This window comes from Nyctereutes procyonoides, unplaced genomic scaffold (genome assembly GCF_905146905.1).
Source record: "Nyctereutes procyonoides isolate TBG_1078 unplaced genomic scaffold, NYPRO_anot_genome, whole genome shotgun sequence".
In the NCBI taxonomy this organism is placed as follows: domain Eukaryota; kingdom Metazoa; phylum Chordata; class Mammalia; order Carnivora; family Canidae; genus Nyctereutes; species Nyctereutes procyonoides.
Window position 1 is genome coordinate 17,016,582 of NW_026575052.1, and position 139,487 is coordinate 17,156,068.

Below are 139,487 nucleotides of genomic sequence, written 5' to 3' on the forward strand. Positions count from 1 at the left end.
CCGACGTGGGACTCGATCCTGGGATCAGGATCACACCCAGAGCCAAAGGCAGATAGATACTCAGCTGCTGAGCCACCCAGGCGTCCCTGATATTAGTCGTGAGGTGGATGTCTGCTGGGCAAACTCTGTGGAGTGGGAGTAGGAGTAGGGGTGGGGGTGGGGCCGGAGGCAGGGAGGGAGTCTGCCTGGGGAGTTGGGAAATGTTCAACAAGAGGAGAATGTGAGCTGGTCCTAGAAGGAGAAGTACTTGGCCAAATGGAAAAATGGGGGAGAGGCAGGCTGGGGCCGGGAAATGAAGGGCTCTGTGTCTGAGAGGCTGGGATTTATTCTGGAGACAACAGGAAGGGATTTAAGCAGCGGAAGGACAATGTCCAGATTTAGTCTTAGGAGAGGTTCCCCTGGGGCCTGTGGAGCAGGATTGGGAGGGCAAGAGGGGTCAGGGGACTGGCAGGAGCTGGTGTGATAGTCTGAGTGTTGGAGCTGTATGTGGATCACTTAGTCACCTGCATGGTACGTACCTGGTGTCAATGATTCAAAGGTTCCAGTCCCAGGAAATACTTTTACTCCTTAACAGAAACTTACAGGGACAACGCCTGTAGCCAGAGGAGCCACCGGAGAGACCCAGAGCAGTCAGGCAGAGAGGCTGTTGGGCCTCCCTTCCTCTCCAGCGCAGAGGTGCGGCCCCTCCCCCGGCCCCTGGGCCTGGGCCTCCCCTTTGTGAATCTGTCTGTGAACGTGTGGTTGTCTGTGGGCTGAGGCAGCAGAAAGAGCATTTTGGAGAGGACCAGAGCTAAATCCACATCCTGATTCTGCTGCCAATTAGCTCTATGATCTTGGTCAAATTTCTTAACCTCTCTGCTTTGGTTCTGTGGAAAATGTTTGGATTTGTAGTGTCTTTACATGCTTATGTGTAAATGCATAGAAAAAGTATATGCTGCCCACTAGCACTGAGGACTGAGAACATTCTCCTTGGAAAGCAGTGAGCCCTGTGTATCTTGGGTCAGGAAATTAAGGTTTGGGTGGTCAGAGGACTGTGGGTGAAGAACCACTGCCCCATTTTATCCTGTTTCCTTCTGTATCATTTGGGCCTGGTATTTCTACATTGTCACATTTGTAAGGAGCAGGGATACTGCTACCAACTTCACAGATTGTCCCAAGGATTTTTTTTAAGATTTTATTTATTTATTCATGAGAGACACAGAGACAGGCAGAGACACAGGCAGAGGGAGAAGCAGGCTCCGTGCAGGGAACCTGACGCGGGACTTGATCCTGGGTCTCCAGGATCACGCCCTGGGCCAAAGGCAGGCGCTAAACCACTGCACCACCCAGGGATCCCCCATCCCAAGGATTTTTAAAGGATCGTGCAGATAAAACTGCTTTCCTGAGACCTGTGCAGAATTGAGCGTCAGCAGGTTTCAGCTCCTTTCTCCCCTGCACCTAGATCTGTGTTAGGTATTTGTGTGTCTGTGTTTCTAGCTGTAATCATTTATCTCTTTACATCTGTGTTTGTGTAACAGGCCTTCTGGATACCTCTTCCTGACTTATGGGTCCCTGAGTACCTGTGTTGTTTTTGTGTCGGTGGGTGTCTATAGATGAGGGTCTGTGCATCTAGGAATGTAGATATTTGCATATCATGTGTGTCTTTGAATTGGCATGTCCGTATATGTGTTTGGATGTGTTAGTAGTGTGTGTGTGTGTGTGTGTGTGTCATACATCTGTGGATGAGTTTGTGTTTCAATATGACCCCATATCTATCTATGTGTGTTTATTTTTTTAATTTTTATTTTTTTTAATTTTTATTTATTTATGATAGTCACAGAGAGAGAGAGAGAGAGAGAGAGAGAGAGATTGAGAGACAGAGACATAGGCAGAGGGAGAAGCAGGCTCCATGCACCGGGAGCCCGACGTGGGATTTGATCCCGGGTCTCCAGGATCGGGCCCTGGGCCAAAGGCAGGCGCCAAACCGCTGCGCCACCCAGGGATCCCCCTCTATGTGTGTTTAGATGTCAGTCTGATGTGCATCTGTGTATTTATGGGTATCTAGATATGTCGATGTGTGTCTGGGTGTGTGTTTTAGTATGTGTGTCCATATATCTGGGTCTGCCAGAGTGAACTGGTGTCAACCTGTGTTGGTGTCTCAGTGTGTTTGTATAGGCTTCTGTGTGGATTGTGGGAGGTTTCCCTGACAATCCACATCCAACTGTTTCCCTCTGATCGTGGGCAGGGAGCTCTGCCCACAGATCTTGACCCTACTCCCAGCTTCTCGAAGGCCCCAAGCGTGGGTGTTTCCCTCCTAGCCCTGCCCTTGGGCACAGGGCCAGGCTTGCTGCCAAGGACTGGTGGAGTGGGTATCTGTAGCAGCCCCCTACACAAGCCTCATCAGCTGGCCAGTCAGGCTGGTGACTCTTCTGGGGGTGAGAACTGAGAATGTTCTTCTTGGAAAGCAGTGAGCCCTGTGGACCTTGGGTCAGGAAATCCCTGGTCTCTTGGTCTAGGTCAGTGTCCATCTGGCCTGGCTTTTTTGTGCTTGTCAGAGGCAGCCAGACAGTTGGGAAACAAAACATGTCTCCATGGCAACCCGCCTCTGCCTTAGAACTTGGGCAGTTCAGTGGTTTTGCGGACCCTCTTCAGGGCCAGTGCTGGGATGGGGGTAGGCGGTGAGGATGAGTAATGAAGTTTCCACTTATGTGCACTGTACCACCCCGCCCCCCCACCACACACACACTCAACATGCTCAGATACCTCCACATGCTCACTGCTTTCCCAGGTGAAATCAGATGCTCAGGTGTGGAACCTGGTGCCCAGAAAGGGCAAGTGTCTCACCCAAGGACACCCAGCAAATTAGTGGCAGAATTGAGATGAGAACCAGGTTAGGCTAACTTTTGACAGACCATTAGGGGCCATCTGGATAAGTCATTTTTGGGTAGACCTCAGAATAAAGCTTCTCGGGACATTTTTACTGAGTTGTTTAAATTCTTACCATGTGACCCCACTTGTCTGTGGGTGCAGTATTTTCTAATTACCTATTAAAACAAACTGCCAGGGGGCAGCTGGGTGGCTCAGCGGTTTAGCACCGCCTTCAGCCCAGGGTGTGATCCTGGAGGCCTGGGATCCAGTCCCATGTCAGGCTCCCTGCATGGAGACTGCTTCTCTCCTCTTCCTGTGTCTCTGCCTCTCTCTCCCTCTGTATCTCTCACGAATAAATAAATAAAATCTTAAAAAAATAATAAACTGCCACAGAAACAACTTGAAGGCCAGTTCTCAGGTAAAAGCCAAACCATCACTTATAACTCAGCTTTCAAATCTGTAGTCCATCCCCACTGACTTACTTTGTGGCAAGTAAAGGTTACAAGTTGATTTATAAACTATGTGTACATGTAGGAAACTTTTTTATCCATTTTCTCTCTCAGATAAAAGGCAGGTAGCTTTTGTATCAGAGGAAAAAGAAAATTCTACTGCTAAAGGAAAGTTTGAAAACACCTTTTCTACAGTGTGTACAGTTAAGAGAGTGACAGATCACAGAATAACTGGTCCATCTGGGGGCCTGGAGCACAGAGCTGGTGCTCAGGAGATGTTTGTTGAAGGGAATTAGAATTCGTTTCACAAAAAAAAAAAAAAAAAAAAAAAAGAATTCGTTTCACACTGGAGACTGGGCAGTGGCAAGAGCTACCTCTCTTTTCTCGCTTGCTCTCCTGCTCCCTCCCCTCTTCCCTCTCCTGTCTGTCTCTGTCTCCCCTTCCCTCTCAGCCTCCTAGAAGCTGGCACCAGTTCAGAGCTGGGAGCCCAAGGCTCCATCTCATTCTGGATCCTCCCCACCCCAAGCACCTTGGGTGCTTTTTTACCTCTCAACCCAGCAGGGGAAATGGGTGCAACTAGGCTCAGGACTTGATTCTAGGAGGGGCCTGGATGATTTAAGAAGACCTCAGCAGGTGTTGTTTGCCATGTGAACCTGCTGCCTCAGATGCCAGCAGCCAGGGCAGGAGACAAGAGAATGCCCACAGTGGGGAGGGGACCTGTATGCTTCCTCCCACCACCACCCCCAGGTTAAGAAGGAGGGAGGAGGAGGGCATCCTGCAAGGGCCTTTTTCTATCATATCCTCCCACTGAAAAGGATCAAAGGGTTGATTTTTAGTTGGTTTTGAAATAGGGACACCTTTGGTAATCTGGCTAAAGCTATGGAACTTTCCCCCCCAAAATGCATACAAGTGCATTCAAATTTAAGCAGAACATTCAGGAGTCCCCAGGAGAAGGACTTTCTTTCCCCAGGATCTTTACTGTCTACCCTTGAAAGCAGCTGGCGTGGGGTAGGGAGGCTTGACCCAAAGCAAGTGCACAGTTAGGAAACACACACTAACACACACGTGAACACAAGCCAGTTTTAAATTCCACCTCTGTCCAGAGGTAACTGTGTGACTGTTGGCAAATTGCTCCACTTCTTCTTAGGTATCTTCTTAGGAATACTATTAATCACTCAGTATCTCAACTTCGCAGAACTGCTCCTCCCTGCACTATACTTTCAGCCCCTCCAATTGGTCTAAGAACTGAGGGGAGTCACAGGTGCTCTTACCCTTGGCTCTGTGATTTATGGGCTCTTCTCCTTCCTGGTGTTCCCTGTAAAATGAGGGAGGCTCAGCCACACCCTGGCTTGGCTGCCCAGTTTGGAGTTTGTGAGAAGGCCAGGCCCAGCAGAGGACAAAACTGGAGCCCATGGGAAGCAGGTCTCCTTGGAAGTGGGAGGTGGGGGAATCTTGGCTTGGGTATGGGGGCAACATCAGGGTGGCCCTAGGTTTTCCAGAAAGAGAGTCAAAGCTGGAGGGCTTGGGGGCTTCTGCTCCAAGCCTGGTTGCTGCTGGTCTATCCCTGGGGCGGCAGCTTCCTGCCTGGTCAGGTGACAGCCTGGTTCCAGGATGGACTTTGGGCCCTGCTGACACGGGCCGCTGTAAAGTCTGTTTCCTTAGCTGCCCACAGGGCCAGCAGAGAAATGTAGCTGAGCTGAGTAGTCATGAATCTAGAGGACAGAGTTGCAGGCTAGCCCTTCCCAGGCTAGCCCTCTCTGGGTGTCTTGGAAGTATGTCTGTCCATTAGGTCAGGGGACAGGAGGGAACCTGGGGCTGCTGGTCTGAGGGTGAGCCAGGTTGGAGTTGGAAGGTGAGAATGTCTGGCTGTTGGGAGTTAGAAGCAGTGAAGGGAAAACCCTGATCTCGCCCCACTTCCCTCCTTCCCCACCTCCAAATCAGGGGACCTGATCTCTGAGCTGACTCCTGGGGATTGCGAGTTGTTTTTTTTTTTTTTTTTTCAATTTTTAAAAAAAGATTTTGGGATGCCTGAGTGGCTCAGTGGTTGAGCATCTGCCTTTGGCTCAGGTTGTGATCCCAGGTCTAGGACTGAGTCCTGCATCAGGCTCCCTATAGGGAGCCTACTTCTCTCTCTATGTCTCTGCCTCTCTCTATCTCTCCTGAATAAATAAATTCTTTTTTTTTAAAATTTATTTATTTATGATAGTCACACACACACACACACACACACACACACACACAGAAGCAGAGACACAGGCAGAGGGAGAAGCAGGCTCCATGCACTGGGAGCCCGACGTGGGATTCGATCCCGGGTCTCCAGGATCGCGCCCTGGGCCAAAGGCAGGCGCTAAACCGCTGCGCCACCCAGGGATCCCAATAAATAAAATCTTAAAAAAAATTATTTTTAAGTAATCTCTACACCCAACATGGGTTTCCAACACACAACCCTGAGATTGAGAGTCACACACTCCACCAACTGAGCCAGCCAGATGCCCTTCAGTTTTTTTTTTTTTTTTAATTAAGTAAGCTCTATGTCCAGTGTGGAGCTTAAAGTCAGGACCCCAAGAGCAAGAGGTGCATACTCTACCAACTGAGCCAGCCAGATGCACCTGGGGGGGATTGTCATTTAAGGGGAACTTTTGCTAAGAAATTATATAAGCCACCGGCAGGGCCAACTTCATAGGCCCAGTCACCCCTGACCCTGATGTCAGAAAGGCCCCCACACTTGGTTGAATGCTCTGCTGTTGTCTTCTTGAAAAAAAAAAATTTTTTTTAAGTAGGCTTTAGGCCTAGCATGGGGCTCAAAATCATGACCCTGAGATCTAGAGCCTCATGCCCTACTTACTGAGCCAGCCAGGGGTTTGTCTTCTTGAAAATCTTAAAAATTTTTATCTATCTATCTATCTATCTATCTATCTATCTATCTATCTATCATTTAAGAGAGCATGGAGGAGGGGCTGAAAGAGAAAAAGAAGCAGACTCCCTGCAAAGCAGGGAGCCTAAGCAAAGCAGTTGATCCCAAGACCCCCAGATCGTGATCTAAGCTGAAGCCAGATACTTAACCAACTGAGCCACCCAGGCACCCAAAATTTTTAATAATTTTTGAACAAAAGGCCCTGCATTTTCATTTTACACTAGGCCCTGCAAATTATGTAGTCAGACCTGGCCACTGGGAAGAAGGAAATGCTGAAAGGGTTGGTGGGGGGCGAGACTGACCAATATTCCTCTCCTGATGGCTCCTTCCAAAAGCCAGAGTATGTTTGCTTTCCTCTCTCCTCCCTATCCAGTGCTTCCAGACTATCCACCAGGCCAAGGTCCTGCACATTGCTCTTTCTCTGAGTCTTAGCCTAGTCTATAATACTTCTCCTTTGATACTTATCAGGTGAGGAAGAGGAAGGGTCCCTAAGGCTAGTGCTGGCCCCGGTAGAGAGGACAAGAAACAGAACCCACTGAGATCCTTATGTCTGGCCCAGTGCCTAAACCAGAAGGGTACTTTGGGATGTGGGCTAGACCTGAATGAATGGTGTAGAGCATCTCCGCGGGGGGAATCCGGGCCCAGGCAGAGGTGCCCTGGGGCCTGACGGCGAAGTCCAAGGGTAAACTGAGGCACCGCGTAACTGAGGCACGACTCCCCTCATCTTCCTCACTAAAGGGTGAAGCGGGAACGCAGGAAGCACGGACCCCAGCTCCACACTGAGGGTTGACACTGGGGGAGGGTTAGGAGTGATGGGGAGACTCGGGATCGCCAGACTGGAGAGAAGGCCCACGGGCGGGCACGAGTCTCAGGTGCGCCGGTCAGCAGCCTCCCCTCCGTCTCCAGAGCAAACCTCCGATTCCGTCCGGGTGCTGGGAAGAATTTTCTCAGAATTCCCTTATTCCAGAAGAAGAATGCTGGAACCCCCGTGTCTTCCCAGGCTGCACTCGGGATGCCTGGCTGTCCCGGGGTCCAACCCCAGCATGTCTCCGCCCCTCCCCCGTACCTCTGCCGGCCAGGCGAGGTCCCTTCCGCGCCCCCGCGGCCTCGACCCCCGGAGGCCCCGCCCGCCCGCGCCCCCGCCCCCGCCCTCCCCGGCCCCCCGAGCCCCGGAGCCCGGCAGGGGGCCGGAGGCGGCGGGGAGGGCGGCAGGCGGCGCCGCCCCAGCCCCGCGGCCGCTCCCTCCCCGGCTCCCGGCTCCGCGCCCCGCCCGCCGCCGGCCCGCCCCTCCCGCGCCGCTCCCGCCGCCCGGCCGCTCCCCGCGGGCTGCGCTTCCGCCGCCCAAACTTTTCTCCGGCGCGTCTCCCCGCGGCGGCCGCTGGCCCGCGCGTCCGCTCCGCGCATGGGTGCCCGGCCGCAGGGGGCCTGAGCGCCCCCGGCCCGGAGCTCCGCCCGCCGCGCCATGGCGGCCCGCGCGCCCCCCGCCGCACCTGCGGCCGACGACCCGGGGGGCCCGGGGGGCCCGGGAGGCGCCCCGCGCAGGAAGAAGTCCCGCTCCGGCGCGTCCGGCCTCCGCCGCGCCTTCAGCTGGCTGCGGGGCAAGCGGCGCAAGAAGAAGGCGGCGGGGGCCGAGGGCGCCGAATCGGCCGCCCCCCGGGCCAAGAAGGCGGACGACAAGGCCAAGAGGGCCAAGGGTAAAGGCCGAGGTAAGGCGGCCGGGCACCTGGGCTGCGCGCCGGGCGGCGCCGAGGGTGCGGCCGGGGGTGGCTCCCCGGGGGCGCGCGGCGTGTCGGAGCGCTGAGCCCCTAGGCGCCGGCACCGAGGCGGCGGGAGCCCGGGATCGGGCCGCTCACCCGTTTCTCCGCCGCTGCCCCCTCCCCCAGCAGTTCCCAGACTCTGCCCGGCCCCATTCTAGGGGGAAGGGACCCCCGGCTGGGGCAGGAATCTCCTGGCTGAAGCAGGAAGTGCTGGCCGTCTGGCTCTTGGGACGGTGAGGCCATCCCCCTCCCCCAGGCTCAACCAGGTTCTGCCCTCTGCTGAGTCAGGGGGTCAGAGACTTGCGTCTGGCCTGGGGCCCGTAGGGGAGGCAAGTGGCCTTGCGACTCTGGTGGGGATTGCTCCAGGTCCGGAAGGTCAGCTGCACCCAAAAGGTGTTTCAGCCCCACAGAGGACCCAGCGTGGGCCATAGCGCGCTTTGGGCTCCTAACGAGGTTAGCCTTTCCCACCCGGCCCCCCTTATCGCTCCCCAGGGCCAAACCGCAAAACTACACCTCCTGGGGGTGGAGAGCTCTCCGGTGAGAACCAACCAAACGTGGCGCCCCTCCCCATCACTCCTTCTCCCAGTCCTGGTAGAAACATGCCAGTGTTGGAAGTGTGTTTACAGATGGGGGAAACTGAGGCCCAAATTAATGGAGACGCTGTACCTGGGCTGCGATGGGTACTTAAAATACTATGGCCAATTCCCTGTCTCTGGGCTCTCTCTGGCCTGATGGGGACAAGATGCTTCTGTCTGAGGAGACGGAAGGGGTGGCTGACTTGGCCCATCCCTACTGGGGCCACTTTCCTTTTGGGCACTTGCTTGGTTCTTTTCTCATTTTCCCCGTTTCTGTCACCGGTTTGAGAGGCAGGGCATGAGTGTCTCTGCAAGAGGGTGGGGCTCCCTTGGGGCTTGCCCTGCTCCGAAGTCTACCTTTCCCAATGGCCTGAGCTGCAGTGCCAGAGGTGAGGAAATGGCGGTGTGTGCAGGCCCATCCCATTTTGTGTTTACCCTCCCAGTGTCCTTTAACCACCTCCTCTGCAAGAGAATTGGAAGGAATATTTGAGGGGTCAGGAAGAGGGTGAAAAGCCTCTTGTGTGATTGCATCCGGCCTGATCTTCCTTTTGGATGAGGGCCTTTGGCCCAGGTACAAATAGAAGTCAGGGTGCTAGGGCCAGGATGGCTGGGACAAGCCCTGAGGGAGGGTTTTGGGTGAGAGGTGTTTCTGAGGGCTCTGTGCTCCCAACTGGATGCAGAGTCACTCCTAAGGCTGTCCCATGGGGTTTAGTCTGAAGTCATCCCCATCTCAAGAGGGCATGGGTCAGAATTGCAGCAGGATGGAATCTGGTCCGATTGTCAGGATTGGAGATAGAAGGCGAGTGGTGTACTCCAGGGCAGTGGACCCTTTGCCTTTGGAGACCACCCTGGAGGCAGGGGCTGGAAAATCTGACCCTGTAGGTCCCTGCTCCAACAGCCTGGGTTGGGGTCATGGGGTCAGTGGCTAGGCCTCCCCCTGCATTGTGTTAGGTATCTGGTAGCACTGGGCTCTCTGGGCAGCTGGTCGGCCTAACTTGAGTCCACGTGCATAGGAAACACCTCCCTGCCCCTGGCAGTTGTTTCTCCATGTCTGTGGGTGGCCCCAGGTACAACTAGAGGAAGTCCTGCTCCCTTTTGCTCCAGCCTCCTATTATTCCAATTGTTTCCTTGTCACCTGCCTGGCCCAACTTCTCTTCTGTTTATTAAGAGAAATAAATCCAATCTCTCTAATCTTCATTGGCACTGCTGGTCAGGAAGGGGAAGGCCAAAAAAGGCTTAACTCTCTCTGGGGAAAATGTTCAGAATGGAGACTGGGGGAGACGGGAAGAAGGAATATACAGACAATTTCTAAGAGGTCAAGGGCCTTTGCTGGGAAGCTCCCCAATCCCAGTCTTTGAGATGCAGGGTGTGGCTCCCTTAATCTGACTCCCCTACAGTACAATGGGGAAACTGAAATTGTAGTAGAATTTTGAGCACAGACCTAGAAAGAGAGGAAATCTAACAGTTATTGATTATTCTGAATGTGCCAGGAGCTGTGTATCCATTAGCTCACTTGAGCCCATTCGCAAATGGAAAAATTGAGGGTTGGGGACAGTGTGTGCTTCGTTTGCCCAAACTGGGATTCGAACTCACACTATCTGCTCCAAAACTGGTACTGTTGTCATATATAGGACATGGGGGTGGGACATAGGCCAGCGGGTCAGGCTGAAAGATCTCATCCAACCCATTCTATGGGTGGCAGGAGACCCCAGAGAGAAGTGAGGGAAGCTGACAGAGTGGGAGGAGTAGGAAAGTCAGGCAAATTAGAGCTGGGATCTTGGCTCAGTCACTAGCAAGCCTCATGACATTGGGCAGCAACTTCTCTGTGGCCCTATTGATTCCATTACTGTCTCAGGAAAGGGAGGAGACCTTCTCACAGGGGTGACCCTCTGGCTAACATTGCCTTGGTGGGTCTGTGAACTCCCAAGATTTCTGTGTCCGTAAGATTCTCTCAAGAGTGGCAGGGCATGAGTCCTGGGTGGTTCAGTGGTTAAGCATCTGCCTTTGGCTCAGGGTCCTGGGATCCAGCCCCAAGTCAGGCTCCCTGCTCAGTGGGGAGCCTGCTTCTTCCTCTCTGCCACTCCCCCCAGCTCATGCTCTCTCTCTCTCTCTCTTTCTCTCAGCTGTCTCTGTTTCTGTCTCAAATAAATAAATAAAATCTTAAAAAAAAAAAAGATTCTCTCAGGAGTGAATGTGGAAATCAGGAATGTGAAATCACTGCAGAAATGCAAGGGCTTAATACTATTTATCACCTTTACCTGAGCTCTAAAGACTCAGCCTGGAGGGAATGGGCTCAGAGGCTGACAGGACAACTCTGCTCCCCCTCCCAGGCCACATGATACCAGCAGCTTGTGAACCCCTCTGAGCCTCAGTTTCCTTACCTATAAAATAGGAAGAATAAATCCTGGCTTTACAGGGGTGTCCTGGGGGTCAAATCAGATAATAGACAAGCAAGTGCCTTGTGAACTGTGGAGAATGGTCTAGATGGGAGCAGGTTTCTGCAGTTGTGATGCTAAGGACTTGGACATTGGCTGATCCATATTCAGAAATCAGGTCTTGGTTACACCCCAGGAACTCATAGCAGGGGTAATGATGATTGAGGGGGGCAGCCACAGAAGCTGGAATCGACCTTTGTCCAATGGAAGACTCAGGCATAAGAAAAGGTAAACAAATAAGAATCCATATTTTTCCAGAAATATTACCTGGACTCTAGACAAGTATGTGGGGAGGAAGTGTTTCTGGGAGAGATGCCAAGACCAGAGCCCAACAGATAACCAGGGGAGGCTTTCTGTAGGTGAGCAGAGTGTAGAAGGAGGGCAGGGTGCTGGCTAATTTAATTATTTATTTGAGAAAGAGAGAGAGAGAGAGAGAGAGAGAGAGAGGAGGGGGAGAAAGAGGAGAGAGAATCTCAAGCAGCCTGCACTGAGGAGGGAGCCAGAAGCAGGGCTCAATCCCACAACCCTGAGATCATGACCTGAGCCAAATCAACAGTCGAACGCTCAACTGACTTGAACCACCCAAGTACCCCAGATGCTGGCTAATTTGAAAAAGTAACATGACGGCTGCTATGTGTCAGACCTATGTTGGACATTTTCACAAATATTTTCCTTTGTCCTCACAATAACCTGGGAGGAGGTAGTTATTACCATTTATAGGTGAGAAAACAGACCCAGAAGGTGAGAGTAAGTTGATCAAGGTCACTCAGCTTCATTGAAAAAGACATACTCTGTATTACTCCGTGTCAGGCACTGTTTAGGGTAATGTGAATACCTGGGATGAGACGGGCAAGGTCCCCACCTGCATGGAAATCATGTTCACAGCACGGCAATGACAGAAGCAGTCTGCCTCCAGAGGCCATACTCTCGAAACAAAGCAATATGAGGCTACGTGTGTTTCTGACTCTGGAGAGGAGTACCCACTGTAGGAGTGTATGGTGTGTAGCCCTCCCAAAGGTTGCTCTTGGGCAGTGGCAGTGGCCAGGGTGAGGCTGGGGTGTGTGTGTCAGAGCTTCAGTTCGGAAAGAATTCAGGTCCAGTAGATTTGACCTGAAGAACTCTGGCCACTCAGGAAGAATGGTCCTTGGTGTGGGGTTGTGGAGAGACTCCTGAGTTTGAGTTCTGCCCCACTATGAGCCACACATGCCCTGTCTTGACAAAGATGGGGTTTTATGGGCTCTGAGAGCCTTTCTGGTTCTAGAATTCTGGTTTGCGAATGGGCTGGGACCACAAGAGTGGGAGCTATGCTCAGGAAAGGAAAGTCTGCCCTTTGGCCAGTCATTGACAAGACATTGGGATCCAAGGGCACCTGGATGGCTCAGTGGTTGAGCATCTGCCTTTGGCTCAGGTCATGATCCTGGAGTCCTGGGATTAAGTCCCACATCAGGCTCCCACAGGGAACCTGCTTTTCCCTCTGCCTATGTGTGTGCCTTTCTCTGTGTGTCTCTTGTGAATAAGTAAATAAAATCTTAAAAAAAAAAAAAAAGACATTGGGACCTGGTGGGCTACAGGGTATAGTAGGTGGGCAAGGAGAATCTGTGTGAATGATGCCATCTCTCTCTGAGGGAGGGGCCTGTGTAGCTCTCTTAAAGCAAAGTGAGGACCCAAAGGGACTTTGGGTAATGGACACCTTGCTTATTTAAGGGCAGGATAGTGTCTGTTTTCCTCCCTCCCTCCCTCCCTCCCTCCCTCCCTCCCTTCCTTCCTTCCTTCTTTGAGAGTCGAGAGGGACAGTGGGAGTGGGAGAGAATCTTAAGCAGGCTCCACACCTGACCCAAAGCCCTCATAGGGTTCAATCTCACAAACCCTGAGGTCATGCCATGAGCTGAAATCAAGAGTCAGATACTTAACTGACTGTACCACCCAGGCACCTCTCTATTTGCTCTTCAATAAACACTCCATGTAGTTCCACATTCTGTGCCATTGTGTGCACTGTTTCCCCTATTTAGGGTGTGCTTCTCTTTATTTTTCTATCCACTGAACTCATCCATCTCTCAAGGCCTGGTGCCAGTGTCATCATCTCTGTGATAGCCCCCAGAGAGATTACTGCCTCCAGACTAGAGCAGGGTGCTTATAGGATTTGGAATTGGACAGTCTGTTTTTCTGGCTACCTTCTTGGGTAGGGCATCTCAGTGTCCTTAGCCTGGGGCCTGGACCAATCCCTCTGCTGTGGGATACATCCAATGCGGGAGTGACTTTCATAGAGGAATCTGCATCCACTTCCTTTAGGCCCCTACGAAGGGATGGGCATTATCTGCCTTGAGGACTTGGGAGGTGGGAGAGGGAGCCTCACTAATGTACTTCAAAATACTTAGTAAGTGTTTAGGTAATAAGTACTTTGTGCCAGACATGGTCCTGGGGATGAATGAGACACAAGGTCCTAGTCCTCATGAACCTCACAATCTGAGGAAGGAACCAGACATTGAACAGGTAATTAAGGGTCAAGAAGTGTGACAAAGGAGGGAGCACAGTGATCCCAGAGGGGAGACCAGGGATGGCTTCCAGGAGGTAACATATGAGCTAAAGTGGAAGGATGAGGGGAAGCTGGGGTTGAGGGATTTGTAGTGCTAGAATCAGGCATGGCACCTGCAAGGTGCTGGAGCCAGCTGGCTGTCTGGGTTCTGTGAGCACAGCAATCGCCATACCTCACTGTTTTTGAATACCTGGAGGGTGGGAGCTGGGTTGGTGGTCCTTTCTCTCTGCCCTGCCCAAAGTGCCTTTGGGTTATAGGTGGGTGATCCGAAATGGGCCCCAGAGCATGGGCATCTGCTGGTCCTAGATGCTCAGAGTTGATGGCCTGAGCTGCCACAGGCTGCCCTCATGCCACATACAGACAAGCAGTAGAGGCCCAGAGGACGAAGTGTTTTGCTCAAGGTCATACAGCCAGCCAGCATTAGAGGTGGAGCAGGAGCCCTCACCTGCCAGGCTGCCCTCAGCTTCCCTACTCCTTTGTTCAGACTTCAAATGGAAAATCCCATCCCAGAGAGTTACCTCTACCAGGAGTGGGATGAGCTGAGCAGGAAGCTGAGGCCTAGAAGGCCTCCATCCCCTCCCTTACCTCCAGCACCTTCAGGGGCTCATTCCAGCTGCCTCTCCCTCTCCCTCCTCTTGGAGGCCCCAAATCCCCACCCATGGCACACATCCCAGCATTCTGGAAATCCCCTTCAGGCTAGGATGGGCCCTCCCCCCACTCTTCTGTCCCTTTCCTGCCCCTGGAGCAGGGCCACCAGCAAGGTTTGCTGAATGGGGGTGGCCAAAGCCTGTGGCCAAAAAAATCTCCACTCTTGTCAGAAGAGGGCAGAGGGAGAGCCTCCCCTTATCCAGCTGTCCCCCGAGAAATCCCCCTCACCCCAGCCCTCAAAGCTATCTCAGCTGCTCCTGGCCTGTCACATGCTGATGAAAACTAATGAGAGGAGGCATTGTATATTGTTTGGGCCACAGTGAAAGTGGTGGGGTGGGGAGAGCAGGTATTCACACCTCCACTTTCCTCCTGCCTGTCTGCAGACCCAGCAGACCCCTTGACCTCCTCTAGTCCTTTGGCCAACTTGGGGGAGAAGTAGGTGGCAGCAGCTTCCTGGGGCAGGAGGGGTGAAATCGTCCATCTCTCCCATTTTTATATTCCACTGTCTCTCTGCTTTTGTGTCTCCTGCCCTCAGGGGCCGGTTCATCAAAGGCTGTCAGCTGTCTCTCTGGGTGCCCAGCCCTGTGACTGGCACGGAGGGGAGACAGAGACAGCTCAGCTTGCAAAGGGTTTCAACCCCAATTCTTCTGGCAAAGTGCATAATTCCCAGAAGGCTGCTGCTGGGGTCTGCTCCAAGTGGGGCCTCCTGTCTGCTTAGGACACCCCCTCCTCCAAGCCCCTGGCTAGGCGAGGTCTTCCCCACCGTTCAGGGGAGTCACGTGGCACTCAAACCCTGTGTTGTGTGGTTGCCGGGAGTTCTGGTCTTCTATCCCATCTACTTCTTCCCACGGTCCTACCCCAGGCTCTCATGCTCTTGGCTGCAGGCAGTACTCTTCCTCCTGGATCCTGGAGCAAGCACAGCCTCTGTAGTGAATGAACGTGACACTGGGACTCTCCTGCCTGTGCCTCTTCACCTCTCCCAGTACTTAAGTGCCATCATCACCACCTCTGTCAGCAGCCAAACCCCACCAGGCAAGCCCCACTGTTTTTTGCCTCCACCAGTTCCTGTTCAACACCCACGGCACTCCTGCTGTGTGCCCAACACTATGCTGCTCTGCTTCAGATTACTAAAGGGAGGGAGGCGATCACTGTCTTGAGGAACTGGTTGGAAAGGGAGATACTGAAACAAACTGCTGTCTTGAGACAAGTGTTAGGATGGTGTTACACAGGGTGCTGGGGGGCCCTGAGGTATGATCCGTTCTATCAGAGAGCCATACTACCGCCTGTGGGAGCACAGGAGGCTGAGCTAGGGGAGGAGGGATGCAAGGAGGACTTCCTGGAGGAACAGACTGTCCAGCAGGGTGTTGTGAACGAGGAATCTTCCAGGCAAAGGTGGAAGAGGAAGCAGCACGTGGAAAGGCCTGGAAGTGTGTAGTTGGCGGTGTGGGGGTGGGTTGGGGTGGTGGTGGTGGTAAGCAGGGTTGTGCAGCTGGAGCTCTGAGAATGAGAGGGGTGTGGTGGGAGATGAGGTTGAGCTGGGGACAGGACAGTTGCTGGAAGGCCTCCTACAAAGGCTAAGGCACCTGCTACCTTCCAGACATCCCTTGAAGCTCTTTGCATACCTGCCATCGCTCAACTCATGCCAAGGGATCTGGACGTTATCCTTGAGCGTTGTCTCCGTTCCTCCACACCAGCTTTCTCCGTTATGGGCTCCATCTGTAAATTAAGGGAATTGGGCTAGCAGATACTCTGAGGTCTCTTCCAACACTAGGACCCCCTTCTTTGTGCAAAGCGGGAGCCTGATGCATGCAGCTTGGTATATAGTGCATGCTTGACAAGAGTATTTTCTGGTTGGATGAATAAAATATAACCCCTCAGGGACTGTACTGTTGTTAACCTCAGACTCTCAGCAAGACATAGGCCTCAAGGAGGGTGAGGTTCAACTTTGACTTTCCAATTTTGCAGGGAGGGACGGGGTGCCCTGGAGCCACTGGGCATAAGATGCAGCATGGTGTAGTGGAGGGGCTTGCCCAGGTGGCAGAAAGGATGAGCAATGTGGGGATTAGAACTGATGGCTCTGGACTCCCAGCCAAGCAGTCTCTCTGCTACACCAGGCTGCCCCTAGTTGGAGAGATGGGGCAGAGCAGTGGTAAAGGAGAGTCACTCACTGCCCAGGCTCTGGGCCCTGGGCATAAGGGCACCTGTAAGGACACAGAGGTGAGGACAGCCTGGAAAGTTTTTGGAAAAGGTGAAGCTTGGCCTAGGTTTGAGAAATTGTATCAGGGGAGCTGAGTGAGGGGCACACAGACATGGGTGGCTTCACGTACATTTACCTATACACTCCATTACTTCCAGTCACAGGCACAATGTGACAGAACGAGTCACAATTAGGCAGATACACAAAAGCACACATCCAGACATTTGAAAACAGACTCCATATGGATACAGACACACAGTCACACACACAGATGATTACACAGAGGGATCCAAGTGTTCAGGGTAACAGGCATAGACACAGGTACACAACTACACAGCCACATTCAAGCATACAATTACCAATGCCCAGTTTACACGCAGAGGCACAGATAAACTAGAGGGGTAGTAGCAGGGTCAGTGGGTGTCGGAGTCAGTCTGGGTTTGAGTCCTAGCTCTGTAGCTTACTGCTCGACTTTGGGCTAGTCAGCTGACTACCTGACTTCATGGAACCTCGATTTCCCCATCTGCAAAATGGAGATGATAAAACTACCTACCTTGTAGAATTGTTAGGTGGCATGAAAGCAGTTATCAGAGCGCCTGGCACACAGTAAGCGCTATATAAAAGGGTGCTGTTATTTTGGACACGGAAATACAGAAATACGGTCAGATCGATACATTTGTACGCACAGGCACAGCGACAGGAGATACACACACAGACACGTGACACTCACGGGGTGGTGACTGGGGGGCCCTAGCAGCCGCGGGGCTCCGGACCCCGCCCGCCTGGGGCCCTGCTCCGAGTTCTCTGGGCTCCACTGCAGTCCTCAGAGAGGCGGCCCCGCGGTTGGGAGAGCCGGCCGCCCGCCTGCCTCACCTGGACGCACCGGCCTTCCCGAGCGCCCTGGGTGGGGTGGCTCAGCTGGTCTCCCAGGTCCCGGGAGGGGCGGAGCCTGCGGGACGCGCGCCAGGCCCCGCCCCCGGCCGGCCCCGCCCCCGGCCCGGCCATTGGCCGCGGGGCCCGGAGGCGTGGCTGAGCTGGGGCCGGGGGCGCCTGCGGTGGCCGCCCGCGCGTCTCTCTGCCTCCCTCCCGGGGCTGCGGGCCCGGCGGCCCGGCTGGTTGGGCTGCGCTAGGCTTTCCGCGCCGGCTCCCGCGCCCGCCATGGGCAACTCACACCACAAGAGGAAGGCCCCCAGCGGCCCCCGGGCCCGCAGCTTCTGGCGGTTCGGGCGGTCGGCGAAGCGGCCGGCAGGTAGGGGCCGGGGGTGGGGGCGGGGCAGGCGGGAGGAGGGTCTCCCTGCCGCAGCCGCCGCCACCGCTGCTGCCCCCTCCCGGGGCTTGGTGGGTGTGAGTGTGGGGGGCCGGGAATCCCCCGCACAGACCCCACCCCTCACATGCGCAAAGAGGCACACGTACATACTAATACCCACGGGCGGGCGCACGTACATGTTCACAATTCACACGGCCACACACAACACCCACTCACATGTACGGACATGGAGACACAAGATCACATACACACAGCCACAGCATCGCTGTAGGACGCACAGACCCTGAGGCAGGTACAGCTACCTAGGTATACGGTTTGTACAGCCCCGCGAATCATACCCCACGCGCAGGTTCACACAACCGCACACACACATCAGTCGTGTAGGGACAGTTGCCCGTGGCTTAGGCACACAGATGTACACACGGGTTAAAAACTGCACAGCCAGCCAGACTCCCACACTCGGGCTGAAAGACAGACCCTCAGGCACTTGTGTACACACACACTCACACTTGTTAGCCCCCAACAGGCTGAAAGTTTGCAGGAGGGAGGGGAGACAAAGGTACAGGGGAGAAGCAGGAAACCAGGGGCTGGAGACTCCGGGGCCGCCTCCATCAGGCGTGATAGGGAGTTGGACTGGTTCTCTGGGCTCCCTCCCCACCCCCACCTGCGTCGCCGTTGCCTCTCCTCCCCCCTTCCCCCCACCCGCGGTCCCCGTGGTCGCTGCCGCATGTCCCCCCTTTCAGTGCAGCCACCGAGCTGGAACGCAGCCCTTCCCAGCTTGCTGCGGGATCTCTCCGCGGGGTCACATTCCAGCCTCCAAGTGGGGGGTGGGTGGAGGGGGAGAATGGAGAAGGCCTCCAATCCTAGGGCTGGGAGATGGGATTCCTGGTTTCCCCCAGCAGGTGCGACAGTTCAGGGTATCCCCCAGAGTCCCAGGGGGTGCTGGAGGAGGGGCTGTGGGGGGTGGCTAGTTCCCTTACCTGGTGAATCCAGAGATGGGGTAGGGACATGGAGGTAGATCTACCCCTGGAGAAGATAAGGGGTCTTCCAACAGAGACAGGTGTTCCTTCTGGTCTTTGGGAGTGAAAGAATTCTGGAGAAGGTGGGGTGGGGTTCCTTCTCTTGTGGTGAGGGAAGATATCCTTCCCATATCTTCCTAGGGTGGCCCACATTCCTCGAGGTTCTGAAATGAGCCTGATGATCTCATCCCTCTTCACAGGGGGTGACAGGAGGAACCTGGGTTGGGAATGAGGGGGTCTGGATTTTCAGTGTGGCTCTGGTATGGGCTCTGGTGACCTTGAGCAGATTGCTTTCACATCTCTGGACCTCTTGGCTCCTACAGAGGGGTCTGTTGGTGGATTGGGGGGGTGGCGCATAGCTTAGGTGACCTCTGGGACCCTTACAGTCTGCCTAGCCATTTTGTGGATAAAGAGACTGAGGTCTAGAGAAGGTGGGCTTGTCCAAGGTCGTTTGCTAGTAGCAGTTTGAAGAATAATTATGATAATCAAAATAACAGCAGGAAAGGGTTAATTACATTCTGGTGGGCTCTCTGAGGATTCCTCAGAAGGTAGATTGATGAGAGACTCCAGGACCTTCCAGGAGTCCCTTTGTCCCAGCAATTCTGAAATCCTGGATGTGTCCACCTGTCTTTCCTCTCGGATTCTGCACCGAGGGGTGGGGCTGGGGCTCTTCCCCTGCCTTCCTGTGGCCACTCTAATCTGATGGTTTCCTGAGAACCAACTGTGGGTCCGGACTTGTGACCATTTGTGGTGGAGAGAGAGAGAAATGAAGAGGCCTGTGTTCACAGTCTCTTGCCCACTAGCCCTGTGCTTACAGTTCCTGCTGCTATTCAGGGACTAAGCAGGCTTTAAAGTGGCCCTACAAAACCAGAAAGCAATGTCAAGGCAACGCAGAAGTAAGTGTGGGGGCTGAGGTATATTCAAAAGCTTTTGGGTTGGGGTCAGTTTTAGAAGATAGAGAGGGGGTGGTGGTCTTAAATTTTGGTCTTTGAAGTAACTCTAGGGTTAGAATGAGTCCTGAACTGTTGAGTAAACCAGAGAGATGACCAGGGATGCATTTCATCTCTGGGAAGATGGTCGTCAGCAAAGGCAAAGAGTTGAGCCTGAGTGTGGAGGCTGGAGAGAAATGTAGCTGAGACTCCTTCCTTTGCTTGGGAAGAGAACGAGTTCCGTTGTGAATGCAGGCTCCAGTCCCTTTGGTCTCACCTCTGCTGAGGATTCTAAGGCTTCCCCAGCCTGGCCTCTGCTGTTACATGCCCAGGTATGGGACTGGGGTTTGAGTACTTATCCATTTGATTCATCTGTGAGAAGATGAGGGAAGGAATGCAAGGCAAACAGAGAGGGCTAGAGTCTATAGACCATAGGGAGCCAGTGATGGTGTTTGAGCAAGGGAGGAGCCTATGAAAGTGGTGTGTAAGGAAGATGGCGCCAAAACAGGGGCAGGTGCAGGCAGGACAGGTTGGGAGGTGGAGTGGTGAGAGTGGAAACTCAAGAGAGCAGTCTGGAGGCTATTGCAGTAATCCAGGGGAGAGGTGGTGAGGAGGTGACGGCTGGGGACAGGGTGGAGGCTGTGGGAGTGGGGAGGAGTGGCAGCTGCAGAGATACTGCAGAGGAGGTGCCAGAAGTGATAGGACTTGGGATTAACCAGATGTTGGGAATAAGGGCTAGAGAGGGGCTGCGAAGGCTCTGTGCTCAAGGCTGATTGGCTGGGGGACAGTGACAGAGATGATAACTCAGAGCTAAAAATAAGGGCCTATGCTAAACCCTTTACGTTGGTTAAATCATTCATCCCTCAACAGTCTTACAGGCTAGAAGCCATTATCGTCCCCATTTTACAGATGAGGAAGCTGGAGCTTGGAGAAGCAAAGTCACTTAACCATGGCCACTCAGCAGGAGGTAGCAGAACAGAGATTCAAAACCAAGCCTGTCAAATTCTAAAGCCTGTGCCCTTTATCACTTTGGGAATAGACGGGTTTCTTCTTATGACTGAGGTGCCTACAGATCCTCTGGGCAAAGAAAGCTTGAGGTCCTGGGGGTTTGGACCCAGGGAGCACAAATGGAGGAAGCGCTGTGGGAGAGGGGCAGGTTTGAGGACAACGCATTGAAGCCCCCCAGGGCTCAGAGACGGAGCAGGTGGGAAATGGAGACCTGAGATTTAAGGAACTGTTGGTCCGTTGGATCAATGCCCTTGGATGAAAGGGAAGGATGAAGGGGGACAGGGAGGCCTTCTCACTGCCGGAAAGATACTGTAACCTGCTGGCATTGTTTGGCCTTCAATCTCAGGAATCCAACCCCACCATACCCTCCCTGGGTCCACTGGGCATCTTTTTTTTTTTTAATTTTTTAATTTATTTATGATAGTCACACAGAGAGGCAGAGACACAGGCAGAGGGAGAAACAGGCTCCATGCAGGGAGCCCGACGTGGGATTCGATCCCGGGTCTCCAGGATCGCGCCCTGGGCCAAAGGCAGGTGCTAAACTGCTGCACCACCCAGGGATCCCTCCACTGGGCATCTGGTCCTGGGCAGTTTGGGGGATTGGTGGAGGATGTGAATTGGGAGCCCAGGGAGCGTCGCCCACCATACCGCCTTCTTTTTCCGAGACATTGTACTGTCAGATTTATACACATGGATGGATCCTCCCCCTCCCCTGCGCCCCCCGCCCCCCACCCCCCACCCCGGAGCAGATGAGGAGATTGAGGGAATGGATTTAAGTCATTGGTGGAGTCAGACCATCTGGAATTCTTTTCATCCCTCCCTCTATCTCTGTACCTGGAGTGCCAGGGGTCTTTTGTAGGTCCCAAACCTGGGAAAAGTCTGCTCCTCTTACTTCCTACCCCAGCATTCTTGCTGTCTCCCCCATTTGTATGTCTGGACTTGGTTGTGGAAACCCTGGGCTTCCAGACAAGGGGCTGACCCAGCCCTCTCTGGTCTGAGGGATCAGAGATCCCTTGCTGCCCCAGGCCCTGACCCATAGCGGGGGACCACTACCCTTGGAGGGGCAGAGCTCTACATGCTGAGGGATCTTTAGAAATGGCTCGCCAACCCTCCCATCTTACAGATGAAGACACTGAGGCTCGGAAAAGACACAACCTGGCTCAGCATCAGGCTGCATTTGAGGGTCAGGGAGAGCTCAAACCTGAGGCTCCTGACTCCCAGGGCTGTGGGGTCTCTGGTCTGACCTTAAAACTCCCTACCCTCCAGAGCAGAAGGGTTAGGGCTAGGTCACTAATGGGCCAATAGGGAACTCTTGTGAAGTGTCCCTTATCAGATCTTATCTTAATAATGGTCCTTAATGCCACTTGGGATTTGAAGAGAGCTCCAGAAGTGGGTGGGAGAAGAGGCCTCTGGTAGCATGGGAAGAACAAGATTTTGCAGCCCGTCAGAGCTGGGCTCATATACCCCGACTTTGCCAGTTACTAGCTGTGTGACCTTAGGTTGGTCACAACCCTGAGAGGGTGCCTCTGTGGGGTGAGGGGGGATTTCATGAGACCACGCATAAATGCCAGTTGTGAGTAGAAAGGCAGAGGGGCCCCGAGAGGGACCTTTACCCATCCCTCCACCCTTGAGAGGCAGAGGCTCCCTCTGAGCACACCACTTTGTGTTTGTACTTGGTAGTGTGATTGTGGCTTTCCCAGGCACTCGGTGAGGCAGATGTGAGTCCTACTTTACAGATGAGACTGAGGCCCAGAGAGGCTGATTCATTCGTCCGAGGCCAGACCTCCTGACTCCTGGGCTATTCCTCTCTCGACTTTATTGTGGCTGCCTCTCTGCCATCTAGAAAATAGGAATAATCGTGCCTTGAAGGAACAAAGGAAAGAGCTCTTGGGAATTCAGACTCGCACCCTGGCCGAAAGAGATTATTATGTCATTGTCAGGAGCAGAGACTGACCCGGAAACTCATTATGACATTTATTAATATTATTGTAGCTAATTCCTCCCTGCACTGCTGCTGGTTCCCCCAGGTGCCTGAGGCATGGGATCCTCCTCTCCTTGTCAGGGGCACTCCCTGCTCCCCCATATTTACCTTAGAACCGGCCTGTCAGCTCTGCAGCTCTGCAGCTCAGCTCTAGGGCAGCTCAGCTCTAGGGCGGGTCTTCCACTGAGGGAAGGAAGGAGGGGGATTTCCCTTCTGCAGAGGTGGGGTGTAGAGCTCCCCCTCTTTGGGCAGGAACTGAGGTTGCGCACCCCCCCCATCCCTTAACTTCTTCAGATTTAGGACCATGAAAGTGTTGGAGACCCAGGTTTGAATGTGGGCTCAGCCACTTCCTGGTTGGGTGACCTTGAGCAAGTCACTTTCCCTGGACTTGTTCCCTTGTACTCATTTGTGAAAAAGAAAGCCATACACACCTTTCAGGTTTCTTGTTAGGTGTTCTGTGAGACAGAAGAGAGAGAAACCTTCACTGGGAAGTTTTTGTGATATTCATGTCCCTTTGTCTTATCTCTAAGAGAATAAAATCTCCGTGTGTTCTGAGGTCTGCTCCAATTGGAGGGCCCTGGTTTGTTCACCAGTACAGAGAGTTTGAGACTTAGGACCTCTGAACACTCTGAATCTTGGCTTCTGAGTTGGCCTGGGGTCAGATGTGGTAGTGGGGGAGCAGGGTCAGGCCCAGGCCCAGGCCCAGAGGGTTCCAGCTCCTGAGCAAGGCCACCTGGCCAGCTGTGCCCTCCCCCCTCATTCCTCTCCCCTGAGTCAGGCCTGCCTGGTTGTGGGCGCGCCACCACCCCCGCCCCTTGCTCTGGAATGGGGCAGGTTGAGGCCTCACCCCATGCAGGATGTTGCCAAGACAGTGTGTACGCATGCGCAGAAATGTACACTTGGCCTTGGGGGTTGGGGGCTCCCTCCCCCTTTCCTCCCTGTCCCTCGGCTCAGGAAAGCCCCAGAGTGGTGGGTACAGGCACCTGCCTTTGTGTACACACAGCCACCTGGCTGGGTCCTGTGTGAGTCTGTAGTCTTGCTCGTGTGTGAGGAGGACCTGGAGTAGGGTGGCCTGGGTGTACTTTGTGGATGTGGTCCTGAGAGCACACACCTGTGGGTGGGCCCCAGGGGGACATTTTGGAGGTCCTCGCGCACATATCCTCTGCTGGTGGACTTTCTCTGAGTTCCGGAACTTGGCTTGTGTGCTTCCTGGTGTGACCTTCATGTTAGGGGTGTGGCCAAGAGCAAGGTGTCTTCTATCCAGGAAGCTTCCTTCCTCAGGCAGGTGGGGGAGGAGGGGAGGTAGAGGCTGCTGGTGAGCTTCTGCCCCAGGCTGTACCTCTGGACTGTGCTAGGGCAGAAGGTCCTGGAACAAGGACTCTAAATGTGGCCCGGGGCAAGGTCCTTCCACTCTCTGGGCCCCAGTTTTTTTGTGAGGCGCCTGCCGTCCACCTGAGACACAGGTTGCTGAGCCCCTCCCTAAGCAAGTCACAGGTGTGTGGACCCGAGCCTTGGGTGGCTCAGAGAGACCTCATGCTCTGGCCAAGCTGTGGGTGGGTGGGGGGAGGGGTGTTGCTGGAGCAACCAGATGTTATCAAGTGTGAGAGCCTTGAATCCTCTGGGAATTTGCAGCTGTGGCCCTGACCACCAGCTGGGTGTCTGGGACCTTGAGCTGATGTTCCTCCAATACCGCCACCCCTCATCCCTAGTGGAGCTCAGCCCTGAGTTTCCCTGGCTGCAGGGGGCCGGGGGTGAGTGAGTGGGAGCTGAGGATGACTGTCCTGCGGGGTTAAAGGCCTCAGTCTTGGAGCCAGTCGGAGCTTGGGAAGTTACCTAGCCCTCTGAGCCTCACAGGTTCAGGATCAGTTACCGGAGAGTATGTTCGAGAACCTGCATCGAAGGGCCGTTGTCAGATGCACGAGGGAAGAGACTGTTTGCCTTTCTCCAGCAGCTGGCATGAATCGCTCTGAAAGTGTGAGGCTACTGCTCTCCTCTGCCTGAGCTGGGCGCATTAGGGGGCAGATGGGTCTGGCCTAAGAGGGGGGCGAGGGGAGGATTTGGCAGAGAAACCTCGAATCTCTGGGGATGATAGGGTCCCTCAGCCCTTCTTCAGAGGGGAGATCAGGTCTGTGGCTGGCATGGCAGACAGAGCATAGCTTTCAGGTTCAAGTTGTCGTGAGGGCAAATGCCACCTTGCCCTTCCCAGCTTGCCCTTTCTGGCCTCCATTTCCTCATCTGTCAAGTGGGGATAATAAAAGTACCAACTTAGGGTTGTTGTTCATATTTAAATGATCTGTGGATGTACAGATGGTACAGCTGCACAAAAGTTTGTTCTCCAGAGAGCGAGGGCTCAGCCTCTGCTTGAGTGGTCTCTGAGAGGTGGGGCAGCAGATGGGGAAGGGGCTGCAGAGGGGTCTTGCAGCGGGGGAGCCACTGTGAATTCTTAGACCCCTCATGACTCCGCGAGAAAGGTGCTATGAGGGGTATCCTGAGGTGAGTTTGGGGACAGTTTTCACACAGTTTCTCGCCCACAGCCTCAGCTACTCTTTCTGGATTGCCCAAGGGGATCTCTTAACACTGTCATTAGCCAGTTTAACCTTCCACGCTGACCTGTGGGGCCCCACCCGTCCTGGCTCCTGCCATTCTCTTCCTTGCTCACCGTGTTTCCACCCCATGGCCCTCTGTTCTGTTCTGGGAGACCCTCCCACCACCCCCAACTTCCACCACTCCTGCCTTGAGGCCTTTACACTTGCTACTGTCTCTGTCCAGAAGGCTCCATGCCCACACTTGCCCTGGCCGGCTCCTCCGCTTTCTGCAGGTTTTGCTTCCAATGGTCTTTCCTTGATGCCCTCTAGAGGCACCCCCTTCCCTGTCACAGCTCCTCAGTCTTCACTGATCTAAAATTGTATTGTTAGTTTACCTCACTCATGTATTTTTCTTGTATTTGTCAAATGTTTATTGAATCCACAGTATGACAGGCACCGATTTAGGTCTAGGGTGAACAAGTTAAAGTTCTCCTCCTTTTGCTGTAATCTCAGGTTCTAGCTTAATAAATACTTGCTGGTTGAATGAATGGGCATAGCAGTCTTATAAAGAGAAGTTCATTGGTCATGTTTCCATATGAAGTCATGACTTGTGTGTGACGGAGGTGAGTTTGAACTTGGAGCTGACTTCCCTCCAGTTACCTCCTCCCACCCCCTTACCTATGACCGGGTTTCTTGGCTAATTCCATTCTCTCTGCCTGGTGAGCCAGCAGAGTCACCAAGTCACAGTGAGGCCAGTGGGAAGGATCCTGGGCTGGAGGAGCAGGAGGTATACGATGAAGCCTGCCTCTGCTGTGTGACCTTGGAGACTTCACAGTGCTTCTCTGGGCTACTTCCCAGAAGACCAAAATGGGAAGAAAGTCCTTTGGAAAGTGTGGGTCTGTACATACACATGAGGAGTTGTTCCCACCAGCCACTGTGTTTCTACTCTGGGCGTCTCCCTGGCTTCCCAGGGTCCCTGTGTCCTGGCTGGCTGTCACCCCTCCAGGGGCCTTTCTTTGCCAATGGCCTTGCCATGGCAGGCAGTTCTGGGCCTCTGCCTGGGTTCTCCACCTCTGAGTTCCTTCCCCAGGGAATTACCCTCACCAGCCAGGAGGACTTGGGGATGGGCATCATGCCAAGTGTAGTCTGGTGGCTCTTCCACCCACCATCTGGCAGCCGGGGACCCCTGCCATGGCTTTGGCTCCTGACTGTTGAGGAAAGGACTTTGGGGACGGGATAGTGGTCTGACCCTGGGACTGAGCATTTTCAGCTCTGCCGGTCATACTCTCCACCAGAGCCAAGCGTCCGCAGGTTCCGGGCCTCAGTTTCCCCGTCAGAATGTGGGAAGGTTCCTGCTCTGCACTCCGCTTGAGGGGCGGGGTCGGCGGGGGGGCGGGATCAGTGGCGCAGGTGGGAGGAGGACCTGGGGAGCAGCCCCTCCCCCCGCCTGGCGCCGGCTCTGCAGCTGGGCTGGCGACTCGCACCGCTCGGGGCCGGTTCCGGGTGAAGGCGGCGCCCGGCGTCGGGAGAGGTCGGCCTAGGGGACGGCCCGAGTGGCGCCCGCGGTCATGGTGGTGTTCCTGGGCCGCCGCCTGCCGGCCCTCCTCGGGCTCTTTAAGAAGAAGGGTGAGTGGGTGTGGCTGGGGAGGGGGAGAGGAGGGACCCCGACACCTCGGTTTGCCAGACCTTTTCCTAAAAAGGGGGATCGAGGCTGGGGAGGGGTCATGGGTGGGGGAGGAGAGCAGTAATGAGGCCAGGCTGCCCTGCCCTCCGCTGCGCCTTTGTCCAGCGGCTTTTCCGCTGCCTTTGTCTGCTTGGTTGGGTTTGGGAGGCTGAATGCAGGTGTCTCTGACCTTGAAGCCTGCAGCCCTTGGGTGAGACTGCTCCCGCCAGGGCTACCCACACTATGCTGGGTACACCCCAGTACCTCAGTTCTGAGAGGCAGGGCACCCCCTCCCAGGTCAGCAAGCCCCACAGTGTGTGGGGAGCAGAGTAGAGAGGAAAGTAGTGTCCCTGGAATTTGGGACGTGATCACCAAAATGCTGTTTAGAGGCTGAGGGCGGGGCGGTGGAGAAGTTTTGGAGGGAGGGTTCTATGCCTGCTTTCTGCTTCTGGAACTGGGCTTTTAGGCCTGGATTAAGACATGGGCCAGCGTTCATTGGACTTTTGATGGGGAAGGAAGGTCCTCAGGTTTTTTTTGGTTAAGATTTTATTTATTCATCACACACACACACACACACACACACAGGCAGAGATACAGGCAGAGGGAGAAGCAGCTTCCATGCAGGAAGCCTGATGTGGGACTCCATCCCTGGACTCCAGGATCACACCCTGGGCGGAAGGCGGATGCTAAACCGCTGAGCCACCCAGGGATCCCTAGGTCCTCAGTTTTGAGTGTGATCCAGGAGTCCCCTCCAGGAACCTGGAGCTTGGTCCTGGCATTGACGCTGATTTGCTGGATGACCTTAGGCAAGCCCTTTCCTTTTCTATCCTGTTTCCCCAGCTTGTAAAATTCAGGGATAAGGCAAGACTCAATGGGTTGGGCTGTTAGGAGACCCAGGAGCTCTGACCTTGTAGGGTTCCTGCAGGTTCCTGGGGCAGGAGCTGGCTGTTGAAGAATGGGCCAAGGAGGGAGGAATGGGCTGGTGTCTAAGCCGAAGACCCTGATCCTGGGGTGTGGCTTGTTTTGTTCCTGCCTCTCTACAAGGTGCTGCCAAGGTCACATGACCCTCCCAGTGCTTTTGCTTATGTTGTGGGTTCCATTTAAAGGGGGGCTGGGGCTGCAGAGTGCTGACACAGCCCCCCATTCCCAGGATTAGATGACCAGCTTCCCCATGGGCGGGGCCGGTAACAGGATCCTTTGTAATGGATCCCTGGCTCCTGTGCACTGGGGGCTGGGGCCTCCAGGAGTGGGGGAATGCCTGGGACTGTTCTCCCAAGAGAGGCTAGAGCTGCCTTGTCTGGGGGTAGAAGGCCCTTGGGGCCTTCTCCTCTCCCCCTGCCCATCCTTCCACTAAGGGACAGCCACATGGGTGAGTATGGGACACAGAGGCCATGTCCCTGGTTTGTCCCTCCTCCCAGGACTTCCTGGGAATTCTGGTCATGACCCCTGCTGGCCTCTACCCCTTCCTAGTGTCCCACAGTGTCTTCCTGGGCCTGGGCCAAGGGTATATAGGAAGGGGGTGGTTTGTTTTCCATAAAGTGGAGCTTGGCATGTGGAGACAAGAGAGATATACTTGCTATGGGCCATATGTATATGGGGTGCTTTGAGTCAGGCCCTGAGTGATGTGCCAGTACAGTTGTGTGTATATCTGGGTACTGTTTGAGTATGTACAGAATGGGGACTGTGGATATTGTGTATATATGTAGGGGCTAGGTGTGTTCTGTGGGAGCCCCTGTTTGATGTTGGTTTCCAGATGTATTTATATTTGGGTGCTGTTTATTTGTGTACATCCTGAAACCTGTGGGTGTTGTGTGCATATATGGTGGGCTGGTGTGCCCTGGGTATATGACCTGTATGGGGTCCTTTGTGTGGTGTGGGTACTCAGATAAAAGTGTGCTTGGGGATAGTTTGTATGTGTATGCAGGGGTTGTGTGTACTGAGTGTGTAACTGAGAACTCTGAGTTGTGTGTACAGATTGGGGGAAGTAGTCTTTGTCTGTCTGTGCAGGACTGTGTGCAGTCTCAGGATCAGGGGTGCCGTTGTTGTGGTGCCTGGTACCTCCAGGACCCAGATGCCCTCGGGCCTCACTTGTCTTCCTTCTTCATTCCACTAGGCTCTGCCAAGGCTGAGAGTGACAAACGTCTAAGTGCAGGGCCTGGCCAGGGGCCAGGGTCTATCGTGGATGAGCAGCAGGACAATGTCTTCTTCCCCAGTGGGCGACCACCTCACCTGGAAGAGCTGCACACACAGGCCCAGGAGGGGCTCCGTTCCCTCCAACACCAAGGTAACCTCCTTCCCTCCAGTACAGCTCTTGGCTCCCAAGGTCAGGGACCTGGCTCAACACACTTTTCTGGTGTCTTCCAGAAAAACAGAAACTGAATAAGGGTGGCTGGGACCATGGAGACACCCAGAGCATCCAGGTGAGCCCTGCCCCCAGCTCAGTCCTGACTCTGCTTTTCCCTCCATGGTTAATTTCTGGCAAATAGGTCTCTGAACCCTTTTGGATCTCCATTTCCTTCTTGTATCCTGAAGGGCTAGATGACTCCTAAGGGCCAGGCCAGCTGATGTCTGCTCAGTGCTAGGTGAAGCCAGGGAGAGTTGGAGTCAAAAGCTGCAAAGGGGAGCCCCAAAGGGGCAAAAGCAAGAGGTCTACATAGGCTTCTGGGCTGGTCTGATACCAGGGCCCCATCTCCTTCCACCAACAGTCTTCCCGGATCGGGCCGGATGAGGATAGCATCTCCTTCTGCAGTCAGACCACATCCTACACAGCCGAGAGCTCCACAGCAGAGGATGCGCTCTCCATCCGCTCGGAGATGATCCAGCGCAAAGGTGTCTGCTCACCAGCCCACATTCTTGGACAAGGCGGGGTGGGGTGGGGTGGGTGGGCATGATCTGGGGTCCTAGCCCCTGCAGCTTTCCTCTTTTCCTCCTAATCTGGCACCCTCCTGCCCAGGCTCTGTGAGTCAGTGAATTCAGGAAACGCAGTATCCTGCGTCTTCTTGGAGACTCATGACACACACACAGACCACAAAGCTGGACAGTTAGGAGTCAGGAAACCTGGGTTTGAGCCTGATGTTGCTGCGTCGCAGCTGGGTGACCTGGGGCCAACCTATAACCACTCCGATCTTCCGTTTGATGTTCTATAAAAATGAGAATAAGAGTACTTGCATTAGCAGAATGAATGCCAAATGTTTGGCATGCTGACTAACACATAATAATTGTTCACTAAATGGAAATTATCCTTGGCCTAGTAAAGCCTTCCAGCAGTCTTACAGAAAAGAAGTGTCTAGCTTTGTTTAACCTAGCTTTGCCCACGCCTACTTGATTATGGAAACCTTTTTTTGCAGAGCTCTTGTTAGTTATTCTGCGAAAGCAGTGCTCTGCAAAATGTGCCCTGAGACCTGCTCTCTAATGGTTTCTCTCCCCTGGACTGGCCCCCAGGCTCTACCTTCCGACCTCATGACTCATTTTCCAAATCATCCGGGAAGTCAGGGCGGCGGCGGCGTGAGAGACGGAGCACGGTCCTGGGGCTGCCTCAGCACGTGCAGAAGGAACTTGGTGAGCCCCAGAGTAGGAGGGTCGCGGGGGGGTGGGGAGCTCCGGCCCAACCCTCTGCTGACTCATATGTCCTCCCTGTCCCATGCAGGCCTGCGGAATGAGCGTGAGGCACCGGGTACCCCTCGGCCTCCTGGTCCCCGGGATGCCGTCCGCATCCCCACAGTGGATGGCCGTCCGGCAGGCCCAGCCTTGGGGACAGGGGCCCGGGTGTCCCTGCAGGCGCTGGAGGCACAGGCCGAGGCTGGTGCCGAGGCAGAGGCCATGCTGCAGCGCCACATTGACCGTATCTACCGGGATGACACCCTTGTTGGTCGGTCCACGGGGGCCCGGCCCCCACCGGTGACCCGGCCCATGTCCTTAGCGGTGCCTGGACTCACAGGAGGGGCAGGGCCTCCAGAGCCCCTGAGCCCAGCCATGTCCATCTCGCCCCAGGCCACCTACTTGTCAAAACTGATCCCGGATGCTGTCCTACCGCCCACAGTGGACGTGGTGGCCCTGGGCCGCTGCAGCCTGCGCACATTGAGCCGCTGCAGCTTGCTGTCAGCCAGCCCTGCCTCTGTCCGCTCGCTGGGCCGCTTCTCCTCAGCCTCCAGTCCGCAGCCCCGCAGCCGCCACCCTTCCTCCTCCAGTGACACTTGGAGCCACTCTCAGTCCTCTGAGACGATCGTGTCTGATGGCTCCACCCTCTCCTCCAAGGGTGGTTCTGAGGGTGGGCCTGAGGGCTCTGTGGGTTGCAATAGTGCGGTCCCCCCTCCACAGGGGGGCAGTGGGAGGGGCTCCCCCAGTGGGGGCAGCACTGCTGAGGCCTCAGATACAGTCAGCATTCGGAGCAGTGGGCAGTTGTCTGGCCGGAGTGTGTCCCTACGTAAGCTGAAGCGGCCCCCGCCTCCTCCCCGCCGGACCTACTCACTCCATCAGCGGGGCTTGGCCTCACCTGATGGGCCCTTGGGGTTGCCACCCAAGCCTGAGCGGAAGCAGCAGCCGCAGGTGCCCCGGCCACCCACCACTGGTGGGTCAGAGGGGGTGGGGGCAGCCCCCTGTCCCCCCAACTCAGCAGGCCCCTGGGTGCCTGGCTTGTCTCCAGGTGGCTCCCGGCGTCCCCCACGCTCCCCAGAACGGACGCTCTCACCCTCCAGCGGGTACTCGAGCCAAAGCGGTACCCCTACCCTCCCTCCCAAGGGCCTAGCAGGGGCCCCTGCTTCCCCAGGCAAGGCCCAGCCCCCTAAGCCAGAGCGGGTCACTTCCCTTCGGTCTCCTGGGGCCTCTGTCTCCTCCTCCCTCACGTCCCTCTGTTCCTCATCCTCTGACCCAGCCCCCTCAGATCGTTCTGGTACACAGATGTCGACTGCGCTGGGTGACAGGTTTGCCATACCTCCTCACCCCAAGGTGCCTGCCCCCTTCTCTCCACCCCCTTCCAAGTCCAAGAGCCCTAACCAAGCTGCCCCGGCTCCCATTCCTCCTGCTGCGGTCCCCGGGCCTGTCTCTACCACTGATGGGAGTCCTGAGCCCCTGCCAGCTCTGCAGACAGCCCTGGTCCCACCACCGGGGGCTCCCATTGCCTCTAAAGACAAGTCCCCCCCACCCTCCCCACCCCCATCTTATCATCCTCCCCCCCCACCCACTAAGAAGCCAGAGGTGGTTGAGGCCCTGTCTGCCCCCGAGACTGCTGAGGAGTCCCTCCAAGACCCCCACTGGCCCCCACCCCCGCCTCCTGTACCTGAGGAGCAGGACCTGTCCATGGCTGACTTCCCCCCACCCGAGGAGGCTTTTTTCTCTGTGGCTGCCCCTGAGCCTGCAGGCCCTTCAGACCCCCCAGGGCCTGTCAGATCCCTGGCTGCTTTGTCCTCTTCGGGTACCTCTTCGGGTACCGTCTCTTCCCAGAGCCAGCTCCTCAGTTCCCCAGACCCTCCTCCAGCTCCACCGGCCCCACCTCCTGCTGGTTCTGTCCCAGGGCTTTTGGCCAAGGCCCCGCGGAAGGAACCCGTGGGCTGCAGCAAAGGTAGTGGGGCTCCCAGGGAGGATGCTGCTGCACCCCTGGTCACGCCCTCACTCCTGCAGATGGTGCGGCTGCGCTCCGTGGGCACTCCTGGGGTAGCTCCGAGCTTGGCATCAGGGCCATCGGCCCCCCAGAAGCCCCTACGAAGGGCCCTGTCGGGCCGGGCCAGCCCCGCGCCAGCCCCCTCCTCGGGGCTCCATGCTGCTGTCCGACTCAAGGCCTCCGGTCTGGCTGCCAGCCAGGACCCCGTGAGTGTCCAGCCCAATGGACCACCTGAGGCGGAGCCGCGCTCTCCCCAATCCCCTGCCTCTATGGCCAGCTTCATCTTCTCCAAGGGCACCAAGAAGCTGCAGCTGGAGCGGCCGGTGTCCCCAGAGACCCAGGCTGACCTCCAGCGGAATCTGGTGGCTGAACTTCGGAACATTTCAGAGCAGCGGCCACCCCAAGCCCCAAAGAAGCCACCTAAAGCTCCCCCACCCGTGGCCCGCAAGCCCTCTGGGGGGGTCCCATCACCCAGCTCCCCCGCCTTTCATCGGGCTGAGTCCCTTCCTCCTCCTCCCACCAACGGGCTCCATTCCGAGGACAGGACTAAGGGGGAACTGGCGGAGAATGGAAGTGTCGTGCAGCTGGTGGGCCCTGGGGAGCAGAAGCCGGGCCCGCCTGGCTCAGGTACGGTGGACAGTGTGTGTGTGGGGGGGGAGGAGGGCACCCATCACTGGTGATGGGAAATAGCTGTCTGAAGTCCCACTACTAGGGATTTGTTACTGGGGCTTTAAGATTTTTCTGGTCTCTGGCTCTGGGAAGGGTGAGCTGTCACCCTCGATAAGCTAGTGAAGCAGCGTGGTGTGTGGGACTTTGAAGTCAGACCTACTGGGTTCCAAATCCAACTTTGCCATTTTCTCTTTACGTTCTGGCCTTAAGTTGCTCACCGTAAAGTGCAGGGCAGTGGTGCCCACGTGAGCGTGCTAGAGGTACTGTTTGTAAAGCATCCAGCTGGTGCTATGGGTGGCTGGTCAGTTGAGGGGGTGAGGATGTGCTTGGGGCATCCAGAACCAAGCTGGGAGGCCCCATGCTGAGCGTCCCTTTCTCCCCCCACCCCCTGCAGACCCACAGAAAGAGCTGGTCTGACCACCAGGCACCTTGCTGGCACTGCTGACCCATCCCAGGAATACAATCTCAGGGACCTGAGCAGCTCCAAGGACGAGAGGATACGGCAGACACTTCATCTAGTAGGGAGGATGCCTGCAGCCTTAACCTTCACAGCCTTCGATATTTATGCAAGCCTGGTGTTGATCTGTCCTCCAAGTCATCCAGCTCCTGCCTCTCCCTGCGCCCCCAATGGATTTCCCTCTGGCAGCTGCTGCTTGTCTTGGCCTTAGCCTCATTTTGAAGGAGGTAGCTAGTGGGAGCGGGTGGCTGCGCCCCCTGCTGGCCTCGAGGCCACACAGTTGGGAGCAGAGCACCTCACTTGTTTCTTTCCCTTGTCCCCCACCCCATGTTCAAATCATGCACATACTGTAGTCCAGAATCAAAGCACTTTTGAAAAGTGGCTGCATGTCCATCCTCCAGGGCCCGTGAAGCCACATTCCAGGGGCCTGTTTACATGGTAGCAGCATCAGTCCGCAGTAGCTGGCCCCTAGCTGGGACCAATCTGTCCCCTCCCTCCGATCCAGTGTGCCCATTCCTTAGTTCTTGGAGGTGGGCGAGTCACTGTATTCCCACAGGCTTCTCCAGGCTGGAGGCAGGAGCGGGGCTGTGGAATTCCAAAGCACAAAAGGTGCAGCAGGGGTTAGCCCTCTTGTGCCTCAACTTACCAACCACCCTCCTTGCCTTCCAGTTTTGCCAGGTGCTCCATGTGGGGGACAAGTGGGAGACTGCCAGGGCCTGGGTGGGGATGGGGGAAAAGAACCAGGTGTCTCCGGAGAGTAGGAGAATGGAATAGGGAGACATCTCAGTAGACACTTTGGTGATGCCAAACATCCGCCCCTTGTTTCACTTGTACAGGTTGGGGTGGGCAGGCGGGCACAACACTTCAGAGCCCATGGGCTGTGGCAAAGCTGTGTCCTTTTCAGCTGGGCAGGAAGTCCTGAGGAGGTGGGTGGAGGGGTCTGGCAAGGGGAGTGCTTATTTGGGCAGTGGGCCCAGACCTAGCCCTATAGATTACATTCTGTGACCTTTCTCTTTACTTGGTGCATGTTCTTTCTGCAGCTGCCTTTCAGCGCAGGTGGTTTCACAGGGGGGAGCTGACACTGAGTGACAAGGATGGGAAACCAAAGGTGCACTCTATTCCAGGCTCTTCCCTAGTCCGTGTGTGTGGGGGTGTTCAGTGCTCCTAGGGAGCAGGCTGAGTGATTGCCCCCTAGCCATCAGCCTCTGCTACTGATCTCTCCTCTAGGAATTTTAATGACCTATTTTCAGCCTGTGCCACCTATCTAGGTAAGCTGACTTCCCCACTGGCCCTGGTACCTCCCTCCACAGTCGTGTGGCTGCCACCAGGGTCACCCCTTCTGTCTTGATCCTCTTTCCTCAACAGTGACTTGGGCTTGAGCCTGGCAAAGAACCTCACTTTTAGCTGCTTCTCTGGAGAGACTGAACCCCTCCCAGAACAAGAGCTGGGAATATAGGGGATGTGGTACGAGAGCCCAGGTCCCTCTGGCCCTCCCTCATGACTGTCTTCTCCCTGTAGCTGTAAACCAAGGCTGCTCCCTTGCCCCGTGGGTTAGGGAGAGCCACTCCTGGGTAATTGTCACACCTGCCCAGTGAGCTGGGGAAAGAGGATAGTCCGTATGCATGGCTCTGTTCAGAGCTCCTGACCAAAACCCCTGGGAGCCAAGACCAGGTTGAAGACTCCATGAAACCAGGCCCTGGCAGCAGCCCTGTAGCTGCTGGAGGTAGGAGGGAGCCCAACTTCTGTATTTCTTTCCCTCTCCTGCCCTCTCAATGTTACTTGAGCTCCTTATCCTCAGCTAGAATCTTCTGAGCTTGTTTCCCCACTGGGTGGGACAGAGTACAAAGGAGAAGGGAGGATCTAAAAGAGGCAGCCCTTCTTTGTCCTCTGGGGTAAATGAGCTTGACCTAGTGCAAATGGAGAGACCAAAAGCCTCTGATTTTTAATTTCCACAAAAATGCTAGAGAGAGAAGTATATATATATATATTTCTTTAAATTTTTGAGTCTTTGATATGTCTATACAAACAATCCATTCCCTCTGCCCTGAAGCCTGAGTGAGACACATGATAAAGCTCTCTGTGTGTTTCATTCGAAGGTGTTAATTAAATGATTAAAACTCGGCTGTGGTTTGCTGCTGCTTAACTGGAGAGGGACAGGGGTTGGGAAAATGTTCTTTCTGCCTGCTCTAAGTACTGGACCCCAAAATGGGCCTCTTCTGCTTTTTCTTTTTTTGAGAGAGAGAATATCTTAAGCAGGCTCTGTGCTCTAGGCATGGAGCCCAACGCAAGGCTTGATCTTACAACCCTGGGATCATGACCGGAGCCCGAAATCAAGTCTGGTGTTCGACTTAGCCACCCAGGCGCCCCAGGCCTCTTTTATCGTCGAAGGAAAAGTCAGTGTCTGTGATCCATCCAATTCATCACAGTCCCTGCTCCTGCTAACATTACAGGGTCAAAAGTCCAAGATACAAGCAGCCTATGCTGGGTGAGGGGCCCGGCAGCTGCTCCACACTTGTGTTTCTCCCTCCTGAGATGGTCCAGCTCACAGTCCCCATCCAGACACTCTTGTTCAGACAGTTTATTTGAATTCATGACAGTGATAGTGATTCTGATTGATGCCTTATGGAGAAGTACCCCACCCTCTCTGAAGAAAGATTCAGGCTGCACATCTGCCCTACTTCTGATATTAACCCACAGCTGGTTTAGGGAATGTCTCAACCCAGCAGGATCAAGGGAAAAGAATCACAGGAGCCCCAGGGCAGGCCCTGCCCCCAGTGCCAAGCCTCAAGCCTCAGGGTTGGCAGGCACTGGGGAAAGCTGCCCACCACTTGGTAGACCACTAGGTTCTCTGTCTTCCCCTCCCTTTCCTTTTTGAATCCCACAATTTCCTGTTGGGGAAAGGCTGTAATTACCCCAGTTCAGGCACCAGATCCCAGACAGAGGCACAGCTGCTGGGATAACTCTAGGAAAACATGGGAACCAATATTTTTCCAATTAGAAGGACTGTGGCAGAAACCTTTTCTATGAGTTATATTGAAACCAGGTTTCTCCAGTCAGCTGCCAGGGGAAGAAGGTAGAGCTGGACTCCCTGCTGCTGCCCCGACCTCAATACTACCCAGGAGATCAGTGGCTCACCACAGCAGCCCCGACAGGATGTTTCTGGATTCTGGGGAGATTGAGCTGCCGCTTACTGAGTTCCACACCTAATAAAGTCCCAAACTTCCTGCTTTGGTGTCCTGGGAGATGGGGAAATGGGGTGAAGAAGGACGGAGCAAACTGAGACAGCAGATGACTCAGGGTGACAGGAGAAGGGAGCAGGATGCTGGATTAGCTAGCTGATGTTCCCTCCTTTCAGTGATTTACAGGAGACGCACCCCAGCTTGGTCATGAAGTTGGTTTGCTTCCACTGTGCAATGCAATCCTCAGAGGTTTTAAAATCAGCCTGCACAAAAAGAAACAAAAGCAGTGAATGTGGTGGCCACGGGGCTGCAGGAGAGCAGGCTCTTACGCTCCAGTGGTGCGGACAGACCTGCTGGACAGACTGAACTGCTCTGCCAGTGGCTCACCATGGTCTCTCAGATCCAAACAAGCACATCTGAGGCATTTAGTTTAGGAAAACAGTCTCGAGTAAGTGCAAAGAACTATGTATCAAGATATCTACTGAATAGTGAAAACCTGAGAACCTCAGTGTCTTACATTAAAGATAAAATAATTTTGTTACATTATGGTAATTATGATATAATACTATGCAATCAGATCCCCCCTCTCAGTGTTTAAGAAGATGGGGAAGTTTTTCTGGCATCAAGTTAAATAAAAAAATAAACTTATAGCAGGACTCAAAGTATAAATACATTACTTCCATACATAGAGTCCACAAAGAAATCCTCACTGATGCTATTTTCTGGTACCTCTAGGCAGCAGGACTATGGATATTTTGTTTTCTTCATGTCCCCTATATTTTGGACATTTCTGCATGGGAAATTTATTTTATAGCCAGATAAAATAAATGATTCAAAAAAGCAGCCTGGAAATGTAGTAAAGAGGGAATGGATAAAACCACCAGCCTGCCACATGCAGGAGGACAGTGGTAGAAAGCACTCTGAACACCTCCCAGAAACACCTGGCTGAGCGAGGATGTGAGGGATTAACTAGGGAAAGCCACAGGTGTAACGTTAGTGCCACGAGGACAGTGAACTGTTGTAGTTTTATTCCCTGATGCAGCCTGAACCCCTAGAGTGATAGCTGCCCCATCTATCGGGCTCAGTATCTGTGGGAAGAAGGAACACATTCAGGGGTCCCAGGGACGGGCTGTATGTGAGTCCATGCCCCAGAGGGCAGACAGAGAATGAGTGCTCTAAGATCAAGGTGGGCGGGGGGATCCCGGCTCCATCACTTCTGGTGACCCTGTGTGGCCTTGGCCAGTATCCTGCCAGACAAAATAGGGATAATCCTCTGATCATGGACTGAGGATCAGAAGAGGAAATGTCTAAGTCCCTCACACCCCCTCAAATAGTCTATCCACTCTCAGTAGGTGCCAGAGCTCCCATGCTCTGCAGGCACCTCCTCTAGAAAGGTCTGGACTCAGGAAGGGAGGGGCTTAGAGGCAGGAAAGCCCAGCATGGGAGCAAAGGCCATGGTGGACTCAGTAGCAAAGCAGTCTGGGGACACAGCACAGGTGGCCCAGGCAGGAGCCAGGGCATTGCCATCTACTTACCTGCAACTTCTCAAAGACTTTCTTCTTGGGCTTGAGCTCTTCATCTGGTTGGCCCTTCTCATAGCCCTTCACAAACACTCGTTCCCCAGGAGCAGAGCCTGCAGGAGGGTCCAGAGGCTCAACTTTGCGGTTTACTCCTTCCCTGAGAAGACACACAGGACGAGGACACGGTGAGGCTGTGGACTGCCCACAGCCGCCCTGGAAGCCAAGGTATCAGGGCCTGCATGGAGGGGCCACAATGCCGGAGGCCCAGGAGATCCTCAGCACTGAGTTACATTTCTGGACGGTATCAGTGCTGCCTTGACCCTCTGTTGGGAGAGATACCAAAATCTGGGCTTTTGGAGGAGGAAGTAGGACAGAACAGAGACAGCAAGGCCCAGACAGCTAGTCAGAATTAGGTTTGACTCCTGGCTCCATCTCTCACTGGTAGAGGGACTTGGGCATGCACATACTGCTTTGAGCCTTCAACTTCCGTCTTAATAAAACTGACTTTGGGTAAAGTGCTTCACGCACAGTACTTGTACAATAAATAATTCCTTCATGCATCATCTTTTGGATAGTGCTCGCAGGGTTTCCACTTGGCGCATGGAAGGGCACCATGTAGGCTGATTCCCTCATCTCCCCCCACACCCCCTTCTTGCACTCTGCCCCAAGTTCTCACTTACATAGAGGCACAAAGAAGCATGCCTTGGGACTCGATGCCTCTCATCTTCTGGGGTTTCAGATTGCACAGCACCACCACCAGCCTATCCTGCAATTCCTCCTTGGGCACAAACTGTACCAGGCCGCTCACGATAGTCCGGGGTTCAGCTTCTCCCACATCAATCTTCTCCACATACAGGCTGTCTGCATCTGGGTGCTGCCAGCAAGAGACATTAGTCCCAGACAGTGTCATATGGAATGGATCACGGGTGGGGCCCGATGAGCCCTCTGACTGCTGAAGTGGGCGTCCATTCCTCAGCAGAGGCTCCTAAGGGACCCTCTGGGGCAAACTCTTTCCAGGTCCCGACGACAGTAGAATGGGTTGTAAAAGTACATTTTAGTCTCCACCAAGAGGCAGGCTTTGAGTAGAATGAGGTGTGCAAGGAGTGTCCTCCAGGGGTGAAGACAGGCCTGGACTGTCTGGGTGGCTACATGCTGCGCCAGCCTGGTGGATGGGTGGGGGACAACGCTGGCCGCACCATCTCAAAGAGCACTGGCAGCTATCTCAAGGTTGTTTCAGTAGTTGGGTCTACACAGTGAAAAACATTGCTGAGAGAGGGAAAAAAAGCCACAGCAATGGTCCCAGGTTACATAACCTTCTGTCTCTGGGAAAAAGGAAGTCCCTTCCCCATTTTCAGGGGTGGGTGGGATGGGACAGGGCGACAAAGTGCTCATCCAAGATAAGGCCTGCAGCTAAGTCCAGACAAACTGGTAGAGACCAGAGGAGTCTATGGGACCGGATTTAGCGGATAAGCAAGCTCCCTCTGACTAATATCTTCCCCCTCTATGAGTTCCTGGCTGTGGTTGGTTGCATAAGGTCCAGAGGCAGCAAAGGGAAAAGCCTGATACCTGGGGTTAGGCGCCTATGTTCTGACTTGCAATATGACCTCGGGGATGTTACTTCCCATCCCCGGCCAGGTTTCCTCCAGACGGAAACAGACAAATGTGACCCCTATCTGCCTCTCTGGGATGTGATGAGAAATGAGTACCTTGTCCACACTGATGACTTTCCCCACACGGATATCCAGCCGGGATGGGATGACCTCCTCTGGTTCTGAATTTTTGGCAAGGCCTTTGGCAACTGGCTCTGGGAATGAGAAGAACCCGAGGGGTCAGAACTCTCCTCCTTCACCATGACAGGTCAACCGCTGAGCCCACCCAATGAGGACACCAGCAGGGGTTTAGCGCAGAATGCCCAAAACATACCCATTTACTTATTAACTTACTTTACTTATTTAAAGATTTTATTTATTTACTCATGAGGGACAGAGAGAGAGAAGCAGAGGCACAGGCAGAGAGAGGAGCAGGCTCCATGCAAGGATCCCGATGTGGGACTCAATCCCAAGTCTCCAGGATCAGGCCCTGGGCTGAAAGCGGGCACTAAACTCCTGAGCCACCCGGGCTGCCCCAGAACATACCCCTTTAGTTATATTTTCTTTTTTTCTTTTTAAAATAATCTCTACACCCAATATGGAGCTCATACTTATGACCCCAAGCTCAGGAGTCATGGGCTTTTACCAAATGAGCCAGCCAGGTGCCCCTAGTTACATCTTTAAAACAGGATCAGCAACCTTTTAGAAGTGACATGCCAGATTTTCATCTATTCTCTCCCTCAGTTATTAGCTGGAGAGGAGGGAAGAAGAGGGATGGTAGTAGTTTTGCTACCTTTAGGTATTTCCATTCATGCACTCCACATACATTTTTCGAGTCTGGAAGGTCACACAAAACCATCAATGTTAATATCTCAGCATCATGGATAAGTGGATGGTTAACTAAGAGCCACTCAGAAGCATATGGAAAGGTATTAGACAAAGCTAAAGATGAGCTTCCCTAAGGAGCTGTACAAGCTCTGCCTGAACAGCTGTGTTACCTCATGGTCTAACCCAGCTGGTCTCTAACCAAAGAACATTTAGTGAAGCATCACAGTATGTATCTCACACCAGGAGACTTCATACAACAGGATGTAATCACTTCACAGTATCGCCTAGACCTAGATCAAGATGACTCAAGTTCCATTCCAGGAGTTAATGGGGTAGGATATCCTTGCACTTCATGCCCCCTGGCTTCTAGGGCTCTCAGTTTGAGACCGATCTTTCCCTGAAGCCCACTGACAGGCTCTCTGTCTGATGTCATGCACCCCTTGGCCCTTCCCCGCACCCTGGCTGGCCTTACTCTGCTTCGAGGGATCTGGGTAGGCAGCACTGGCCAGTTTCTTCAGTGCAGGAGTATTAAACTTTTCCCGGATAGGATCCAACAACTTGTTCAGGGCGACTTCGACAGAATTCTTGAGGTCTCCAGGGTGTACAACCTGCAGAAGTGTACAAAGGCCCAGTGGAAGGAGGCATCGGAGTGGGGCACAGGACATCTGAGTCTACTAAAGATAATGTGTATGTAGAGTACAGGCTATTGATCCTCAGAATCACCCTAGGAAGCTGACAAAGCCAAGAGGGGGGAAAAAAGTTTAGGAAGATTATTTTACCTGTCTGAGATTTAGGTTTTTTGACTCTGAATTCCATACTAAATTGAGGATTTTTACTTTATTTTTTTAAAGATTTATTTATTTGAGAGAGAGAAAGAGAGAGAGAGCGCATGCAGGGGCAGAGGGAGAGAGTGAATTTCAAGCAGCCTCCATGCCCACTGTGGAGCTCCATCTCATGACCCGGAGATCATGACCTGAGCCAAAGTAACTTGAATGTTTTTATTAATCAAATTATTCTAGTCCCTCCATTCATGCTTAGAGTAGTGGCATAAACCAGGTATCATTTGCAGGTGGAGAAACAGAGAGGCAACCCCAGGAGACAGCCTGGGGGGTAGCTAAGTAAGTGAGAAGAGCGAGCAAGTGCGTTGGAGTTGAACCAGGGTTAGAGTCCCTGCTAGCTGTGTGACCCCTGGACCAGGCACTTAATAACCTTCTAAGCTTTAGAGGGTTATTAAGATGCTTTACTTAAGAACTGAAGAGAATATCTATACCTCAGAGACTCAGAATGAGGATTCAATCCCACAATGTGGGTAAATATGGTGAGTGATTCTAGTGCGTGGTAGGAGCTTAGCAATTCAATTTTTCTTGTGTCCTGTGACTAGTACTTTTATACTTTTCAAATCTTCCCTGAAAGGCTCTGCTAGATATTCTAAGGGGTATCTCTTAGCCATGAATACCTGTAATACAACAGTGCCTACATTTTAGTTTCTGATGATATTCCTTCATTTCCTTAGGAATTTTTTTTTAAAGATTTTATTTATTCATTCATTCATTCATTCATTCATTCATTCATTCATTCATTCATGAAAGACACAGAGAGAGAGAGGCAGAGACACAGGCAGAGGGAGAAGCAGGCTCCACGCAGGGAGCCTGATGTGGGACTCAATCCCGGGCCTCCAGGATCATGCCCTGGGCCAAAGGCAGGCTCTAAACCGCTGAGCCACCCAGGGATTCCCCCTTAGGAATTTTAATAATAGAAAAGCTTTAGGCCTCCTCTGTCCAGTATGATAGCCACTAGCCTCATGTGGCTATTTATTTATTTATTTTTATGTGGCTGTTTAAATGTAAACTACAATTCAGTTCCTCAGTTGCCCTGGGCACATAGTAAGGCTTACCTGCCACACACAGCCAGTGGCACCTATGTGACACAGCACATACAGAACATGTCCACTGTCACAGAAAGTGCTACTGGCTAGTGCTATTTCAGGCTTTTTCAGATATGTTTCTTCTATCCTTCTTATTATTCCAATAAATGACTAGCCAGTAGCACTTTCTGTGACAGTGGACATGTTCTGTATGTGCTGTGTCACATAGGTGCCACTGGCTGTGTGTGGCAGGTAAGCCTTACTATGTGCCCAGGGCAACTGAGGAACTGAATTGTAGTTTACATTTAAACAGCCACATGAGGCTAGTGGCTATCATACTGGACAGAGGAGGCCTAAAGCTTTTCTATTATTAAAATATGGGGTTTGTGGCCTGCCTCGGGCTGGAGGGAGAGGATTTCAGAGCAATGGCTGTGAAAAACATCCAAAAAATAGGTCGCAGAGCTCATAGGTCTTTTCCTCTATTTGATGTTCAAACCCCCACACTAGGTTGCCTGCAGTGGGCTTCTGGTCTCTGCTTGAACACCTCAGTGATGAGGTCGCAAAGTTAAGTGAGGCAGTCCAGCTTGTTGTCATATGACAAAGGTCGCTGCACAGCTCTCCCTGATGTTGATTCTGAACATGCTTCACTATGGTCCCCACCTGTAGACCTGGCTTAGCCCTCTGGGGCCACAGGAAGAAACCCAACCCTTCTCCCATGAGTCGGTCATGTTATCTGAGGAGGACTGGACACAGGCCTGATTCCCAGCCAAACATCCCCAGTTCTTTCAACTGTGCTTCCGTGACAAGGGTTTTGGTCTATTCCCTATCACAGCCTCCTTCCTCTCCCCACCAACACACCCCAGACTATCAAATAAACCTCATAAAACTGAAGTCCAGGGCTGAAGGCACAACCCCAAATGTACTCACAACAGTCGAGAACTGAATAGACTATTGGCTCCCTGGTTCCAGACTCCACATTTCTGATGTCTTACACCAAGACTTAACATTTCTGACCATCCAATCACACTACTGATTCAACCCAAAGTCAGAGTCAACCAAAAGCCCCCATTCTAGTCCCCATATGCACCACTATCACATCTTCCCTTTATGACCTGGCCCTTCCTATCTTGCCCACAATAATTCATGCCTCACCTTTTAGATTCATGTCAGACCATGCCATTTTGCGATTCCACATCATGCTATTTCACCTTCTGTGTCTTTTGGATGTTGTCCCCTCTGCAAAGCTTTGCCGGACAGCCAGGTAATCAGTTCCTCCTATTTTACCTTTGGACTGTGTATACATCATCATCATACAGTCACACAGCAATACTATTTGTTTATATGTCTGCCTCTCTTTCTGGACCATGAGTTTCACAAGGATTTAATCCTCTGTAATGCCAGCACCTACCATGGTGCCTAACTCATGGGCACCTAATAGTTCTTTTGTGAAGCTGTCTGTTGAGATCAGCAGTATCCTCTATGCTGTCCTTTCCTAGATGTTTCTTTTTTAAACCTTGACTATGCACCTCTCCCTAAAATGGTTCATCTTGCTGGGTTTGGTCCTTCATTCCAGGTTAAATCCTTTGCAGAGTGAATAGGATACTAATATATTAGTTTTGTGCCATTTGCTTGCCTAACCTGTGAACCACCCAAATCCTCATTAAGCCATTACTCACAATACACAGCCCTGGAAAGCATCAAGCAGAAACTTGGGGCAGGTACTAGAAATCTGCCTAGGCCAAGAAGGAGAGGTCCATCAGAAGGAATTCAGTGGGGATTACGCCTCCTTTGGGATTACCTCATCAGCAAAGTCCTTTTCTAGGTCCAAGTAAACGGTATAGGTTTTGTTTCCACCCCATTTCTCATCTCGAAGGATCACAAACTCTGTAAGACAAAGGATCCATGCCAACAAACTCATCAATAATGGCAGAGTCAGCATTCCTAGCTCAATGTTATGGATATTTAGAGTTTTTGTTGTATATTTTAAACTTTATTATATGGCATTTTATTGTTCTTAAATCAGATGAGCTAGCAACCCAGCGGCATCCAAGCTCAAGGGAAAGGATCGTGCCTTACATTTCTTTCATATTTCTCTAATTCAGCATGCCTGTGCCCACCCTCATTTCTACAACCCCTGCCCACCCTATCACCCCACATAGAGTAACCCAGTGACAGTCTCATGGGCAATGAAATGATATCCCAACTGCAAGTGTACACTGGTGTATTAGAAGTCAGAGCACAGAATCAGGGAAGCCCATCTCTGAAGGAAGACTCCTAACAAACCACAAGTATGATCACAATACTAGTTTTGCTACTTTGGCCTGGCCTCTGGGAAGCAACCAAGGAGTGTCTTACCGGACTTGAGAGGAAAGAGGACATGCTTGATGAAAGACAAAACTCCATTGTTCTCCACATTCCCTGGCTCACAGAAGGCCTTCTTCAATTTTTTCTTCACATCTTCCTTCCGGTCTAGGAGATCAATCTTGGACTCCTAGAAGCCATGGAGGAGAAAGGACCTCTTATGGTGGGAAATGAGATAAGCTCAAATACTCTGTGTATTTTAATGTTTTTTTTTAAAATAGTTATACATTAACAACTTTAAAAAAAGCAGAATTAATCAGAGTCAAGAACCACTCACAACATTGCTAAAAATAATGATTTCAATGTTCCTGTGTTCTTCTAAGGCCTTCAACACAGAGCATTGTTACAAATTTATAGTTCTTACAAACTTCTAGTTGGAGAACAAATGTCTACCCTTTGCTTTTTCACTTGAGACTATATTGTAAGTATTTCTGAGTGGCTACCTAGTCTTTCCTTATAATTTTTATGCTGTATCATATTCCCAATTATTAGTGACAATATACTTTCTAAACTGTTAAATTATTTTCTAATTTTTGTAAACTATAAGCAATATTACAATGAACATCTCTGCAGAAGTTTTTTTGTTTTTGTTTTTGCTCTCTCTAGGATTCTTTCCTTAAGCTACCTAAAACTGCTAGGCCCAAAACTATTTTCTCAAAGGGGCATACTAATCGTTACTGCCCAAAACAGTGTGTGAGAGGACTTGCTACATGGCAACCCCCAATACCAGGTACTGTCTAGTATCTAGAGCCGTTCTCCCTTTCAGGGTAATAGGTATTGTTTCTTAGTTTGGAGTGAGTAAGCTCATGGTTCTTGGTGTTCAGTGGTTACCAAATTCTGGTCCATGTATGTTTGTATATGAATCATCTGGAGTGCTTTTAAAAAAATGTAAATCACTGGGAGATGACTCAAAATCTCTTGAGGCTGGGCCAGGAATCTGTATTTTTAAAAAGCTCTCTGAGTGATTCTGATGTAGTCATGTTCAGAAACTGCTACTAACTCTGATTTCCAGGGTTAACATACAGTGAATGTGACTAAATGGTGTGAGTGGTATGATAGTTTGTGAAAGAAATAACTAATACATGGAGCATTTTAACACAGAGAAAAACAAATGAGTATATTATTCTAAAAACTCTAAGTTTCCATGCATAAATTTACTGATCTCTGTTCAAAAAACTGAGAAGCCAGATTGAAAGAACTAGATGAACATCCAACCATGACTTTAATCAGAATCACCTGGTAAAATATGAAAGTAAATACAGATTCCTGATATTGTCCAGAACTACTTTATCAGAATCTCTAAAAACAGTCTAATCGATGTTGTTTTTTTTTTTTTTTTTTTTTTTTTTTAAATTCCCTAGGTATTTCTGAAGCTCAGCTGTGTTTGGGAGTCCAGAATTCAACCTTTCACATCTTTGGGTTCCACTAAGGCACCTATTCTGTACCCTTAGGGATCAAAACAAAAGTGTACTTTTCCTAAGCAAGACTTTTAAATGTTAAAAGATACTGAAAAAAAAAAAAAAGATATTGCAGTTATCATATTAGTTATGTCAAACATCACCTGAGAATTAAGATGCTATTTGGTAAAATGCAACCCTAGACTCATTAACCTCATTAAGAAGGCTGATTTTTATCACAGTTCTATGAATGAAGAAATTACTTTTGCTTGTGAGTTTTATCAGCAGCAATAAAACTGTTAAAATTATGATTGGATCCCATCAGGACTGCTTCTTGGTCCTTCAGTAGTCAAGAACCACTGAAATTAATTGGATGACTTTAGGTTCCTCGGAACTCAAATCTACAAGAATTCTAGTTAGCCGGGTGATTCTTCTTTCGAGCCCGCAATCTCTTCATCTCTTGCTGAAGATTTCTGAACTCAAGTCAGAGCTAGCAAACCCACCTCTTCTGAGGAACTCATTTTGCTGCCAGTTAATCCCGGAACCATAGGATTCATCAGATGGACCCGTTTTGAGTAGCCAAGCGCAGGGAGATACTGAGGAGTTAGAAAGAAATGCACAAACCAAGTATTAGTATAATTTTCTCCTCAGTGCTCCAATCTCATCTAATTTGGCCAGCAACTTAATAGTTTGATACAGTCCTTCCAATCTTTTTTTCTACCAAATATACAACCTTTCCTTCTTTCTTTTTTAAAGTTTCTTTTTAAACTTAGTTAACATACTGTATAACATTAGTTCAGGAGTAGAATTTAGTGATTCTGCACTTCCATACAATGCCCGGTGCTCATCACAAGTGCCCTCCCTCCTTAATCCCCATCACCTATTTCACCCCTCCCCTACCTCCTTCCCCTCTGGTAACCAGCAGTTTGTCCTCTATAGAGTTAAGAGTCTGTTTCTTGGTTTGCCTTTTTCTCTTTTTCCTCCCTTCATTCATTTGTTTTGTTTCTTAAATTCCACATATCAGTGAAATCATATGGTATCTGTCTTTCTCTGAGTGACTTATTCTGCTTAGTTAGCACTATACTCTCTACCTCCGTCTGTGTCATTGCAAATGGCAGGATTTCATTCTTTTGTGTGTATGTGTGTCTGAAAAATATTCCATTGTGTTGAATATACAACCTTTTGATGGTGTATATATAAGGTTAGGGACATCTCGGTGGCTCAGTGGTTGAGCGTCTGCCTTTGGCTCAGGTCATGATCCTGGGGTCCTGGGATGGAGTCCTACATCAGGCTCACTGCAGGGAGCCTGCTTCTCCCTCTGCCTATATCTCTGCTTCTCCGTGTGTGTCTCTCATGAATAAATAAATAAAATCTTTAAAAAATTATTTTTTTCTCAACTGCTTTTCTATTAGTATTACAGTGTGATTTTTACATTACGATAGATTTACTCTGCCACCAGAAACAACCATAAAAGGTAAGGTGGAAATATATAAAATGACCATTTGCAGGCATTCAACAGCAATAGGTGTACAACTATAAATCTTGACAGGAGGGAAAGCAAAGGTGACCCACACTCACCCTGACTTTCTCCTTGAGGGCTCTTTTCCCAAACCAGGTGTTGAGAAAAAGAGAATAGATGTCTGATGAAGCAGAGGAGACAGAGATTGGGGTTCAGGGCTCCCAGGAGGCTAGGATTTGGGAAGGGTTCCAGAGTGAAGTGAGCACCTTACCCCCAAATCTAAGTCAAAACTCCCCACTATTTCTGTGCTCATAGCTATGTGTGCATACAGAAGGATGCCAGGGAGTCTAGCAGATAACAGGTGCTGGGAGGCTGGAGATCTGCACAGAGATTTTATTTTATTTTATTTGCACAGAGATTTTAAACACCATATAGTGCTGGGGAAACAGAGGTTGAAGTTTAGATCCACTCAGAGTGGAGAGGTCTTTGTGAACACCCTAAGATTTGGGTTTGAGACTCCAGAAAAGTCATATAACAGGAATACGGACCACATCACAGGAGGAAGGGCAAAATTGAAATAGACCTGTTCTGACAAAGCCTAGAACCAGCCCCATGACAGGATCAAGGGGATAAGGCAGTAATTTAACAGTCTACAGAAAGCACAGCACACTATAAACATAATCCAGAGTCTCTACAACATATCTACAATGTCTTTGATAAAAAAAAAATATTAGAAACGAGAAACAGAAAATAATGGCTGATAGTTAAAACAGTCAATAAAAGCAGACCTAGGAATAATCCAGATATTGGAATAAAGATCATAAAAAAGATCTATAAATAAAGATCTATAAAAGAGAAGCAACTGGAAGCTCTAAAATGGCACGATATGATTTAACAGAGGACAGGATTGGTGAACTTGAAGAAATGTCAGTAGAGAATAATCAAACTAAAGCACAGACAGGACAAAAAAAAAAAAAAAGGGAAACAACAGAATATAAGAGATGTGTGGGACATAGTCAGGAGGTCGACCCTATGTATAATTAGGGTCCCAGGGCAGGAGAGAGAATATGACAGAAGCAATATTTAAGGAAATAATAGGGGACAATTTCCCAAAACTGCTGAAAACACTCAGGAAGCTCAGCAAAATCCAAGTAGGATAAATACCAAGAAAACTATATCCAAGAACACCATAGTCAAATTGCTGAAAATCAGAGACAAAATGCTAAGAACAGCTGGAGAAAAGCTGTATTATCTATAAAAGAGACACAATAATATTTACAGGTGATTTCTCAATGAAAACTAAGGAAACCAGAGGCAATGGGATAGCTCTTTAAAGTGGTAAAAGAAAAATAACCGCCAACCTAGAATTTGATATCCAGGGAAAACAAAAGAAAGATGTTTTCAGACAAAAGATAGCTGAAAGAACTCATTATTTATGACCCGTGCTACCAATGGCAATATTGGGGCAGAGGGGAGGAGGCATTCTTTAGGTTGAAGGAAAATGATCCCAGATGGAAGCCCAGAGCCACTGGAGTGCTGGAAGGAGTCAAGAGTACCAGGAAAGGTGAGTAGGACTAAGTATACATGAAAATTGATTGTTTAAAAAGGAATTTATAATAAAGTCTTGGGACTTAAAATACATGTAAAAGTGAACTATATGACAATAGCACAAACAGCAAGAAGGACTTAGAAAAAATTGTAGGTTTTTACATCATTGAGATGTGGCAAAAATATCTAATTTAAACTATAACACATTACAAAGACCCATGTTGTAATCTCTAGAGCATGGGTGGGCAAACTTTTCTGTAAAGGACCAAATAATATTTTAGACTTTGGGACTTGGCGCACACATGGTTCCTCCATACACACACAAACCATTCTTAGAGCTTGTGAGTTTCACAAAAACAAACCATGGGCCATCTCTGCTAGAATAATAAAAGTAGATTCAACTAAAAAGTTAACAGAGGAGGGCAGCCCAGGTGGCTCAGAGGTTTAGCGCTGCCTTCAGCCCAGCACGTGATCCTAGAGACCCAGGATCCAGTCCCACTGTCAGGCTCCCTCTTGGGAGCCTGCTTCTCCCTCTGCCTGTGTCTCTGCCTCTCTCTCTCTCTCTCTCTCTCTCTCTCTATCTATCTCTCATGAATAAATAAATAAAATCTTAAAAAAAAAAGTTAACAGAGGAGATAATACGAAATACTTAATCAAAAAATTTACATTTTAAGCATTCCTCATTCGTTAAATATACCCCAACACCATAAGCCAGTCAGAAAAAGATATGATCTCACTCATGTGGAATTTAAGAAAAAAACAAAGTAGCAAAGGGAAAAAAATATATATATATAGAGAAACCAAGACATAGACTCAACTCTAGAGAACAAACTGATAGTTACCAGAGGGGAGGGGGATGAGAGGATGGGGGAAATAAGGGATAGGGATTAGACGCACACTTGTCCTGATGAGCACTGAGTAATGTAAAGAACTGGTGAACCAGTATATTGTACACCTGAAACTAATATAACACTGTATGTTAACTATACTGGAAATAAAATTAAAACAATAAAAAGAAAATCCAAAAGCCATTTAAAAAATACTATATAACATTTCATTGTGATGAGTTATCATAACATATATCATTTAACAATCCCTTGCCATTGGATGTGGGTTTATTTCTAGATTTTTAAAAAAGATTTTAAGTATTTTTTCTTTTTTTAAGATTTTATTAATTTATTCATGAGAGACACAGAGAGGGAGAGAGGGAGAGACACAGGCAGAGGGAGAAGCAGGCTCCATGCTGGGAACCCAACGTGGGACTTGATCCTAGGTCTCCAGGATCACGCCCTGGGCTGAAGGCGGCACTAAACCGCTGAGCCACCTGGACTGCCCAAAAGATTTTATTTTTAAAAAGACTTTATTTTTAAGTAATATCTATACCTAGTGTGGGGCTCAAACTCATAAGCCTGAGATCAAGAGTTGCATGCCTTACCCACTGAACCAGCAAGGCATCCCTATTTCTAGATTTTACCTTTAAACTGATAATGTGATAAAATACTTTCATACATAACTGAAGTTGCACTTTTAAGATTATGTCCTTAGCACCAATTTGTATAATTATTATGGCAAACTACCCTCCAGGAATTGACATTTCCGCTAACAGTGTTTTCTCCATACTCTTGCCAAAATGAGGTTTTGAGAAGCTTTCAGAAATAACAACCATTTCTCAGTAGCCCTTTCTAACTTACTCAAGTTCTTCCCCCAAAAAGAACTATTAAGGGTATGCTCTGATTTCCTCCTTTAAACCTTGTTAAAGGGCAGCCCCAGTGGCACAGCAGTTTAGTGCAGCCTGCAGCCCAGGGTGTGATCCTGGAGACCAGGGATCGAGTCCCACGTCAGGCTCCCTGCATGGAGCCTGCTTCTCCCTCTGCCTGTGTCTATGCCTCTCCCTCTCTGTGTCTCTCATGAATAAGTAAATAAAATCTATAAATCAATCAATCAATCAATCAATCAATCAATCTTGTTAAAGAGTTTCTCAGAAATGAGTGGTTTATGTGAGATCCAGAGCAATACGGACTGAATGCTCTGGGAAAGGCCAGTAGTTCTAACTGGTGGTCCTTGTCCCTAGAAATTGTTATTAGGAAAGAGCAAATCCAATAGGTCTGGGGACAGCTTCCTAGTAGCAGCAAGAGCATGGGCTTTTGAGTTAGATAGGTTTGAGTGCTAATTTCTGCTCAGTCACTAGCAGGGTGACAATTGACAACTTTCTTTCTTGACACTTAGTTTTCTAGTCTGCAAAACAGGGAGAACAATACCTGCCAAACAATATAGTTATGAGTAGTGGGACTGGCATATTCAAAAAAATTTAATTGCATACCCGAGGTACAAAAGGAAAAAATATAGGAAAGAGGATACGTACCTTCTCTGCAAAGGTAAAAATCTTTCTCTGATCAACACCTCCAAATTGGGCATCTACTTTCAAATACTCTTCATCTAATGCCTGTGGAAAAAAACACATGAGCATAAACTCCTACTGTATTTCTTCTATATGGATCTGAGATACCAGAAAGTTTTGAAAATCATACTTTTTTTTTTTCTCAGAAAGTAGAGCCAGGAAGCAAATAAAGTAGCATTCAGCCTCCTTGTAGGCCTCAAGAGTGGCATAAACATTTGCTGAGTGCCTGAGGTGAACCGTACTCCATGTAGATGTCATGGAGGAAAACGTTAACAGCCCCTGCCTTCAGGAAGCTCACAGCGTAGTGGGGCAGGGAAGGAAGAAGACACACCATAGTCATGTCAAAGGTACCCAGCGAATAAGGCAGCCTGTGACAAATGTCAAATAATGGCATAAGAGGGCCCCCTGGGTGGTTCAGCTGGTTAAGCATCTGCCTTCGGCTCAGGTCATGATCCCAGGGTCCTAGATGGAGCCCTACATTGGGCTCCCTGCTCCTCAGGTAGCCTGCTTTTCCCTCTTCCTCTGCCCCCTCTTGTCCTCTCTCTCTCTCTTTCTCTCAAATAAATAAAATCTTTTTAAAAAGTGGCATAAGAAGAATGTGCTGTGAGAGCTCAGAAACAAAAAGCAAGACTAAACTGGTAAACAAACAGGTATTATCACATACTACATTCCAGGCCTAGTGCCAGCCCTTTGGATGCAGAGTTGAATTGGATCCAAACTCAGCCTTCAAGAAGCCCATTACTCAGTTGAAAAAAGAGGCATATAAACATAATTTCAGTACAGTGTGTAAAGGGCTATCCTAGATGTTCATTTAATGAACAGTGCTAGTAGCTGGTCAGATAGGTGGCAGTGAAGGCTTCCTGGAATCAGACTGTGGGCTGAGCTTGGTTTTGAAGAATATATAGATGTTTTTCACCATGGAGAGGAAACAGATGTCAGAAGGCAGGGAGGTGTGAAATGTTTAGGGAAATTATGAGTGATTTAGTATGCAAAAGCACAAATGTCAGCGGATGGAGGAAGTGGTTAGTGAAGGCATCAGAGAAGTAAGGATCCTGAATACCACACTAGGGTGTCTAGCATCATCCTGGCCCACACTGTAGAAAGATCATACCAATAAGAGGGCAGGGCACAGAGTGGAGGCCTTTGGACTGGAGACAAAGAGAACGGTGAGGAGGCTGCTGTGAGTCCAGGTAAGAAACGATGCAGAACGATGTCAGTGGGGATGGAGAACAAGAATATATGTAAGAGATTTTAAAAGTAGAATTAATAAGATTTCATGTCTGATTGAATGGAGGGGAGAGGAAGAAGGAGAGGAAGAGAAAGGTGAGCAAGCAGGAACAATCTAGAAGAGCACTGTCCACTAGAATATTCTGGAATGATGAATATGTTCTCTATGTCTGTGCTGTCCCAATAGGTTAGCCACTAGGTGCATGTGGCCTGTGAACACTTGAAATATAGCCAATGTGACTGAATCCTAAAAATTTTAATTGTAATTATTTTTAATAGCCATATATGACCATAACTAGAGGAGAGGCTGCCATAGGGGACAGTGCAGATCTAAATGTCTCCAGGCTTAACACATAGAAAGCTCTTTTGTAAGTGATAAGGGAAGACTTGATATTCTTATACCAAATATATTTTTTAAAAAGTTTGTTTGTTTATTTATTTATTTATTTGAGAGAAAGAGAGAGTGTTTGTGCTCAAGTGGGAGAAGCAAAGGGAGAGGGACAAGCAGACTCTCTGCTGAGCATAGAGCCTGATACAGGGTACCATTCCATGACCCTGAGATCATGATGTGAGCCAAAATCAAGAGTTGGATGCTCAACTGACTAAGTCATCTAGGCACTTCTCTTATACTAAACATTATAGAAATACACAAAGAGGGGCACCTGGGTGGCTCAGTCTGACTCGGTTTTGGCTCAGGTCATTATTTTCGGGTCATGAGATGGAGCCCTGCATTGGGCTCCAATATGGAGTCTGCTTGAGGATTCTCTGTCCTTTCTCTCTATCCAGCCCCCCACTTGAGAGTGCACATGCTCTCTCTCTCACATACACAAATAAAAAATCAAAAAAAATATATACAAAGAAAAAACTAAGTCTATTATCATTTTTGTCCTACCTTTTTTTTTTTTTGTCCTACCTTTTGAGCTAGTAACCAGTATTAACAACTTGGTTTGAATTTTTCTATCTTCTCCTTGCTCAACAAATACACATGAAATATGATATATTTTGTTTAATGGAAAATAGGATACCTAAAATATATATACTTTTTGTTAAAGATTTACTTATTTTAAAGAGAGACAGAATATGCCTGTGGGGTGTGTGTGGTGAAGGGAGGAACAGAGGGCGAGAAAGAAAATCTCAAGCAGACTCCCCACTGAGTGTGGAGCCTAATGCGGAGCTCGATCTCATAACCCTGAGATCATGACCTGAGCCGAAATCAAAAGTCAGCTGCTTAACTGAGCCACCCAGGCACCCCACCAAAAATTTATCTTTACACATCACTCTGAAATTTTCTTCACTTCAGAGATCATGATCAATATAAAGAAGAGGTGTGACGTTGCACAGCATTCTCTGGGAGAACTGGCTTCCATGTGTGTACTGTATTCTGCAGACATGAAACAAACAAATCCATTTACTATTTATGTGTAAATAGCCTGGTTATCAGGCCATTTTCAGCCAATAGTCACATCCAGTGTACCTTTGCACAAAAGACTTAAGGTGTGGTGTGCCAGTATGATCTGTAAATAACTGGTGTGAATTCCGTGTATACCTATGTAAATACATTTGTTAACTGAAATGAACATAAAGAAAATATAAAATCTGGGGGCACCAGGCTGGCTCAGTCAGTGGAAGGTGTGGCTCTTAATCTCAGGGTTGTGAGTTCAAACCCCACATTGGGATATAGGGTTTACTAAAAAACAAAAAACAACAACAACAAAAAAAACCGAAAACATAAAATCTGCAAATAAGCTGATTTATAAATTAAAAAAAAGATGTGTGAGACGAGCAGTGTTTTAAAGGGCAGATAGATAGGGGAGGACCTACAGCTGAAGAAGTCAAAAGGCTTGCCAGAAAGGGGAAGGGAGGGAGACCAGAAGGCCTGCAGCACAGGGAAGGAACAGCAAGTACCTGGGCTTCATTACAACTGAGAGACCGATTTGTGACCCGTGGTTAGAAACAGAGCAGAAAAGGTCATTGGGCAACTCCACCCCTCCTGAGTACCTGTAATCCGGGGTACAGCAGACCACTCAGCAAAGGGTGCTCCACCTGCTTTACCACCTCAGCCCCAGCTTTCTTGGCATCGTGCTGTGTGACCACGGAGGAGAGTCTGTACACATCTAGCGTGTACTCTCTGAAGAGGAAAGGAAGTGGGGAAGGCGTGAGACTGGGCCGAGGCCTCACTTGATCGTAAAGCATTAATTCATTCTCCCAATCTTAAGACAATCCAAGACAACTCTGCTGCCTGGTAGCTTCTATAATGTGACTGGTTCTTCCTTTTATACAAAATACCACTTTATTTTTATGTCTTTCTTTTCTTTTTTACAGATTTTATTTGAGAGCAAGAGAGACAGAGGGAGCACAAACTGGGGTAGGGGGGGCAACAGAGGGGAGAGGGAGAAACAGACTCCCAGGTGAACAAGGAGCCCATAACGTGGGGCTTGACTCCAGGACCCTGAGATTATAACCTGAGCCAAAGGAAGACACTCAATTGCCTGAGCCAGTCAGGTGCCCCTGTGTCTTTTCTTTTTAAAGATAGCTTCAATTAATCTTCTTCACTTATTTCTTGAAATACTGCTTCTTTACCCTTCCATTCTCTTTTTCTGGAATGCCTGTTAAATAAATATCAGATTTTGCTATCTTCCATGTCTTTTTTTTTTTAAACTGAAGGAATACTGTACCCATCGTTTAGTTTAAGAAAGAGGACTTAAGGGATCCCTGGGTGGTGCAGCGGTTTGGCGCCTGCCTTTGACCCAGGGCGCGATCCTGGAGACCCGGGATCGAATCCCACATCGGGCTCCCAGTGCATGGAGCCTGCTTCTCCCTCTGCCTATGTCTCTGCCTCTCTCTTTCTCTCTCTGTGACTATCATAAAAAAAAAAAATAAAAAAAAAATTTAAGAAAGAGGACTTAATTACTTCTGAAGTAATTAAGCTCCTATGAAGTTTAGAAGCTTCACAGCTTTAGAAGCTCCTGTGCTCTACCACCACCATAATCCTATACTACTTCCTCTTCTTCCAGAGTAACTACTATCCTGAACTTTTGAGTTTCTTTCCAGTTTTATATATTTCTATCTATAAACAATGTGTTAAAAATATTATGTGTAGGGATCCCTGGGTGGCGCAGCAGTTTGGCGCCTGCCTTTGGCCCAGGGCGCGATCCTGGAGACCCGGGATCGAATCCCACATCGGGCTCCCGGTGCATGGAGCCTGCTTCTCCCTCTGCCTATGTCTCTGCCTCTCTCTCTCTCTCTGTGGGACTATCATAAATAAATAAAAATTAAAAAAAAAATATTATGTGTATAACCTGGTATACAAATGCAAGTTTCTTTCTACATGCCTAGGAATAAAATTTCTGGATCATAGGTAATTTGCATTTTGAGGTTTGGTTATCAATTTTATTACCTAATATTATCTTTATTTTAAATTTTGCCAATTTGATAAGCATGAGTGGTTTTTTTTAAGTTTTTTTTTTTTAGGGCGGCCTGGGTAGCTCAGCGCCTTCAGCCTGGGGCATGGTCCTGGAGTCCTGAGGTCCAGTCCCACGTCAGGCTCCCAGCATGAAGCCTGCTCCTCCCTCTGCCTGTGTCTCTGCCTCTCTCTCTCTCAAGAATAAATAAAATAAAATAAAATAAAATAAAATAAAATAAAATAGGAATTGCCTTAAAAAATTTATTTATTTATTCATGAGACAGAGAGAGAGAGAGAGGCAGAGACATAGGCAGAGGGAGAAGCAGGCTCTTTCCAGGAGCCCGATGTGGGACCTGGTCTTGGATCCCGGGATCACAACCTGAGCCCAAGGCAGCCACCCAACCGCTGAGCCACCTAGGCATCACAACATGAGTGGTTTCTTACTGAAGTTTTAATCTAAATTTCTTTGAATAATCAAGGAGGTTAATTTCCATATAATTATTGGTCATTTGATTTCTTCTGTGAAATGCCTATTTGTCTTTTTCTACTGGACTAATTTTTTTGACAGTTGAATTTGTAGCTTTTGACAAATACAGGATGTTAATATTTACCAGTTATGTGTTTTAAATATTTTCTCCCTGTTGGTTGCTTGCCTTTTTACTTTATTTTACTTTTGATTTACTGAAGGTCTTAATTTCTTTTTTTTCTTTTTCTTTTTTTTTTTTAGATTTTATTTATTTATTCATGAGAGAGACAGAGAGGCAGAGGGAGAAGCAGGCTCCATGCCAGGAGCCTGACGTGGGACTTGATCCCGGGTCTCCAGATCACACCCTGGGCTGAAGGCGGTGCTAAACCGCCGAGCCACCCAGGCTGCCCCTGAAGGTCTTTTTTTTTTTTTTTTTTAAATTTTTATTTATTTATGATAGTCACACACAGAGAGAGAGAGAGAGGCAGAGACACAGGCAGAGGGAAAAGCAGGCTCCATGCACCGGGAGCCCGACGTGGGATTCGATCCTGGGTCTCCAGGATCCCGCCCTGGGCCAAAGGCAGGCGCCAAACCGCTGTGCCACCCAGGGATCCCGCCCCTGAAGGTCTTAATTTTAATTTGAATTCATCAGTCTTTTCCTGTAGTTTGTGCTTTTGGTGTGTTTTGTTGAATTTTCCATGCCTTGAGAATAAAAGATAGCTTTGTATATGTACGGTCTTTTAAATGTTTCATAGTTTGGCCTTTACAGTTAAATCTTTAATCCACTTGGAATGAAGGGATCATTTTTTTCCCATATGGATAACTAATGGTCTTTGCACCATTTTTTCTTAAAAAGTTCATTCTTTCTCTGCTGATCTGTAATGCTGGCTCTGTCATAAATTAAATTTCCATATTTATGAGGATCTATTTCTGAATTTTCTAGTCTGTTTCAATGGTTAATGCTCTATCCCTATGCTATATAAATGAGAAAGGATTTGCTTGCTATCTAGGATACATATAAGGAACTAAAAAAAAAAAAAAGAAAGAAAGAAAGAAGAAAAATGGGCTACTTGCATAGATACTTCACAGACAAGGATACATAAATGACCAATAAAAACATGAAAATAGGGATCCCTGGGTGGCGCAGCGGTTTGGCGCCTGCCTTTGGCCCAGGGCGCGATCCTGGAGACCCGGGATCGAATCCCACGTCAGGCTCCCGGTGCATGGAGCCTGCTTCTCCCTCTGCCTGTGTCTCTGCCTCTCTCTCTCTCTCTCTCTGTATGACTATCGTAAATAAAAAAAAAAAAATAAAAATTAAAAATTAAAAAAAATACTGATTTAAAAAAATTGTTTAAAAAAAAACATGAAAATAAAAAAAAACATGAAAATAATTTTTTTAGATAAATATTTTCAGGTAATTTACTCTTACACTTGAATGGTAGTTTAGGTGGGCATAATTGTTTTCCTTTAGAATTTTATTTTCTTTTTTTCTGATTATTTTTTTTGTAAAGACTTTTTATTTATTTATGAGAGACAAAGAGAGAGAGAGAGAGGCAGAGACACAGGCAGAGGGAGAAGCAGGCTCCATGCAGGGAGCCGGATGTGGGACTCAATCCCGGGTCTCCAGGATCACACTCCGGGCTTCAGGCAGCGCTAAATCGCTTGCGCCGCCACCGGGGCTGCCCTATTTTTTCTTTTAAAGATTCTATTTTTAGGACGCCTGGGTGGTTCAGTGGTTGAGTGTCTGCCTTGGGCTCAGGAAGTGATCCTCAGGTCCTGGGATCCAACCCCACTTCTCCCTCTGCCTATGTCTCTGCCTCTCTCTGTCTCTCATGAATAAATAAACAAATCTTTAAAAAAATAAATAAAGATTGTATTTTTAAGTAATCTCTACACCCAACATGGGGCTTGAGCCTGTACGACTGAGATCAAGAGACCAAGCCAGCCACGCATCCCTCCCTCAGAAGTTTAAAGGCTTTGCATCATCACCCTTTGGTTGTCAGTGTTCCTTTTCAGAAATGCAAAGCCATCTTGATTCCTGAAATTTTGTATGTGACTTCTTTTGTCCTTTTGTAACTTTGTAATACACTGTATTTATTGTTCCTAGTGTTGTGAAATTTCAAGATAGTGCACTTTAGCATGGGTTTATTTTCATCCATTGTGCCAGGCACTTGATGGGTCCCTTCACTCTGGAAACTCAAGTCATTTACTTGTTCTATAAATTAATTCATTGGTGATTTCCTTCCCTGATTCTTTGTTCTCTTTTCTGGAACAATTATTATTCAAATATTGGACCTCCTGGCCTAGTACTCCAATTTTCTGGAACAATTATTATTCAAATATTGGACCTCCTGGCCTAGTACTCCAATTTTCTTTCTTTCTTTTTTTTTCCTACTATGTTCTGTGAGGCCATAGAAACCAAAGTTCAATCCCATATAATTCAATGAGGTCTCTTGAGGTGCTACTATCCTTAGTGTTCTATTAATTATATCTTACAGATTATAAAATCCATTTTTTGCATTTTATTTATTTATTTTTTTAAGATTTCATTTATTTATTCATGAGAGACAGAGACAGAGAGGCAGAGACATAGGTAGAGGGAGAAGCAGGCTCCATGCCGGGAGCCCAATGTGGGACTCCATCCCAGGATTCCAGGATCGTGCCCTGAGCTGGAAGACAGACGCTCAACCATTGAGCCATCCAGGCATCCCCCAAGATTTTATTTACTTTTTTAAAATTTTTTAAAAAGATTTTATTTATTTATTCATGAGAATACACAGAGAGGAGAGAGAGAGGCAGAAACACAGGCAGAGGGAGAAGCAGGCCCCACGCAGGGAGCCCAAAGTGGGACTTGATCCAGGGTCTCCAGGATCACACCCTGGGCTGCAGGCGGCGCTAAACCGCTGAGCCACCGGGGCTGCCCTATTTTTTTAATTTTTTTAATTTTTTAATTTTTTAATTTTTTTTTAATTTTTATTTTTTTTTATTTTTTTATTTTATTTATTTTTTTTATAAATTAATTTTTATTGGTGTTCAATTTACCAACATACAGAATAACACCCAGTGCTCATCCCGTCAAGTGTCCCCCTCCGTGCCCGTCACCCATTCACCCCCACCCCCCGCCCTCCTCCCCTTCCACCACCCCTAGTTCATTTCCCAGAGTTAGAAGTCTTTATGTTCTGTGTCCCTTTCTGATATCTCCCACACATTTCTTCTCCCTTCCCTTATATTCCCCTTCACTATTATTCATATTCCCCAAATGAGTGAGAACATACACTGTTTGTCCTTCTCCGATTGACTTACTTCACTCAGCATAATACCCTCCAGTTCCATCCACGTTGAAGCAAATGGTGGGTATTTGTTGTTTCTAATGGCTGAGTAATATTCCATTGTATACATAAACCACATCTTCTTTATCCATTCATCTTTCGATGGGCACCGAGGCTCCTTCCACAGTTTGGCTATTGTGAATGTTGCTGCTAGAAACATCGGGGTGCAGGTGCCCCGGCGTTTCATTGCATCTGAATCTTCGGGGTAAATCCCTAACAGTGCAATTGCTGGGTCGTAGGGCAGGTCTATTTTTAATTCTTTGAGGAACCTCCACACAGTTTTCCAGAGTGGCTGCACCAGTTCACATTCCCACCAACAGTGTAAGAGGGTTCCCTTTTCTCCGCATCCTCTCCAACATTTGTTGTTTCCTGCCTTGTTAATTTTCCCCATTCTCACTGGTGTGAGGTGGTATCTCATTGTGGTTTTGATTTGTATTTCCCTGATGCCAAGTGATGCAGAGCATTTTCTCATGTGCATGTTGGCCATGTCTATGTCTTCCTCTGTGAGATTTCTCTTCATGTCTTTTGCCCATTTCATGATTGGATTGTTTCTTTGGTGTTAAGTTTAATAAGTTCTTTATAGATTTTGGAAACTAGCCCTTTATCTGATATGTTATTTGCAAATATCTTCTCCCATTCTGTAGGTTGTCTTTGAGTTTTGTTGACTGTATCCTTTGCTGTGCAAAAGCTTCTTATCTTGATGAAGTCCCAATAGTTCATTTTTGCTTTTGTTTCTTTTGTTTTCGTGGATGTATCTTGCAAGAAGTTACTGTGGCCAAGTTCAAAAAGGGTGTTGCCTGTGTTCTCCTCTAGGATTTTGATGGAGTCTTGTCTCACATTTAAATCTTTCATCCATTTTGAGTTTATCTTTGTGTACGGTGCAAGAGAGTGGTCTAGTTTCATTCTTCTGCATGTGGATGACCAATTTTCCCAGCACCATTTATTGAAGAGACTGTCTTTCTTCCAGTGGATCGTCTTTCCTCCTTTGTCGAATATTAGTTGACCATAAAGTTCAGGGTCCATTTCTGGATTCTCTATTCTGTTCCATTGGTCTATGTGTCTGTTTTTGTGCCAGTACCACACTGTCTTGATGACCACAGCTTTGTAGTACAACCTGAAATCTGGCATTGTGATGCCCCCAGCTATGGTTTTCTTTTTTAAAATTCCCCTGGCTATTCGGGGTCTTTTCTGATTCCACACAAATCTTAAAATAATTTGTTCTAAGTCTCTGAAGAAAGTCCATGGTATTTTGATAGGGATTGCATTGAACGTGTAAATTGCCCTGGGTAGCATTGACATTTTCACAATATTAATTCTGCCAATCCATGAGCATGGAATATTTTTCCATCTCTTTGTGTCTTCCTCAATTTCTTTCAGAAGTGTTCTATAGTTTTTAGGGTATAGATCCTTTACCTCTTTGGTTAGGTTTATTCCTAGGTATCTTATGCTTTTGGGTGCAATTGTAAATGGGATTGACTCCTTAATTTCTCTTTCTTCAGTCTCATTGTTAGTGTATAGGAATGCCATTGATTTCTGGGCATTGATTTTGTATCCTGCCACGCTACCAAATTGCTGTATGAGTTCTAGCAATCTTGGGGTGGAGGCTTTTGGGTTTTCTATGTGCCACTGAGTATTCTTGACTAATTTATCAACTGACTGATTTGAAGCATTCAGAAAGTTTAAAAAATATTTTATCCAGCATTTTTAATTGTTTCCCATAGTAGGTCTGGTTAGAATACCCACTGTGCCAGACTGCTGGAAGCAAAAAGTTCTTATTTACATGTCAAATACTCTTACAGTTTTTTTGTCCATCTCTCTGGGTTGCATTCTGGGTGAATCTCTTAGTACTATCTCTCACATCTACAGTTTTCTCTTCAACTTTGTTCAGTCTAGAGTTGATGCCATCTATCAAAGTCAGTTTGTGGGTTTTTTTGCTTTTTTGTTTTAAAGTTTATAATATTATTTATAATTGTGTTTTGTTTATAATGTCTCCACCTAACGTGGGGCTCGAACTCACAACCCTGAAATCAAGAGCCATGAGCTCTTCTAAGCCAGCCAGGTGCCCCTGTAGTGTTTTCTTGTTTGGTTTGGTTTGGCTTTAATGACTGAGTTTTACATTTCCAAGATTTCTAAATGATTCTTTTTATTTCTATATATTCATGTTTCATTTTTGCCTCTCTCTCTTCTATCATTTCTTTTTAAAACATGGATGCTATTGCTTGGCATGTTAGAACTTATGTCTTTTTGGTAATATCATGGATATAACACTCATGGCGGTTTGGTTTGGATATAACACGGTGGGCAGCTTGGTTTAATTCTTGGTATGCATACAGCTGAGTCTCCAACAGGCCAAAGCTTGATAAAAGTCCCTAATGACCCAAGCACGTGACTAATAGTGCCCCCACTCCCTGGCTCTACTTTCCTTGAGGGGTAGGAATGGGAATGAGAAAAGGGTAAAAGCCCTACTTTATCCTCTGGCTTTAAGCAGTAAGCCTGGTTTGTCTCCACCATTGGCTTCCTGATTAGAGCCCAGCAAACCTGTAACTTGAGCCCAACTCACCAATTTGCATTTCAGTTCTGTTTCTCTTACCTCAGAGATGTTATGCTTGTCTTTTGAATCTGGCTAGGTCCTCTGTTTCTTTAATGTATTTATCTATCATTGCTGTTGTTTAGAGCCGAGGTAGTATATCAAAGTGTATACTTACAAAGCCATCTTCCTTTGAAGTCACTTTGAAGTAAGGTAGCTTTATGTATCCCATCTTCCCATACCCCAAATTCTGTTCAGTTCTGGGAGAATAAAAGCCTTCCCTGAATCATTTACTGTTATAATCCCAGTACCTAGAACAGAATCTGGCACACAGTAAAAACTCAGTAAGTGTTTGCATGACTCAATCCCTTACCTTCAGGTCTCAGTCTAATATCTTCTTATCATGGAGGTCTTCTCTAGCCACCCTATCTACATAGAAACCCCCCACTCCTCAAGAACTTTCTCTCCTAGGGGATCCCTGGGTGGTGCAGCGGTTTGGCGCCTGCCTTTGGCCCGGGGCGCGATTCTGGAGACCCGGGATCGAATCCCACGTCGGGCTCCCGGTGCATGGAGCCTGCTTCTCCCTCTGCCTGTGTCTCTGCCTCTCTCTCTCTCTCTCTCTCTCTCTGTGTGACTATCATAAAAAAAAAAAAAAAAAAAAAAAAAAAAAAAAAAAAGAACTTTCTCTCCTCTGCCTGCCTGCTTTGTAGCACCTGTCACCATCTGACACTGTGTGTGTGTATACACACACACATATAAAGTAATTGATATATACATATATAGATAGATAGATAGATAGATTACTTTTCATTTGTTTCCTTTGGCCATATTCCTTTGCTGAAATGTAAGCCCCATTACGATAGGGGTTTTTGTTTTCATTTATTTTTGTATACCCAGGACCTAGATGGTGCTTACCATCTAATAAGTGCTCCATAATATCTGTAGAACAAATTTAAAAATAAATGAAATTGCAGGCACTCTACTGAGGCTGTGGATTCAAACACCTGTTTATGTAAGAAAGTTATGTGCCTTATTTAAAACTCTAAATGGGGATCCCTGGGTGGCGCAGCGGTTTGGCGCCTGCCTTTGGCCCAGGGCGCAATCCTGGAGACCCCGGATCGAATCCCATGTCGGGCTCCCAGTGCATGGAGCCTGCTTCTCCCTCTGCCTGTGTCTCTGCCTCTCTCTCTCTCTGATGACTATCCTAAATAAATAAATTAAAAAAAAATAAAACTCTAAATGTCCAACAGTGAGGAATGCTAAAGAAAATTATGATCGGGGTGCTTGGGTGGCTCAGTTGGTTAATTGGCCGACTCATTGTATTGGCTCAGGTCATAGTCTCGGGGTTGTGGGATCAAGCCCGCATCGGGTTCTGTGCTTAGTGCAGAGTCTGCTTGTCCCTCTCCCTCTGCTCCTCTCCCAACCCACTCGCTTGTTCTCTCTCAAATAAATAAATAAAATCTTAAAAAAACAAAAGATAGGGATCCCTGGGTGGCTCAGGGGTTTAGCTCCTGCCTTTGGCCCGGGGCACGATCCTGGAATCCTGGGATTGAGTCCCGCATCGGGCTCCCTGCATGGAGCCTGCTTCTCCCTCTGCCTGTGTCTCTGCCTCTCTCTCTCTCTCTCTCTGTCTATCATAAATAAATAAATAAATAAATAAATAAATAAATAAATAAATAAATAAATAAATCTTAAAAAAACAAAAACAAAAGATAATTATGATCAATGAAGTTAAAAAAGAAAAATGAACTTGTAGGCAAGAGATCTGGGTTCACATCCTGGCTCTTCTGTTTACCGCAAGTACAAACCTGAGAAAGTTACATCTGAATCTGTTTCCTTATCTGTGAAATAGGACACACCAATGCTTACCTTAAAAAGTTGTTCTAAGGGTTTACGTGAAAAAGTGACCAGTAGTGATGCATGGCTTAACTGAGGTTTTAAAAGTCAAACAATGTGAAGACTATGAGGTAGCATGGAGGAATTATTTAGGAAATTACTGAAGTTAAAAAAATCAGAACACAAAATCGTATCTATGCTAATATTACAAATGTGAATAAAATTAATAAAGATATGAAACAATAAATTGTTGGGGAGGTGAGAAACAAGTAAAATATTTTTCTTTCACATTTCTTATTTTTTTATATATTCATTCATTCATTCATTCATTCATTCATGAGACACAGAGAGAGAAAGGCAGAGACACAGGCAGAGGCAGAACAGACTCCATGCAGGAAGCCCAATGTGGCACTTGATCCCGGGACTCCAGCATCATTCCCTGGGCCAAAGGTAGGCGCTAAACCACTGAATCACCCAGAGATCCCACTTTCACATTTCTTTGATCATTATTTGCTGAGGCTGGAAGGAAGAAGGGAGCTGAATTGTTTATCATCTTTCTCCCATATGATGTGGGCTCTGCAAGGCCAAGGACTTTGTTTTGGCTACATTCTTATCTCTAGCAAAATGGATAGTACACAGGCATTTACTAGTCAGTACATTTTTGATGGATGACTTAAAAGGGCAAAGAATATAAATTTTTTAATAGTTTTTAATTGGTAGGGCCAAAGCACTTCTGAATCCAAATTTAAGGAGTGCCTAAATTCCACAGACCTGTAATTAGTTAGGAGCACAAGAGTCACAAGGAGCGTGGATGATTTAGAACTTACTTGCTGAGCTGGTAATCAGTGCCTTTGATGAACTTGAGCTTTTCCAAGGGCACACCAATGCTTTCCAGCATTGCCTTGATCACATTCTCATAGTAGCTGGTTCGGAGTTCTAGAAGTTCCCATGGAGCTTTCATGTTATCCAAGTATGCATGAAGGTCCGCAAACAGAATCGTTACCTGGACATTAAGAGATAAGGCACCACCAAATGTAAATTTGTCCAAGTACCTCCGAACCCGCCTCTCTGCCCTGCCCTTGTTAAATCTCTTTTTTGGCCATTCCCCAAGGAATGCTTGTTTATAGAACATTATTTCTTTTTGTTTTTTAAAAATTTTTTTTGAATTTATTTATTTATGATAGTCACAGAGAGAGAGAGAGAGAGAGGCAGAGACACAGGCAGAGGGAGAAGCAGGCTCCATGCACCGGGAACCCGATATGGGATTCAATCCCGGGTCTCCAGGATCGCGCCCTGAGCCAAAGGCAGGCGCCAAACCGCTGTGCCACCCAGGGATCCCTAGAACATTATTTCTTACCTCACATCCTGCTTTCAAGAAGTCTGCAATCTTAGACATAGGCACGAAGTAAGCCACATGTGGCTTGCCTGTGGTTGCTGTTCCCCAGTAAACTTTAAGTTCCCGCTCCTTGAGTATCTCCTTCAGCTTATCTTCCCCTAGAACCTCCTGTTGTGGAAGCAGAAGAGCTGGTTTAATGCTGGTGCCCCACCTTGCTCATCCTTTACCTTGTGACAAGGCAAACAAAGGCATGTGTCACTGAGGGTCTAAGGTCAGAGCCAGGAGGGAGGTCCAGCCATGTTCACAGTGCTGAGGGAGAGCCAGCCTAAGTTGGTGCTGTTGCTAGTACCACTCCAGTGATATGCCACTGATGTTAGGGAATGGGACATGTCCCTACCTGCATCTTCCCCTCCATCCACTAGAACTCATGTTCCTTCCTTTCAGAGACAATTCTTGAAATACCTGTCACTTCTTCTGGTCTTTATTACTCATCTCCCACTCCAGTTGAATTCCATACAGCATCACACCACTGAAAATGCTCTGGCTAAGATCACAGATGACTCCCATTGTTGCTAAATTCAATGAAAATTTTTAATTTTTTAAATTTTTAAAAAATATTTTATTTATTTATTCATGAGAGACAGAGAGAGAGAGGGGCAGAGACATAGGCAGAGGGATAAGCAGACTCCATGCAGGGAGCCCGAAGTGGGACTCGATCCCCAGACCCTGGAATCACGCCCTGAGTCAAAGGCAGATGCCCAACCGCTGAGTAACCCAGCCATCCCTCAATGAAAATTTTTTAGTCCTCACTTTCTCACTCCATCCCTAAATACTCCCCTCTTTTGGTCCTTCATTTTTCTATTCTCTTAAGTTTTCCTCCTGCTTCTCTGGCTGCTGTTTCAGCTTCCTTTGCAGCTGTACTTCCTAATCATTAAATATTAGCAATCCTTGCAGCCCTCTCTCTTCTCTTTACATTCTCCCTAACTGATCCCTTTCACTTCTTCAATTATTACTTATAAGTTAGTAACTACCAAGTCTCCTGCTCACATCCATATATGGAACAATGTACTTGTTATCAACCCAGTTAATTCAAAATCAACTTGTTCGAAATTAACCTCCTGCTCTCACCTTCCCGCCTCACTCCCCACCCATCTTTTTCACTTACAGTTTCACCCAAGTGCAGTAAATGGTACTGTCATTTACCAAGTTGCCAAAGTTACCCCAAAGCTCCTACCTAAATCCTCCTCCTTCTCTCTGCCTCCATACCACCACCCTAGTCTAGGTCACTATCAGATCCCACCAGGACCTACTACTACCCACCTAATAGGACTCCTGTTATCTATTCTTGCTCCCTCCAGTCCATGTTCCAGAAGGTAGTCAGAGAGATCTCTAAAATGCAAAACTTGATTAACTCATTCACCTATTTAATACTTTAATGGTTTCCTTTTGCTGGAAGACAATATTGGAAAAATCCTAATAGCTCAGTATGCTGCTAATAAAAGAGATTTTAGTGATTCTTCAAGTGATAGTTTGGGGAGGCTGTTAGAAGCCATGAAAGGCAGAAACTGTTTTGCTGGATTGAATCATCTATTAGCAGGACTTGTTAAAATCTGTTTCGAGGCAGCTGGAGTCTGGATCCTGCACTTCCAAGCCCCTGACTATTTGGAACTTGGGGGAATTCTTGCCACTCAAGGAAAGGTCACATCACTTACCCTTTAAAACCAGAGTCAACACCATTAGCTTTTTGTATCTTTTGTCCCCAACCAGCATTATTTTTGTGGAAAAAGACTAGGATAAAGAATCTGGCTAAGAGGAAGCACGTAAAAATTACTCGATAAGATCAAGTTATGAGTAGAAAGAACCCAAATGTCCACCAACTGATGAATGTAGAAACAAAATCTAATATATTCATATAATCATAAATATTTTTCAGCCGTAAGGAATAAAGTTTTGAGAGATGTGACAACATGGATGAAACTTGAAAGCATGCTAAGTGAAAGAAATGAGACAGAAAACCCACACATTACATGATTCTATTCATATGAAATGTTCAGAATAGGCAGATTAAAGACAGCAAGTAGATTAGTGTTCCCCTAGGGCTGCAGGGAGGGGGGAAATGGGCAGTGATTGTCAAATGGGTACAGGTTTTATTTTGGTGATGAAAATGTTCTGGAATCAGATAGTGGTGCTAACTGTACAATCCTGTGACTATACAAAAACCCACAGAAATGCACTTTTTCTTTTTCTTTTTAAGATTTAACTTATTTATTTGAGACAGCACGAGCATGAGAGAGCACGAGTGGTGGAGAGGGAGAAGCAGGGTGCCCATCAAGCAGGGAGCCTGATGCAAGGGGGCCAATCTCAGGACGGTGGGATCACGACCTGAGCCAAAGGCAGATGCTTAACCAACTGAGGCACCCAGGCACCCCAAAATGTACACTTTAAAGGGATGAATTTTTTGGTACGTGAATTGTATCTCAAAAAAGGATTAAAAACAAAACAAAACAAAAAAAACCCCAAGCTGTGGCCTAACCAACGTGTATACACTGCTCTTAGAATAAACTTCACTTTTAAACACAGCCTGAAAGGCCCTCATGACCTGGTTCCTGCCTACTCTTTTTCAACAAACAAGTAAAACACATAGTATCAGATGGTGGTACCTTCAGCAGACAGACAACAGTGAAAAAGGCTATAGAGGAAATGAGACAGTTCTGGTGGCAGGGGGTTTGTTATTTAAATAAAGTCATCAGGAAAGGCCTTCTCTATATTGTGACAATAGTCAGAGGCCAGAAAGAGGTAAGGAAAGGAGCAATATAAATATTTATTAATATTTGATCTGCACTTTGCTCACTCTACTCCAGCCAAATTAGCCTTCTCTCTGAACCAGTGTTCTTTCTCCGCTCTAGGTCTTGACTTGGCTTCTTCTACCTAAAATGACCCCCCAACTCACTCTTCTTCAGGTTAACTTCTACTCCTGCAGTTCCCGGAGACTGTAAGAACAGATGTGGAGGGAAGTGATTTGCATCCTCTAGGCGCAGTTTCGAGGTTACTTCCTCAGCCTTCCCTGACACTCCCTCCAGTCCTCGCCCCTAAATTCTTTCCAAAGCCCCACGGATAGTACTTTGCAGTACTTGTTTCAAAATGTAACCAAGTTTTCGAATTAGGGGGTCTTTCTTAACGTCCAGTTCCCTCCAGACAAGCCCTGGGAGGGCAGGGCCCTGACGTATCCCCAGTGCCTTGCACCACGCCTGGCACATAATAGGGTGGGTGGGGTGGGAGTCCTGGATTCAAGGCTCGACCAACACAAGGTAACTGCACAGAGGAGGTGGGCCCAGTGTCATTTTTGTGCGACCGAGATATCGCGGCTTGACTGGCTGACCGACCGACCAACCAGCAGCGAGGGCTGTAGTCTCTGGGCTGCCGGAGAGCGGAGTCCCCCGACCCTACACACTCAGGACCCGACAGTGGCTCAGGGTCACTGGACCTCGAGCCCCCAGTCCCCCCCAACAGCGTAGTTCCAACCCTGAGGCCCGACCTGCAGGTTCCGGGTGATAAGGTGCAGCTTCTCTTCAGGGCTCGGAGCGTCCCCCATGGCTCCGCCGCCCCTATCTCCCGCGCTTAGCCCGGCACCGCGCCGCTTCCTCGGTCGCCGCCGCCGCCGCGTGCCGGGAACTGTCACGCGGGCCGAGTTAGGTTGCATCAGCTGAACTCGTCGCTCGGCTTGCTCGGCCTGAACCCTTCGCCTGAAAGTGGCGAGGAGAGTCCGGAGCAACTGAGAGTCGAGTGGGTCGATGAGACGGGAAAGGGGCGGAGCCAGTAGGCAGGCGAGGCGGTACGGAGGGCGGGGTTGCGGCGCCTGCGCGGGGCACAACCCCACGAGGGGCGGGGTGGCTTCCTGCCAATCACTGCCCGTTTGCCCGCCCCCTTGCGCTGGCCCGGCAGCCGCGGGTGGGGGAGGTCGGGGAGGGGGCGATAAAATGGCGCAGGGGGCGGAGTGAGGCGCAGTCGTTCGCCCAGGCTTCGGCCCCGCTTCCGGAGGTGAAGAGCGGGAGGGATGAGGGGGTCTTCGTTCCCGGCTGGGAGGGGGATGGGGGCGCCTGTTGCTTCTCCAGGGGGCCGTACATGCCCGTCCACCCCGTTGAAGGGTTGGGAGGCCTTTGCCCTGCTGGGAGAGGGCTGGTTGTCGTTCCTCAGGTGATGGCGGCGGGAGGGGGAGTGTCCCTGCGCCCCACCTCCACGTCGGCGGGCGGTAGATGAGGAAGAGGAAGGCTGTCGGGTCACCTGCGAGGCCCGGACCTCCGTCAGTCTCCCTGCCCAGCGAGGGTGGAGGAGGAGGAGTGTGTCGGGGGCGCTGGCGGTGCCGCTGTCCCGGCCCCAAGGGGGGGCTGTTGCTGGGGAGAGGATCGCGGCTCTTCCCGCCGTGGCTGGCGGGTGGGGGAGGGAGAGGATGACCCACCCCTAGGGCTGGCGCGGCCGCGGTCCCGCTGAGTTGTGGGTGTGAGTGACCACCCTCGGGGGGAGGGGTGCACCACGCAGGCCTGCTGAGGGGGTCAGTTGGGCCCCTGCGGGGGGAGGGGCGGGAGCAAGCCCGCGCTTCTCCCGCCTTCCGCGGGGAGGCGGGAATTCTTGGTATTTTGGGGGGAGGGAGTAGGGAAGTGCGAAGGCCCAGCCCCGAGGGCGAAGCCGTTCTGAGGCCGTCGCATTTCGAGGGGAGAGCAGGGGGGAGCCCAAGCAGTATTCTACGGAGGGTGGACTTGGGTTACCCTTCCTCTTGGCTCTCAGGGCTGGAGGTGCCACCGGTTCCTGCCTGGGCCCGAGGGAAGGCTGCTGGCACCGCCGGGTTGACCCCCGGAGAGGGGAAAGAAGTGATTTAATTGCCCACCTGCTGATCTCCAGTTTCTTGTGGGTTTGTGAGAGGCTGCAAGCTTTAGCAATCCTGTCTAAATTATTTTTGAAACCTTTCCTTTTTAAAAAGAAACCTGTTGCTGCAGCTTAGTAGTATTTAGTTTCTGTGCCCCCGTGAGATGAGGGTCCTGGAATCCATATCTAGTGAAATGTTCAGCTAAAGCAGAGATTTCCACCCCAGGTGGTTTTTCTGTCCTACAGTAGTATTTCCATTTCAAAGGAAGTTGCAGAATTCTTACAGATAATTCCAGTTCACTTTGATTTTGTTTAAATGTTATGCCCATTTTTAAGGAGTGATAAAAGCCTAGTGAGTGAGTGTCTTTTGTGCTATGTGCCGCCTTACCTGTGGAGAAGGTTGGAAATCAAAGGCTTGGAAATAATCTTTGCCCTTGGCCATTCATATCAGATCTAGCTTGGTAATGGTCTTGGTTTTAGAACCTTGAAAGGAATATGGGATTGTATCTGGTGTTGCAATTTTAGTGGCCTGAATAAAATAAGACTTCGTGTTCTAAGGCAATAGGTTTTCTTAGGTAGGATAAAAATAGCAAGGGAACCAGTTTCTGAGGTTGCAGCTAGGTGGTTAGAGAACAGGGCGAGGGGGTGGTAAACTGAAGTGTGAAGAAGGGGGTGGACAGGTGAGAGAGATGTGGAAGGACAGAATAGGGTCACAGAAGGGATGGGGAGCAGAAGAATTAAGAGATAGACTTGGGAGATGGGAAAAATATTCCTCCCTTAAAGAGATCCTCATTTTAGGTGGAAGTTACAAAGCAAGTGCCAAGAAAGGCAGTTAACGGTAAAATGGTAGAGAAGTGCTGAGGCTGTCTTATGGAACTTCACTTTAGAACTTAATTTTATCTGAGATTTTTTCCCACCCTCTTGCAAATTCATTAAATATCAACTTTCATTAGTATATGGCTTTTAGGTTTAGAATACTTTTGTGAACATCCCCTCATTTGATTCTCATGATAATCTCTGTTTCAAGTTAACAGCGTATAATTATCCCCCATTTTTCAGATGAGTGTTCTCATCTGAATTGAGGTCCAGAGACTTTAAGTGACTTGTGAGGTCTCTGAATTTTAGTTCAGTCCCTCTATACAGGATACTTCAGTAACTATTAATTCAAAGGATTTGCCTGATATATTTTTATTTATTTATTTTTATTTTCTTAAAGATTTTATTTATTTATTCATGAGAGACACACAGAGAGAGGCAGAGACACAGGCAGAGGGAGAAGCAGGCTCCATGCAGGGAGCCGGACAAGGGACTGGATCCTGGGTCTCCAGGATCAGGCCCAGGGCTGAAGGAGGCGCTAAACCGCTGAGCCACCTGGACTGCCCCTGCCTGATACTTTAGATGTCCACACAGCCTGGCCTTTAATTCAGTGGCAATATGGTTGAATGCTTGGTTAAATTAGAAGAGATTAGAGTATACTATTTCTTAACAAGCAAGGAACTAGATTAGTATTCTTTCTTGCCATTGCTATGCTTCGTTAAGACTTTAGAGGGCAGAGGTGATGCTGGTGGGGTGAAGTAGAAACTATAACCACTACTTACTGAGCTTTTCCATTGTGCTTGCAGTAATAAGTGGTTTATGTTCATGGTCTCATTTAATTCTGGCAACACGTTGAGGTAGCTCCTGTGATGATCCCTATTGTATAGGAGAGGACATTTGAAACTACAGAATGTAATAATTGCCTTTCTCTGCTGACTTCTTAATTTTAAAATATTTTTATTATTAATTTTTTTAAAGATTTATTTTATTCATGAGAGACAGAGGGAGAGAGGCAGAGACATAGGTGGAGGGAAAAGCAGGCTCCCCGCAGGGAGCCCGACGAGGGACTCTATCCGGGATCCTGGGATCATGCCCTGAGCTGAAGGCAGACGCTCAACTGCTGAGCCACCCAGACGTCCCTATTATTAAATATTTTAAACATATGAATTTATCGGAAATAACGTAATGATACCATTATATACATCATTCAGCTTTATCTTATTGATGTAGGCAGGCTGAATCTGAAGGGGTCTCTCAGATACCAGCTGACAGGGTCCTTGGCTTCACACAGGATGGAAATCAAATGGGAACCAGGAGCAAGTGAGCAGAGTTCATTGAATAGTGTGATAGAGTATAACAGATGAACTGTCTGGGAGACCCGGGAAATGAAAAGTCTCTCTGTCACTTGAGGTTGTGGATTTATATTGGAAAGAGATCCGGGGTAAATATTCAGGAACCCAAGGTAGCCTCTGACCAAAGGTGAGTGTCAGGTGATCAATAGGTGTTATAACATTTATCACTGAAGGTAGGGTGCCAGTGTCAGCCATGGTTTGTTTGAAGCTAATGTCTAAGAACATGTTTGGGATCTGGTTCTTGGATGTTATCAGGTGTTTGGAGCCTAGGATAGAACTTAGAGAACGATTAACTTTCTTGTCTCCCCTTAGAGGGGCAACATAGCTTTGTTTTACTCAGATGCAAAATATAGAACATGAGTAAGTGGGACTTAGAGAAACAGGAGAAATGGAATCTTTCTAACATGGTTTCTCTGTCTCATTATGTTGCTCCTCCCTCCCCCCTTTTAGCCCCGGCACAGGGCTTGAACTCAAAACACTGAGGTTGAGACCTGAGCTGATATCAAGAGACAGTTGCTTAACCAACTGAGCCACCCAGGCGCCCTGCCACGTATATCTATTTTTAAAGTAATTTCTATGTGCCCAATATGGGGCTCAAACAACCTCAGGGTCAGGAGTCCCAGCCAGATACCCCTTGGCATCTTTCATATAGGTCTTTAAAAAAAATTTAAGAAATGAAACATTACAGATATAATTGAAGTTAATCATGCCTCCTTGCCATTTCTCTTCCCCTCTCCACCACCAGAGGTAACCATTATCCTGAATTTTGAGCTTCTTATTCCCATGCACGTTTTTATAATTTAATGATACATATATGTATCCATACACTATATGGTATTGTTTCTCTAACAAATTGCAAGAAAAAAGATGAGGAATCTATAGATTAGAATATAAAACATATCAGCCAGTTGTAGTGTGTAGATTTATTTGGATGCTGATTTTTTTTAATCCTTAAAAGTAAGATGTATAAAATAATTGGGATACCCGAACCATGTATTTTATCGTAAGGAATCCTTGTTACTTACAGGTGAAATGATGTGGTACCTGGGATTTGCTTCTGTATAATCCAGTAAAGTGGAGGAGTAGATGGGACAAGATTTGCTATAGGTTGATAGTTGTTGGGGCTGAGTGATAGGCATGTGGGGTTTGTTATACTGTTATTTTTGTATATCCTTTAAGTTATGTGTAATAAAAGGCATTTTCTTAAATGAGGAATTAAAATTGTGGAGAGAATGATTTGTACAAGGTAAAAATTGTATTGTTTTGCATGCTTTTGCTCCCAAGCATGTTGGAACATTCCCTGAAAGCTCAGGAAAGCCAGCTCTGTGCCTCTGGTTGTTATGTAGGAATTCTTTCACTTGCTATGAAGGATATCGGTCATGTGTATATAGTCAAGTTTGCAAGTAATGATGTTTTTCTTCCAGTGAGACTTGGCCACATTTCTCATGTTCTTCCCTGGGAATTCAAGGGAAGCCTGTGTATAATAAAGTGACTTAAATTATTTTTGCCAAGGGATCAAAGCCCTCTTCAGTATCTTTATCTTTCATAGTATATTAGAGAGTGTACTGAAATTAGAAGGCTCTGCCATTTGCTAACCAACCCTGGGCAAATCAATGACAAGGGTAGCAGAAAAGACATTACCTTTGGAATTAGAACTGGGTTTGGATCCTTGTTCTAGTATTAATTGGTCTGTGTGCTTTTTTTTTTTTAATTTTTATTTATTTATGATAGAGAGAGAGGCAGAGGGAGAGGCAGGCTCCATGCACCGGGAGCCCGACGTGGGATTCGATCCCGGGTCTCCAAGATTGTGCCCTGGGCCAAAGGCAGGCGCTAAACCGCTGCGCCACCCAGGGATCCCGGTCTGTGTGCTTGTTAAAGTGACTTAGTGCCTCTTAACTTTAGTTCCTAAGAGTGAACATTTATTGAACTCTTCATTTGCTCATGCCAGCTGCTTGAACTAGACTTTTTGGAAGGAGTTTGGATGAGAGTGGGGATAGTGACTCAGAAAGGGCTTTTCAGAAATATAGGTCCTTAACTTCAGTGCCTGTGATACTTGTGCTTGACACCTAAAACTTTAAGTAGAATTTTTCTTAGTGCAGCCTAAAGAAATAATATAAAATAATCCAGTCACTGGGCAGAGAAAATTACTTTTCTCTTCATAGAGGCACCTACTTCAATGCCTGCAGTACCTGGAACTCTCTCATACAATGCTGGAATATTGGTAAAATAAGATAAAAAGTCTTAGCAGCCTAAGTTTAAATACAACAGAAAGCTTAGTTTATTTGGTAAGGTCTATGTTACAGAGTTATGTTGAGGAGTTAAATTCGAAGTTTTAAAATGTTTCACAGTGCCTGATTTATAATAGGTACTTAATATTTCTTTCCCATCTCATAAGATGAGTAAATTTAAGTTTCTTTTTAAAATTTTTTATTTACTTATCTCCCAGTTTTATTGAGATAAAATTGATGTATAATAGTGCATATTAGTTTAAGACATATGATATAATGATAAATGTACATATTACTAAATCATTACCACAGTAAGAGAAGTTATCATACATCACCTCACATAGTTACAATTTTTTTCTCATGATGAGAACTTTTAAAATCTACTCTCTCAGCAATTTTCAAATATAAAATACAGTATGGTTAACTATAGTCACCATGTTATACATTATATAAATCCTAACTCTAAAGTTCTATAATCCCTCTCCTTTCCTTCTCTTTCTCCAGTACTTTATTGTCCATACCATTTTGTTTTCTCATATTGGTGCATAACTTTCAATGTTATCTCCCTAGGAGGATTATACATTTTTGTAAGTAGGCTCCACACCCAGCATGGAGCCAAATGTGGGGCTCAAACTCACAACCACAAGATCAAGACCTGAGCAGAGATCAAGAGTTGGACACTTAACTGAGCCACCCAGAGAGCTGCATTATATATTCTTTAATGGTGGAAACCATATCTTTATTTTTAAGAAGTCCTATAGAAACATATTATCTTGTTCAGTGCTATATGATGATATTAGCTCAGAAAATGTTTTCTGAAAGAATGCATGAAATAAATATAAAATTCAGGATATGGAGGGAAAGTGGGGTGGGGGGAAATTTACAGTTAGAATGCTAATAAGGAATTTTCCAAATTATTAAGTTTAATGTTTAAGCATTTCTTACAGCTTCTCAGATGTTGACATGATATGTGAAATAGGAGTTTTTTATCACCTTTCCTATCTAGAAAATTATTTATTTATTTTTAAGATTTTATTTATTCATGGGAGACAGAGAGAGAGAGAGGCAGAGACACAGGCAGAGGGAGAAGCAGGCTCCATGCTGGGATCCCGGGTCTCCAGGATCATGACCTGGGCTGAAGGCAGTGCTAAACCGCTGAGCACCCCCCAGCTGCCCTAGAAAATAATTTAGATTAGGTCCATCATTGACTGTTTAAAAGCTAGGTTTTAAAGTAATATACAAATATTCAAGTAGAAAAGTAGAATGACCCTGAAGTCTCCCCTTGATAGCTCTAGGTCCCCTCATAGGATATAATAGTCATCAGTTTTGTGTTTATATTTTTCTGGATCTGTTCTTGCATTTATTATATAAATTGAAAATGAGACTTTAGCATGTGTGATCATGATTAACTAGTAGATCTTGGTGGACTTTTAGACATTGCCTAGTCCCCCTTCTCCATCCTGTCCCCATTTTATAAATGAGGAAACAAGTCCAAATGGTTAAGTGGCTTACCCAACTAATTGCAGCTGGTTAGTGACAGAACCAGGACTGCAAGCAATGTCTCAGTACTCCCAAGCCAGTATTCATCTTTGGAGCAATGATATTCTGAAGAAAGTACAAAATTGTTGGGAGGAACAAAACTAGTTCCTTAGTTGCATAATTTTTCCTCTAAAGGTTTTTCTTTGATGTTCTTGACTCAAAATCCAACTTTCTGGTATTTAAAAAAAAAAATCAAGATCAAAATTAATAGGTGGAGCACCTTAAAGCATAATACAGTTGACTTTGTAATTAGCAGAGTTGAAAGTGATGAGAAGATCCTCTAATTTTCTTTGTGCCTGCAGGAAGGTGGGAGTCAATCATTTTGACAAGTCTCCTGAAAGGAACAGCTAGCGGGAGCTGAAACCTTTTTCCATTTGGTCTCGTGGCAAAGAGATCACACCAGCAGCTCCACACAGTATGGAAGACAATTCTTGTATTCTTAAACTTTTTTTTTTCTAATTTCAAATTATACATTTGTTTTTCTATACATTTCTATACATCCAAACACTTTACATAATATATATTTGTTTTGTTTGTATGTTGTGGATATCATTCCATCCGTGATAGTATATGCTGACCTATTTCATTATGTTTAAAATAGTTGTAAAGTATTCCATAGTATGAATGTACCATTATTTTCCTGAGCAGTTCTGGTGATGGACTTAGACTGTCTAAGTCCATGGATGGATTTAGATTGTCTCCAATTTTGAGTAATGCTGCTTTGAACATTCTTATAAATGTATCCATGTGCATTTGTGTAGATATTGCTGCGGGAAAAATTCACAGAATTGAAGTTGTGGGTCAAATGGTATTGCAAGTTACTCTCCACAAAATATTGTGCTGACTTAACACTCTTATGCTGATAGTGTGTAAGGGTGCTTATTTCCTATACCCATACCAACTTAGATACTATGACATCTTAATTTTCACTATTTTGTTAGAAAAAAAGTATGTAATTATTCTAATGTGTATTTCCATGATTCTAGTAAGGTTAAATATCTTAAAATTATTTCTCATCTTACAAGTCACAGTGCAAAGAATTCAAAATATCAGGATATCACTACTGTAAAACAAATAGAAGTTGATATAAGGGTATTTCCTGTTCCTCAGTGAAATTGCCTCTTCTTTTTCCAGATATGACGTGCTCACTAGTGCCCTCTGAACAGTCTTCTGGAACTTCTCTCTTGCCTAAAGACAATGCCCCATTTTCTTGGGGTTCCTTGGATGAGGATGGATTGGATGACTCCTTGCTGGATCTGTCTGAGGGAGAAGAAGATGATGGCCATTTCAGTTTCACAGAGGAAGATATTCAGGAGCTCCTGAAGGATGATGACCTATCAAATGAGCACTTTTCTTGGGGAGGAGTGTTGCTTAAAGATAATAGGCATGTTGAGAAGGGAGGGAAAGGGAATGAAATTCTATTGGACACTTCCCAAGAGAAAAATTCATTGTACAGCTTGGGACCAGTAGCCGAGACCCCTGGCCTCTTAAAACTACCTCAACTAAGCACATCAGTTGGTAATGGACCAACTCCTACTAAACCATTAAACAGACACTTTGCACTAGAAAAGAATCTTATAAAAATAACAGTTGTTGCACCATTTGATCCAACAGTTTGTGATGCTGTGCTTGATAAGGACAAGACTGATTCATCCAAAGATACTGAAAAACCCTCCTCCCTTGGGGAAGAGATGAGAAAAGGTGGTCTTAGTCCAAATGAGAGCAAACCCTGCAGTGAGTCTGAAGGGATCAGTCCCAGTAATTCTGCTTGGGATGCGCCCCCACTCTCTTCTTCAGACAATGACTTTGAACAAACTGCGTCTGATAAAAATATGCCTGACAGTAAGAGACCTACACCTGTATTCTCTCAGATCTTAGACCATTCAGAGACTCCTAATACGGGGTCATCCTGGAAAAATGGATCACATAAATCAAATTGTGAAGTGAGGTTTCCAGTTGTTTCCAGTTCATCAAACAAAGTAAGTATATTTTTTCAAGGTAAAGAGAAAAATTATTTTCGTTCATAAGCTATATAGCAGAGCTTTGTATTCATCAAACAAATTGGGATTTAGGTCCCAACTAGAACTATGAACTTGGGAAAATTATTTAGCCTCCGCATTTTGTCATATTTCTTCCCTATAAATTATACTAAATAAATGCTTCATAGTATAGAAAGGATTAATGAAATAATATATTTATAGTAACTGGTATATAAAATTACTACTTACTGAATAATTACTAAGATAATGGTGATTTTACTATTCTATTTCCTTTCTTTAGGTTTTAGCTTAAAATCTCAATCTTTGGTTGCCATGCTAAATGAGATACAGCACCTGATCAGCTACTGAAGAGCTGAAAAATCTTGGGCAATTTACTTAACCCCTTTGAGCCTGATTCCCTCTCTATTCAATGGGCGTACCACTTAGAATTTCTTTCTTTCTTTTCCTTAAAATTGCAGTCACTATGTCACTTAAAGCATCTGTCATAGTGCCTAGCACACAGGAGGGTTCAAGAATATGCCTCTCTAGCCTTTAGTTTAAGAATATGTCCATAAATAGTGTTGTCAGCTTTTTCCTTATAATTATCTTTCCTTCTACTCTGAATGAAAGCAGGATGTTCTTGACAAGGATTCTGGGAAACTGAAAGTCAATGAGAGAAGACTGGGCAAAGTCATTCCTGTTCTGCAAGCCAAAAGAAGGTAACAGTATGATAATATTCCGGTCTCTATTGATTCTCTTCAATATCTTTCTTCCCCTCCTCAGTTTTCCCTTAGTGTAGAAAAAAAACAAAAACAGGTATAAACGTACTTTTAAGTTCTGGGACCACTAACATGTAGCTGTGTGACCTTGGACAAGTCAAATGATCTGTGACTTCCAATTTATTTGTCAACAAAACGAGACTAATGAAGCCTTCTCTGCTGCCTCCGCAAGGTTATTTTGAAAACGTAAAAAAGACATATTTGAAAGCACTGTGTAAATGTAAAATTGCTTTTCCTCTGTGTGGGGGAAGCCTGGTCACAGATATGACAGGAGGTTAGCATAATTTTAACAAAAATATTAAAATACAATTATGTAGAAAATACTTTTGTCATCTCTCCCAACTGGAGTACAACTGTCCTTGGGGAAATATTCTAGTGGAGGTTGCAGATATGGGTACCTTTTCAATCTGTTCTCTTGTTGCCAGAAGATGGCAGTGTCTCTACATGGGTTTCTTAATTAGGAAAGCTATTTTTTAGGTTGAGTCAGACTAGCTTCCTTATAATGAGATTAAAAAAAATTTTTTTTTGATTACAAAGATCCTAAGTCTGCTTTAAATTTTTTTTTAAGGATGTTATTTATTTATTCATGAGAGACACAGAGAGGGGCAGAGACACAGGCAGAGGATGAAGCAGGCCCCCTGCAGGGAACTGGATGTGGGACTCCATCCTGGACCCCAGGATCACACCCTGAGCCAAAGGCAGACAGATGCTCAACCACTGAGCCACCCAGGTGTCCCTGCTTTAAATTTTTAAAAATATATTTAAAATAAGGCTAAAGTCCCCTTTGACTACTATCCCTAATCCCAGTTTTTTGGGTTTTTGGTTTTTTGTTTTATTTGCATATTTGAGGGAAACTTTGTGACTGACTTACAATGCAAATTATACCAAGGAGCCAAGTTAGGCCACTTGGAACAGCTGTGTATTTACTATCTCAATATTCTCATCCACTGACTCCATAGTACAATGCAATCAGGATGAGCAAGGGCCAAACATTGTTCTTGTCAAGGTCACCAATGTTCTGATTGCCACATCCAGCTGGTTCTTTTTGGTCTTTATCTCATTCAGTTTTTCTGTGGCTCTGTCAAGTTAGTTGTGTCCTGATTAACCTTAAATGACTCAATAAGTGCTTTCTTTCTCTAGGGACTAGGTAACCTTCACTTTCTTATGCCTTGTTTATAGAGGTTGTATCTATTTCACATCTTCCCTTTTTTTTGTTCCCTCCATACTCTATTTCAGCTTTATTATGTGACTAATACTGTCTTCTGTCACTGGATCTTAAAGACTTTTTGCTTCTGAAAGTTAGTTTTAACTGATCAGCAGTATATAACTTCTCCCTGCAAAGCACCATACTCATGGTTCTAATAAACTGTTTTTCCTCCTGGTTTGCTTTGTTCAAGGACTAATGTTCCGACGTTTTCACAATCAGATCTAGAAAAGCAGAAGGAAAGTTATCTCAAGGAAGTCATTGCTCATATAGAACACCCAAAGGACACTAACCAAGGTAACATGGTAACCAAAGAATGGCATGTAAAAGATGTGATGGGATTTTTTTTCCAGTGTAATACAGATTAAACTGGGAGATTATTTTGAATTTTCTTAAATTGATGTGAGAGAGAACTTCCTTACCCAAAGATTTTTACTTAAAGGGATTGCCTAATTGAATAATATCCAAAGTGGTTTGGCTAACTGGTATTAGAGGGGGGATCCAAGGAGACTTATACCAGTATATGAAGAGTGCCTTCCCCATGGTTGAGGGCTGTGTCCAGACCCATAGTTTTTAGATAGGGAATTTTTTGTCTGAAAAAGTAGAAATGGATGAAGGGGTTACTTAGTAAGTGTTAGTTTTTTTATTTATAATTATTTATTTTCCCTGTTTCCTTTAGGATATAAGTGTAAAAAGGAGGCATTTCAAATACCATTCTGCCTCTTGATATTTGAATAAAAGCTCTTAAAAGGTTTTGACTACCTTCCAGATTATTCGAGCTGAGTTCTCCCTGGTTCATTAAAGGCTCTTACAAACCAATATGGCTGGATTCTTTCTCCAACTCTCAAGATATTATAGTCTGTGTTATTATTCATCCTGGACTAGTAGCTGATGGAAAAACTCCTAAAGGGAGGGGAACTTGTGGACTATACTGAAGATATGAAGATAAAAAAAAAATCCCTTATCATAAAGATTGCTCTGTATTCGGTCATCTCTAGCTTCTTTGTTCACTTAGCAAATCTTTCTCAACACTTTCAGTGGTGTTAAGTTTGAATATTAGGGATTGGAAATGTAAAGAGGACCAAAGTAGTGTCCTGGCTCTCTAGGAATTGATAGCCTAGAGACAGAAAAGATCATCACACCACAATACTAATGAGAGTATCTCTAATCAATGGAGACATAATTCTAATAGAGTTATGTCTAAAGTACATTAGGAACAGGGAGGAGCACTTCTGTTTGTGTTTGGGGAAAGTAGAAGATGGGAAGGAGGAGGATGCCCTAGGTAGGCTTCATGGGAAAGATAATTCTGTTATTCTAAGATCTGTCATAAATCACTGGGAAGAGTTTTAGAGGAATTTTTGGCCAGAGATTTGGAAGAGACTCCTTTTCTTTACAAATCTTTAATTATTTAGTGGTTTTACAACTGAGGCATCAACCAGAAGGCTTGTTACAGGTCCTTTTATTTTTTAGTCAAAGATTTCGTTAAGCATTCAAATACTACTTGTACTAATTGCTCAGCCCTTTGCTTGTAAGCCCTCTTGGTATGAACTGTTTTAAAGGTCTGGTAGAACTAGAGACACCCCTCTCCCACCAGCCTGGACCCCCCTCATCTGGGTCATTGACTAGAGGGGCAGGTTAAAAGAAGTTTGTGTATATGTAACTTCTGTGGAAGAGACTTGAGCATTGCTTTTTCCTCTACCAGGTGACTTTCTTTTATGTTTTTGGCACTTTATACTGATGATATCCAATTATATTTTCCTTTCTCATTTGGGACATTTGGAAAAGAAAATTTCACAAGAAAAGCAGTGAAAAGCTGCTCATGTTGTAGTATCTTTTCCATTCTCTTTCACATTTAGGAGTCCTTCTCACACTTTACCATAATAATCTATATCTCACAAGGAATAGCTAGAATAATGCATGTAGAGGAAAGATAGCATACTTTGTGGTTGGGAAAGTAAACTCTAGTCTAGCGTTAACATCTGGGTTTATACCCTAGCTCCACTGCTTCCTGGCTGTGTGATCTTGAGCCAATAAAAATTCAGTTTTCTCATTTGCAAAATGGGTATAATAATGAGCCTTAGCTTATGTGAATATTTTAGTACAAGTGTAAGGCATAGAATAGTATTTAGCCATAGCAGCCAGCATTTATTGAATATTTGGTATTATTCACAAGAAAGGATATCCTTTCAAACTGAAATTTTTATAGGTAAAATAGTATAAATGTCAGATGTTTGTTTTCAAATCTTGGAAAAAAAGCCAAAACCCTAGAAAATTAGAGAAAACAGCTTTAATGAAATGTTGATGAATGAAGCTTGAGTAATAGTTATGGGGTTCATTATATTATTTTTCTACTTTTGTGTGTATTTGAAAATATTCCTTTTGACATCTAAGAATTGTCAACATCTATTGTTCTAAAAATTTCACAGACCTCCAGTGCTTTTTTCTACTTTCCGGGAACCCAGTGTGATACCATGTTCTTACTACTTCCGACTGCCCACTATTCATGCATCTGAGGTTGAAAGATAATATACCAAATTGCAGAGGAGATTGGGGGGGGGCATATTCCTTTTCTTATTTATTTAGATATGAAGTGAAGAGCAACCAGGAGCAAACAGGAAGCACATAGTGCCTCCTGTCCTTTTTGATACGTATAGTGTTATATCACCTTAAACAAGTATAACTTTTCAGATTCTTTGTCAGATACAGAGAAATTAAAATTAGTAGATTCAAATGCAGTTCCTGCCAATTCAGTTTGAGTCCTCTCCATTGGGTTAATCATCTTTCACTTTATCAGTGGTGTATATATTATTGGTATAGAATATGATAATGTAAATCATCCTTCAACTTCATTATTCTAATATACATATGATCTCTTTTAGTGCCACATGAATCTCTAATAGCATTACAAAGAAATACCAATAACTTCCTTCCTGACATTCCAGCTCATGGAAAGCTTTATAATGAATTACATGTTCCTAGAGTAGAAAAGGATCATTAATATCTTCTCTTTAATCTCCTAACATATAAATCTGTTCTATATGTCTTTGCCAAGTGACCATTCAGCCATTACTTAGAATTCTAATACAAAACTCATTAAATCATGAAGCAGGCCATTCATTGCTTAAAAAATTTTAGTGAGAAGAATTTTTCCTTGCATTGAGCCAAACTCTGCTTCCCTGTAGTTTCCAGTAGTAGTTTCTAGTTCTGCCCTCTGGAATCACAAAAAATAACCTATCTTCCAAATACTTAATGTATTCTAAGGACCTCTTCATATTACATATCTCAAGATTTGTAATGATTACAAAGTATTATATAATTTATTATTCCATCTTGGATAAGTAGGTTGTGCCCATTTTCATTTTAGTAATGCTTCAGTGAACATTCTGGTCAACAAATATTTATGTACAACTCTTATTTCTATAGGATGAATACCTAGAAGTGGAATTGCTGGGTAAAGTATAATAAATATTTTAAAAACCTCTGTTACATGTTACCAGATTGTCCTCCCCCCCAAAATTGTATTAATTATTGTCACCAATTGATAGGTATATTTTAATATATTTTATTTTAATAACTAGTGAGGTTAAGCATTTTTATTTATGTTTATTAGAAATATATATTAAATCATAATTATTAAAAATCATCTAATATCTAGTTTATATTTCAGTTTTCCCAGTTGTCCCAAAAATGTCTTCTGTAAATTGTTCAAACAGGATCTAATCAAGGTTCTGGTGTTTAATTATTGTTTCCTTAGTCTCTCTTAATCTAGATCACTTGTTTTGTAGATTGTCTCACGTTCTTAATTGTGTTTAATTGTTTCCATGTGGTGTCATTTAACTTGTTCTTCTATCCCCCTATATTTCCAAATAAACTGGAAATTGGATCTAGAGGAGGGATTAGATTCAGAGTTAGCAGTTTTGACTGGTACAATTCAAAAGTACTGTTGTGTATTCATCCTGTATCAGATTAGGAGGCATCATCTAACAACAGGGTGTTCTAATAGGGATGCTAAGTTTGATTACTTTATTAAAGTGTTAACTGCCACATCTTTCCATTGTAAGGCACATGTAATCCTCCCTTGTAATTAATAAGTCATCTGTGGGGTGTTGCTTCAGTATCATTTGAATACCTTGTTCCATAGCAGTTGTTAATTATTTAAGCATTCATCAATAATCCTTACCTAAATCAGCTACTACTTCATAGAGAGTTGTATAGAAAGTATTTATTTTCTGAATATGTAATTTCTTTCACAATGATTATCTACCATTTTTCTATAAAGATTTTTTTTAGTATCACTATTACCTCACAGATTTTTAAAAATTAATGTGTTGGGATCCCTGGGTGGCGCAGCGGTTTGGCACCTGCCTTTGGCCCAGGGCGCGATCCTGGAGACCCGGGATCGAGTCCCACATCGGGCTCCCGGTGCATGGAACCTGCTTCTCCCTCTGCCTGTGTCTCTGCCTCTCTCTCTCTCTCTCTCTCTCTGATGACTATTATAAATAAATAAAAAAATTAAAAAAAATTAATGTGTTATAGTTGATAATAATCATTGCTTTTTTTAAATGTATTTGTCTCAAATTTGACCAATGGGAACTCCTTCCTTCAAGTGGGCTCCTGTGTCTACTGACATGACCCCATTAATCCTTTTTTTAAAAATTCTGGTAAGAAAACATAAAATTGACCAATTAAACCATATTTATTTATTAAGATTTTATTTATTCATGAGAGACACACAGAGAGAGGCAGAGATACAGGCAGAGGGAGAAGCAGGCTCCCTGTGGGGAGCCTGATGCAGGACTTGATCCCAGGACGCTGGGATGACGACCTGAGCCAAAGGTAGACGCTCAACCACTGAGCCACCCAAGAGCCCCCAATTAAACCACTTTTAATGCATGCAGTTCACTAGTGTTAAGTTTATTCACATTAATATTTTTAATCTTGCAAATCTCATACTCTGTATCCGTTGAAAAAAAAAAACTAGTCTTTTCCCCTTACCCGTAGTCCCTGGTAACTACCATGCTACTTTCTGTTTCTATGAATTTGCCTATTGTAGATGCTTCATATGAGTGGAATCAAACAGTACTTGTCTTTTTGTGACTGGCTTATTTCATTTAGCATAATGCCCTCAAGGTTCATCTGTGTTGTAGCATGTGCCAGAATATTCTTCCTCTTTATGACTGAATAATAGTCCATTATATGTATATACTACAGTCTGTTTATCCATTTATCCTTCAGTGGACATTTGGGTTGCTTCTACTTCTTGGCTGTTGTGAATGATACTGCTATGAACATGGTTGTGCAGATACCTCCTCAAGACCCTGCTTTCAGTTCTTTTGGATATGTACCCAGAAGTATCGTTAGATCATATGGTAGTTCTACTTTGAATTTTTTGAGGAACCTCCTTACTGTTTGACACAGTGGTTGCACTATTTTACAATTGTACTGATAGTGCTCAGGGGTTCTACATCCCCACCAACACTTTTTATTTTTTGCTTTCTGATAGTAGCTGCCTTAATTGTTGTTATATCAGTATCCATCAGTATTATAGCTACGTAAATATTGCCCACTGCAAAATCAAATAGTATACTATGGTTTTATTTTCTTTGAATCATTTGTTTTTCTGGAGTGGTTAATTCACTTGTTTTTTTTAAACAATGAATTAATTTATCCTTATTTTTTTATTTTTTATTTTTTTGCAAATGCAACTTCTAATCTTTATCTATGTTGTCTATGTATCTGTGTTGTGCCCCCCACCCCCCAAATGCTCAGACATACCCAGTAATCTATCAGTTCCTTTAAGAAATTTTTCTGGAGGCCTTCCTAGAGCGTTGTGTCCTTCTGCTCCAATCTGTACTGCTTGTTCTCTCTTTTTTTTTTTAAGATTTTATTTATTCACTCATGAGAGACACAGAGAGATAGAGAGAGAAGCAGAGACACAGGCAGAGGGAGAAGCAGGCTCCATGCAGGGAGCCCGACGTGGGACTCGATCCCCGGTCACACGCCCTGGGCTGAAGGCGGCACCAAACCACTGAGCGACCCGGGCTGCCCAATGTACTGCTTGTTCTCTATCCTTGCTGCAGAGCTGTCATCCTAGTGTTTCCCTTTGCTGCCCTCCTGGATTGAATCCTATTCCTGGATCCTCGTTTCTTCCTCTTGATCTGTTTTAGTGGAGCACATTCTTTGAGAATTTCTAAGAAAGGCTGATAGATAAATTTGGGTGGCTCCTTCATATCTGAAAATGTCTTTATCTTCATACTTGATTGGTAGTTTGGTATAGAATTCTTTTTTTTTTTAAGATTTTATTCATTTATTCATGAGAGACACAGAGAGTGACAGAGACATAGGCAGAGGGAGAATCAGGCTTCATGCAGGAAGCCTGATGTGGGACTTGATCCCAAAGTCCTTCAAAGTCTTTTTTTTTTTTTTTTTTTTTGATTTTGAAGTTATACATCTAGCGTTCTTGTTAAGTCTGTTATTCATTTAATTTTTATTCCTTTTAATGTAACCTGCCCTTTTCTCTTTGGAAGTTCTTAATCTTCTCTTTATCCATTATTTTATGCAAATTATTCCGCTTCCTGGAATAATTTCCTTCTTCTGACTTCATTATTTTTATATTCATACTTATGATTTCTAAGTTTTTTTTCTTCCCTTTGTATATTCTTATTTTATGAACTAATTATCAAGATTTTTTGAGTAATTCAAATATAGTAATCTGCACAAATTTAACGTGTTTAACTTGAGTTTTAACATTTCTTTTTAAGATTTTATTTATTCATGAAAGACTTAGAGAGGCAGAGACATAGGCAGAGCAAGAGGCAGGCTCCCTGTAGGGATCCTGATGCAGGACTCGATCCCAGGACCCCGGGATGACGACCTGAGCCAAAGGCAAACACTCAACCACTGAGCCACCCAGGTGCCCAGAATTTTAACATTTCTAAACACCCATGAAACTCACTGCAATTAAGATAAATATACCACACCACATCTTCTGCTTCCTTGTAATTCCTCCCTCCTGCCTTTCCTTGTCCCCTTCAATTCCCAGGTAATCACTGGCCTGCTGTAACTATAGTTTGTAGCTTATAGAATTTTATGTTGATGGAACCATACAGTACATATACTAACTTCTATCCAGAACCATAATTATTTTGAAATTCATCATTTTGTTGATAGTTTATTCCTTTTCATTGCTGAGTAGTATTCTATTATAGAAATATACAGCAATTTGTTTATCCATACCCAGATGCCCACCTATCGATGGGCAATTGGGTTGTTTCCACATTTTGGCTATTACAGATAAATCTGTTACAAACATTTGTGTACAAATCTTTGTATGGATATGCTTTCATTTTTCTTGAGTAAAAATCTAGGGATAAAGTGATTGGGACATATGGTAGGTATCTATTTAATTTTTTAAGAAACTACCAAATGCAGGGTACCTGGGTGGCTACTCGGGTCATGACCTCAGGGTTATGAGATTGAGTCCTGAGTTGGGCTCCAAGCTCAGCAGAGAGTCTGCTGGAGATTTTTTCTCTCTCCCCCCCTGCCCCCCCCACCCTCCCCACTCATGCATGTACTCTCTGTCTTTCAAATAAATAAATAGATCTTTAAAAAAAAAAAAACTTTTCCAAAGTGGTTGTATTATTTTGTATTCTTACCATCTGTATGCATTCCAGATGCTCCCATCCTTACAAAGGATTGTTTGTTGTCAGTATATAGAAATTCAAGTGATTTTCGTGCATTGACAATTCACTTGTTGGTTTTGATACCTTTTTTGTAGATTGCATCAATTTCTATATCTATGATGCAATCATGAGCAAATAAACACATTTTTTACTTGTTCCTTTCCAATTTAGATGCCTTTTATTTACTTTTTTTTTTTTTAGCCATGTTGCACTGACTAGAACCTCCAGTATAATCTTTAATACAAGTAACTTATTGCTGATCTTAGGAGGAAAACATTTAGTCTTTCACTGTTAATAACTACTATGTTAGCTGTATCTCCTAGATACCCTTTGTCAACTTTACAGTGTTCTCTATTTATAGCTTGTTGAGTTTTATTAAAAATGGAGTTTTATTAGAAATGGATGTTAGCTACTTTCTCTGCATCTGTTGAGATGATCATATGGTATTGTGTGTTTTTTAAAGTCCATTAATTAGAAAATTATAGAATTTGATTTTCCTTCATTAACCCAGTTTTGCATTTCTTGGTCTTAAAGTATTATCCATTGCATTGATGTGCTAAAATTTTGCTATGCATTTTTTGCATCTGCCTTAATTAGGGACATTGGTTTATACTTTTAATATCTTGATCTAGTCTTGGTATTAGAATAATGTTGGCCTCAGAATGAATTGGGATTTTCTACCTCTTCGAATTTTCTGGAAGAGTTTGTATAGAAGAATTGGTATCTCTTGGGGATCCCTGGGTGGCGCAGTGGTTTGGTGCCTGCCTTTGGCCCAGGCACGATCCTGGAGACCCGGGATCGAATCCCCACGTCGGGCTCTCGGTGCATGGAGCCTGCTTCTCCCTCTGCCTATGTCTCTGCCTCTCTCTCTCTCTGTGTGACTATCATAAAAAAAAAAAAAAAAAAAAAAGAATTGGTATCTCTTTTTAGTTAAGCTTTGGTGATCTTTCAAGGAATTTTGACCATTTCATCTATGTTGTTACATTTATTAGCATGAAGTTAATAACATTCCCTTATTAGCCTTTTACTTATTTATTTTAAAGATTTTTTTAAAAAGATTTTATTTATTCATGAGAGACACAGAGAGAGAGGCAGAGACAGGCAGAGGGAGAAATAGGCTCCCTGCAGTGAGCCTGATGGAGGACTTGATCCCAGGGCTGAATGACCTGAGCCAAAGACAGACATTCAACCACTGAGCCACCCAGGCATCCCAACATGTTTGTTTGTTTATTTATATATATATATATATATATAGAGAGAGAGAGAGAGAGAGAGAGCGCGTGCGCGCACGCTTGTGTGCACGCACAAGTGAACACGTGAGCAGGAAAAGGGGGAAAGAGAGAGTATCCCAAGTAGACTCCATTCAGAGCACAAAATCCAATGCGGCCTTGAACTCATGACCCCAAGATAATGACCTGAGCCGAAATCAAGAGTCAGGCGATTAACAACTGAGCCACCCAGGCACCCTGGCAAAGTTTATATAGTATTCCATAGTGATGTCATCATTCCCATGGTTAGTATTAGTAATTTGTATTTTTTTCTTTTCTAATCAGTCTGGCTAAAAGTTTATTAACACTATTATGTAATACTTTCTTTAAAAAGAACTCAGCTTTTGTTTTACTGATTTTTCTCTTTTTTTCTGTTTCAATGATTTCCATTCTGATATTTATTATGTCCATTTTTCTGCTTATTTGGAGTTTCATTTGTTCTTTTTCTAGTTTCTTTAGTAGACCTTTTTTTTTTTTTTAAAGATTTTATTTATTTATTTATGAGAGACAGAGAGAGAGGAAGAGACATAGGTAGAGGGAAAAGCAGGCTCCATGCAGGGAGCCCAATACGGGACTCGATCCCAGGACTCCAGGATCATGTGCTGAGCCAAAGGCAGATGCTTAATCGCTGAGCCACCCAGACGATTAAGAGACCCAAGAGACCTTTCTTTTCTAATTTAGTAAGAGATGTTAGGAGCAAGAAGAGATAAATTCTGGCGGTCATTCTGTTTCTCTGGATGTATGCCTTGACCTTTTTCAAAAATCAACTTTATTGGTATGTCTGGTGGCTCAGTGGTTGAGTGTCTGCCTTTAGCTTGGGTAATGGTCCTGAGATTAGTCCTGCATTGAGCTCCCAATGGGGAGCTTGCTTCTCCCTCTGCCTAGGTCTCTGTGTCTCTCATAAATAAATAAATAAAATCTTTAAAAAATTAAAAAAAAAATCAACTTTATTGAGGTATATTTTCATGCAATAAAATGCACCCATTTTTAGGGTACATTTTGCTGAGATTTTTAGGGTAATTTTTGCTGAAATTTGTGCACCTGTGAAATCATCATAACAATCAAGATTGAAAGAATATTCCTAGTATACCCAGAATTTCCCTTATGCTCCATTTCAGTCATTCTGTCCCTATCCAGCTCTTGCACTTGGGAAAGCACTGATTTCTTTTTGGTAATTAGACTTGTCTTTTCTAGAGTTTCATATAAATGGAATCATCCTTTATGTTTGACTTCTTTTACTTGGATAATTTTTTAATATTTACCCATGTTGTGTGTATCAGTAGTTCTGTAGTTTATTGCTGAACTTTTCCTTGCGTTGATATACTTTAGTCATTTGTTGAAAGACGTTTGTATTTCTAGTAGTTGGCTGTTATGAATAAAGTATCTATGAACGTTCATATATGGGTTTTGTATGTGTGTGTTTTCATTTCTTCAAGGTAAATAATTAGGAGTGGAATTGCTGAATCATAGTGTTTACATAACTTTCCCAAGTGATCATCCTATTTATTGTGTGAGTTTTGTGTCACAAAGGCTTAGGTTGTTTCTTGTATATGCCTGTCTAGTTTTTCTAGCACCATTTGTTGAAAAGATTATTGTTTCTATGGGTTTCTGAATTCTCTCTTCTATTCCATTGATATATGTCTATTCTCATGCCAGTATTATACTATTGATTACTGTAACTCTATAGTAAGTCTTGAAATTGTTTTTATTTCTATAATTTTTTTGAAGATTATTTATTTGAGAGAGAGAGCATGAGGAGAAGGGATGGGCAGAGGGAGAAGGAGAAGCAGACTCCTTCCTGAGCAGGAAGCCTGTTACAGACTTGGTCTCAGGACCCCCAGATCATGACCCGAGCCAAAGGCAGAGGCTTAAGTGACTGAGCCACCTAGGTGCCTGATGTCTATAATTTTTTAAAAAATTAACTTCAGTTTGTCAGTTTGTCTGAAAACACCTGTTGGGTATTTCATTGGGATTGTGTTGAATCTATAATAGATCAGTTTGGGGAGAACTGACATAACAATAGTGAGCCTTCTAATATGTGAACAGTATATATTTCTCCATTTATTTGTGGTCTTGTTAATTTGTCAGTAAATTTTGTAGTTTTTGTACAGATCTTGCACATATTTTGTTGAATTCATTCATCTTAGTGCTTTTTTGTAATTTCATAAATGGTCACCACCGTAAGTGTAGTCACCATCTGTCACCATATAATGTTATTGACAATACTGTATATGCTGTACTTTTTATCTCCATGACTGATTTATTTTATAACCTGAAATTTGTTACCTCTTAATTTCCTTTATCTGCTTCACCCATTCTCCCACTCGCCTTCCTGCTAGCAACCACCAGTTTGTTCTCTTTGTTTAAGAGTCTGTTTGAGCCTTTTTTGTTTATTTGTTCATTTGTTTTGTTTTTTAGATTCTACATATAAGTGAACTCATATGGTATTTGTCCTCTGACTTATTTTCGCTTAGCATTATACCACTTAGGCTCATCCATGTTGGTTGCAAGTGATGAGATCTCATTCTTTTTTATGGCTAACTAAGATTCCTCTCTGTGTGTGACATCTTCTTTTTTTTTTTTTTTTGACATCTTCTTTATCCATTCATCTATTATAGACAATTAAGTTGCTTCCGTATCTTGGCTATTGTAAATAATGTTGCAATAAACATAGAGGTACATTTATCTTTTCAAATTAGTGTTTTCCTTTTCTTTGGGTAAATACCCAGTAGTGGAATTACTGGATCATATGGTAATCTATTTTAAATTTTTTGAGAAACCTCCATACTATTTTACATAGTGGCTGCACCAGTTTATATTCCCACCAATAGTCCACAAAGGTTCCCTTTTCTCCACATCCTCTCCAATACTTGTTAATTTTTGTTGTTTTGATACTAGCCATTCTGACTGATGTGAGGTGACTTCTCATTGTGGTTTTGATACTTTTGGTAACTTTTTAATAAATCCCTTGGGCAGCCCCAGGTGGCTTAGCAGTTTAGCACCACCTTCAGCCCTCAGCCTGGGGTGTGATCCTGGAGACCCAGGATCAAGTCCCACATCGGGCTCCCTGCATGGAGCCTGCTTCTCCCTCTGTCTGTGTCTCCATCTCTCTCTGTCTCTGTGATAAATAAAATCTTAAAAAAAAAAAAAAATCCCTTAGGATTTTTTGTGCCAACATGATAATAACTGCAAATAAGGACAGTTTATTTCTTCCTTTCCAGTCTGTGGGCCTCTTGTTTCTTTTGCCTTGCTGCACTGGCTGGGACCTCTAGTACATTAAGTATGATACTAGCTGTAGGCTTATTGTAGATATCCTTTATCAGGTTTGAAGAAGTTCCCCTTCTACTGGTAGTTTGGTTGAGGAAGTTACCATTCAGTTTTTAGTTTGGTGGGAATTACTAGGATTGAATGGTGAATTTTGTCATTTGAATTTTCTGCATTTATTTAGAAGGTCATATGGTATTTCTTCTTTATTCTGTAATGTGGTGTATTAGATTTATTGATTTTTGATTGTTAGGCCAACTTGCATTCCTGGGATAAACCCACTGGCCTTAATGACTTACCCTTACTTCAATATGCTAATATTTTAAAGAGTTTTTATGTCTTGTTTATAGGATTATTGGTTTTTAGGTTTTTTTTTTTTTTTTTTTTTTGTATTGCCCTGTAAGTATCATGGTAATACTGGCTTCATAAAATGAGTAGGGAAGTGTTGTTTCAGTTTATGTAGGTTTGGTGTCATTTCTTCCTTTATTTTTTTATTTTTATTTTTTAAAGATTTTATTTATTTGACAGCGAGAACACAAGCAGAAAGAGTAGAAGAAGGAGAAGCAGGTGCTCTGCTGAGCAGGGAGTCTGATGCAGGGCTCTATCCCAGGACCTTGGAATCATGACCTGAGCCAAAGGCAGACACTTAAGCAATTGAGCCACCCAGGCACCCCTCAGTTCTTCTTTTCATTGTTTGATGAAGGGGATCCTTGGGAGGCTCAGCGGTTTAGCACCTGCCTTTGGCCCAGGGCTTGATCCTGGAGTCCCAAGATCGATTCCCACATCAGGCTCCCTGCATGGAGCCTGCTTATCCCTCTGTGTGTCTCTGCCTCTTTCTCTCTCTCTCTCTCTCTCTCTCTCTCTGTGTGTGTGTGTCTCTCATGAATAAATAAAATCTTTTTTAAAAAATTAAAAAAAAAAGTTTGATGAAATATATCAGTGAAGCGATCTAACCCTGGAGGTTTTTTTCAGAATTTCTTTATCCTTCAATCCATTTTGATAATTCGTGTCTTTTTTTTTTTTTTTTTAAGATTTTAATTTATTTACTCATGAGAGAGAGGAGACACACACAGAGACACAGGCAGAGGGAGAAGCAGGCTCCATGCAGGGAGCCTGACATGTGGGACTTGATCCTGGGTCTCCAGGATCAGGCCCTGGGCTGAAGGCAGCGCTAAACTGCTGGGCCACCTGGGCTGCCCAATAATTTGTATCTTATAAGGAATTTGTCCATTTCTGTCTAAATTGATGAATTTATTGGCATAAAATTATTCATAATGTTCCCTTATTGTTCCTTTAATTTCTGTAGGTTCTGTAGTGATGGTCACCATTTCATTTCTAATATTGATAATTTGTCTTGTTTTCTTGTATAATCTAGTTAAAGTTTTATCACTTCTACTGATTTTTTGCCCCCAAAGTAAATTTTTAGTTTCATCTTTCTGTATTGTTCTTGGTTATTAACATTTTTGTCTTCACTTTGTTGCTTCTCTTCCACTTGCTCTGGGTTTAATTTGCTCTTGTTTTCTAGCTTTTTAATGTGGAAGATTAGATCACTGATGTGAGATCTTTCTATTTTCTGTAAGCATTTAAAGCCATAGGTTTTCCTTTAACTTCTGCTTAGATGCATCCCACAAATTTTGATAGATTTTCATTTGGCTTAAAGCAATTTCTAGTTTCCCTTGTGATTACTTCTTTGACTTACGGGTTTTTTAGAAGTGTGTTAATTTCCAAATATTTAGGAGTTATCAGCTATATTCTAAATATTTCCAGCTTAATTCTGTTGTGGTCAGAGAATATTCTCGGTATGAATTCAATTCTTTTAAATATACTAAGATTTATTTTTATAGCCCAGCATATGGTCTGTTTTGGTGAACGTTCCATGTGCACTTGAAAGTGTGTATTCTGATGTTGTTGGAGTGTTCTATACATTTCAGTGAGGTTTTATAGGTTGCTGGTGGTGTTCAATTCCATATCTTTACAGATTTCCTTACTAAAAGGAGTGTTCATATCTCCAACTCTAATTGTGGATTTTCCTGTTTCGCCTTTCAGTTCTGTCAGTTTTTGCCTCCTATATTTTGAAATTCTGCTGTTGGATGCATATACTTTTAGGAACGTTATATCCTCTTGATAAATTGACCCTTTGACCATCATGAACATTTTTTTACTCTTAGTAACACTCAATATTTACAGTCTTTTTCTTTCTTTCTTTCTTTCTTTTTTTTTAAATTTATTTATTTATGATAGTCACAGAGAGAGAGAGAGAGGCAGAGACATAGGCAGAGGGAGAAGCAGGCTCCATGCACCGGGAGCCCGATATGGGATTCGATCCCGGGTCTCCAGGATCGCGCCCTGGGCCAAAGGCAGGCGCCAAACCGCTGCGCCACCCAGGAATCCCTTTTTCTTTCTTTTTAAAGATTTTAATTTATTTATTCATGAGAGACGCAGAGAGAGAGAGGCAGAGACCTAGGCAGTGAGAGAAGTAGGCTCCCTGAAGGGACCTCTATGTGGGACTTGATCCTGGTTCCTGGCATAACGCCCTGAGCCAAAGGCAGACGCTCAACTCCTGAGCCACCCAGGAGTCCCAGTATTTACAGTCTTAGTAATAATTTTGATTGGGAGTCTACTTTATTTCATATTAACGTAGCGATTCCAGCCTTCTCACTACTATGTGCATGATGTATTTTTTTAAATCTTTGTACTTTTAATCTGTCAATATCTTTTTCTTTAAAGATTTTATTTATTTATTTGAGAGAGAGCACAAGTGGGGTGAGGGGCAGAGGGAGAAGCAGATTCCCCGCTGAGCAGGGACCCCAATGTGGGGCTTGATCCTGGGACTCCAGGATCATGACCTGAGCCAAAGGCAGACACAACGATGTGAGCCAACCAGGTACCCCCATATCTTTGTGTTTTAAAGTATATGTCTTGTGGTGCCTAGGTGGCTCAGTTGGTTAAGCATGTGACTCTTTATTTCAGCTGAGGTCATGATCTCAGGGTTGTGAGGTCAAGGCCTGTGTTGGTCCCAGGTGCTGGGTGTGAAGTCTGCTTAAGATTCTCTCTCTTGAGGAGATTCCTGGATGGCTCAGCGGTTTAACAGCTGCCTTGGGCCCAGAACGTGATCCTCGATCCCAGGATCGAGTCCTGCATCAGACTCCCTGCATGGAGCCTGCTTCTTCCTCTACCTATGTCTCTGCCTTTCTTTCTGTGTCTCTCATGAATAAATAAAATCTTTAAAAAAAAAAAAAGATTCTCTCAGGACGCCTGGGTGGCTCATGGGAGGCTCAGTAGTTGGGTGTGTGCCTTTGGCTCAGGGCGTGATCCTGCGGTCCCAGGATGGAGTTCCACATATGGGCTCCCTGTGTGGATGCTGCTTCTCCTTCTGCCTCTGTCTTTGCCTTTCTCTCTGTGTCTCTCATAAATAAATAAATACAATCTTTTAAGAAAAAAAAAATTCTCTCTCTCCCTTCTCCTCTCCCTCTGCCCCACTCCACTCCAAAATAAAATAAAACAAAATAAAGTGGATTTCTGGGAGACACTATATAGTTGAATCTAGCTTTCTTTTTCCAGTCTTCCAGTCTCAGTCTTTTAATTTGAATGTTAGTCCAGTTAGTATGGCTGGTTTTATTTATTTTTATTTTATTTTTTTTTAAAGATTTTATTTACTTATTCATGATAGACACACGTGTGAGAGAGAGAGAGAGAGAGGCAGAGAGGCAGAGACACAGGCAGAGGGAGAAGCAGGCTCCATGCAGGGAGCCCAACCTGGGACTCCATCAATCCCAGGACTCCAGGATCACTCCCTGGGCCAAAGGCAGGCGCTAAACCGCTCAGTCACCCAGGGATCCCCAGTATGGCTGGTTTTAAATCTGCCATCCTATTGCTTGTCTTCTCTTTGTTTATTTGTTCTTTGTGTCTACTTTCATCTTTTCCTGGCTTTTTAAAGTATTTTTTAGTATTCCATTTTGTTTCCATGGTTGTTTTATTACCTATACCTCTTTTATTTTTAGTGATTGTTCTAAGGTAGTAGTTCTCAAAGTGTTTGGCCTCAGGACCCATTTACAGTCTCACAAATTCAGGACCCTGAAGTTTTTGTTTATGTGGGTTACACCTATCTTTACTCCTATTGAAAGAACTGAAAAATGTCTCTTTTTTTAAGATTTTATTTATTTATTCATGAGAGACACAGAGAGAGAGACAGAGACGCAGGCAGAGGGAGAAGCAGGCTCCCTGCAGGGAGCCTGTTGTGGGAATTGATCCCAGGTCTCCAGGATTACACCCTGGGCCGAAGGCAGGCGCCAAACCGCAGGCGCCAAACCACTAAGCCACCCAGACGTCCCTTAAGTCTTTATTAATATATTTAAAATAAGCTCATTGCATGTTAATATAAATTGTTTTTAATAAAAATAAATATTTTTTAAAAAGTAGACTCTGTTCCCAACATGGGGCTTGAACTCATGACCCAGAGACCATGGCAGGCTCCGCTGACAAATCCAGCCAGGAACCTCTACGAATTTTTTTTTTTTTTTTTAAGAGAAAGGGAGGGTCAGAGGGAGAGAGAATCCTAAGCATGCTTCACACCCAGTGCAGAGCTTGACACAGGGCTTAATCTCACAACCCTGAGATCATGACCTGAGCCAAGATCAAGAGTCCAACGCTTAACTGACTGAGCCATCCAGGCACCCCTAAAAATAACTTTTTTAAAACAAAACCAAAAATTGAGGGAGAAGAATGGCATTCAGATTTTCATAAGTCTCTTGTAATGCCTGGCTAGATCCTTACATGTAGTTCTGTGCTCTGTATCATGTCAGATAGCCTCTTGAGAATTCCATAGCAGGCTTTTGAGAGAATGCAAGTGGAAAGGACAAATAACATCTTAATGTTGTTACGAAAATGATTTTGACCTTGTAAAGCCTCAGAAGGGTGTCGAGAGACTCTCAGGGACTCTTGAACACACCTTGAGAACTACATTTCTATTGTTTACCAGTCTACCTTCAAATAATACACCACTTAACATATAAAATAAGGCCCTAATAACAGTACACTTCCAAATCTCCAGGAGTTTTTTGTTGTTGTTTATTAATTTATTTAAGTACTCTCTACAGTCAACGTGGGGCTTGAATTCATGACCCGAAGACCAAGAATGTGTGTTGTTCCGACTGAGCCAGCCAGGCACCTCTCCATTCTGTTTTTTTTATGCTATTGGTTTTTTTTTTTAATTTTTTTTTAAATTTATTTACAATAGTCATACAGAGAGAGAGAGAGAGGCAGAGACACAGGCAGAGGGAGAAGCAGGCTCCATGCACTGGGAGCCTGACGTGAGATTCGATCCCGGGTCTCCAGGATCGCGCCCTGGGCCAAAGGCAGGCGCCAAACCGCTGCACCACCCAGGGATCCCTATGCTATTGTTTTTATACATTTTACACATACACATATTTTTAACCCTTCAATACATTATTTTTACTTTAAACAGTTATCTTGTAAAGACTTTTTTAAATGAAAAAAGTCTTATATTAACTCACATATTTACCATTTTCAGTGCTTTTTGCTTTTGTTTTATTTACGAAGTGTGTGTTTTGCCTTCATTTTTAAACTTTTTATTTTGAAAAGTTAGAGACTCAGAGACAAGTTTCCAGGTTCACCTCCAGGTTCAGGTTTCCCTTCTCACAGGAATAATGAGTCTGAGCAGTCTGAAAACAGTTGTTTCACATATTTTGTCCAGTTTCTAGTTATTTACAATGGGGCGTAAGCCCACTCATCTTGCCTAAAAGTAGAAGTCTCTGCTTTGATTGTTAAAGGAGATCATAAGCAGTGATGGTTACTATATACATTCTGCTTCTGCATTTGGCATTATTGTTGAGAACATTCATATGTCACTCAGTAGCCCCCATCTAATACATCACTTCAGAAATTAGTTATAAATGTAATAATGCCTATTTTTTTCTTTTTCTTTCTTTCTTTTTTTTTTCCCTGTCTGCAAGGAAAATAAGTCAAGATTTGCACTAGACCATCGCAGTTTTGTTGGCCTAGAGGTGACACATTTGCATTCTTGTTTTCCAGCTAATCTTTTTTCCTTTTTATTCATGTATTTATAAAAGCAGTAGCTTGCACCCCTATAGCACAGTTTTTTTTCTTTCTTTCCCTTCTCTGTTTTAGGTATTTTTTTGATTGCAAGGAATAGAGACCTTGTGATTGCCTTTAAGTAATTGAGTTTAAGGATTTACAGGAGAAGATGGAGATTAGGCACTTAAGAACATAGTTCTTATAGTAAAAAGAATCAGCCATGGATCCAGGCCCCGTTCCCCCTCAGAAATAGGTGCCTTTGTTCCCTGTTCAGGTTTTCCTTGCTGAGTTATTCTCATTCTTCTAATCCTTCTCTGTGACCAGTGCTTCTACTGCTCTCCATTAGCTGCCTCATGTGTCTGTTGTCTCCTGGAGCCCTGTCTGTGTGTTGTTCTCTCTCATTCTCATTACTAAAGCCGACAGTCACATTCCAAAAGAGAGTATCTGATTGATTGACTTAATGACCTGTTGATGTCAGGCTAGCTCTTATGTCATTAGCGAGCTAAGAGATTCTCTGTTTGTGGGTCATGTGACAATTAAACAGGGTCATGTACAAAGTATGGTGGCATCTAAAACCTGTCAGAAGGGCCGTTGGCAGAGCAAGCATACAGCATCTTCCATTCCTCCTTTGTAACAATTGATTGACCTAACTTATTAAGGACAGTTATTAGACTGGATTGTCCCCAAAACTAGCCAGCTACTATTTATAGACGAAGGTTTAGATGAATTGCTTATCTCATTCCTGTAATGTTAAGGGTTTTTTCCTTTTACTTTCATTCTTAGATGAATTTCATTCTTAGGCACAAAACAAAGGACAGTCTTTGCCACCTTTTAGCCACAACTTAAAATAAACCCATGGTACTGATTGTTGGTCCAAGAAAGCCCATCTGTTAGAGACTGTGAAGAGAAAATTCAGACGTTTCCATTCTTGTCAGCATCTTTAAATTTGGCAGAAGAGATAGGAATTATGAGCTGAAGTAGGGTTTTGGATTATTAGCTCCACCTGGGTTTGAATCCTGGCCTTCCCATTTACTAGATGATAGATGAGTATCTTTTCTAAACTTCAATCACTAATAAAATGGAGATCATGTTATTTGCCTCATGTGGTGGTTAGAATTGATAGGGTGAATGCAAAGCAGTTAGCAAAGTGCCTGGCATGTAATAAATGCTTGGAATGCAGCTCACATTATCTCTAGATCATTAAGTTTTATTAAAAAGAGGTTATACGAGTCCATCAGTAAGTTCTTATTGCTAAGGAAAACTAACATTTCTTGGTGTATGGGCAGAGACCTGATTATTGAATACTTGTTTACACAGTGCTATGCGAGGTACCAACTGGTTATATACAGAGACATACTGTGATATGATTCTTGCTTTCTAATCTCCACTATGAAATATCAGTCCCAGAAAAATTTTTAAGGGAACTCCACTCAATGGTATTGTTGGAATTCAGGTTCTGTTACTGTGTGACCTTGGGCAAATTATTTCTCTGTGCCTCAGTTTCTTCATCTGTGAAACAGGGAAAATACCTCATAGGATTACTATAACAGTGAACAAGTGAGTTAATATATGTAAAGCTCGGGACGCCTGGGTGGCTCAGCGGGTCGAGTGTCTGCCTTTGGCTCAGGACATGATCCTGGATTCCCGGGATCCAGTTCTGCATTGGGCTCCTTGCATGGAGCCTGCTTCTCCTCCCTCTGCCTGTGTCTCTGCCCCTCTTTCTGTGTGTCTCATGAATAAGTAAATAAAATCTTTAAAAAATATATATATATATGTATATGTAAAGCTCGTAGGACAATGTCTGATAACATGGTAAGTGCTATGTATAAATTGCTACTGCTAGATTATGACTCCTGGCAGTTTAATTCTTGAAGCCTCCTTGGGCTTAATTGACCAGTTTTTCCCCCCTTTAGTTTAAAGTGAATTTATGTATGTATGTATTTATTTGACAGAAAATACAAGCAGGGGGAGGTGCAGAGGGAGAAGCAGACTCTCCTCTGAGCGGGTGCCCCCCCCCGCCCCCCGGGGCTCAATCCTAGAACCCTGGGATCATGACCTGAGCCGAAGGCAGACGCTTAACCAACTGAGCCACTTAGGTGCCCCAGGATAGGTTTCTTTGTTAGGGGGCTTACAGTATATCTTTAGCCTCCATCATCAAGGCAATTTTATAGGATCTAGCTGGTAAGAGATGAGCGAGCTGAAGGGCATGGTCTACAGATAATCTCATTCCATTTTGAGATTGGACACCATGATATCTGTGTCTTGCAACCCCTCCTTTGGTGATGCTTTGGCAGGAAAAATATATCTCGAAAGTCTTACAAAGCTGATTTTTCCACTCACTGAAACATTTTTTTTTTTACAGGCCTAGAATGAATAGGGTGCTAGTGATTTGAATGTAGGATATGGGAAAGGCAATCTGAATTGAGACCTTTGATTTTAGCTTAACATATCCAGCAGGCAAGGGGTTTTCTAATCTAAAGCTACTTCCCTTTCCTTTTTTTTTTTTTCTTTTTAAAGATTTTATTTATTTATTCTTAAGAGACACAGAGAGAGAGGCAGAGACATTGGAAGAGGGAAAAGCAGGCTCCCTGCAAGGAGCCTGATGTGGGACTTGACTGCAGATTCCGGAATCACCCCCTGAGCGGAAGGCAGATGCTCAACCACTGAGCCACCCAGGTGTCCTGCTACTTCCCTTATTAAAGGAGAAATTTTTTTTTTTTTAAGATTTTATTTATTCACCAAAGACACAGAGAGGCAGAGACACAGGCAGAGGGAGAAGCAGGCTCCATGCAGGGAGCTCGACGCGGGACTTGATCCGGGGTCTCCAGGATCACGCCCTGGGCTGAAGGCGGCACTAAACCGCTGAGCCACCCGGGCTGCCCTTAAAGGAGAAATTCTTTTGTGGTTTTATATTTCCTTTTCAAGAAGTGAGATTAATATGTTTTCTTCCCATATTAGTAAGATAAAACATCTTTTCATTATGTTTATTGATCATTTGTATTACTTTTGTGAATTGCCTACTTGTGTCCTTTGACCTCTTGTTTATGAAGAGATTACTTCTGTAGAATAAGGGCGTTAAAACTTTGCCAGCTCTGTTTCAAATATATTTTTCATTTTGTTAATTGTCTTTTACCTTAGGTTGTTATTTTTTTTATTTTTAACTGCACAGAAGCTTGTAATCTATAAATTTTTCCTGAAGTATGTCATCTCATTCTGGTTAGAGAATTTCTGTTGGGTGTTATAAAACATGTCATAGTTTATGTGTAGACTGATCCACTTAATAAACACTTTTCCCTACAGAGAGGTGATTGTCACATGATTTGAAAAGTCTTTGCAAACTAACATAGGCTTGTGGCTGTAACACCATAACAGTAGCTAACACATACTGCACAATAGCTTTTGTCAGGCACTATGCTAAATCTTATATATACTGTGTTCGTAATATTCAGCTTCATGCTGGATAGTATTAATGTCTATATTTCATAGATGAGTCAGGTGGGCCTAGAAGAAGTAAAATGATTTGCCCAGGGTCACAGAGCTAGTTAGTGGCAGGATTGGAATTTAATTTAACTCTGTCTAATTTTAAAGTGTATACTTTCTCTACAAAGCTTGACTTCTTGAGGCTTCCAATAATTAGAGTGGTCCTAAAAGTTAAGTAAATATCTTTCACCAGAACTTGAAAAGATGGTACGTTAGCCTAGATGAACTACTTTTGATTTCTGAGAGTGTAGTGGAGAAGGACTAATGAGAAGTGTGTAAGCTAGTCGAAAGAAAAGTCTCTACTGTCCAGGGTAGTAATTTTCAACGTGTGGTTCCCAGGCCAGCAGCATCAGCATCACATGGACATTTATTAATGCAAATTCTTAGGTCCCACTGGAGACATACAAAATCCAAAAACTCTGGGGTTGGGATCCAGTAATCTGTTTTATACTACTTCTGCTGATTATGATGCATGTTAAAATTTGAGAACCACTGGTCTAGGGAAATTATGTTGTTCTCTCTGATCATAATTTCTGTTTTTGTGAGCTTTAGCCCAAGTCTCAGCCCTTATGTGCAAAATTAGCATTATTGGATGGTGGCAAAAGCATGGAGTCAAACAGGGGCTAGTTTTGAGATTGGTTTAATTAGCACTTAAGGCAAGTCCACCTCTGTGAGCCACAGTTTGCCATCTCCAAAAAGATGTTCATAACATCTATCTCCATATGAGATATTTATTAGAATTAAATGAGATAGTTTGAAAAGTGTATAGCATCTTGCCAGGCTCCCAGGGGTTTGAGAAATTGCCTCCAACAATTGTTCTTGTTTAGCAAAAAGCCCCAGCTGCCTTCTATTCTCAACTTCTCTTGTTTTTTGAATGTATTTTGCTGTCTTGTATCTCTGGGCCTTTGCATTAGCTCTTTCTCTTGGATACCTGCACCCCCACCCCTCTTAACCTCACTAACTTCTCGACATCCTTTTGATCACTGCTTCTGGTTTACTTCCCCTGGAGAGGGCTTTCTCAAATCCCCACCCTCCAGTCTCTGTGCTCACATAGCAGCCTATGTTTCTCCTGTCACTGCACTCATCACAAGATTTGGAATTGCCTGTCTCCTATATAAACCTAATTGAGGGCAGGTACAGTGCCTTGTCTACCACCATATTCTAGGGACCAGTAAAGTTCCTCATATACTGTGGGAGCTAGTAAGTGTTGAATGAATGAATGGTGGCTGTCATTGCTGCTCCATCATCATCATCATCATCATCATCTGAAAGCAAGCTCCCCTCTCTGGCTTATAGTTTTTGTGCTGACTGCTTGTGATAATCATAGATAGTATCAGGACCAGTGCCTGTTTTCTCTTTCCCTGAAAACACATGCTTTGATCTAGGCTGACATGGTAGTTCACTGAGCTGCTTCCTAACCACGATCCCTTTGTGTCACAGGTGCCTTGGGGGAACTGTATGCCTTGATGGGTCAAGTTCATCATATGCAGAACCCAAAATGGCAGCATCCTTCGGACCTCACCATGCGGTGAGTGGGTGATTAGGAGGAGGAGGGAAAGGGTAGAATTTGGCTACAAGAGGAATGTGGTGGGTAGTTCGGGTGTAATTGTTTAATTCCAGAGGTGGGAAAAGAAACAGAGTATAATGGAATAAGAAGTGAGCTGAAATTCAGGAAATGAGTTCTGTTCTAGCTTTGCAGTTTATAATGTAGCTATATGATTTTGATCAAGTCATGCCACCTCTTTGGTCCTTACATCACTACAACTAATAAGTTGGACTTACTGGGATCCCTGGGTGGCGCAGCGGTTTGGCGCCTGCCTTTGGCCCAGGGCGCGATCCTGGAGACCCGGGATCGAATCCCACGTCGGGCTCCCGGTGCATGGAGCCTGCTTCTCCCTCTGCCTATGTCTCTGCCTCCCTCTCTCATTCTGTGTGACTATCATAAATAAATAAAAATTAAAAAAAAAAAGTTGGACTTACTGATGTCAGAGGGCCTTTCTATTCTGAAATCTTCTGGATTCTTGATGTAGTATGGCTTTACAGATTTATTCAGTTACTTTGATCCAGATACTGAGAAACTTTGGAGTCACCTTGACTCCTTTCTCACCCCATATTCAACCTATTAGCAAATTTGTAAGCCCTACATATAAAATATATCCCAAACCTGATAATTTCTCATCATTTTCACTTGAACTGTTGCAAGTCTCCTACATGATCTCCCTGCTTCTGCCTTTGCCTGTCTACTATTTTCAATTCAGCAGCCAGAGATTCAGATTCTCTTCTTTGCTCAGAATGTTCCAGTGGCTTTCCATGTCACATTTCCCATCTTCATGATCCCCTAGAAGGACCATGGCCTGGGCTGACATGGTTAGCTTGCTGACTGCATCTCCTACTACTCTTCCTCTTGCACATTCTGCTCTAGTTCCTCTGGCTTTGCTATTTTTCGAATGTCACACATGCTCCCACCTCAGGGCCTTTATACTCAGTGTTTCCTCTAGAGTTGCCAAAATTATAGCATCATTTTTCTGGTAGGATTGTTATTAGCATTAAATGAGATGAGGTATTTAAAGAATTCAGTAAGTACTTGCATATAGGGTTAGATAAATGTCATAAAATGTTTAAATTATTTTTAACTCTGGCTGCTCACAATCACTTTTGGAGATGTCTAAAAATGAAGATGTCGAGACCCTGCCTCAAGGGATTCTAAGTCATTATGTCAGGGAGTAGGGGCAAGAATCTACCTTTAGAAAGCTTCCCAGGTGGTTATTAGGAATAGCTGGAGTTGAGAATGAGATCACATTACCTCAGAGGGTCTTGTTCAGAATCCCAGCGTAAAGGACTGGTGGTGACTAAAGAAGATCAAGAAACTTTACTTTGATTCCGTGCTATTAATTATTCAGTCTCTAAACTTGCAGTGTGATACTCACATGATGACTTACCTTCTCTGGGAATTTTATTCTAATTTTAACTCCTGTGTCCTGAGCAACCTTGAGCTGTGTCAGACAATGAAGTCCTGATGCATGCAATGAAATAATAGATCCTGTTTTAAATGTTCCTTGAGGGAGAAAATATTTTTTCCCTACTAAAACATTATTACACATCATATATGAGGTTTTCTTAATATTTGTGAATATGGCACACTTCACCATAATACCTGTGCAGCAACTGGTTTTAGAGTTAGAAGGAAATAGCACTTACTCTTGTGCCTTTCTTTTCTTTTAATTTTTTTTTTTATTTATTCATGTGAGAGACAGAGTGAATGAGAGCATGAGTGAGGGGGAAGGGGAGAGAGAGAGGGAGAAGCGGCTCCCCAGTGGCAGGGAGCCTGATGTGGGGCTCGATCCTAGGGCCCTGAGTTCATGACCTGAGCCGAAGGCAGACGCTTAGCCCACTGAGCCACCCAGGTGTCCCACATTGTGACTTTCATATAAATAAAATAATATAAAATTTCTAAAATTTAAGATTGAAAGGTAGAATCAATATCTGATATCCAAAAATAAATTCTTAAGATAGTTGTCTAGGCCATTTTCTGTGTACAAATAGCCATTCCAGCTGAAACTCTCATCTTTGTTTTTATTTTCCTTCTCTCCTAATAGAAACTACGCTCGGTTCCGGCAGAAACCTTTGCAAAGATACAGTCTGACTCAGTGGGTCGACAGGAACATGCGAACCCACCATCGTTTCCAGCGTCTCCCGGACTTCCCAGCGAGTCCATTTGTCTCATCCCATCAGCAGTGAAGGTCCCTATCCAGGGTCCTGTTCAGAGCAGCATCTCATCTTCTGCTCTTTTGTGCTTTGTAGATTTTGAATTTTATTTTTCACAAGATTTTTATTTAAAGAACTTGTCACCTTTGGAAATTCCCATTGCTGACTTGAGAATTTTTTTTGTATAAGGTCCTTCTTGTTTGTCTGTGTGCATGCATTTAAGCACTGTTAATTTTTTATTTTTTTATTTAAATCAAAGGTGGCCACTTCTTGAAAGCCAGCATTAAGCCAGAATACCTAGGCTCAAGCCAAACCCCAAATGCAAACCCCCACCTCTACACAGAGGTGAACTCTACTTCTGGTGCCCAAAAGAAATCATCTTGTAATCTCCTGTAAGGAAGAGATTACCAGGCTGCAAGCCAGTGTGAATTATTGCTGATGACTTATAAATGGACATAAGTCACTTTTATAAACCCCTCTTACTTTTTTATTTGAATCTCCGAGGACTTGTCAGTATTTTAAAGTTGGTAATCCAGGACATTTGAAGTAGGATGGAACAGGACAAAAATCCTGTTGAAAGGACAAGTTAAAAGTGTAAATGTTCTCTCCTTTTTGTACTTACTAGCTGCCTTTATTTATTTATTTTTGCTCCCCACCCCATTCTTTATTAAATTTGTTTTGCACAATAGATTTATAAATCTTACACATCTTAGCTCTGACATAGGACTGCTGACTAACCCTTGTTAATCTGTGGTCTTGTGACTGATTGTCTTTTCTGCCTTTTCTCAAGGATTTTCCTTCTTTTTTCCCTGGCGACCATTGTGCTCCTTAGGTTCTGTTGATGTGTTCCTGTATCCTGTTAGACCCAGATATGCCTCTTAAGAACGCCTCCCTGCTCTCTTCAAGGAGCTTCCCACATAGAGTCTTAACTCCAGGACAGGTTAGAAAGCCAGTACTACTGAGGTGTGAGTTGGTCTTCAGTTTCATCCACTCAGCTCCACCTTCAGTCTTGAGTTGATGTGTCAGTCCGTAAGCTCCATCCTGTGGGAGAGACTTGGGAGAGGTGCTCTTTTGTCTCTGTGATTAGTTAACAAGCAGTGCCTCTAGCTTCTGGATGTTACCATTTTCTTTGGTCATACTCCTGGGACACAGTTTGACAGAACTGCTCCTGTGGGTCTAATGTATTTGTGATTAAGCCTATGTACAAAGCATTACCTGATCTTAAAGTTTGGTATTCTAACTTAAGTTGATGGACTTTGTGCAGCCAGCCTGGTGGATGTCTGAGGAGTTTGTTCTCCTTTCTTTACAGACGGCTTTAGACGGCTTTTGGAAGGTCTTGCAGTCGGGCATTCATGCTGTTGCTCACCCTCTTTGAAGGCTGGGACATAGTTATCATAGCATCGCCTGTGGTGCTGGGCTAGCAGCCTCTCTTGGGTTTTGTTGGTTCATCAGCCCCACTTTTGTACGTGAGAACCTCATCTTAAATACCCTACCCTGCTTTAGAAACTGACTTGGTGAAGGTTTGGTCATTTAAGCCGCCAATAAACTTAGATGGATGTCCCTAAGTGTTTACTGTTTTTACCTAGGTGAGGATTCTCTTCCTTGGACACTAGGTTTAGATTCTGGGACCAAATGCAAAGTTCTGTTCAAAGGCAAGAGTCAAAATCTATTATTTTAGTTGGCATAATGGACATTTACTACATTATTCACTTTTCCAGATTTCCCTAAATTAGCATGATGGAGTAAGAGAAGCAGACATCTACCTTTGGAATGACAGCATAATAAAAATTAATTGTAGCTGGAATAACTAGCACTGTAGCTGTCTAGTTCTCCACAGACAACCCAAGGAGTGAAAGGACAGCATTTCGCTTAGGCTCATGTTCCTGCATTCCTGGTACAGGAGGGTTTAAGTCTGAATGTGTAATGGCAGCATTGCCTTTGCCAAATCAAATGAGTGACGGGTTAACCAGAAAATGTGACAATCACATTTCCTCTTTGCTCAAATAATTCTGTTTTTCCAAAGCGTTAGCAGCTTAATTAAATCTGTTGGACTGGGGGAGGAGAGAACTGTTCTCTAGCGGTTAACATGGTATTCTTGAAGAAGAAAAAAACAAAGCCAAAGAAAACTCATTATCAGGCATGTTTGCCTTAGAAATGGTAGTGGGTAAAATCTGGAGTTCTAATCTGTTTTTAAAGCTGCATATCTCATATGTGGTCTTGGGCTCACAGTCTAGTATTTCCTGAGTTCTTGAGTAAGGGTTTTGTGCATTTAACTGCCTACCTAGCTTTCTTCCTTCAGGAGACATTTCTCACCACAGTGGTCTTGACAAAGAGTAACAATGTGCTATTTACAGAAGTTTACTTATAAGAGCCTGCAATAACCTATAGCTTTGCATCTCTCACAAGCCTGATTGACTTGAGTTGTCAGGATCAATTATGAAACCGAAGTTTGGTGCCTCCTCTTTATCATGTTTTTTCCCTTGTAGCAGTTGTGTTTAATGTCATTAAAAAGAAATAAAAGTTCTTGTCGTGGCACATGTACTGTGGCCGTCTGTTGCAGGCTTTGAAAGGAGGGTTCCATCCTTTTCTTGTGTAGGAAGGTTAGTGGGGTCTGGGCGGGGGTGGCAGTTAGTAGAATGTGGTACTGGGGAGGCGAGGGTGCACGCTCCCTATTCTTTTGAGGGTAAATTACAGTGTTGAGAAAGGCTTTCTAGCAGTCAAGAAATGTTGAAATTGATTGGGATTTGCAGCTACATATAGTGCATGTCAGCAGCCTGACATAGGGGAAGCCTGAAATATCACTGTGCTGCTGTTTTTGCAGAAGGGGGAGACGGCTTAGCCCGATCAGACAAACACTGCCTCACATTCCTTCCCATGGCTGTGTGGTTGACCCCTGTCTGCCTCTCCCAAACTGGTGCTGATCAGGGAAGAAGCTGAGTTAACCCAGAGCATTCTCCCTTTGAAGAAAGGGATATGGGAAACCAGAAGTGATCATCCAAAATTGATGGTAGTTCTTAATCCAACTTCTCTAGAAACTGACTGCTCCTGAACCTGGGATGCAGGTGGAAGTGTGGGTAGATAGGGGAGACACAGCGTTCCTTACATCCCTTTTGTGAACCTAAGCTTCTTAGATTTACCCCAGGAAACAGGATGAAGTCAGTAAGAGCTTGTCACCTATATTAGCCAATGCTTATAAAATCTCAACTCATGCTGAGTAAATAAGTACCAACATGTTTGGACAGACTCTGTCTTGCTGTTACATAAGTTTTGTCTAATGGCTGTTCTGTAGTCCAGGCAAAAGCTTCAATACAAATTTGCCAAACACTCAGCTATTTGATACTGTCTCACTCTGAGGTACTCCTAACCTATACATACCCATTTTGTTTCTGTCAGGTGCAGATCCTTTGTCTAGTAGTTGCTTATTTCCTTTTTAGCAATATGTTACTGCAGACATCAAAGGTTTCAGGGACCAGGCTGCATTCTCTGAAGTGGTGGTGTTCCTTACTTACCCTTAGGTTCATTTTTATGTTACAGAAAAGTGAGGAGGAGGAGAAATGGACCTTCTCTCAAAAGAATGGGGTCATTCTCTAGCTTGTTTGGAGCTTTTTACAGGAAGAAGAAAAAAAAAAACCCAACCATCTAAAACTAGAAAGCAGAGTTCCCTGCTTTTCTTTGTGTTGTCCTGCTTTTCTAAGAGAAAACAATTATTCCTAAGCTGGTCCTAAGGTATGCTTGCTTTGTATGTCAGAACACCTGTCAGGAAAAAAATTTCCACTTGTCACAGGAAATACCAGCTGGTCAGCAGTGGAATTCCTTAATGAACAAGCTGCGCCTTTTCAATCCTCCCCACCTGTCCTCCTCTAATGACAACTGGAACATGTCACAGACAGAAAATCCGACCTTCCCCCAGCACCCATTGAGATGGGGGTGGAATGTAACCTTTTGGACAACCTGTAAAACCCCCCATGTAGTAGTCCAGAATCATTATTGTTATCATTAAAGGAACTATTTGTATATGAGGATCTCCTCCGACTTAGCTTCAAGTGACACTTGAAGGTTTGGAAATATTGTACTGACGGAGTTTGGTGGGGCTGGAGCTAGGGCGTGTGTCCCATTTATGGAAGCAATTTGTTCTTGGAGGCCACTTAAAAGCAAAATCCTAAAACTCAAAAAGATTTCAAGAAGGTGAAAAGTAACATAACAGTCACATGCCTGGAATGGTACAATACTATATGTTTTTATAAAGGGCTGAATTAGAGATCTTAAAAGTGGATTCTAGAAGAGGCCACTCTGAAAAGCCTGGTTTGAAGGAACAGGATCAGAAAGGGGAAAGGACTCTTGGCCCACACAAACAGGGTTCTTCTTCCTCTCCCAGACCCTGGGGCTTTCCCTCTTGTTGCTGGGAGGAAGGCCCCCTGGCACCTACTCCAGGTGGTCAGTAGGCTCTGGGGTCCTGTTCTTAACCTTTTTCTTGACAGATAAGGAAACCCACCCCCCCAGAAGTAGCTGGCCTGAGGGGTCACTTGGGGTCAAGGCAGAGTCCCGCCTCTGTCCAGCATCTTCCCACAGGCCCTGTGTGGCCTGCAGGTCAGGCCTCAGTCTCTCAAGAACTTGCCCACGCCTGTTCCAAGTCACAGTTATAGGGTTCTATTGTATACAATGGCTGGTCCAAGAAAAACTCAGTTGTAGAACTTGGGGTTTTAGGGAGGTAACTAAAGGGAATGGGGTTTATCTAAACCAGAAGTGTTCATTAGTCTCCCGTCCCCCTTAACCCTCTGCTGATGTGCTACCGGCACTGCTAAATTTCCATTAGCAGTGCTTGCTGGCCTCTTATGGCTGTCTGTAGGTAGCTGCTGCTGACTCAGGGGCGTCTCTCCACCAGGTGGCACTAGATGGGCACACAAGACAGAGGGTCCAGCAAGTACCTCTTGGGTTTAGAGTTCTGGGTGCTGGCAGATTTCCACTTTCCCACCCAGCCTTTAAGACTTGCTTTCCTCGGGGATCCCTGGGTGGCTCAGCAGTTTAGTGCTGCCTTCAGCCCAGGGCGTGATCCTGGAGTCTCAGGATCGAGTCCCACATCAGGCTTCCTGCGTGGAGCCTGCTTCTCCCTCTGCCTGTGTCTCTGCCTGTGTCTCTGTGTGTGTATGTCTCTCATGAATAAATAAAAATCTTTAAAAAAAAAAAAAAAAGACTTGCTTTCCTCTTGGAACCTTCCAGAACAGTCTATCCTAAGTCCTGCTCATCTGACCTTTTCTCTCCAAACTCTTGCTGGCTCTGGACAGGAGTGTTCGAGGTGTACCATTTACTTACTGGTTTGCTCATTGGCTAATGACATCATTACTCCACCCTTCAGCCTGCTGTTGGGATCCTAATGATGTTCCTTTAGCCGCCTCAGACAGCATGCTGGGAACACTGGGCTGCAACAAGCAGCTTCTGCAGTTCCTCTTCCTTTCCCTCCCCACCCTGGGGAGAAACTAGAATTGCATTCCTTCGGTCAGGGAAATCACCCAGCCCCACCCAGAGGGGAAAACCCTTTGTTCTAAAAACTGAGCACCAGCCTGTGTACCTGTGCAGCGAGGCAGCCCAAGCTTGAATTTGGGGGCCTCAGTAATAGGATGATGGAGGAGCTATTTTCTCCTCCTACACGTGCACCCCCATCTGTTCGAGATTTCCCTTCCAACTCCAGCTTGGCTGGCAGGCATGTCCCTAAGAAGCTGCAGGCCAAAATGGAGAGAGAGAGAACTGACTCCCTCCTCCACACATCCTGACTTGCTGCCAATTGCCAGAAAAAGAGGGCAACATTTGGGCATTTACCAGAAGACAAGGATGTGCCTTTTCATTTGTCTTTTATTTTCCATTTAAAAAGAGGTTATTGCTCTAACTGGATCAGAGGTAAGGACCTCTCCCCTAAGGAGCTTTGGCCTTGCAGCCCCATTCAGCAGGGATGGAAGTCACAAGACAATGAGTGGAGCCTCATGCCCTCCCATGAGGAAGCCCTTAGTATTGCTGACATCTGCCTTTCACCCTGTCTCTCCTCCCTCCCTGTGCTGTCACACCGGGGCGAAGCAGAGTCGTGGCTGACCGAGCCAGGAGAGCTCTTGTAGACCGGAAGGAAGGGGCGGTCATTGGGTGATGGCTTTCAGCTCTCTGGCTTGGGGGCCACTGCTCTCATCATTCAGTTCAACAGGTGTTCACTGAGCGCCTACTGTGTGCCAGGCTTGTGCTAGGCGCAGTCCTCCCACATGCCCGTCCTTAGCCACCAGCGGAAGACGAAGAGGCCCATCTCTTCCCATGCAGGCATTCAGCAGCCGTAACTTGTCAGTCCTAGGGAAGAGTCTGCCTTCCCTTATCAAGCACCATTTTTTTGTTTTGTTTTGTTTTGTTTGTTTGTTTTGTTTACCAGAAAGGGGCAGTAGAGAGAGAGACCTGTCACCTCACACCACTCAGGCTCTAGGGAAGGACATGAGGACCCTGGGGAGCTTTCACAGAACCCTGGATGAGATGGCAAGATATGGAGACCCCAGGGGCCAGGGCTGCTCTGACTGTCCACGGTAATGGCTCAGGCCTGCCTTCCAACAGCTTCTACTCCAGAGTGGGTGATTCAGCTGCCCCCAGGATGTCCCACGTGGACATACCTTTTCAGTTGTGTAAGCCGGCATTGTTACAACTCCAACAGCCTCTTCCGAAAGAAATGAGAAATGGGGCCAGTACCTTCCAGGTCTCTTTCCCACTTCGTCTTCTTAAGACTCCAGACTGAGGATGTTACAGTCAAGATGAGGGCCAAAGAAGACAGAGGCCTCAGGCAATCAGCTCGGGGAATTCCTCTGCCCTCTGGAGTGAAGCCCTTCAGTTGTGTTTTCCAGAGAGATAAGACATACCATCTTACACACTCGCAAAGTTGTGCATCACACCACAAACAAGTCCCTGATGGCTGGATCCAGAAAAAGGCTTGCTGGCAGCCATGACCCTGCCCCATGGCTTCCCTGATGGCTCTCGGTCTGAAAGACACAGCTGGAGTCGGTCTGGGTGCTTGTCATCTCCCAGGAACTTTGTGCATTTTCTCAGGGAGGAAGCCAGTCCAGGAGAGGCGAGGAGGCAGAAAGAAGGCTGTGTCTCATGCAGCTTTGCCTTTTCCAGAATGGGGCCAGGCCTTTTAGTTTTGTGGCTTGTTTATTTTTTGCAGAATTTGGGTTTGTAGTTCAGCCTCCTTCACCAGACTAGGATGGGGAAGAGGGAGAGCTGTGCCTCCCCCCACCGCAGTCCCTGTCCCTGTGCCCATGGACCTGGGGACCAGCAGAGAAGAAAAATGAAATCCTTCTCCCTGCAGACAGGCAGTCATGCTTCGATGATGTTCACCGAGGGCTTGTTTGGAAACTGGGAGGGGAAAAATGAGAGAAGCAGCCAGGGCTAATTGAATAGACTTCTTGCAAGGTTGGAGATGGGGGAGGGCACGAGAAGAAAGGAAGGAAGGGCTGCCTCCTAAAAGCCCGGCTCTTGTCCCGCGTGGAAGGGAAGGAGTAGCCCTGCCTGCATGTCTCATCTCTCTGCCTTCTCAGACCCAGCCTTCGGCCTCACTCACTTAGCAGCCAAGACTGGGTGCCAGGCCCCCGGTTCCCCCCAGCAGAGCCATCCAGCCGGCTGGTTCTCTCACATCCTGCAGACCCGCCTCAGAGCGCGGCCCCGGCCACTGACACTGTCGAGGTGCTTCTGGAGATGGGGATTACTAAGAGGCTTCGGGAAAATGCCCCAGAAAGAGAGAGCCAAGAGAGAGGACAGTAAGCCAGGGGGTGTGAGGAGATGGAGGGAGGAGGAAATGTGGAGAGGGCCAGATGTTTGTTTGTTGGATAATCATCGTCAGAACCATGAGATCCTCCCACTTCTCTACCGTCTCTTCTGAGCTGCTCAGAGCAAGCACTGACAAGGTTGTCATATCTGTTTTGCAGAAGAGGAAATGAAGGTAGAAAGAGGTGAAGCACCTGCCCAAGGTCACACAGCACGGCAGGGACAGAAATAAGCCCAGAACCCCCTCTTCGTGCTGTCCCATACCAACCATGAATTCTCCCCTCCCCAGTCACACTGCATTCTGTTAACCACACTGGCCCCTGGCACCCGGCAAGAGGAGAAGGTCCAAAATCAATTTGCAGCATCCCTGGTGTCACACAGGCTGCAGCGGCCAAGCTTGGCTCTGCCGGGCTGCAGCCCGTCCAGCCCTCAGCTGACCCTGCTACAGCCCCGGGGCCACCCACCCAGACCCGAGACGTGCCCTCACCTTGCTGCGGAGAAGACCTCCCCCTTGGTGCTCCGGGGTGCTGTTTTCTGATGCACTCTTGGTTTTCTCCTTGTTGTTATTGGGTTCATTGTCCTTGATAATGTCATACTGGCGGCAGAAGAGGGCAATGACACCTAGGGGGGTGGGAGGAGGATGAGGAGAGCAGTGAGAGGCCAGAGCTCGATTCCCGCCTGCCCTCTTCATTCCCACTGGCACCTGCCGAGCTCCTGTTAGATACTGAGCTCCAGATGGCCTCTCCCCTACACCACTGCAACGGCCTGCCTCTGGTTCCCATGTCCACCTGTCCCCCACCAGCCGTCTCCTTCGCTGCTGCTGGGCTGATCTTCCCAATGCCCATCTGATCCCGTCTCCCCTCTCCCCTACAGCTCTCCTCTCCAGTTAGGGGAAATAGAAACAGTAACGTTTGCTGAGCGTGTGCCAGGCCCTATGCTGTGCACCGACAATGCCCATGCCACTGAGTCCTCATTATCACCTCCAGGTTGCCAGTGAGGACACTGATGCAGAGAGCCTAGGAACCTACTCAAGGTCCTGAGGCGGGAGAGCTGGGACCTGCACGCCAGGGCCTGCGCTCGGCTAAATGTTTACTGTTAGCAGACAAAGAATATGTGAGCGTAATAGGTTAAAGTCAGATACAATTATGGAAGCCAGCTCCAATTCTGGTAGGTGTCTTCTCCATTTTTACCTCTATGCTTTATTTATAGTGCTATTTCTTGATCTATCTGTTTTAGATACTATTTTGACTTTTTTTTTTCTATTTTGACTTTCTATTGTAGGTACAGGGTAACACCTCCCGCTTACTTCCTTTTTCGTCACCCTGACAGACTTACATCATAATCTTGGGTTAGTCCACTATGTTTACATCGTTACGATTATGTAAATACTGTCTGCACCAAGTCTGATAACATACCATAAACCTCTTTTGTACAATCCTTTGTTTTTTCTGCCTTTTGTTTTTACAAGTGTCTGTTTTTCGATGTGTCTACACAACATTTTTTCCAAATGCTTCTCCAATACAGCCTGCCCTCTCAACCACCATGCTAATACAGCTCTGGCATGGTGTTCAGGTCCCTCAAAATGGGCTCCAGCCTACTTTAAAGCCTCACCATCCTTGACTGTCCCCGTTTCTACTTCTTCTCTTGGGTCATAGCTGCACTGAACCAGACTGTGCTGAATTTGTTCCTTATTTTATTTATTTGAGAGGAAGAGAGAGCATAAGAGCAGGGGGAGGGAGAAGCAGACTCTTTGCTGAGCAGGGAGCCCGACGTGGGGCTTGATCCCAGGACCCTGAGATCATGACCTGAGCCAAAGGCAGACACACTTAACTGACTGAGCCACCCAGGTGCCCCTGAATTTGTTTCTTATACATGCTGTCATCAGAACACTGTTCCTTTTTTGGCTGTCTGGTGACTTCCTATTCATCCTTCAAAGCTCAATCCCCATGTTTCCTCCTCTCTGTGTTTTTCCTGATTTCTACTCCTAGCTCTAGAATTAATTCCCTCTCCTCTGCCCCCATACGTGGCACTTATCACACTGAATTATAGTTAAGTATGGGCCTGGCTTCTCCTAGACCCAGTTCCTTGCAAGCCCAGGGCTCTTTAGTCATGACTACAGTACTATTACCTGGAACAGAATGGCCATTCAGAAAATGCTGGTTGAGTACAGAGATGAAATTTGTTCTTTATCAGAGGGTAGCTCACAGACAAGTGGGAACAGGGAGCCCCCATGGGCCCAATGACCTCAGCTGGAAGGAGCTAAAGGGAGGGATGAGCAGTACACTGTGAGAGCAGTAGGCAAAACAACCTTTCTCATGGATGGATGGGGGAGATCTAATGGAGGTGGTCACAGAACCAGAGCTAGAAGGATGAGCAGCAGAAGAGGGTCCCAAGCCTGGAGCACCTGGAGGCCCAGCAGCCCAGAAGGAGGCATGCTCCTGCAGCCATGGCCAGAAGGTACGAGTCCGCCCAGGTGTCCAAACTATTCCGGAGGGAATGAAGGGCAAGCGCTCAAATAATCCAAGGCAGCTCTCAATAGGCTAAATTCTTTGTGAGACGTAAATTAGAGAATGGGTCCATCTCTCAGCTGTCTCCACTTCCCGGAGAGAAGGGGCCCAGCCAGGGGCCTCCACTGCCCAGAGGCCAAGCGAGGAGGGGCCTGGAGACACTCACCGGCCCACATGAACAGGACCACGACGATGATGAGCACCTCGCCGGTCCGCAGCTGTTGGCTCCCTGCCATCTCCTTCATGGTTACCTCATCTGCAGGGAGGGAGACACTAGGTCCGAGGCTCTTCTCATCCCCAGCCACCCCTCCAGGGCCAGCCCATGAGCTTAAATGTTTATCTCTATAGGTACCCAGACACCTAATAAAAAGAGATTTGAGAACATGCCGATGGCTACTTGGGGCGGCAGCAACATGGCTTGGCCCAACGCTGAGAGTTGATATGCCCACTGTCTCAGGGACTAGGGTGACAGCCTCTCTTGGCCACTGCTGTACTAGACAACAGGGGCTTGGGGGCACTGGTGCTTTCCTCCAGCCACCCCCTCCTCTGGCCCTGACCACAGCTCACGCCACCCCCGCTAACAGTGCCCCGGCCTGCCTTTGTTCTTGGACGCCATCTTCTCAGCCTCACGCGGGGTCTTGAAGAGCACTGGCTCGCTGGCGGGGCTCTGGCCCTGAATGGAGATGGCCTGCACGTGCACAATGTACTCGGTGTCCTCTTCCAGGTCCCAGAGGGCACACGAGCGGGTGGTGGTGTTCACCTCCTGGATGAAGCGCAGCATCCGCACATCCTTCTTCTGCCAAGGCAAACCCCAGGCCCGCTGCAGTCAGCGCCCTGTCACCGACCCTGCCCTGCCCACCTCTCTGGTGGTGACCGGGCTCACCGGGCCGCTAGCTCAAGCCTTTACACACAGAGGCTTCCCCACGCACCCCTCATCTCCATGGGCAGCTATGGCTCTTGCCACTCCATGTTACAGAGAGGGAGACAGTGCGGGTGCAGAGAGCTTAGAAGAGTTGCCCGAGGCTGTCTCCCCAGTGAGGTCTTGCACCGCGCCCGAAACTCAGGTCTGTGTAAGATCCAAATCAGGTCTTTGATTCCCAGTTTCCAGTCAAAGGCCTGGGAGCCCTCCTCACTGATCGTTCCCCTCTGGGGTCCCTATTCTAAGCCATACGTGCAGTTCTTCTGCCTCTGTCTCTCTTGCTCTCTGCTCCTTTTCCCTTTCTACTTCTGCACACGCCCCTCCGCATCCCCTGCTACTATCCCGATGTGTCCTGCCCTCCCAGACCCTCGAGGGCTACCTGCTGAGATATGGCAAATCCGATGACCACCTCATCCTCCAGGACGTCCCAGCTCACCACCGCAGAGTTGGCCTTGAGGTGCCTGACAGTGACATTCACTGGGGCCGAGGGGCTGTCTGGGGGTGGGGAGGCACCTGAGCCTCAGCACCCCCTGCCGTGAGGCCCACGCCCACTGTCTCCTAAGTGGGAACCTAGGGAAGGCCGCACGGTGGGGGAAGGAAGGAACGCAAGGCCTCCGATGGGGCTGACACACGGGTCTCAGTTCGTTAGTGATTGAAGAGCTATAGCCCGAGAGGCCCCGGGCTCTGCATGTCCAGGGTGAGGAGCCCCCACTGGTCACATTGGCCCTTTTAGGGGTCCAAGCTAAAACAGATGGGCCTGGGCTGGGGCCAGATCTAATGGAAAGGTGTTAAGAGGTTGGGAGGGGGGGGCAGGCACAAGGGAGGCATCGGTGGCCAGGGCTGCGAGAGCTGAAAGTTAGTCTGATGAAAAGCAGTCAAAAGGACTCCCAGTCCAGTGCTCTTTCTACAAGACCACACTGTCAGGTGAGTGACCTTGAGGGAAGGAGAAAGACCCAGAGGTGGAGAGGAGCCAGGCTAGGGTGAGGCCTGGGTTGGGAGTGAGGATCAAGGGTTGGGAGTGAGGTTCAAGAGAGGAACCCCCATACTGTAGTGAGGCAGACAGATGAAGGCGGGGAGGGGTCTCTGTGAGCCTGTTCTCCACATTCTGCCAGCCCCTGGAGGCAGAGGGGAGGTCACTCAGAGCAGGATCTGGAGGGGGGGACCATGAGTATAGGGCAGGTAGGGTCTTCTGCATGTGGGAAGGAGATGAGAGCGGGTCATTTGGGAAGGGAGTAGGAGGGAGAGTGAGGCACAGAGATGGTGGAGGGCAGGAAGAAGGGCTCTAGGGGCCTTGTGTCTGCGACCCCAGGGGGCGAGTGCTGCAAGGGGAAGACGTGGCCCTGAGCAGCACCCTGCACCCCACAGAGGAGTGGACCCGAGGCCCCAGGGGCTGGGCCTGGGGCGACAAAGCCATCCCTGGAGACAGAGAGAGACAGAGGGACACAGACAGGTGGCAGCAGACACAGAACCAGAAAACAGACAAGTGGGCTATCAGGGACAGACGTAGAGGAAGCAGGGGGGGGGGGGGCGGAGGGAGGGAGGGAGGGAGAGCAAGCACTGAGCCACAGAGGGATGGGGAGAGGGAGTGATGAGTGAGGCGCCAGAAGCCAAAGGGACAGATAGGGAGCCTCAGGAGAGGCTGGGCTGGGTGAGGATGAGGCCGGCGCTCGGGGCAGGCGGGACCCTGACTGCAGCAGGCTCAGGGGTCCACCCCACCCACCCCGAACCCGGGGGTGCCAGTTCCCATCCCCCTCACACATGCTCACGCAGACTGGGACCCCATCCTGCTCCGACCTGCAGAGTTGTCCTGCAGGGCTTTGGGGACAGGGAGGGAGGCCCAAGGTGGGGGGACTGGTGTCCTCAGCTGCTCCCCGGGCCCGAGGAGGGAGCTCAGCTCGGGTACCTGAGGCAAAGGCCTGGGGTCAGGGTAATGGGATGAGGGGCCTGCGGACCCCAAGACCCCAGACCCAGGGCTGGGGCGGCGGGGCCGGCGGTCGGGGGCGGGAGGTGGGGCCTGGGGGTCAGGAGGCGGGGAAGAGGCCGGGGGGGCGGGGGGGCAGGAAGGGGCCCGAGGACTCCCGCCCGCCCGGCCCGGGCCCCCTTACCCGCCTGCACCAGCGCGAGGCAGACGCAGCCCAGCCACAGGCGGAGCGCGGCGCGGGGCGGCCCGGGGCGCATGGCGGCTCCTCCCGCCGGCCGGCCCGGGGCGGCGCAGGGGGACGCGGCTCCGGCGCCCGGCGGCCGCTGGCGCTCGCGCTCCGGCCCGCGGCCCGGCCGCCCCGCGCCGCCCCGCGCCGCCTGCATGTCGGCTCCGCGGACAGCGACTCCCGCGCGGCGGCGGCGGCGGCGGCGGCGGCGGCGGCGGCGGCGGCGGCCGCGTCCACGTCGGGCGCCCGGGGGGCGGGGCGCCCCCGCTGCGGGGAGAGGCGCGGGGCGGGGTGAGGGCGGAGGGCGCCCCCGCAGCCGCCCCTCCCGGCCCTCCGGCCCCCCGGCTCTCGGCGCTCGCCCGCGCGCCGCCCCTGTGCCCCCGCCCCCACCGCGGCCCCCAGCGCCGCCCTTCCCCGGGGAGGGGGGAAGGCGCCCCGAGACACTCGGCGGGTCCCCGGCCCCCAGCGCTCGCCCGCCCGCCCTCGGCCGGGGCTCCCCGCCCCCTACCCCGCCCCGGACCCGAGGCCTCGCCGGCCCGGACGGACGTGAGCAGAGGGGAGTGTCACCGCAGGGACGGGGAGTGGGGGCCAGAGCGCCGAGGAGCTGCTGGGGTGCATGCGGCAGGTGCTCGGTGTTGCCGCGGCCGGCCGGGAGGAGGGCACTCAGACTCACTGGAGACTTAGCTCGGGGACCCCGGCCAGTCCTTCCCCTTCTTTGGGCCCCCATTTTTGTCTCCGTGAGAGTAACAACCCGCACCTTCCTTCCAGGTCCCAGACACTGCCAGGAGCTTGACTTGCACCTTGCCCCTCCTTCTCACGGGACCCCTCAAGGGGTGCTCCGGGCCCCCCGTGTTGCACGGGAGACCGCAGCTCGGAGAGGTCACTTGACTTGCCCCACGACTCACAGCAGAGCCAGGCTCTGAACACAGGCTGATCGGACTCCCACGCGTGTGCTTGACTCGGTTGTGTCCCCACCCAGAGTGAACTCACCCACCCCACCATCCCTGGGATCCTAGAACCTGCGTGTGCCAGCTCGCTCCTCAGCCAGAGAACAATCTGGAACAATCTCTTCCCAACAGCGAGGGAGGCAAGGGTGGCTCCAGCCCCCTCCCCCACCGTTCTAGTCCCGCCGGTGCAGCGAGCCGGGAAGGAGCTAATGACTCTAAAGTGCAGGGGGCTTTGGGGACTTGGCAAGTAACCGCGGTTAAGAAAGGGCGCGGACGGCTCCTTCCCACCACCTTGGGCACACCCATATGCCTCCTGCTGTGCCCACCTCAGTCTCGCCCCCTCTTCTGCCCAATTCACCCCTTTTCTGTCCTTGACGAGGCAGAGAGCTGCACCTGCCCCGGTCTCCCTAACCAGGGAACCCCCGGGCCAGCAGGCAGCGAGGGAAGCCCCCCACCTGGGGCACTTTCCAGCCCGAGTCCCAGTCAGAGAAACAAGGCTGAGGAGGGAAGCACAGACCGGGCCCTCGCATCTCCAAATGGGCCCCCTCCCCCTCATCTGAAATCCTACCATTAGGGGGCATTCCTTTGGCTCTTAGAGGCCTTTTTGGTCTTCCAAAAAGGGGCTAATAATCCTTTTTGAAAAGGGACACTTTGCAGAGTTATCCCACCCGAATGTCTTCAAAATCTCCCTCGCCCACCATTTTAGATTGAGAAACTGAGGTCCAGAGATGGGAAGAGCTCCCCGAGAGTCACAGAGTGGGGTCGGGAGCAGCAGTGGGCCCTCTCCTCCCGGTGCCCACCCCAGGACCCTTGCACTGACCCCCAAAGTTTCTGTGGGTCACCTTGGAAAGGGCAGGGCGAGAGGAGGCTCCGGGGTTCCTACTGGCCCCTCAGGACCGCCAGGCCTGCTCTGCGTGCCAAGCTGAAACCCGCGGCCCCACGGGCTTCCCCAGCCACATACCTGTGCTGAGGGGAGGCTCAGTTGGGACCTCCACCTGTTTGGGGCAGGAGCCAAGGAACCAAAGCACCTCTCTCTCCTCTCTTTCTCTTCTTTCTCTCTCTCTCTCTTTCTCTCTCTTCCCCGGCAGCTGCCTTCCGCCCCACCCCGCCCGGCCCCGCCCCACCAGCTGCAGCTTGGCCCCTAGGGACCCCCAACCCCAGCAGGCAGGAAAAGACAGCCCGGGGCTCGCAGGAGCAGCTGGAGGCTCGTTAGGCCTCATCGCGGGAGCCAGCAGGAAGGAGAGGGGTCACTTAGAGGTCACAGAGTCCATTCTTGTCCCCGTTAGGGCGAAAAGGAGAGAAGGGAGAGGGTCCGGGGGCCTCTGGAGTCCAGTGTAGCGCGGGGGAAGGGGGAGTCTCGGCGCCACCTGCTGGCCTCTCTCGGTATAACCCCGGGTAGATGTAGGGCACCGGGAGGGGGGGTGGCAGTGTCTAAGGCTTTGAGAGGGAGGGGGAAAGTGGTTGAAGGAGAGCGTGAAAGACAGGGAGGATTCAGAGAGTCGTGCCTATGGGGGTGCAGCCTTCCCGGGCCCCAGGATGCATGGGGTGCTTGGGCATTACCACCGTTCCGGGAAAAGCCTTGATGCCTGGAGTCTGGCATTCAGGGGAAGCTGGGTAGGAGACAGGAAAAGTTGGGAGGATTTAGAGCCCCCTGGTGATCTTGGGAGGGGGCTCTCAGGACCAGTTACTGTATGGGCACCATCTGTACACCATCTCTTAGCACAGGGCTACAAGCAGTAGGCACTCAATAAATGTGTGTTGAATTTATGGAATAAATTCTCTCTTGCAACATATATCTATTGAGCACCAATTATGTACCAGGCTCCGTGCAACATTCTGGAAATACAGCCTTAGAAGAATGAACGGATGCATGAGTGATGGGCCTCCGTCTTCCCAGGCAGCGCTGGACTCCATTCGGGGAGGACTCCACAGGCATCTCCCAGGGGGATGGCTGGCTAGTCCTGAGCACTTGGATCCTCCAGAGTCCAGAGCTACCCAGAGTCCTAGTACCTAATTCAGGCTGCAGGTGCCCAGGCCAGACCACCCAGGTAACCATTTAGAATGGGAAAGCTCCTCTTCACAGCCTAGAATGGTCATGACCCTGTCTAGGGAGTTCCCTAGATACGTATATACCCCCAAAATCACAGGAAAAATCAGAAGGGCAGGAGATTGCTTTGGGTATATAAATAGTCAAGCACCTACCAAGAGCTTAACTTTTTGTCCATGTTATTCTGAGTCTCAGGCTGGAATGTGTTCTTAGCTCCTGTTCCAGATCCAGAAGCGGGGGCTCAGAATGGTGTGAGAACCTGCCCTGGATCATACAGCCGGTGAATTATGGAGGTTGATCCAGTCTGCCTCCCTCCTTCCCTCACCTCTAGGGTCCTTAGAGTAGGGATCCCGGCCAGGGTCCACTGAAGGACATTCATTTTCCTCTCCTGGAGGGCACGAGGGGGCTTGCTGCTTGCAGAGGCAGTTGCTAACCCCAAGACCACACCAGGGAAGGAACCTATCACTCACCCGATATTTTCCACATGCTAGCACGTTACATATATGACAGAAGCTTCTTTTGAATCCTCACAACCCTGAGAAGTCAAGATTGTTATACTCATTTTACAGATGGAACTGAGGCTCCAAGTGAGGAAGTGGCTTGCCATGGGAGACCCTGGTCTGACCTGTCTAGTCCCCAAAGCCCCCATCACAGCAGTGATGATGCTAGCCCAGCTCACTGTTTCCCGAGTGCTTGTGCCAGGGCAGCCTGGGCCTGGGTGCTGAAGACACAGTGAAGAACCAGATCGATCCTAGCCCTTGAAGAGTTCCAGTGGTAGAGGAAAGCGGCATGCTTAAAATGCAGAGAGAGCATGACCCTCTGTACCAGAAGGATCTAAAGAGGTCAGAAGGGAGCATTAATTTAAAAGGAAAACAGGGAGGCCCTCTGGAAGGAGGTGATGCCTGAGGTTAACTAGTACTTGAGAGTCAGGTGGCAATTAGTCAAATGAGGGTAAAGGGGCAGAGGGAAAAAGGAATCTTTGGCCCTGAAGCCCCGGAGAGCATAGTGTTCATGTTGTGGGGTTGCAGGGGAGACAGAGGAGGCTGGCAGGGAAGGATGTGTGTGTGGGGGTTGCTACAAGCTCTGGGCTGTGATGATGGGAGCAGGGAAGACAGCCCTGGATTTGACAGACCGTTGCAAGCTGCAGGAGAAGTTGGGCTAGGGAGGGCTCTATTCATGCAACAAATATGTAGGAACACCTACAAGTACCAGGTCCTCAGCTAGATTCCAGGGACACAGCCGTGACCAAGCTGGTAAGATTTCCGCCCTCATGGATCTCACATTCCAGTGGGGGAGCCAGGAGATAAACAGTGAGCTAATGACTAAATAAAATCCCATCAGGGACTCCCAGGGGGTATGAAAAAGATGGAGTGATGTGGTAGGGAATGGCTGGGTGGGGTAAAGTTAGCTGGTGTGCTGTAAGGGGAGAGCCAAGGCCTCCTGACTGAGCAAAAGAGACCTCCTCAATTTTCTTCAGAGTCTACAAAGGAACCAACTTCTATGTGACAGGACCCAGAGAGGTTAAGAATCTTGCCCAACCTCACACAGCCAGGCAGTGTCTTAAATTGCCTCAAACCCCGGGGCCCATTTTGCTTTGGGAGACGTTCTCAGCTACAAACTGCGGTTCCCCAAGGTCCCTCGAGGGCAGGGGGGCCAGAAGCCCTGTTTTCAGGGCCCAGATGTGGAGGGGGCTACAGTAGGAAGTGGAGGCAGCTGGAGTAAAACCTCTTGCTCACCAGGGAGGGCAGAAGGACAAGAGCCTGGCAATCAGACGGCCCTTAGACTCCAACCTTAGCTCAACCTTAACCAGCTGGGTGACCTCAGGTACCCCCATCTGAAATGAGGGTCCAAGGCCCCAGGGCCTGCCCAGGGCCTAGAGGGCCTCCCCCTGGCCTGAAGGAACATGGTTCTGCAGAGCCAGGAAGGGCCAGCAGAGGGCGCTTCATTGGCCATAGCGAAGCCAATGTTGCCCAGAATAGGAACTGGCTCCAGGACCTGGGAGCCCTGACCCAGGGGAGGCTGTCCTGCTTTGCCCAGGAGGCCAGCTGTGGGGTCGGCGGACCACAGACTCAGCAGCCAAGCACAACATAGGTCTTGCTGTCCCTGCCCGTACATGAATCACTGATCTTTTTTTTTTTTTTTTTAAGATTTTTTTATTCATTCATGAGAGACACAGAGAGAAGCAGAGACACAGGCAGAGGGAGAAGCAGGCTCCATGCAGGGAGTCCGATACCGGACTCGATCCTGGGTCTCCAGGATCAGGCCCCCGACTGAAGGTGGCACCAAACCGCTGAGCCACCCGGGCTGCCCCAAGTCACTGACCTTTCTGAGCCTTGGTTTCCTCATCTGTAAACGGGCCTAACAATAGCGCCCGCCTCTCAGGTCCCTATGAGGAGTCAGCGGAAGAGCAACCACACAAGGGCTGAATATGTAGGGGCTGCTATTTTTATTAGCAGTAGTGGCAGTCGTATCTTAAAGTGCCTACGCGAAGGATATCCAATCAGTGGTGGCTCTGACAAAGACAATGATGATGACAATGATGCAGGGCTCAGTCACTGTTTATTTTGAATTGCCTAAGCAGGGGGCACCAGTACCTCCTGATCTGGGATGCCTGCAGTGACAGGGAGCTCACTATCTCCTCAGCAGCCTATTTGCACTGCCAATGCATCTTCCTGCCGACAGCTCCCTCCTGGATGATGCCCCCCTCCTTGCTCAGGTTGACCTGGCTGGCTTGGCCTCCAAACTCAGGCTCCCTCACTTCTGAGGGGTCTTCCTGAGAGGCCCATGAGGTTGGGGAGCCAGGGCCTCAGCAGCTGGATTCCTACCTTTGCTGGAAGGGCAGGGAGCTCACAAGTGAACACGGTGGCTTCACCAGCAAGAGATTCCTGGTGGGTCTCGGTGTTCAAAATTCCTTGTCTGCTGCCTGGGAGAAGTAAGTGGAAGGCAAGTGCTGCTGTCCCTTGGACCTCCCTTCACTCCCCAGTCTCAAGAATGGCTGGGGGCTGGAGAGGAAATCTCATGACTCTCATGAGCCACAAGTCCAGGAACCCTGCATTCTAGTTGGGAGGCCCCAGTTCCTGTCCTACCTACTGCCAGGCCTCCCCATCTGTTTGTGGGTCCCAGGCAAGTGCTCGTGGGTCTGGCACCAACAGGTCGGGGGGGAAGGTAGGAGCCAAACAACCCTGGACTCAAACTTTGGCTTGGCCCACGTCTACTGTGACAACACCCCCCTTCTACTCCCACCGAGCTTGTTTCCTCACTGGGCACCTGTCTCAGAGTGACATTGTGGGGAGTACAGATGTTATACGTGAAAAGGAAAATGCAGTAGCGGGCACACAGTAAGCATCTATATATATCTCAGTGGGTATTATACAGTGGAAGTCCCTCATTTCCCTAAGACCCTCCCTGTGTCTGAGTGGGCCAGGGTGTGGGTTGTGTCAGGCATGGTCACATCCTGATCCATTTCTTGATTAATGGGCACCTGGCACATGCACCTGCTTGTACTGACATGTGCAAGGATGTGCATGGGTGTTCACAAGGGGGGCATGGGGGTGTGCACATGTACATTGGGTGTGCATGTGTGTGCAAGCAAGTGAGCCAGTATGCATGGGTCTGTGTGCTTGTCCTTAAAGCTATCCATCCCAGGGATTCCCAGGCACATGCATACTGGCAGGTACCCGTGCAGTATCCCTGCACTGATTCAGGAGACCCCTCTGTTCACTGTTACTATGGAAACAATCCCCAGCTTCAGGGAGAGTCTAAGGTGCCAGAAATGAGAGCTGACCCCATCTTCCCAGTGAGGGAGAAAGATTGGGAGCATGAGGTCTTCAGCTTCTGAGGGCTGGGTTGTGGGACTCTAGGTCCCTGGGAACCCTCTGGGAAGCCTGTACTACTCCAAAGCATCCTGGCCCACTGGAAAGAGCTCAGGAAACAGAGCTGGGTCCCTTCCTGATCTGGCTCCCATCCCAGGCACAGTCTCAGGCAGGGAACTCCATTTCTTTGTGCCTCTGCTTCTTCATCTCTAAAATGGGAACAGTAGTGGGTGCCAGCAGAAGCCTTGAGCGAGGATGTCACCTTTCTTCTCCCTGGAGCACCTACCCTCCAGGCTGTAGGAGGGTGCACCCGTGAGCCCTGCAGTGTCACAGAGCAGCCTCCTTCATGTGCACTACCCTGCAGTGTCTTGTGGGCTCCTCACAGCAGCTCTAGGAAGGAGGCTGTTTACAGCAGAACTGAAGTTGCAGGAGAACACAGCTGGCCGTGGAATCAGATCGGCTGCCCCCACTCCTGGGGGCCCAGCCCTGCACAGCGTGTGCAATCCTTCAGGCCATGGAGCCACTGCAGAGGTGACTGGGGATTCCATCAGCTCTTCTGGGTCGGGCATGGCAGCGGGGGTGGGATGGGGTGGGGGTGGGGGTGAAGGAAAGTCATCATGCGGCCCTGGGCAAACCCCCAGGGCAGAGCTGGGCTGCTGGAAGGCTTCTGGGAGAGATATCACAGTGTAGGAAGGACTTTAAAAAATATTTTTGGGGACACCTGGCTGGCTCAGTCAGAGGAGCTCGAGACTTTTGATCTTGGGGTCGTGAGTTCAAGCCTCACATTGGGCATAGAGATTACTTAAATAAAAAACTTAACAAAATGCTTTGACTCTTTAGATTCTGACTCAAGTTGTGAATGCGGTTGAGTGTGTGCATGCAGGTTGTAGACATGCACACAGAATTGTGTCTACAGTTACAAGTGAACACTGAGCCTCCTGCCTTTTATCCCACTTCCAAGGGTGACCATTGCATTTGTGATAACCCCAGGAGCAATTTTCAAACAGTTAGAGATACACCAAGAATTGCTGCAGGAGCAAACTGAATGTGTAATGCAGTAAAAATGTGCAAGAAAGATCCAAATGCTTATTTGCCAGAAAAGGTGCCACAAAAGGGGCCATTTTCTCATTTGAGGTGGAGGAAGAATGGGCCCAGAGGGAGGACCTAAGGCAAGCCATCAAGCCTGAGGCCCTTTCCAGCTAAGAGTTGCTTTTACCTGCAGAGGGAAGAGGGAATATTGTGCCAACAAGGGGTGGCTGGGATGTGACCCCAGCTGCCTGCATCACTTCACCCAGGTTAAAACCCATATGCAGGGATATGGGGGTCAGAGGGGTCCTTTTCCCCAGCCTTGACTCCACATCCCTTCTTCAGCCTAGGGGAGATCCTGGTCATCTGTAGAGGAGGTATTGGCCCTTGGGGCATTTATCAGAGGAAGGTGGAGAGCAGGAGCTGGAGTAGGAAGCAAGGGTTGGGCATGTCATGGAGAGTCTCCATGCCCACTTACTTTGGTAGGCAGTGGGGAGCCATGGAAGATTATTAAGCAGGGAGGAAGGGGATTAGAGGTGGAGGGACCAAAGGCTGGGGTGCTGTAAGAGGACCAGGACAGGGCAGGCCCAAGAGGCATCCTTTGGTTGAACTCTGACTTGGGAAGGAAAGAAGGGTGGGATGAAGAGGAGGGAAGGTCCCCTCCACCCTGGAGGAGACCCAGTCACAGTGCAGGCTTGGTGGAGGGCCATGAGTTGGATGCCAGCTGGCTTGAGTCTGAGGTGCCTGTGTGCTTCTGACAGCAAGTCCAGGAAGTGGCTGGAAATACTGGCTTTACTAAGAAGAAGCCAGAGTCAGTGGGGTGGTTTTTGTCAACTTTCCCAAAGTTGGGAAGGAGCCACATCAAGATCTGAACCCGGGTCTGTTTCCCTCTGATGTCTATAGGTTCATGCTGAGGGACCAGTAAAGGTGTGCCTTTGGGTCCTGGATTCTGAGCTTGGCAGAGAGATCAGCTGTTCTTACCCGGGAGGGAGTTGGTGTGTTTTACTGGGAGCTCTGCAGAGGCCGGCAACCTCAAGGGCTCCGCAGGCAGGATCTTCAAGCCCAAATTTCTGCTCTGTGAAGGGGCCATTTCTAAGCAGCCCCACCTTCCCAATCCCCCAACACCAAGCTCCACCTTCCCAATCCCCACCTTCCCAATCCCCCAACATCCCCCTGGAGCTGACATTAATTGTGTACAGCCCAGTGTCCCGTACTTCATAGGCTTCCTCTCACTCAATCCTCACAAAGACCCTTCAGGAAGGCGTTAATATTCTTGTTTCCATTTTATAGATGAAGGAACCAACAGAACCTTCCAGAGGTGAAGGGCCTTGCCCCCACTCCACTGTGGTGACCGGGGGCTGGAGCTCAGGGTGGAGCTGTTGTGTGACGTGGCCCAGCAGCTCTCTGAGCACCATCTGTATAGTGAAGCTTGCTGGAAGGTCCCCACCACACCCTGATTTCAAGTCTGCAGTCCCAGCTCCCAGGACATTCCCGACACCCCCACCGCCCCCATTCTGTTCTTCGTGGCCCAGCTCCCTTGGGAACAGACAGACCCACCCCCTCCCCCTCCCGGGCTGTGCTCTTGGCAGCTCTGCCGCCCTGGGCTCTGGTCCGGGGGTGGTCCCCGTTGGTGAGAGGGGCGGGTGGGCAGATGCTGGGATCAGTTGGACTAAGACTGGGGTATCCGGAGCCCCTCCAGGCCCCCACCTCTGGGTCCATGGTGCTCCAGGCAGGGGTGGGCAGGGCCCTTTGGAAAGGGGTGGCTTGAGGTTTAATCACTTTATCAATGTTTGTTTGTGTAATTCAGCCCTGAGATGCTTTTCCTTCCATCTGTCCCCACCATCTGCTCCCATCAGGATTTTCCAAACCATTTGGGACCTGAGAGAAGAGGGTGGGGGCTGTGTCTCTGAGGGGGCTGGGGAGGGGCTGCCTCCACCTACCTCACTTGAAGCTCTCCAGGGGAAAGCCTGGGTTCCTGAGTCACAGGGAACTGGGTTCACAATTCTGACATTGTTACTTGTATTACCTCTAGCAGGTGACTTTACTTCTCTGAGCCTCAGTCTCCACATCTGTGAAATGGCAGTAACACTATTGACCCCTCAGGATTAGTTCAGATCAAAGGAGGTGATACATGCAAAGTACTCTGCATACAGCAGGTGCTCAAGAGATACACAATCCCCTCTCCACTCATTCCCCACTGGCTTCTCCCTCTGGCATCCCTCTTTAATGCTAGAGGAAGGTAGCCACCTCTTTCTATACCCCAGCCCTATTCCTCAGATCCTGGGGACATCCCTCCCCTGGGACTTGCTCTTTCTTCCATCCCCCTTGGGTCCTGCCCATTGCTCAGTTCTCTCAATGACCCCACTCAACAGCTACGCTAAGCTGTGCCTCTCCTTCCCTCCTAGATGCCTCAGTGTGGGGTGGAAGGGGGATGAGCGTCATCAGTAAGGTCACCTGCCACCCTCACCCTGACCACAGGCCTTCATAGAGCCTTCCAAATCTACAGGGTTCCAGGGCCACTGGGGCCTCATCTCTCTACTATGCTCAGGTAGGCCTCTTGACAGCTGCCCCTCTGGGCCCTTTTCTGGGCTATATCTCAGGGCGCTAGGTTTTGAGCCAAGGGCCTTGGGGTGCAGTGTGAGGGAGCCCCAAGCCTTCTGTTTTGGCTCAGAGGGGTGCTCCCAGTTCTTCCTAGGACCCCCAAGAGGGGAAAGGTGGCTGATGGGTCCAAACTCAGCCCCCAGATCTACCCTACTGACTCAGGGAAAGTCAAAGGGAGGTGAGGCCTCAAGGTAGAGAAGACATGGTCCTGTCTTCAGAAGCCCCATCTCCTGGGAAGACAGGGTTCAGACTAGGGGTCCTGAGGTTAGGGCATCAGAGTTTCTCTCACAGAGTTTCTCTCACGGTGGAGATAGAAGGTTCCTGAGGGGTTAAGCCAAGAAGTCAGCCTGGGGGAGGTGAAGCTGGGTAAGGAAGTGAGAGGACAGAGAGAGTGGCTGAGCAGCACCCAGTGAGGGTAAACTGAGACCTCACGAGGAGGGAGAAGAAGATCCAGACCAGCCTGGGAAGGTTCTCTGGCTTCAGGCCGAGAGAGAAGAAGGAGGAAGAGTGGGAGAAGCTCAGGCAGTGAATGCAGGGCTGTCCCCTCATCCAGTCCCAAACAGAGCAGACTCTCCAGGCCTAGTGGGAAGGAAGTAGGGAGCTTGTTGCTCCAGGGCCCTGGGGTGGGAGCTGAGTGGCAGCTGGCTCCCTGCCCCCCAGGGCCTCACACAGGAGACAGCTGGGAATCACCCACGCATGTCTGGCATTTCTCACGCCTCCACTGGGGGTCCCAACACCAGAGCCAAGACACACAGATGAACTGATGTTCTAGAGGGCCCAATTGGCCCCCATCCCTCCGCCTGGCTCCCCAGCTCCTACAGCTGAGACCTCCCCATGCTCACGCAGGAAGTACTAAGGCTAGACTTCTAACACCTAAACTGCTTGGTCTAGGACCTGGAGGTGGAGCTTTGGTCTGAGCCCTGGAGAGCCGGGGGTCTCCCAGCTGCTGCCACTGAACTGGCAGGAGCTATTTGGTCAGAACGCAAATGCTGTGGGCTCACCTTCAAAATAACCAGACCCATCTCTCTCACCCTGAAATGGTCCCCTGCTTCTACCCTGGCCCCCACTCCTCAAAGTCTGTTCTTGACAGAATGCCTGAGTTAAGCTTGACCTGAAAGTCAGACCCTCACTCTGCTCAAAGCCCCAAGAGCTTTCCATCTCACCTGGAATAAAATCTAAAGTCTCTGGAATGGTCCTAAGCAGCACCACCACCCCAACCTCTGAACACCAACTTTTCCCCAAACACTTATCTAATACATCATAGGATTGACTTGTCTATTCTGTCCATTGTTTACTGCCTGCTTCTGTAACCCCACTGCCTAGAACAATGCTGGGCACAGAAATAGTGCCTGATGAACATTTGTGCCATGAATGGATGAGGGCATATGGAGTCAAGCCCAAGCCTTCCACTCACCAGCTGTGAGACATGGGGAAAAAATCATTTAACCCCTCTGAGGGGTTGCTCATTTGTGAAGAGGGGACAGTAAGGACCACCTCCTAAAAATAAAGGAAAAACTCAAGCCAAACTCATGTGGGGATTGTTGCAGAAGCTGGGGGAAGGAGGATGCAGCCTCCATCCTGGCAGGAGGAGCTGTGATGGGGGTCAGAGACTCGGGAGAAGGGCTGTCCTGTCTACAGGTGAGGTCCCTACGCACTTCAGAACCCCTCCAGACTGAAGATGCTCCCCAGTCCTCACCTAGGACCAGAGGCGGGGGAGGAAGGGTATGGGAGGAGCAATTTAGATCCATGTTGGGAGGTGGGATTCATTCTGAGAGGAGCCCGGGTAGGAGATCCCGGGCGGTGGGCAGGAGATGGGGGCGGGGCTCTCTAAGGCTGTGGTAGGGTAGGGGGCGTGTCTGGCTCCCCCGAAGACCTCCGGGACCGGAGGAGTGGGCGCTGCCCCTCGCGGAAGAGCCCCCTGCTCAATTAGTTCCCGAGTTGAGGCGCGGGGGCAGGGAAGGTGCCTCTCCAACCGCCCAGGCTCCGGATTCCGCCCGCGGAGCGACGTGCAGCTCCGCGCCCAGGTAGGGATGGGGCAGGAAGGCGGGCGGAGCTGCCGGGGTTGTCCCCGGTTCGGAAAGAGGTCTCTGGGCAGTGACCCCCACCCCGACCCCATTCGGGCTACCTGATCGAGATGCTGAGGAGAAGGAAACCTCTGTCCTCCTCCCCCGGCGGGCGCTCCCTCACGAGGGGGCCAGGGAAGTGAGGGCGTCCCTTCCCCTCTCCCGGGCAGGGGCGGGGGCGGAGCCAAGCGCACCGCCCCCCTCCCCCCTCCGGGGCTGCAGGGGAAGGGGAGGAACGGGGACCCCCCCAGGGGAGGGGCTCCGGGCGAACGCCGCGGGGCGTCTCCCTGGCAGTCCCTCCCCCCGCCCCCCGCCCGCCCCTCCGGCCGCCTCTGCCGCCGCGCGCCGCAGCAGCGCCGCCTTCCCTGCGCAGTCGGTGTCTCCGCGTCGCTGGGTGAGTGGGGGCCGCTCCGGCCGCGGCCGGGGGGTGCAGGGAGGGGGCAGCCCAGAGGGAGGGGGCCCCGTCGAACCTCTCCAGCCCCGCCGCTCGCGCGCGTCCCGGGAAGCCTCCTGCCCAGGGCGCGGGGGGGAAGGGGGCTCCCCGGGGGAAGGAGCGCGGCGCTCTCCAGGGTCCTGACCGCCGAGTGGCCAGCGGGGAGGAGTCGCGTTCTGGTCGCCTCGGAGCGCCCCCTCCAGGAGGGGCCCCGCGCCCGGCGCTCTGAAGCGTGGGTTCAGGGCGAGAGCTGGGGAGAGGTTTGGAGAGGATCCCCGGGGTGAGTTGCTCAGGTCGAGCCGTGGGTCCTTCCCATCTGGGGGACGAGGGAGTCTTTGCGGAGACAACAGAATCTCCTACCACCCTCGTTTCCAAGTCTCCCGATTGGGAGGGGCAGCTCTGAGGGTGGCAGGGAGGAGGGGGCACTGGAGGATCTCTCCTGCTCAATGCATCTCTCAGCCCCCGCCCCGATGACCCAGTTCCTTGGACCTTGAGGAGGGGACTAAGGGACACACTCCTCCGCCCCAGCCCAACGCATTTCCTCAGTCCCCCCCTCCCCACACACACACTTGTTCATTGGGTCCTCAGTCTGGGGCAGAAGAGGCTGCTTTAGAAAGGAGGGTCATCAACTTACAAAAACATGCATGTGACACACTGCTGAGGACACACACAAGTCCCCCAAATGGCCATTCAGGCACATCCCCCTCATACTGTGATGGATGCATACCTAGTCACATGCACATGTATGGACTGAAACACACGGGAGTCAAAGGCAATGCAGAAACCAGGGGCATATGTGCATACATGAACGCTAGCACTCACACACATGCTCATCTACATGTGCACAGAGCTTCATGCAGATGCACACACAAGGAACCCCTTCATCCTGTCTCACTCCCAGTGCCAGGCTGCGAGGAGGGAGTCACCTGCATGCTCCCCTACATCCCTGCCTGGAACTGCCTGGCTGTCTCCTCTCCCTTGCCTTCCCTCAGCCATCCACACCCTAACCTCCTACATGAAAAGGTAAGTGTTGGGGGAGGGTTGGCTGGCCGGGGCTCTCCCTGGAAGAGAGGCCCCCAGTAGGTCTGAGAAGGGTTGCGGCTCCCTCTCCTGGGACTTAGAAGCACCCCTGGGAAAAGAAAGATGGCAAGGGTTCCTGAGGGTTCCACGTGCAGCTGGCCATGTGAGAGGTGTCGGCATGGGAGTTGGCTTGTGATGGCATGTGTGAGACATGTGGGGTCGTGGGCTGGTGTCTTGATGCATAGGGTATGGGAGCTGTTCGTGAGTGGTGCCGTGTGTCAGAACATGTGAGTTGTGGAGCAGAGGGAATGCTGTCATGTGTGGAGGCATGGTGACCCATGGGTGGCTGGGCGCTGGTGTGTGAGTGGCATGGGAGCCAGTGTGTGGATTTGGTGAGTTGTGTAGCACAATTTGTGTGTGTATTCATTTGTATATTGTTGTGCATAAGTCTTGTGGCACCTGGGTCCATGTAAATCATTTTTATTTAACACTTACATAGCACATATATGTGCAGGCATCACTGTAAGTGCTTCACATGCATTAACTAATTCAATCCCCATAATAATGAGGTAGGTACTATTACCCTCACTTTACAGATGGGGCAGAGAGAGTATAAGAAACTCGTCTAAGGCCACCTAGCTGGTAAGAGGCACAGCTGAGGTTTAAACCCAGGTGGTCTGGTTCTGTTGCCTAGGTTAACATCTACCTTACTTGGGCCTTTGTCAGGCACACATGTGTGGAAGAGAGAACAGGATAACAGGTCAGTGCCTGGGCTGCAGGTGTATTTTGTAGTGAGCAGACATATGTGAAGCAAAGAAGGAGCAGGAGGGAGGAGGGAGGACCAGAAGGCCTATTGCACCTCCCTGGGCAACTCTGGGAGTCAGCCCTATCACTCCATGGCTATGTGACCTGGACCAGATCTCCTTACTTCCTTGAGTCTGTCTTCCCATCTGTAAAGTGGGGCTAATCTCCAGGCTTCACTTTGTGAGGGTGAAATGGTACACACCTGTGATGGCTCAGTGGCTGGCACTGAGCAGGCCCTCAGTGAATGGGAGCCCCCTTCCCTTCCTCTGTCTCCTGGTCTGTTCCCTGGGAAAGTATAAGCTCTGGGGAGATGGTGTGGAGCTGGTCACAGAGGCAGGATGCTGACTTTGGGCCAGCTCCTCTCTTTCCCTGGGTCAAATGAGAGGTCAGGTGGCTGGTGTCTGGGGCCTCCCTGGAGAGGTGTCAAGGGGCCAAGAGGGTCTGACCATTCCTCTCTGCCCCTTGACCCCCTCGGGATCCAGGTGGGACTTGGCTTGGTGGCCATGGGCAAGCAGAACAGCAAGCTGCGGCCGGAGATGCTGCAGGACCTGCGGGAGAACACGGAGTTCTCGGAGCTGGAGCTTCAGGAGTGGTACAAGGGCTTCCTCAAGGACTGTCCCACGGGCATCCTCAACGTGGACGAGTTCAAGAAGATCTACGCCAACTTCTTCCCCTATGGCGACGCCTCTAAATTTGCTGAGCACGTCTTCCGTACGTTCGACACCAACAGCGATGGCACCATTGACTTCCGGGAGTTCATCATCGCGCTGAGTGTGACCTCACGTGGTCGCCTGGAGCAGAAGCTCATGTGGGCCTTCAGCATGTATGACCTGGATGGCAATGGCTACATCAGCCGCGAGGAGATGCTCGAGATTGTGCAGGTGGGCCCCTGGGCCCCTCAGAATGCCAGGAGCAGGGCCCAGCCGCTGGCACCCGTCATCCCTTTTTATCCTCTCAGCAGCCCTTGTGGGTAGGTAGTGGCAGGTGCTACTCTTGTGACCCATTTGAAAAACCATTAGGAAATAATTTCCAATTTAAGGAAAAGTTGAGAAAACTCCCATATACCCTTTACCCACATTCACCAATTAACTTTGGCCATATTTGCTTTATCATTATATGTGTGCATGTGTGTAATGCTTTGTTGTTGTTCCGAACATGGCCCTCTAACCCTGACTACATCAGGATATATTTCCTAAGAACAGGGACATACTCTTACATAACCCATAATATGATTATCAAACTCAGAACATTTAATGTAGAAACAATGCTATTATCTAACTTACAGACCATATTCCAATTTTGCCAACTGTCTCAGAATGTTCTTTATAGCCCTTTTTACCCAGGTCCAGATCACACGTTGCATTTTGTTGTCATGTCTCTTTAGCTGCCTTTAATCTGTAGCAGCTTCTCAGCCTTTATCTTTCAAAACTTGACATTTCTTCAGGGTACAGGTCAGTTATGTTTCTTTGATCTCCATTTCCTAGTACTAACCAAGATGTTTATATATATCCTTACAATAACTCCATGAGGCTCAGAGAGGTGAAGTGACTCGCTCAAGGTCACACAGCATGTAAGTGGAGTTAAGTTCAAGCTGGCCACTACTCAGAGCTGCCCCTAGAAAGGGGTCTGGCTTCCAGTTCTGGAGTTGGCTTCAACTCCTAGATTTCTCATTTGTAAAATGAGGATGATGAGACTGACCTCACAGGGAGATTTAAGGACCTGATATGAATGCCCATTCTTTTTTTTTTAAAAGATTTTATTTATTTATTAATGAAAGACACAGAAAGAGAGAGAGAGAGGCAGAGACACAGGCAGAGGGAGAAGCAGGCTCCATGCAGGGAGCCCTATGTGGGACTCGAAACCGGGTCCCCAGGGTCTGCCCTGGGCTGAAGGCGGCACTAAACTGCTGAGCCACCTGGGCTGCCTGAATGCCCTTTCTTTTTTTTTTTAATTTTTTATTTATTTATGATAGTCACACACAGAGAGAGAGAGGCAGAGACACAGGCAGAGGGAGAAGCAGGCTCCATGCACCGGGAGCCCGACGTGGGATTTGATCCCGGGTCTCCAGGATCGCGCCCTGGGCCAAAGGCAGGCGCCAAACCGCTGCACCACCCAGGGATCCCCTGAATGCCCTTTCTTAGTACAAGTTTAAGTGTAACACATGTTAGCTCTACCTCAGAAACCTTCCAGAGTGCCCATCCTTTCAGCCTGTCATTGAAGTCCATCAGGGCTCTGGTTCCATTTTTTTTGTAAAGATTTTATTTATTTATTCATGAGAGACACAGAGAGGCAGAGACATAGGCAGAGGGAGAAGCAGGCTCCATGCAGGGAACTCGATATGGGACCCGATCCCGGGACTCAGGGATCATGCCCTGAGTCAAAGGCAGATGCTCAACTGCCAACCCACCCAGGCGTCCCTGGTTCTATTTATCCAGTTCCAAGTTCACTTTTTGCCTAAGCCTGTGTTTCTTTATCCATATAGTAGGGGTGTTATCACCAGGGGTGTTATCACCAACATCACCAGGCTATTGTTGGTAAAGAGAGTGGGATAGGGGCTCCAGCAGAGGATCCAGCATATACTTGTTACTTGGTTAATGTTAGCAGTCGTCACTTAGTATTGTCTCCTCTGCACATTCTCTACTCTAGCCAGAATGGCCTTTTCAGCATCCTTCGGATATGCCCTGAATAATCCCACTGCACAGGTCTGCACAAGCTCTTGTCCTGTTTCCTTTTGCCTCTCTGAATCCTTTCTCTCTGGTTCCCCAGCTTTGCTGCTTCCCCCTCCACCTCATCCAGACCCTACTGGATTCTTGCTTTGGCTTCTCTCTTGCTAAGCATTGGGGTCTGCTCTTGAGCTAGAGTAGAATGGGCTGCTTTGGAATGTGGTGCCCTCTCTGTACCTATCATTAGGGTAAAGGCTTAATGTTTGTGACTCCCATGGGTCAGGCATTAACTCTCTAGTTGATGGATAGTGGGAAGTTCTGGGGGTCCTGGTGGAAGGGTTGGGGCAGGTGGGGTGATAGCAGATCACTCAGGGATTGGGCAGCAGCTGGATACCAACCAATATGAGGGATGTTCACGTTTTACCAGTTAGGGTGGTTGCACTGGTATATACTGATACATATCAGCCCTATTGGAGGCACCAAGCCCAACATCAGTCAAGCTAGCCTCATTCCTTGGACATCCTTAGGACCCCTTCCTGGCTGGCCTCTGCTCCCCAGGCCCTGATTTCCTTTACGGCAGCCGGGTGGCCTGAGATGGCCAGTGCTGTCAGAGCTCTGCAAACCCCAGTGACATTAATTACAAGTCGGCTCAAGTGAAACAATGAGTGCACAGCAATTCCAGACAATTAATTAGGAGGCCCAGGAGAGGGGTGTCATGAGGGGAGCAATCATTCTCTAAATCACTCACCCATCCTTCTAAAGACCCAACCGTGCGGTCAGGTGTGGGCACATTGCAAGGGAAAAAAACGCTGCATCTTGGCCTCTTAGGGCTCCCACTCTGGTGGGAGGGAACAAGTGTTCAGCCCACACTGATGAGCTAAATGTGGCATCTGAGAGTCTAGGGGACTGAAAGGCAGGGAAGACCTGAGGATGTGATGGATGAGTAATGATTATAATATGAGCTGCTGTTTACTGACCACCTACTCTAGCCAGCTACTATTCCAACTATACACACTGTCTCATTCAATCCTCTAGATAGTCTTCATGAGGGAGACATGAGAAACTGAGGTTCACAGAGGTAAAGGACTTGTCCAGTAAAGTGATTAGTGGAACCAGGAAGCCACCGCAGGTTCACCTTCCTTCGAAGTCCTGGCTGGTCATCACCACCCACAAGCATCTATTCAGCAGCTAGGAGGGAACAGATCCTAATTCAGTCTCTGCCATCAATTCCCTTCCAAGCCTCTGTTTCTTATCTGGAAAATTGGGATCATGATACCTGCTTTTCAGGCTGTTGTAAACTCGAGAAATAATGCATGTAAAGTACCTGGCACATAGTAGCTAGTAGTATTATTCCAAGTGGAAGCTGTCCATTCTGGGAAACCTGAAAGGCATGGCAGTGTTTGGTTGTGGTGGGGTCACCCACCAGGGGAGGCCTGATAATGGAGAGGTCAGTAAGGAGCAGAGCACCAAGTCCCTTGAATTCCTAGGACTGAATGGTTTGGACTCAGTAGAGAGGACAGTGGGAGGTGCCAAAGGCTTTTAAACAGTGGAGTCCCTGCCAGATGCCAGACGCTGTGCTAAGTTCTGAGGATATGGACACTAGCTAGGTGTCCATGATCTTTATCTGTATGCTGGGGACTAGGAGCAATCCTACAAAGGCAAAATTACTTACAAAGAGGTGTCCCCAAAGGAAAAGCCCAGGAGACTCTGGGCCAGCATGGGGGCCTTGACCCAGCTGGGATCAGAGAAGGCCTCCCTAAAAAAGTGCCATGTAAGTTGAGTCCCAAGGAAGAGTGGGAGGCAGCAGAAGGAGCGTGGGGCAGCATCCAGAAGGAGCTGGGTGCATGGTGGGCCTGGAGGGAAGCCTGCGTGTGTGATGGGAACGAGGGGGTGGCCCATTGGGCTGTGGACAGGGCGGTGATCTGTGTTTGGAAAGCTTTCAGAGGCAGTATAGGGGACAGACCTGAGGGAGAGAGGCCTGAAGAGACTAGTACGCAGGCTGCGGCTGGATCTAAGGCAAGGGAAGTTTTTGGGGTGGAAGAAGGGAGGCTTCCGGGCGGAGGTGTCAGTAACAAAAAGCTGGAGGATTGGGGTGATCGATTTAGTCCTTGAGCTGTGGGGCGCTGGGACCCAGCCTATCCCACAAGCCAAGCCTTACGTGCTCTGTGTACATGTAGCACAAATACCCTACCCTCCTTCCGGTTGCCTCCAGAGCTCCTGCACGTGGCAGCTGCAGTTCTGGGCACAACGGAGCGCATACCGGCCCCGCCCCCGGCAGATGCTCTTTTGAGTTTATTTGCATAACGTCTCCGCCCCCTCTGAGCCCAGCTGCCTCGGGCCTTCAGCCCTTAGAGAGACCCTGCGCCCCCTGCCGGCCACAGAGGCCCCGCAGCCCAGCGTCGCCTCCTCTGCCCAGCGCCCCCTGCAGGCCCCCGAGCGCTGGCCGCCCAGAGCCCCCAAGTTCCAGAAGAGCAGCGCCTGGCCGGTACTTAGCCTGCAGCCTGCGGCGCCAGGTGTTCTAGTCCCTTCGCTATCCGGGTCCTGATAGCCTCCAGCATCTCCCCTGGCCCCCTGCACTCAGACACCCCAAATTCTCTGCGCCGACTCCGAGCTTCCCGCCGCGGGGCCTCTGTACGTGCAGGCTGCTCTGCCTGCAATGCCTTTCCCGCCTGGCGCGCCAAAGGAACTTGGTCAGGGCCCACTCCAATAGCCCCCTCTTCTGGGAAGCCTTCCCAGACACTCCTTCCTGAACATCCCCCCCCCCCCGCCC

At 47.7% G+C, this 139,487-nt stretch overlaps 5 protein-coding genes across 17 annotated transcripts in view; 3 read left to right on the top strand and 2 right to left on the bottom strand.

The window, feature by feature from the left end:
• The first annotated feature begins 7,595 nt into the window (after positions 1-7,595).
• On the top strand, positions 7,596-35,590 carry KIAA1522 (KIAA1522 ortholog). 3 transcript variants are annotated; one of them, XM_055331486.1, is made up of 7 exons: positions 7,596-7,916; positions 28,861-29,031; positions 29,112-29,167; positions 29,453-29,576; positions 30,189-30,305; positions 30,394-32,970; positions 33,407-35,590. In XM_055331486.1, the coding sequence occupies exons 1-7, from the start codon at positions 7,673-7,675 to the stop codon at positions 33,427-33,429; spliced, it is 3,312 nt and encodes a 1,103-aa protein (XP_055187461.1). In that variant the 5' UTR covers positions 7,596-7,672; the 3' UTR covers positions 33,430-35,590. The 3 variants fall into 3 exon arrangements, with proteins under 3 accessions (XP_055187461.1, XP_055187462.1, XP_055187463.1); XM_055331487.1 differs by lacking the exon at positions 7,596-7,916 and adding an exon at positions 17,415-17,604; XM_055331488.1 differs by lacking the exon at positions 7,596-7,916 and adding an exon at positions 26,572-26,710.
• Positions 35,591-36,032: 442 nt separating this feature from the next.
• On the bottom strand, positions 36,033-69,500 carry YARS1 (tyrosyl-tRNA synthetase 1). Its single transcript, XM_055331489.1, has 13 exons — positions 69,272-69,500; positions 65,758-65,904; positions 65,228-65,403; positions 54,838-54,967; positions 51,577-51,657; positions 46,711-46,803; positions 44,805-44,940; positions 44,248-44,333; positions 41,058-41,193; positions 39,875-39,972; positions 38,849-39,042; positions 38,184-38,325; positions 36,033-36,911 (listed from the first exon to the last, which is right to left on the bottom strand). The coding sequence occupies exons 1-13, from the start codon at positions 69,434-69,436 to the stop codon at positions 36,801-36,803; spliced, it is 1,695 nt and encodes a 564-aa protein (XP_055187464.1). The 5' UTR covers positions 69,437-69,500; the 3' UTR covers positions 36,033-36,800.
• Positions 69,501-69,682: 182 nt separating this feature from the next.
• Positions 69,683-108,478, top strand: S100PBP (S100P binding protein). Of its 6 annotated transcripts, none has more exons than XM_055331492.1 (7): positions 69,683-69,774; positions 76,834-76,946; positions 77,666-78,510; positions 79,141-79,229; positions 80,687-80,790; positions 103,682-103,769; positions 105,838-108,478. In XM_055331492.1, exons 3-7 carry the CDS (start codon positions 77,668-77,670, stop codon positions 105,977-105,979), a joined length of 1,266 nt encoding a protein of 421 aa, XP_055187467.1. In that variant the 5' UTR covers positions 69,683-69,774; positions 76,834-76,946; positions 77,666-77,667; the 3' UTR covers positions 105,980-108,478. The 6 variants fall into 6 exon arrangements, with proteins under 6 accessions (XP_055187467.1, XP_055187465.1, XP_055187470.1 ...); XM_055331495.1 differs by lacking the exon at positions 69,683-69,774 and adding an exon at positions 69,815-70,233; XM_055331493.1 differs by lacking the exon at positions 69,683-69,774 and adding an exon at positions 70,408-74,623.
• Positions 108,479-111,748: 3,270 nt separating this feature from the next.
• On the bottom strand, positions 111,749-119,340 carry FNDC5 (fibronectin type III domain containing 5). 5 transcript variants are annotated; one of them, XM_055331497.1, is made up of 6 exons: positions 119,260-119,340; positions 117,534-117,649; positions 116,833-117,031; positions 116,402-116,491; positions 114,216-114,349; positions 111,749-113,677 (listed from the first exon to the last, which is right to left on the bottom strand). In XM_055331497.1, exons 1-6 carry the CDS (start codon positions 119,330-119,332, stop codon positions 113,594-113,596), a joined length of 696 nt encoding a protein of 231 aa, XP_055187472.1. In that variant the 5' UTR covers positions 119,333-119,340; the 3' UTR covers positions 111,749-113,593. The 5 variants fall into 5 exon arrangements, with proteins under 5 accessions (XP_055187472.1, XP_055187477.1, XP_055187475.1 ...); XM_055331502.1 differs by having other exon boundaries at positions 111,749-113,878; XM_055331500.1 differs by lacking the exon at positions 119,260-119,340 and adding an exon at positions 118,911-119,040.
• A 12,266-nt stretch (positions 119,341-131,606) lies between these two features.
• HPCA (hippocalcin) overlaps positions 131,607-139,487 on the top strand; it is an 8,950-nt gene continuing 1,069 nt past the window's right edge. The window contains exons 1-2 of one of the 2 annotated variants that reach the window (XM_055331505.1): positions 131,607-131,758; positions 134,537-134,935. In XM_055331505.1, coding sequence (XP_055187480.1) covers positions 134,558-134,935 — 378 coding nt within the window. In that variant the 5' untranslated portion in view covers positions 131,607-131,758; positions 134,537-134,557. Of the gene's footprint in view, positions 131,759-132,075; positions 132,192-134,536; positions 134,936-139,487 lie in introns of those variants that run through there. The other variant, XM_055331507.1, reaches the window with a different exon arrangement.

Bases quoted from the DNA above. Each gene is read 5' to 3' on its own strand.
- S100PBP (XM_055331492.1), top strand. From the start codon at position 77,668: ATGACGTGCTCACTAGTGCCCTCTGAACAGTCTTCTGGAACTTCTCTC. The intron at 80,791-103,681 runs GTAACATGGTAA...TTTGTGTCACAG, and splicing joins CCCAAAGGACACTAACCAAG to GTGCCTTGGGGGAACTGTAT. The intron at 103,770-105,837 runs GTGAGTGGGTGA...CTCTCCTAATAG, and splicing joins CCTTCGGACCTCACCATGCG to AAACTACGCTCGGTTCCGGC.
- YARS1 (XM_055331489.1), bottom strand. From the start codon at position 69,436: ATGCAACCTAACTCGGCCCGCGTGACAGTTCCCGGCACGCGGCGGCGG. The intron at 65,905-69,271 runs GTCGGGCCTCAG...CTTCCACAACAG, and splicing joins TTATCACCCGGAACCTGCAG to GAGGTTCTAGGGGAAGATAA. The intron at 41,194-44,247 runs GTAATCCCAAAG...ACACTTCTGCAG, and splicing joins AAAAGGACTTTGCTGATGAG to GTTGTACACCCTGGAGACCT.
- KIAA1522 (XM_055331486.1), top strand. From the start codon at position 7,673: ATGGCGGCCCGCGCGCCCCCCGCCGCACCTGCGGCCGACGACCCGGGG. The intron at 29,032-29,111 runs GTAACCTCCTTC...GGTGTCTTCCAG, and splicing joins CCGTTCCCTCCAACACCAAG to AAAAACAGAAACTGAATAAG. The intron at 29,577-30,188 runs GTGTCTGCTCAC...ACTGGCCCCCAG, and splicing joins GGAGATGATCCAGCGCAAAG to GCTCTACCTTCCGACCTCAT.
- FNDC5 (XM_055331497.1), bottom strand. From the start codon at position 119,332: ATGCGCCCCGGGCCGCCCCGCGCCGCGCTCCGCCTGTGGCTGGGCTGC. The intron at 116,492-116,832 runs GCAGGCCGGGGC...CCCTCCCTGCAG, and splicing joins GATGGCGTCCAAGAACAAAG to ATGAGGTAACCATGAAGGAG. The intron at 114,350-116,401 runs GTGAGTGTCTCC...CCACCCCCCTAG, and splicing joins GGTCCTGTTCATGTGGGCCG to GTGTCATTGCCCTCTTCTGC.